At 38.5% G+C, this 121,896-nt stretch overlaps 2 protein-coding genes and 1 long non-coding RNA gene across 3 annotated transcripts; all 3 read right to left on the bottom strand.

The window, feature by feature from the left end:
- Window positions 1-1,343: 1,343 nt before the first annotated feature.
- Window positions 1,344-46,738, bottom strand: LOC139936441 (palmitoyltransferase ZDHHC15B-like). The gene is made up of 6 exons (XM_071931259.1): window positions 46,713-46,738; window positions 10,322-10,332; window positions 6,546-6,675; window positions 5,183-5,301; window positions 4,574-4,687; window positions 1,344-3,793 (listed from the first exon to the last, which is right to left on the bottom strand). The coding sequence occupies exons 1-6, from the start codon at window positions 46,736-46,738 to the stop codon at window positions 3,750-3,752; spliced, it is 444 nt and encodes a 147-aa protein (XP_071787360.1). The 3' UTR covers window positions 1,344-3,749.
- Window positions 46,739-77,452: 30,714 nt separating this feature from the next.
- Window positions 77,453-86,375, bottom strand: LOC139936440 (uncharacterized). The gene is made up of 6 exons (XM_071931258.1): window positions 86,215-86,375; window positions 85,293-85,303; window positions 81,578-81,707; window positions 78,965-79,083; window positions 78,356-78,469; window positions 77,453-77,576 (listed from the first exon to the last, which is right to left on the bottom strand). Exons 1-6 carry the CDS (start codon window positions 86,373-86,375, stop codon window positions 77,533-77,535), a joined length of 579 nt encoding a protein of 192 aa, XP_071787359.1. The 3' UTR covers window positions 77,453-77,532.
- Window positions 86,376-92,539: 6,164 nt separating this feature from the next.
- Window positions 92,540-94,304, bottom strand: LOC139936549 (uncharacterized). The gene is made up of 3 exons (XR_011785971.1): window positions 94,160-94,304; window positions 93,387-93,515; window positions 92,540-92,808 (listed from the first exon to the last, which is right to left on the bottom strand). It is a non-coding gene; the product is annotated as an uncharacterized lncRNA (long non-coding RNA).
- Between the last annotated feature and the right edge of the window lie 27,592 nt (window positions 94,305-121,896).

Raw genomic sequence — 121,896 nt, 5'->3', positions numbered from 1 at the left:
TTAAATATGTACATGACATGTACAAAATGTTTTTCGGCCTCTGGCCGAGAATATTTTTGTTTTATTGTGAATAAACCATCTAAAAATAAATCAAATCCCCATGCCAATGCATTTTGTCAACGTGAATCGCCCCCTTTAGATAATTGAATCTAAAATATACCAGTGTGCCGATAAAGGCAAGCCAAATACCGCACTACCATTGCTGAAAACAAGTCATACAGTTACTTTTTTGCTAAAATCCCAGTACTGATTTGAACAAAAAAAAATTGTTTTCTTCAGTGGTGGTACCGTGATGGGGTAGGTAGTTGGTAGCCATGTCCACGTCCATACAAAATAAATAATGTTTCGCAATAAGCGCGGCCTCAAGAGTAAAACTGCAAAGTTTCTTTACTTTCACGAGCAAATTGTCCTCGATGTGCACCTTTACCTCCGTCACCCATCCAATTTCATTGTTTAGTGCATCAATGGACCTAAATGCGCTCAGAGTAACGGTATTTAATAACATCTGGCTACGACACTGCAGAGACAAGTTCAAAGTTTGGAGACCAATCGGCAGGTTTGAATTCATAATAATGTATTTTTGTTGTTTTAAAAAAAGTTGTTTTAACGAATGAATTCGTTAGTATTTTTCTCACAGTATCGACCGGCGTTGACTTGCATTATCCGGAGTTAATATTATGTGCTTGAAGTAATTCAATTGTTTTAGCAAGTAAAATACTGAAAGAAAACCTTCACCAAATATTTGTCAATCTGAGAAAAACTAACTTTCTCGGTTACAAAGGTGCGTCTGCTGTTGCGAGCAGACGACGCGTTACCAACAGAAATAGTACTCAACATGGCCGACGGCGCGCACAACGATCTTTTTGCGGCGTGACGCAACCTCATAGACCTTTCTTTTGCGACGTCAATGCCCGAGTGTTTACCAACCCAGATTGGAAAACTATGGAAAGCCATAGGTGCAAAACAAGAAAAGATCGCTATTTTTGGAATTTTTTTTACCAAATTTGTTGATTTTGTTTAAAACAAAACAACAGATTATTATAGGTAGCTTACCTAATTGAAAGTGTGCAGAAAATGTTCATTTTTGTTAAAAAATTGTTTTTACGATTTAGTGTTTTACTAACATGCGACCGGCCATGCCAACCAAGGCGGGTTGTTTATCAACAAAAGAAAGGTCTATAACAACAAAAGCTTAAATAGCGCCCTCGCCGAGGTCAAAGAAAGATCCACCACTGGCTGAGGGTTGCGTGTTGCACAAATACTGGCACATTTCCATTGTTTGACAATGATGGCCCTTGCAAGGGTCTACATTTATTAAAGAAATTCACATTATGGACAATTCATACAAACATTATGTATTACAACGCATCATCAAATACAAAATAAAACGGTACGGAGTATTTTCTTTGTCCGAGTATAATTTTTATTCTTTTAACCTTTAGATATTCCCCTAGTATGATCCTACTTTTTTTGGTCTTAACTGTTCAACACAATCCTTGCGATTCAAGCTGATTATATTAGTGACCACAAAAAATGGACAGCAAAAAAAAAAAAAAAAACCACTCAAAATCTATCTATCAATGAAGTTGTTTTCTACAAGCCCGTATGTTTTCTACAAGCCCGTATAGATCTGCTTACCTGTAAGCAAATTTTTCTGCTTAGTTGCAGGATAAATTTGCTTAAACAAAAAGACTTGCAGGGTCTTCCGTTCAAGCCACAAGGATTGTAAAGGCAATAATTCTACACTCAAAAAATATTAAGGATTTATTCCAGTTCCTTTGAGAGAGCATAGTCTAATAAAAACCAAGGACGTGACAAATTTTGCATGCAATATTCCATTGAGTCTTACGAATACAACTTTATATTAATTTTTTGTTGGAAGCTTCTTCAAAAATGGAGGATTTCTTAAACACAAATTCAACAATCGTGAAGCCAACAGGATTAATATTGCAACATTAAACATACCGGAATTTTTTGTTTCAGAATTCTTTCTTATAACTATTAGACAGAATATACAAGTAAGACTAAATGACTAATCTCACTTTTAAAAACAAACATTGGTTCATTGTCTATGATTATGAATTGCACAATACAAGAAATTGTGATTCACTAACTAGATGACAATACTTATTCTTGTTTTGGTGGAATCAGCAGTTCGCTTGATGGGATTCGACCTGCAGTCTAACCACTGGACCACAGTTGCAGTGTGGTCGGTTGCAGTTTATCGTAGCAGTATAATCAGGTTGTAAAAGTTCAATTGGGTTTCTGGTCAGGCGTTTGCCCAAACACGCCCCCTGCTCCCAATTTTACCAAACTCTTCCTAACTTGGGATTAATCTTTGGACTTGGAACGATTTCAGTTACGTAACCATGTTAGGACACATTGAACCCATCCTAAGTTGCATGTAGGACCAGTTAGTCTTCCTAACTCGAGAAAGGATTAATCATAGCGTTTTGTGAAAACGGCTGCAGGTCATTCTAGCATAGGGGCAGAATTATGTATCCCTACCCTCGGAGGACAACAGTTTGCATTTTGAGTTATGGGCTTGGTTTCTGTCGAGCGAGGTAGAATATCTGGTTTTGCACATGACATGTGTGAGGTCTGAGACATCAAATAGAAAACTGCCTCCTGAGATAATTTGATCTACCAAGGCAGTAAGAACATGATAAATATACCTCAAACTCTATGATTAACAATGGAATCTTTTCATATTTACAGATAATTTGAAAAATATTGATTTTGAATTCAGTACAACAGGTTCAAATACACTACTTTAAAACAGTATATATACACACGCCAATGAGGAATTTGTTCAAAATTTGTATTAACAAGTAACTTCATTCTTTAATACTGACAGTGAACTAAACTAACGTTGCTTTGCGCATGCTGAACAAAAAAAACCATGCGATAATGGTCAACAATTATCTCTACTACAAACTCAGGTTGTTTTGTGTTGTACACAATCTGGGGTGCATTCAACTTTGACAAACAACACAAACGTTGGCTTAATTACGCGCACATTTTCAAACTGGAATGCAAAATTTTCCATGAATGTTGGACTAAGGTCACCTTGGGTCTGGGTAATTTTTGTAAGACACAAAACAAAAATATACACAGATTTACTATAAACTTACTTGGTTTAAAGACAATGATGGTAGAAAGCTTCCCTCAAAATATTACTAGCTGAGATGCTGTAGTTTTTGAGAAATGACAATTTTCTTCTCAGTGAGATGAAAATTAGTTTAGCATAGTATACGTGTACATCAGATTTATGCGAATCTCCTGAAAACATTGTTCTGTGATTTTCACGCTTTTCTCAAAAACTTGATGACTACTGAAACTTCTACGTGAAAATAGTACAAACATTTTTATTCACAGTGAGTAGGGATTCATGTCATGCCCAAAAACCTGATCTACAAAAGGTATCAAAACCCTTTTAAAATAGTTTTTTCACCGGATTGTTTGTAGTAGTGTTCATTATAATATGTTTATAATTCATAACTAGTACCCTTGTTTATGTGTGTGTGTTGCCAGTTTAGCTTCAATAAAAGACTCGGCCTGAATTGAAATGTCAGGCCTATTTTTAGGCCTGAAATTTTCAGGCCTGAAAGCACACAAATGTGTGCAACAAGGGTGTTTTTCCTTTCATATTGGAACACACGAAAAGCCTTGAAATGAGTTTGAATCCTTAATCCTACTTAATCTACATACCATTAAATAAAAAGATGTTGTTGAACTCAAGGAGATGTTTATCTTTGTAATTCGCCGTCAACTCCTAAATTGATCTGTGCACCTAAAAGAGAGAAGGGTACAACAACAGTAGTAGATGAGGTTAGAAACAAGTATCAAGAAAATGTTTGTAACAGGTTAAGTAAAACTTTGAAAGGTTGATTATATATAAATTGTTGTATATATATAAATAAATATAAAGAAGGTCCAGTTTGGATCGAAAGCTGAGGCCATCTACCCTACTCATTATATAAATAAATATATAAATGTAAGTCTAAAAGTACACAACAAGAATAAATACAAATTTAAACAATATTCAAGAATACTTGCACAACATGAAAAAAAGAACAATTTCAACACAACATAAAAATAGTAAAATCACAACAAAAGGAGTACGGGTAATGCACAAATGATATCTTCATTCTCTATAGATCCAAATTCAACACCTTATAAAATATAAAAGTGAACATGAAACAAATTACAAAATAAACATTTCCACACAAGGTTTAAATAGTACACCACAACAACACAACAAGCATCATTTAAAAGAGCGGGACTGGATCTCTCCAGGGATGGTAAAACAAAAAAAGGTTGCTACTAATTTATGCAATCTCTTCAAAATTGGAGTTGAATGATCCAAAATGCCTAATGCCTACAGAGCGCTAAATGGCTCTGTACAAAAAAGTGTTCGTGATTACCGATTACACCAAGAAAAGAAAGACAAAGAAAATCGACATATATTATAATAATAATAAATTTTGCATCAGACAGTGCAGTCACCAGTGGTTGTATTTGTCTAAACAATTCAGTAACGAGAGGAATTTAACTTGACAAAATGTTGTACCTTCATCTGGATCCATATGCAGAGCAACATGATCCCCGCCTCCAGCTGCACCACCCGTAGCCATGGTAGAGTACGATGGGCTGGTCTTAATGCTATCTCTTATACCTTTCTTACCTAAACCAGGCGGGGAAAAATAAAATAAAAATAGCAATAGGAATAAAACTTTGAGATATGTATAGCAACTTCCCAGTAAATTGAGGGCTGCTCTTTCCCATTCTGAAAATCTCAACGTCAACTGATGAATGGTTTGAAAGATACACTCTGTTGGCCTGTAAAGCTCAAGTTTGTGACTCTAATATACAAAACGCAGCATCTCACGCCTACTTTTGTTTGAAAAGCTGAAAATAAAGTAAAGCGCTGGATTTCTGACTTACACTACTTGAGAAAATTAATCAATCAATCAAAAAAATCTAACATTACTATTTCATAATGTAACAACAAATAAAAAGAGTAGTCGATCAAATTTAAAACCCAGTTATCTCAACATGGTATATTATAAGACGCTCAATTTTACCGATAACAGGGCTGCAGTGTTGGAGTTTCACTGAATTGGACAGCGCCATCATCATTTACCATATACCAGATACACGATAAATAGCGTGGTCTTACCTGCTCCCTTGTCTTCAGTCTCTGGGCCGCTGCCGATGTCACTCTCAACATCTCCATCTAGAAGACGATCTGAATCTTGGTCCCTGGCTTGGATGGGATACGTCACCCCATCACCATTGCTGTAAAAAACAACATCAGCAAGAAAACGTCTGATTAAAGTTCTGCTCTACAGGGTAGGTTATCAAGAGTTCTTAAAATATTTGAAGGTACTGAAGTTCTTAGAAATGGATGCATATATTGTAAAACGAAAAGTTTGATCCTAGATTGCAATTGACCTTCCCATTAAACAATTATAGTTAAGTATCTTGCTCTAGTGCCATGACCATAACCAGAAACCCACAATCTGACATTTTGACCCAACCTGAACTTGAGTCTGGTTAACTAGACCAAGACACATAACATGATAATATTAATTATTAATTATTTAGAAAGAGGCATAAACATTACAAAGCACTGTACAATTAAAAATCAACAAGTTCTTAAAAAATAAAGACAACAAGCAGTCAACATATAATGACATGTAGTCAAAAAGTGTACACTGCTCTCAGGAACCAGGTAGTTTACAGTCAACCAGGGCCCAATTTCATAGAGCTGCTTAAGCAAAAATTTTTGCTTAAGCGAAAAATTCATTGCTTAGTAAAATCAGATTACCGGCCAAGACTCCACTCAATTGTTATGCTAAGTAAACAACAGCTAAATACTAGTCATAAGCAATGTATATGGCATGACATTTTGGCCAGTAATATGTGTAAAATAAGCGAGCTATTTTCGTGCTTAAGCAAATTTTTTGCTTAAGCAGCTCTATGAAATTGGCCTAGACCATAAAATCTTCAAGAAGAAAAGCAATTCTGGTTTCAATTTTTCTATTATTTTCTAACGGGATAGAAGAGCAGTGTTAGAAAACACATTTATTTGTGTTATCACAATCTTCCTTTTGCATGAAGTGTACATAAGTAGTTGGTTGCCTCGAAGTTGCCTGTAAAAGTTGCCTCGTGCGACAAAGAAAAAGGATACATATTTGGTTTGCAGTAACACCATGTGTGTATCTACTTGCTAGGAAGATTTTGTTATTTAGAAAACTGTCTTGCTTTTTATTCTACTACCGCGGAGTAGATATTTGGGATTTTAAGAGACTTCTCAGTTCTGAAAAGAACTATCCTGCTTTTAAACTCATACCTGGGCAAAAGGTAGAAAAATTGACTGCAACTACTACTTTAGCCTCTAGTGGTCCGTTATTAACTTCACTACCGCGGAGTCAAGGGTCTCTACGCTTCGACTAGCTTGCGCTAGTCATCGTCAGGAGACTTAAGAAAAAGGACCCAAGAATCATCCCATTCTGCCAATACAAGTAACCAAAACCTACCTGGTGAATATAGGAAGCAGCCAGTATTTCTTTTGATATCCGAAGACTTCCTTGAAGTTATTACAGAAACTTCCCCGGCTGAACCCTTCCTTGTCCGGGCCGTGACGGAAGACCGGGGGTCGGAATGACTCTACGGATATCCAGAACAATTTCAAGTTACATACAGCAATCAGGCTTTTTGAAGTATGGTGGAAACTATTACAGTGCACAGTTTGGATTGGGTGCATACAGAAAAAATGTATCCAAACCACCTAGTGCAGCAGTGATGTGTCCATCATACCTCAAAATGGTTTATTGGCTGCCACAGCTATAGCTACGACTGTTACTAAGAACACTTAAAGACACTGGACACAATTGGTAATTGTCTAAGACCAGTTATCTGCTTAGTGTATCTCAACATATGCATAAAATAATAAACCTGTGTAATATTGAACTCAATTGGTCATCGGAGTTGCAAGATAATAATGGAAGAAAAAACACCCTGTGTGCTTTCAGATGCTTGATTTCGGGACCTACAAATCTAATTCTGAGGTTTTGAAATCAAATTCAACTATTTTAGTGGAACATTACTTCTTTCCCGAAAACTACGTTACTTTAGAGGAAGCCGTTTCTCACAATGTTGTATACTACGTATCAGCAGCTCTCCATTGCTTGTTACCAAAAGTAAGTTTTTTATGCTAACAATTATTTTGAGTAATTACCAATATTGTCCAGTGCCTTTAACACAAGACATTGTGGTGGTAACGTGCCTCTTCATGAAAACATTTATGAATTGTTTGTAAATGCTTCTAAAATAATATTACATTACATGGTGCTATGTAAAATGAGTAGATAAATAAATATCATAATTCAAACATAGTCCCACACACCTTGCAGGAAATACTGTATACTAAAAGCGCCTTAAGCGTCACTGAGTGACGGATAAGTGATGGATATACACGCTATAAATAATAAGCCACTATTATTAACTTCAACCTAAGCCATGTCCTGGGATGACTAATTTTTGGATTGTAAATTGACAGGGGTGATTAAATGAGCCTTGATTGTATGCATTTGTAGTGGCTACAACAATCCACCTGACCTTAAAGGAACACGTTGCCTTGGATCGGACGAGTTGGTCTATAAAAAGCGTTTGAAACCGTTTGTTATGAAATGTATATATATATATATGATTAGAAAGGAGGTGTTTTAAAAGTAGAATATAATGATCCACACAAGTAGCACTCAACATTGCACGGTTTTTTTTGTACGTCGCAAACTATCACGGTCGGCCATTTATGGGAGTCAAAATTTTGACTCCCATAAATGGCCGACCGTGTTATTGGACGAGGTAAAAAGAAAACCACGCAATTTCGAGGCATATTTGTGTATATTGTATTGTATTCTACTTTTACATCATCTTTCTATGCATATGCATTTTATAACAAACGGTCACAAAATGCTTTTCAAAGACCAACTCGACCGATCCAAGGCAACGTGTTCCTTTAACTTGACCTTTGTGAAAGTTAACGTCTGTCTGTTTGTTTGCATTCCCTTTTTTTGTTTTTTCCTGTCATTCTCTGAGCGCTTTGTAACCTTAAGAAAAGGCGCTATATAAATGGTATTATTATAATTATTATTGTTTGGTTAGATGATCTTCCTAGCAAGCGAACTCGGCAAGGCTCCTTTAAAGGGTCTGTGTACTTTTTGTAGGACAAAAAACACAATGTCCACAGATTAACATTAACCTTACACAGTTTGAAGATAATGATGGTAGAAAGCTTCTCTGAAAATATTACTTGCTGAGGTGCTGTAGTTTTTGAGAATGAGTAAAATCATGTCATGAAAATAACTTTTGTCTCAGTGATAATGAGACGAAAAATATTTTAGCATGTAAAAACGTATTTTCATTACATTGTTTTACTCCTTTCTCAAAAACTACAGCACCTCAGCAACTAATATTTTAAGGTACGCTTTCTACTATCATTATCTTCAAACGGTGTAAGTTTTATGTAAATCTGTGGACATTGTGTTTTGTGTTACAAAAAGTACCCAAATCCTGTTAGAGGAAATAAGCTGGCAACAGCCAATCTCTCATCTAACGTTTAATGTCTCATAATAATCTATTGCACATATAAATAAATTATGATCCAATAATTAGAAAAACAAGTAGGCCTAATACTTATTACAGTCATTGTGAAATCATTGTAACCCAAATAAAAATTGGGTAGTTTTGACTTGTGTATGCCTTGACTGCAGGTATGATTTGTAAATCTTTTATTTGCAATTTATAGAAAAGTAATAGTTTAAAGGGAAGGTACACGTTTGGTAATTACTCAAAACAAATATTAAAGTAAAAACTGACTTGGAAACAAGCATTGAAGAGCTATTGATACATGTAGTATAAAACATTGTGGGAAACGACTCCCTCTGAAGTAACGTAGTTTTTGAGAAAGAGGAAATTTTGCACTCAAAATAATTAAAGACTTCTAGCTAGAAGTCTTTTATTTTTATCTGCAAGCACACAATTTCGTCCAACAAGGGTGTTTTCTTTCATCATTTTCTCCCAACTTCGATGACCAATTGAGCCAAAATTTTCACAGGCTTGTTATTTTATGGTTATGATGGGATACACCAAGTGAGAAGACTGGTCTTTCACAATAACCAAAAGTGTACCTTTAAGGCTTAAAATGAAAGGCATTACAAGTTATTTTATTACAGGGCACTGATAGGGTTAAAAGACCCCTTGCATTGGCCGCCATCGTGATGAAAATGTGCTTGCATGAAAGGCTATCATTGGCTGTGAGTCATGCGCAGAACACGCGTGCACAGTTCCATTTTAACATAAATGGTAGTGGCCATTGCAAAGGCTCTATTAATAAAATGATAACTTAAAAAAATATAAAAAAATATGGTAATCCATTAGAGCTCCGTCATCGACATGGGTGTTTGAAATATCGTACCAATTATGTCTTTGAAAACATATTAGGAGAGTAACTCCTGCTACTTCCAGTTTCCCCAACCCCATATCAAATACTGTCGTCCACAGAAATCAAGTAATTCATCTTACATGTATTACAACAATGGGCAGTGCACTTCTAAAGAACTGTGTTAGCAAACTAAAGCAACAATGTTTAGTCATTACTTGCTACCACAAAGTAAAACCTGTCAGCTCAGCTCTAAAATTATTGTCAAGGTTGTTTTAAACTTTTAATGTAAACGTTATGAGAAGCAAAAAAACGAGTGAACAAAAATAAATAAAATAAAATAACAGTGTTTGCATGAAGTAGGATTTGAAACTATGCATGGTGGGAGTATAATCCGGTGAGTTTTTTTCCGAAAGCTCCATGTGTAAATCTCTTTTGAGTTGTGTTGGTTCTGGAAATAGACAGTGGTTTTCAGATAAATGATATTTCAATGGGTTAAACATAGAGGTTGAACTGTATTGCTGTTACAGCATACAATGTGCAGAATTGTTTTCTGTGTTTAGAAAATAAGTGTGCTCAGTACCTCTACAAACCTGGCCCAATTTTATAGAGCTGTTACAGCATCAAAATTTGCTAGGCAAATGAAAATTATGCTTACGAGAACAAGGTTACCAGCCGAACTACCATGTCACATGTCCAACTTGTGAATGGTATCCTGCTTGTATCTACTTAGCAAACACATTTTAAGCAGTATTTTCTGCTAAAGCAGCTCTATGAAATTGGTCCCAGGGTTTTAAAAAAACCTTGCAAAACAACAACACTTAGAGCTGAGCTGACCCAAAGAGTCACTTTTCTACTAGTTTGGCTTACCGAGCGTGCTTCTATTGGTGAATGAACACAGATTTGGAAAGCTGACTTTCGGTCATCTGGATGTGTTCATGTGTGTGGTATAATGTTTACAGTACATGTACTGTGGATACATGTGGATGTACTTGCATGTTATGTTGGTGTAGAATTTGACTGCAGATCTCAATGTGAAATGAATGTAGGTTAGAGGTGAATGTACGTGCTGATTTAGAGGCCGGTCTCTGGCGTTGTTCACGAGCCTCGAAGTGTGACGTCAGTAGTTCAGGCTATCAAAGCAAGGTGCCTGCTTATAGATTAAATAACAGAACAGTCTCCTAGACCCATGGTGGCGCTGTTGCCAATTCTTCTGATGGACACAACCTATCCGTCACCACATGCGCAGCGCACAGGATAGGCCAATGTGCATTTTTTGCTTTTCACCTCCAGGCAAATTAATGTACTCTACACAAATGACGTCAGTAGGATTTGAAACTTTGCATGGTGCAAGTATAAACTAAGAGAGGTTTGCGGTAACACCATGGGGATACATACATAATTCATCATTTCTCTATGAAACAGCTCTTTTTTACATCTATTAAAGCTCTTTTTTAGTTAAAGTTTTTTTTATAATAATTTGTTTTAAAGACACTGGACACTGCTGGTAATTGTCAAAGGATAGTGTTCATAGTTGGTGTACATGTATCTCAACATATGCATAAAAGAACAAACCTGTGAAAATTTGAGCTCAATTATTGGTTGTCGAAGTTGCGAGATATTAATGAAGGACAAACATCTTTGTCGCAGTATCGTCACACTTAGTTGTGTGCTTTCAGATGCTTGATTTCGAGACCTCAAATTCTAAATCTGAGGTCTCGAAATCAGATTCGTGGAACTTGATTACTCCTTTCTCGAAAACTACGTCGCTTCAGAGGGAGCTGTTTTTCACAATGTTTTATACTATCAACCACTCCCCATTACTCATTATCAGCAATTAAGGTTTTATGATAATATCTATTTTGAGTAATAACCAATAGTGTCCACTGCCTTTAAGTTAAAAATTTTCAGACACCCAGAAGTCATTGAATTAACGCATGATTCATTTTAAGGGCTTTTGCATAGTTCCTAATGAACGATTGCAATGAAACATTATTTTGATTAATTTTGCAACTTTAAGTCATAAATTGCTTACTGAACGTGTTATATGCTAAATAGGTTAATTTAAATAGGTTAATTTAAATAGGCCGGATAGATCATAATTGCTTCGAATACAAAAATAACTTCAAATTCAGTTGAGTAATTTGAAATATTATGTTATTAACGAAGCAGGTATGCATTTGTGCACAAATGCAATCATGCACAAATGCAACCATGTGTCGTTAAAACTTGTTTTTAAATTCAACACATCTCAAAATTCAACAATTTCAATCGCAATAGTTAAATAATCATTCACAAGTCCTTTAAAGGCAAGGGACACCTTTGGTTATTATCAACGACCAGTCTTCAGATGCCTTGAATTTGAGACCTCAGCTGAGGTCTCGATCAATTCAAATATTTTAGTGAGAATCACTTCTTCCTCAGTGTGCGAACTAATATGGTCGTCCATTTATGGGGGTCAAAATTTTGACCCCCATAAATGGCCGACGTGTTAGTCGACGAGGTAAAAGGAAAACCACGCAAATTCGAGGCATGTTTGTGTGGATCATTGTATTCTACTTTTACAAACGCTTTTCAAAGACAAACTCGACCGATCCAAGGCAACGTTTCCTTTAACCTACATTACTTTAGAGAGAGCCATTTCTCACGATGTTTCATACTATCAACAGCTGTACAATGCTCGACACCTTTATGCTAACAACTATTTTGAGTAATTACCAAGAGTGTCCAGTGCCTAGAATAAACAAATTGCTTTTAGATTGGGCCCTTAGGCTATAAAAGCATGTTACAACATGAATCTGGTTGTGAGGTGCCCCCGGAAAACTGTAGCGCAAAACTGTGTAGTTTTTCTTTTACTTTGTGAACTGCAATGGTCCGCCATTTTCTTTGTGGAGTAAAACAATTTGCTTCAGCAAAAAGGCAAACTGTGTTAGTTCAAGGGGGTCAAAGGAAAACCAGTAAATTTTCAGGTATAATTGTGTGGCTCACCATTTTCTAATGTTGAATCATCCCAACCAAATTCATTCCATAGAGAGCACATTCTAAAGCCCACATTACCCACTCCAAAAGCAAAAAGCGCAATCCAAAAGCAATGTCCCTTTAAAGGCAGTGGACACTATTGGTAATTACTCAAAGTAATTAATAGCATAACACCCTAATTTGGTTATGAGTAATGGGGAGAGGTTGATAGTATAGAACACTGTGAGAAACGGTTCCCTCTGAAGTGACGTAGTTTTCGAAAAGTTTTTCACAAAATTTGATTTTGAGAACTCAAAAATAAAATTTGAATCTTCGAAATCAAACAACTGAAAGCAAATTCGTGTCACAAAGGTGTTTTTTCTTTCATAATTATCTCTCAACTTCTACGACCAATTGAGATACATCAAGTGAGAAGACTGGTCTTTGACAATTACCAATAGTGTCCAGTGTCTTTAAGTGTAAGGTAATTCAACATTTGCCAATTTGGGCAACAAAAGCGTTTGTTATAATGTGAATCTGGGTGGAACATGTTCTAAGTTGTTGTATCTCACCATGTGCATAAAATAGCTCAATTGGTCGTCGAAGTTGCATGATGTATTAATAAAAAAATAACACCCTTGTCACACGAAGTTGTGTGCTTTCAGATGCTTGCTTTCGAGACCTCAATTTCTAAATCTGAGGTGCCTCGAAATCAAATTCGTGGAAAACTACTTCTTTCTCGAAACTACATCACTTCAGAGGGAGCTGTTTCTCACAATATTTTATACTATCCACCTCTTCCCATTACTCGTTACAAAGTAAGGGTTTTTAGCTCATAATAATTTTGAGTAATTACCAATGTGTCCACTGCCTTTAAGAAACACATTGCTTTTAGGGTTGGTGATTTGGGCTAGGAACGTTTTTTTAAAGACATAAATCTGGTTGAAAACACAATTTAAAGGCAGTGGGCACTATTGGTAATTACTCAAAATAATTGTTAGCATAAAACCTTACTTGGTAACAAGTAATGGAGAGAGATTGGTAGTATAAAACACTGTGAGAAACGGCTCCCTCTGAAGTAACGTAGTTTTCGAGAAAGAAGTAAATTTTCCACGAGTTTGATTTTGAGACCTCAGATTCAGAATTTGAGGTCTCGAAATCAAGCATCTGAAAGCACACAACTTCGTGTGACAAGCGTGTTTTTTTTTTCATTATTGTCTCGCAATTTTGATGACCGATTTGGCTCAAATTGTCACAGGTTTGTTATTTTATGCATATGTTGAGATACACCAAGTGAGAAGACTAGTCTTTGACCAATAGTGTCCAGTGCCTTTAAAAGTAGTATATATTTATTTACAGTGGTTTATCATCAAAAGTATGTGGTGTTCCTTTTATTGTGTAAACTTAAATGGTCCGCCATTTTGAGAAGTACCAAATTTGCTTTGACAAAATTGGTGTTAGTTCAAGAGTTAGGAAAGACAAAATTTCCATGTATTTTTGTGTGCATCGTCATTTTTAATTTTGCTGCTTCGCTCAAAAGCATTTGTGAATTGCATTTGGCAAAAGTTGACACAAATATTTGAGTAACATGAAAACTGATGATGGTAATGTCTCTAAAGGCACTGGACCCTATGTAAATGTCAAAGACCAGTTGTCTCACTTGGTGCATAAAGTAACAAACCTGTGAAAATTTGAGTTCAATTGGTCGTAAAAGTTGCAAGAGAATAATGGAAAAAAAAGTGCCCTTGTCGCACAACTTGTGTGCTTTCAGATGCTTGATTTCGCCCTGAAAATCAAATTCAAATATTCCAGTGAGAAATTACATCTTTCTCAAAAACTACTTTCTTTCAGCAGGAGCTGTTTCTCACAACGCTTTGTACTATCAAACAGCTCTCCATTACTAAGTAAGGCTTTATGCTAATAATTACTTTGAGTAATTACTTACAGTGTCCAGTGCCTTTATAGAGACATTACCAACAGGAACTAATTTTGACCCAACAACTTACTATTAAACTGTGTTGGAAGATCGATCCAAGTTAACTTTTGGCCATCAATGCCTGGTCTCCCCCACCACCATCCGGCGTATACTTGCGTCCATGGCCGCCTCATCCTCAAATTGCTATTTAAGCCATCGCTATAGTGGAGTCGCACACCCTCACTTGTTCTCTTTCAGTCTCATCCAATGAGGAGGCAATCCATTGCCAGCTTTCTCATGAATTCAGGAGTTATAAACTAGAGGATGTTATCAAAGTTCTGCAAAAATCAAAGTTTCAAAAAAAAAAATCAAAAGTAAACAAAGACTGAAAACACCAGTAAATTTTCAGGTATAATTGTGTGGCTCACCATTTTCTAATGTTGAATCATCCCAACCAAATTCATTCCATAGAGAGCACATTCTAAAGCCCAAATTACCCACTCCAAAAGCAAAAAGCGCAATCCAAATTAATAGCGTAACACCCTAACTAGGTTATGAGTAATGGGGAGAGGTTGATAGTATAGAACATTGTGAGAAACGGCTCCCTCTGAAGTGACGTTGTTTTCGAGATGTTTTTTACAAGTTTGGTTTTGAGACCTCAAAAATAGAATTTTGAGGTCTCAAATCAAACAACTGAAAGCTAATTCGTGTCACAAGGGTGTTTTTTCTTTCATAATTATCTCTCAACTTCTACGACTAATTGAGATACATCAAGTGAGAAGACTGGTCTTTGACAGTTACCAATAGTGTCCAGTGTCTTTAAGTGTAAGGTAATTCAACATTTGCCAATTTGGGCAACAAAAGCGTTTGTTATAATGTGAATCTGGGTGGAACATGTTCTAAGAAGTAGGGCTACAAACTATTTACACTAATGTGCTCAAATCTGTGTGGATTTCTTTTTACTTTGTGAACTAATGGTCTGCAAAAATTGTTCTTCAAAACTAAAAAAAGGTAACCACACAGATGCCTGGTATATTTGTGTAGTTTATTAATAGTGCTTGCTAGCAAATCAGAAATTAAAATTTCTAGTTTCCTAGCAAGCACTATCTAAAGCCCAAACGCCCCTTCCAAATGCAATGCGTCTTTAAACTATCCACATTGCTTTTAGAATTGGCAAAGTGTTGAAATGACTTAAATCTTGTTGGAAACATTATCTAAAAGTAGTGCCTCAAACTGTGTGGTTTTCCTTTTACTTTGTGAACTAAAATAGTTTACAATTTTGTGGTGTCCACAAATTGTCTCAACAAAATGCAAAACTGTTAGAACTATAGTTGACAAAGTTAAAGATAAATCACACAATTTTGAGGCATCAATGAGTGAATCATTTAACAACTGCTTGTTTTAAGGCCAAAAGTGCTCATTCCAAAAGCAATGTGTCTCTTTAAAAACAATGGACACTGTTGGTTATTCACAGTTGTTGTATCTCACCATGTGCATAAAATAGCTCAATTGGTCGTCGAAGTTGCGTGATGTATTAATAAAAAAATAACACCCTTGTCACACGAAGTTGTGTGCTTTCAGATGCTTGCTTTCGAGACCTCAAATTCTAAATCTGAGGTGCCTCGAAATCAAACTCGTGGAAAATACTTCTTTCTCAAAACTACGTCACTTCAGAGGGAGCTGTTTCTCACAATATTTTATACTATCCACCTCTTCCCATTACTCGTTACAAAGTAAGGGTTTTTAGCTCATAATAATTTTGAGTAATTACCAATGTGTCCACTGCCTTTAAGAAACACATTGCTTTTAGGGTTGGTGATTTGGGCTAGGAACGTTTTTTTAAAGACATAAATCTGGTTGAAAACACAATTTAAAGGCAGTGGGCACTATTGGTAATTACTCAAAATAATTGTTAGCATAAAACCTTACTTGGTAACAAGTAATGGAGAGAGATTGGTAGTATAAAACACTGTGAGAAACGGCTCCCTCTGAAGTAACGTAGTTTTCGAGAAAGAAGTAAATTTTCCACGAGTTTGATTTTGAGACCTCAGATTCAGAATTTGAGGTCTCGAAATCAAGCATCTGAAAGCACACAACTTCGTGTGACAAGCGTGTTTTTTTTTTCATTATTGTCTCGCAACTTTGATGACCGATTTGGCTCAAATTGTCACAGGTTTGTTATTTTATGCATATGTTGAGATACACCAAGTGAGAAGACTAGTCTTTGACCAATAGTGTCCATTGCCTTTAAAAGTAGTATATATTTATTTACAGTGGTTTATCATCAAAAGTATGTGGTGTTCCTTTTATTGTGTAAACTTAAATGGTCCGCCATTTTGAGAAGTACCAAATTTGCTTTGACAAAATTGGTGTTAGTTCAAGAGTTAGGAAAGACAAAATTTCCATGTATTTTTGTGTGCATCGTCATTTTTAATTTTGCTGCTTCGCTCAAAAGCATTTGTGAATTGTATTTGGCAAAAGTTGACACAAATATTTGAGTAACATGAAAACTGATGATGGTAATGTCTCTAAAGGCACTGGACCCTATGTAAATGTCAAAGACCAGTTGTCTCACTTGGTGCATAAAGTAACAAATCTGTGAAAATTTGAGTTCAATTGGTCGTAAAAGTTGCAAGAGAATAACGGAAAAAAAAGTGCCCTTGTCGCACAACTTGTGTGCTTTCAGATGCTTGATTTCGCCCTGAAAATCAAATTCAAATATTCCAGTGAGAAAATACATCTTTCTCAAAAACTACTTTCTTTCAGCAGGAACTGTTTCTCACAACGCTTTGTTCTATCAAACAGCTCTCCATTACTAAGTAAGGCTTTATGCGAATACTTACTTTGAGTAATTACTTACAGTGTCCAGTGCCTTTTGCAGAGACATTACCAACATGAACAAATTTTGACCCAACATTAATTAACTTACTATTAAACTGTGTTGGAAGATCGATCCAAGTTTACTTTTGGCCATCAATGCCTGGTCTCTCCCACCAACATCCGGCGTATACTTGCGTCCATGGCCGCCTCATCCTCAAATTGCTATGTTAGCCATCTCTATAGTGGAGTCACACACCCTCACTTGTTCTCTTTCAGTCTCATCCAATGAGGAGGCAATCCATTGCCAGCTTTCTCATGAATTCAGGAGTTATAAACTAGAGGATGTTATCAAAGTTCTGCAAAAATCAAAGTAAAAAAAAAAAAAATCAAAAGTAAACAAAGACTGAAAAAAAACCAATAAATTTTCAGGTATAATTGTGTGGCTCACCATTTTCTAATGTTGAATCATCCCAACCAAATTCATTCCATAGAGAGCACATTCTAAAGCCCACATTACCCACTCCAAAAGCAAAAAGCGCAATCCAAAAGCAATGTCCCTTTAAAGGCAGTGGACACTATTGGTAATTACTCAAAGTAATTAATAGCATAACACCCTAACTTGGTAATAAGTAATGGGGAGAGGTTGATAGTATAGAACATTATGAGAAACGGCTCCCTCTGAAGTGACATTGTTTTCGAGATGTTTTTTACAAGTTTGGTTTTGAGACCTCAAAAATAGAATTTTGAGGTCTCAAATCAAATAACTGAAGGCAAATTCGTGTCACAAGGGTGTTTTTTCTTTCATAATTATCTCTCAACTTCTACGACTAATTGAGATACATCAAGTGAGAAGACTGGTCTTTGACAATTACCAATAGTGTGCAGTGTCTTTAAGTGTAAGGTAATTCAACATTTGCCAATTTGGGCAACAAAAAGCGTTTGTTATAATGTGAATCTGGGTGGAACATGTTCTAAGAAGTAGGGCTACAAACTATTTACACTCATGTGCTCAAATCTGTGTGAATTTCTTTTTACCTTGAGAACTAATGGTCTGCAAAAATTGTTTTTCAAAACTAAAAAAAGGTAACCACACAGATGCCTGGTATATTTGTGTGGTTTATTAATAGTGCTTGCTAGGAAATCAGAAATTAAAATTTCTAGTTTTCTAGCAAGCACTATCTAAAGCCCAAATGCCCCTTCCAAATGCAATGCGTCTTTGAGCTATCCACATTGCTTTTAGAATTGGCACTTTGGGCTATGAAGGGTTTGTTTCAACAGGAATCTAGTTGGATGTTTTAATGTCATATAAGATTATTGACACTAATGTGCCTCAAAACTGAGTTTTTCCTTTTACTTTGTGAACTTTAAAGGAGGTGTCCAATATTTGCCTCAACAAAATGCCACTGTCGGACCATGTTAGTTCACAAAGTAAATGTAAAAACCACACATTTTTAAGTGAATAATTTTAATCTACTTTTAAAGGATCTTTCCAACAATATTCATTGCAAAACAACTGCTCGTTGCCCAAAGCCCACAATCCAAATGTAATGTGTCTCTTAAAGCATGTGATAATTCAACTTAACAATGTCAAAACCTTCTTAAAGAGACGCATTGATTTTAGACTGGGTGATTTAGGGCTTTGAAAAGTGTTGAAATGACATAAATCTTGTTGGAAACATTATCTAAAAGTAGTGCCTCAAACTGTGTGGTTTTCCTCTTACTTTGTGAACTAAAATAGTTTACAATTTTGTGGTGTCCACAAATTGTCACAACTAAATGCAAAACTGTTAGAACTATAGTTGACAAAGTTAAAGATAAATCACACAATTTTGAGGCATCAATGAGTGAATCATTTAACAACTGCTTGTTTTAAGGCCAAAAGTGCTCATTCCAAATGCAATGTGTCTCTTTAAAGACAATGGACACTGTTGGTTATTCACAGTTGTTGTATCTCACCATATGCATAAAATAGCTCAATTGGTTGTCGAAATTGCGTGATGTATTAATAAAAGAAATAACACCCTTGTCACACGAAGTTGTGTGCTTTCAGATGCTTGCTTTCAAGACCTCAAATTCTAAATCTGAGGTGCCTCGAAATCAAATTCGTGGAAAATTACTTCTTTCTCGAAACTACATCACTTCAGAGGGAGCTGTTTCTCACAATATTTTATACTATCCACCTCTTCCCATTACTCGTTAAAGTAAGGTTTTATGCTCATAATAATTTTGAGTAATTACCAATGTGTCCACTGCCTTTAAGAAACACATTGCTTTTAGGGTTGGTGATTTGGGCTAGGAACGTTTTTTTAAAGACATAAATCTGGTTGAAAACACAATTTAAAGGCAGTGGGCACTATTGGTAATTACTCAAAATAATTGTTAGCATAAAACCTTACTTGGTAACAAGTAATGGAGAGAGATTGGTAGTATAAAACACTGTGAGAAACGACTCCCTCTGAAGTAACGTAGTTTTCAGGAAAGAAGTAAATTTTCCACGAGTTTGATTTTGAGACCTCAGATTCAGAATTTGAGGTCTCGAAATCAAGCATCTGAAAGCACACAACTTCGTGTGACAAGCGTGTTTTTTTTTCATTATTGTCTCGCAACTTTGATGACCGATTTGGCTCAAATTGTCACAGGTTTGTTATTTTATGCATATGTTGAGATACACCAAGTGAGAAGACTAGTCTTTGACCAATAGTGTCCATTGCCTTTAAAAGTAATTCATATTTATTTACAGTGGTTTATCATCAAAAGTATGTGGTGTTCCTTTTATTGTGTAAACTTAAATGGTCCGCCATTTAGAGAAGTACCAAATTTGCTTTGACAAATTTGGTGTTAGTTCAAGAGTAAGGAAAGACAAAATTTCCATGTATTTTTGTGTGCATCGTCATTTTTAATTTTGCTGCTTCGCTCAAAAGCATTTGTGAATTGCATTTGGCAAAAGTTGACACAAATATTTGAGTAACATGAAAACTGATGATGGTAATGTCTCTAAAGGCACTGGACCCTATTGGTAAATGTCAAAGACCAGTCGTCTCACTTGGTGCATAAAGTAACAAACCTGTGCAAAATTTGAGTTCAATTGGTCGTAAAAGTTTCAAGAGAATAATGGAAGAAAAAAGTGCCCTTGTCGCACAACTTGTGTGCTTTCAGATGCTTGATTTCGCCCTGAAAATCAAATTCAAATATTCCAGTGAGAAATTACATCTTTCTCAAAAACTACTTTCTTTCAGCAGGAGCTGTTTCTCACAATGCTTTGTACTATCAAACAGCTCTCCATTACTAAGTAAGGCTTTATGCTAATACTTACTTTGAGTAATTACCTACAGTGTCCAGTGCCTTTATAGAGACATTACCAATATGAACTAATTTTGACCCAACAACTTACTATTAAACTGTGTTGGAAGATCGATCCAGGTTAACTTTTGGCCATCAATGCCTGGTCTCCCCCACCACCATCCGGCGTATACTTGCGTCCATGGCCGCCTCATCCTCAAATTGCTATTTAAGCCATCGCTATAGTGGAGTCGCACACCCTCACTTGTTCTCTTTCAGTCTCATCCAATGAGGAGGCAATCCATTGCCAGCTTTCTCATGAATTCAGGAGTTATAAACTAGAGGATGTTATCAAAGTTCTGCAAAAATCAAAGTAAAAAAAAAAAAAATCAAAAGTAAACAAAGACTGAAAAAACCAGTAAATTTTCAGGTATAATTGTGTGGCTCACCATTTTCTAATGTTGAATCATCCCAACCAAATTCATTCCATAGAGAGCACATTCTAAAGCCCAAATTACCCACTCCAAAAGCAAAAAGCGCAATCCAAAAGCAATGTCCCTTTAAAGGCAGTGGACACTATTGGTAATTACTCAAAGTAATTAATAGCGTAACACCCTAACTTGGTTATGAGTAATGGGGAGAGGTTGATAGTATAGAACATTATGAGAAACGGCTCCCTCTGAAGTGACATTGTTTTCGAGATGTTTTTTACAAGTTTGGTTTTGAGACCTCAAAAATAGAATTTTGAGGTCTCAAATCAAATAACTGAAGGCAAATTCGTGTCACAAGGGTGTTTTTTCTTTCATAATTATCTCTCAACTTCTACGACTAATTGAGATACATCAAGTGAGAAGACTGGTCTTTGACAATTACCAATAGTGTGCAGTGTCTTTAAGTGTAAGGTAATTCAACATTTGCCAATTTGGGCAACAAAAAGCGTTTGTTATAATGTGAATCTGGGTGGAACATGTTCTAAGAAGTAGGGCTACAAACTATTTACACTCATGTGCTCAAATCTGTGTGAATTTCTTTTTACCTTGAGAACTAATGGTCTGCAAAAATTGTTTTTCAAAACTAAAAAAAGGTAACCACACAGATGCCTGGTATATTTGTGTGGTTTATTAATAGTGCTTGCTAGGAAATCAGAAATTAAAATTTCTAGTTTTCTAGCAAGCACTATCTAAAGCCCAAATGCCCCTTCCAAATGCAATGCGTCTTTGAGCTATCCACATTGCTTTTAGAATTGGCACTTTGGGCTATGAAGGGTTTGTTTCAACAGGAATCTAGTTGGATGTTTTAATGTCATATAAGATTATTGACACTAATGTGCCTCAAAACTGAGTTTTTCCTTTTACTTTGTGAACTTTAAAGGAGGTGTCCAATATTTGCCTCAACAAAATGCCACTGTCGGACCATGTTAGTTCACAAAGTAAATGTAAAAACCACACATTTTTAAGTGAATCATTTTAATCTACTTTTAAAGGATCTTTCCAACAATATTCATTGCAAAACAACTGCTCGTTGCCCAAAGCCCACAATCCAAATGTAATGTGTCTCTTAAAGCATGTGATAATTCAACTTAACAATGTCAAAACCTTCTTAAAGAGACGCATTGATTTTAGACTGGGTGATTTAGGGCTTTGAAAAGTGTTGAAATGACATAAATCTTGTTGGAAACATTATCTAAAAGTAGTGCCTCAAACTGTGTGGTTTTCCTCTTACTTTGTGAACTAAAATAGTTTACAATTTTGTGGTGTCCACAAATTGTCACAACTAAATGCAAAACTGTTAGAACTATAGTTGACAAAGTTAAAGATAAATCACACAATTTTGAGGCATCAATGAGTGAATCATTTAACAACTGCTTGTTTTAAGGCCAAAAGTGCTCATTCCAAATGCAATGTGTCTCTTTAAAGACAATGGACACTGTTGGTTATTCACAGTTGTTGTATCTCACCATATGCATAAAATAGCTCAATTGGTTGTCGAAATTGCGTGATGTATTAATAAAAGAAATAACACCCTTGTCACACGAAGTTGTGTGCTTTCAGATGCTTGCTTTCAAGACCTCAAATTCTAAATCTGAGGTGCCTCGAAATCAAATTCGTGGAAAATTACTTCTTTCTCGAAACTACATCACTTCAGAGGGAGCTGTTTCTCACAATATTTTATACTATCCACCTCTTCCCATTACTCGTTAAAGTAAGGTTTTATGCTCATAATAATTTTGAGTAATTACCAATGTGTCCACTGCCTTTAAGAAACACATTGCTTTTAGGGTTGGTGATTTGGGCTAGGAACGTTTTTTTAAAGACATAAATCTGGTTGAAAACACAATTTAAAGGCAGTGGGCACTATTGGTAATTACTCAAAATAATTGTTAGCATAAAACCTTACTTGGTAACAAGTAATGGAGAGAGATTGGTAGTATAAAACACTGTGAGAAACGGCTCCCTCTGAAGTAACGTAGTTTTCAGGAAAGAAGTAAATTTTCCACGAGTTTGATTTTGAGACCTCAGATTCAGAATTTGAGGTCTCGAAATCAAGCATCTGAAAGCACACAACTTCGTGTGACAAGCGTGTTTTTTTTTCATTATTGTCTCGCAACTTTGATGACCGATTTGGCTCAAATTGTCACAGGTTTGTTATTTTATGCATATGTTGAGATACACCAAGTGAGAAGACTAGTCTTTGACCAATAGTGTCCATTGCCTTTAAAAGTAATTCATATTTATTTACAGTGGTTTATCATCAAAAGTATGTGGTGTTCCTTTTATTGTGTAAACTTAAATGGTCCGCCATTTAGAGAAGTACCAAATTTGCTTTGACAAATTTGGTGTTAGTTCAAGAGTAAGGAAAGACAAAATTTCCATGTATTTTTGTGTGCATCGTCATTTTTAATTTTGCTGCTTCGCTCAAAAGCATTTGTGAATTGCATTTGGCAAAAGTTGACACAAATATTTGAGTAACATGAAAACTGATGATGGTAATGTCTCTAAAGGCACTGGACCCTATTGGTAAATGTCAAAGACCAGTCGTCTCACTTGGTGCATAAAGTAACAAACCTGTGCAAAATTTGAGTTCAATTGGTCGTAAAAGTTTCAAGAGAATAATGGAAGAAAAAAGTGCCCTTGTCGCACAACTTGTGTGCTTTCAGATGCTTGATTTCGCCCTGAAAATCAAATTCAAATATTCCAGTGAGAAATTACATCTTTCTCAAAAACTACTTTCTTTCAGCAGGAGCTGTTTCTCACAATGCTTTGTACTATCAAACAGCTCTCCATTACTAAGTAAGGCTTTATGCTAATACTTACTTTGAGTAATTACCTACAGTGTCCAGTGCCTTTATAGAGACATTACCAATATGAACTAATTTTGACCCAACAACTTACTATTAAACTGTGTTGGAAGATCGATCCAGGTTAACTTTTGGCCATCAATGCCTGGTCTCCCCCACCACCATCCGGCGTATACTTGCGTCCATGGCCGCCTCATCCTCAAATTGCTATTTAAGCCATTGCTATAGTGGAGTCGCACACCCTCACTTGTTCTCTTTCAGTCTCATCCAATGAGGAGGCAATCCATTGCCAGCTTTCTCATGAATTCAGGAGTTATAAACTAGAGGATGTTATCAAAGTTCTGCAAAAATCAAAGTAAAAAAAAAAAAAATCAAAAGTAAATAAAGACTGAAAAAAACAGTAAATTTTCAGGTATAATTGTGTGGCTCACCATTTTCTAATGTTGAATCATCCCAACCAAATTCATTCCATAGAGAGCACATTCTAAAGCCCAAATTACCCACTCCAAAAGCAAAAAGCGCAATCCAAAAGCAATGTCCCTTTAAAGGCAGTGGACACTATTGGTAATTACTCAAAGTAATTAATAGCGTAACACCCTAACTTGGTTATGAGTAATGGGGAGAGGTTGATAGTATAGAACATTATGAGAAATGGCTCCCTCTGAAGTGACGTTGTTTTCGAGATGTTTTTTACAAGTTTGGTTTTGAGACCTCAAAAATAGAATTTTGAGGTCTCAAATCAAACAACTGAAAGCAAATTCGTGTCACAAGGGTGTTTTTTTTTCATAATCATCTCTCAACTTCTACGACTAATTGAGATACATCAAGTGAGAAGACTGGTCTTTGACAATTACCAACAGTGTCCAGTGTCTTTAAGTGTAAGGTAATTCAACATTTGCCAATTTGGGCAACAAAAGCGTTTGTTATAATGTGAATCTGGGTGGAACCTGCTCAAAGAAGTAGGGCTACAAACTATTTACACTAATGTGCTCAAATCTGTGTGGATTTCTTTTTACCTTGTGAACTAATGGTCTGCAAAAATTGTTCTTCAAAACTAAAAAAAGTTAACCACACAGATGCCTGGTATATTTGTGTAGTTTATTAATAGTGCTTGCTAGCAAATCAGAAATTAAAATTTCTAGTTTCCTAGCAAGCACTATCTAAAGCCCAAATGCCCCTTCCAAATGCAATGCGTCTTTGAGCTATCCACATTGCTTTCAGAGTTGGCAAAGTGTTGAAATGACATAAATCTTGTTGGAAACATTATCTAAAAGTAGTGCCTCAAACTGTGTGGTTTTCCTCTTACTTTGTGAACTAAAATAGTTTACAATTTTGTGGTGTCCACAAATTGTCACAACTAAATGCAAAACTGTTAGAGCTATAGTTGACAAAGTTAAAGATAAATCACACAATTTTGAGGCATCAATGAGTGAATCATTTAACAACTGCTTGTTTTAAGGCCAAAAGTGCTCATTCCAAATGCAATGTGTCTCTTTAAAGACAATGGACACTGTTGGTTATTCACACTTGTTGTATCTCACCACATGCATAAAATAGCTCAATTGGTCGTCAAAATTTCGTGATGTATTAATAAAAGAAATAACACCCTTGTCACACGAAGTTGTGTGCTTTCAGATGCTTGCTTTCGAGACCTCAAATTCTAAATCTGAGGTGCCTCGAAATCAAATTCGTGGAAAATTACTTCTTTCTCGAAACTACCTCACTTCAGAGGGAGCTGTTTCTCACAATATTTTATACTATCCACCTCTTCCCATTACTCGTTAAAGTAAGGTTTTATGCTCATAATAATTTTGAGTAATTACCAATGTGTCCACTGCCTTTAAGAAACACATTGCTTTTAGGGTTGGTGATTTGGGCTAGGAACGTTTTTTGAAAGACATAAATCTGGTTGAAAACACAATTTAAAGGCAGTGGGCACTATTGGTAATTACTCAAAATAATTGTTAGCATAAAACCTTACTTGGTAACAAGTAATGGAGAGAGATTGGTAGTATAAAACACTGTGAGAAACGGCTCCCTCTGAAGTACATAGTTTTCGAGAAAGAAGTAAATTTTCCACGAGTGTGATTTTGAGACCTCAGATTCAGAATTTGAGGTCTCGAATTCAAGCATCTGAAAGCACACAACTTCGTGTGACAAGCGTGTTTTTTTTTCATTATAATCTCGCAACTTTGATGACTGATTTGGCTCAAATTGTCACAGGTTTGTTTTTTTATGCATATGTTGAGATACACCAAGTGAGAAGACTAGTCTTTGACCAATAGTGTCCATTGCCTTTAAAAGTAGTATATATTTATTGACAGTGGTTTATCATCAAAAGTATGTGGTGTTCCTTTTATTGTGTAAACTTAAATGGTCCGCCATTTTGAGAAGTACCAAATTTGCTTTGACAAAATTGGTGTTAGTTCAAGAGTAAGGAAAGACAAAATTTCCATGTATTTTTGTGTGCATTGCATTTTTAATTTTGCTGCTTCGCTCAAAAGCATTTGTGAATTGCATTTGGCAAAAGTTGACACAAATATTTGAGTAACATGAAAACTGATGATGGTAATGTCTCTAAAGGCACTGAGCCCTATTGGTAAATGTCAAAGACCAGTCGTCTCACTTGGTGCATAAAGTAACAAACCTGTGCAAAATTTGAGTTCAATTGGTCGTAAAAGTTCAAGAGAATAATGGAAGAAAAAAGTGCCCTTGTCGCACAACTTGTGTGCTTTCAGATGCTTGATTTCGCCCTGAAAATCAAATTCAAATATTCCAGTGAGAAATTACATCTTTCTCAAAAACTACTTTCTTTCAGCAGAAACTGTTTCTCACAATGCTTTGTACTATCAAACAGCTCTCCATACTCATTAAAGGCTTTATGCTAATAATTACTATGAGTAATTACTTACAGTGTCCAGTGCCTTTATAGAGATATTACCAACGTGAACTAATTTTGACCTAACATTAAATAACTTACTATTAAACTGTGTTGGAAGATCGATCCAGGTTAACTTTTGGCCATCAATGCCTGGTCTCTCCCACCAACATCCGGCGTATACTTGCGTCCATGGCAGCCTCATCCTCAAATTGCTATTTAAGCCATCGCTATAGTGGAGTCGCACACCCTCACTTGTTCTCTTTCAGTCTCATCCAATGAGGAGGCAATCCATTGCCAGCTTTCTCATGAATTCAGGAGTTATAAACTAGAGGATGTTATCAAAGTTCTGCAAAAATCAAAGTTAAAAAAAAAAAAGATCAAAAGTAAACAAAGACTGAAAAAAACAGTAAATTTTCAGGTATAATTGTGTGGCTCACCATTTTCTAATGTTGAATCATCCCAACCAAATTCATTCCATAGAGAGCACATTCTAAAGCCCAAATTACCCACTCCAAAAGCAAAAAGCGCACTCCAAAAGCAATGTCCCTTTAAAGGCAGTGGACACTATTAGTAATTACTCAAAGTAATTAATAGCGTAACACCCTAACTTGGTTATGAGTAATGGGGAGAGGTTGATAGTATAGAACATTATGAGAAACGGCACTCTCTGAAGTGACGTTGTTTTCGAGATGTTTTTTACAAGTTTGGTTTTGAGACCTCAAAAATAGAATTTTGAGGTCTCAAATCAAACAACTGAAAGCAAATTCGTGTCACAAGGGTGTTTTTTCTTTCATAATTATCTCTCAACTTCTACGACTAATTGAGATACGTCAAGTGAGAAGACTGGTCTTTGACAATTACCAATAGTGTCCAGTGTCTTTAAGTGTAAGGTAATTCAACATTTGCCAATTTGGGCAACAAAAGCGTTTGTTATGATGTGAATCTGGGTGGAACATGTTCTAAGAAGTAGAAACTACAAACTATTTACACTAATGTGCTGAAATCTGTGTGGATTTCTTTTTACTTTGTGAACAAATGGTTTGCAAAAATTGTTCTTCAAAACTACTAAAAAAGGTAACCACACAGATGCCTGGTATATTTGTGTAGTTTATTAATAGTGCTTGCTAGCAAATCAGAAATTAACATTTCTAGTTTCCTAGCAAGCACTATCTAAAGCCCAAACGCCCCTTCCAAATGAAATGCGTCTTTGAGCTATCCACATTGCTTTTAGAATTGGCACTTTGGGCTATGAAGCGTTTGTTTCAACAGAAATCTAGTTGGATGTTTTAATGTCATATAAGATTATTGACACTAATGTGCCTCAAAATTATGAGTTTTTCCTTTTACTTTGTGAACTTTAAAGGAGGTGTCCCATATTTGCCTCAACAAAATGCCACTGTCGGACCATGTTAGTTCACAAAGTAAATGTAAAAACCAAACATTTTTGAGTGAATCATTTTAATCTACTTTTAAAGGATCTTTCCAACAATATTCATTGCAAAACAACTGCTCGTTGCCCAAAGCCCACAATCCAGATGTAATGTGTCTCTTAAAGCATGTGATAATTCAACTTAACAATGTCAAAACCTTCTTAAAGAGACGCATTGATTTTAGACTGGGTGATTTAGGGCTTTGAAAAGTGTTGAAATGACATAAATCTTGTTGGAAACATTATCTAAAAGTAGTGCCTCAAACTGTGTGGTTTTCCTCTTACTTTGTGAACTAAAATAGTTTACAATTTTGTGGTGTCCACAAATTGTCTCAACAAAATGCAAAACTGTTAGAACTATAGTTGACAAAGTTAAAGATAAATCACACAATTTTGAAGCATCAATGAGTGAATCATTTAACAACTGCTTGTTTTAAGGCCAAAAGTGCTCATTCCAAATGCAATGTGTCTCTTTAAAGACAATGGACACTGTTGGTTATTCACACTTGTTGTATCTCACCATATGCATAAAATAGCTCAATTGGTCGTCGAAATTGCGTGATGTATTAATAAAAGAAATAACACCCTTGTCACACGAAGTTGTGTGCTTTCAGATGCTTGCTTTCGAGACCTCAAATTCTAAATCTGAGGTGCCTCGAAATCAAATTCGTGGAAAATTACTTCTTTCTCGAAACTACATCACTTCAGAGGGAGCTGTTTCTCACAATATTTTATACTATCCACCTCTTCCCATTACTCGTTACAAAGTAAGGTTTTATGCTCATAATAATTTTGAGTAATTACCAATGTGTCCACTGCCTTTAAGAAACACATTGCTTTTAGGGTTGGTGATTTGGGCTAGGAATGTTTTTTGAAAAACATAAATCTGATTGAAAACACAATTTAAAGGCAGTGGGCACTATTGGTAATTACTCAAAAGAATTGTTAGCATGAAACCTTACTTGGTAACAAGTAATGGAGAGAGATTGGTAGTATAAAACACTGTGAGAAACGGCTCCCTCTGAAGTAACGTAGTTTTCGAGAAAGAAGTAAATTTTCCACATGTTTGATTTTGAGACCTCAGATTCAGAATTTGAGGTCTCGAAATCAAGCATCTGAAAGCACACAACTTCGTGTGACAAGCATGTTTTTTTTTCATTATTGTCTCGCAACTTTGATGACCGATTTGGCTCAAATTGTCACAGGTTTGTTATTTTATTCATATGTTGAGATACACCAAGTGAGAAGACTAGTCTTTGACCGATAGTGTCCATTGCCTTTAAAAGTAGTATATATTTATTTACAGTGGTTTATCATCAAAAGTATGTGGTGTTCCTTTTATTGTGTTAAATTAAAATGGTCCGCCATTTTGAGAAGTACCAAATTTGCTTTGACAAATTTGGTGTTAGTTCAAGAGTAAGGGAAAACAAAATTTCCATGTATTTTTGTGTGCATCGTCATTTTTAATTTTGCTGCTTCGCTCAAAAGCATTTGTGAATTGCATTTGGCAAAAGTTGACACAAATATTTGAGTAACATGAAAACTGATGATGGTAATGTCTCTAAAGGCACTGGACCCTATTGGTAAATGTCAAAGACCAGTTGTCTCACTTGGTGCATAAAGTAACAAACCTGTGAAAATTTGAGTTCAACTGGTCGTAAAAGTTGCAAGAGAATAATGGAAGAAAAAAGTGCCCTTGTTGCACAATTTGTGTGCTTTCAGATGCTTGATTTCGCCCTCATAATCAAATTCAAATATTCCAGTGAGAAATTACATCTTTCTCAAAAACTACTTTCTTTCAGCAGGAACTGTTTCTCACAATGCTTTGTACTATCAAACAGCTCTCCATTACTAAGTAAGGCTTTATGCTAATAATTACTTTGAGTAATTACTTACAGTGTCCAGTGCCTTTATAGAGACATTACCAACATGAACTAATTTTGACCCAACAACTTACTATTAAACTGTGTTGGAAGATCGATCCAGGTTAACTTTTGGCCATCAATGCCTGGTCTCTCCCACCACCATTCGGCGTATACTTGCGTCCATGGCCGCCTCATCCTCAAATTGCTATTTAAGCCATCGCTATAGTGGAGTCGCACACCCTCACTTGTTCTCTTTCAGTCTCATCCAATGAGGAGGCAATCCACTGCCAGCTTTCTCATGAATTCAGGAGTTATAAACTAGAGGATGTTATCAAAGTTCTGCAAAAATCAAAGTAAAAAAAAAAAATCAAAAGTAATTAAAGACTGAAAAAACCAGTAAATTTTCAGGTATAATTGTGTGGCTCACCATTTTCTAATGTTGAATCATCCCAACCAAATTCATTCCATAGAGAGCACATTCTAAAGCCCAAATTACCCACTCCAAAAGCAAAAAGCGCAATCCAAAAGCAATGTCCCTTTAAAGGCAGTGGACACTATTGGTAATTACTCAAAGTAATTAATAGCGTAACACCCTAACTTGGTTATGAGTAATGGGGAGAGGTTGATAGTATAGAACATTATGAGAAATGGCTCCCTCTGAAGTGACGTTGTTTTCGAGATGTTTTTTACAAGTTTGGTTTTGAGACCTCAAAAATAGAATTTTGAGGTCTCAAATCAAACAACTGAAAGCAAATTCACGTCACAAGGGTTTTTTTTCTTTCATAATCATCTCTCAACTTCTCGACTAATTGAGATACATCAAGTGAGAAGACTGGTCTTTGAAAATTACCAACAGTGTCCAGTGTCTTTAAGTGTAAGGTAATTCAGCATTTGCCAATTTGGGCAACAAAAGCGTTTGTTATAATGTGAATCTGGGTGGAACATGTTTTAAGAAGTAGGGCTACAAACTATTTACACCCATGTGCTCAAATCTGTGTGGATTTCTTTTTACCTTGTGAACTAATGGTCTGCAAAAATTGTTCTTCAAAACTAAAAAAAGGTAACCACACAGATGCCTGGTATATTTGTGTAGTTTATTAATACTTCTTGCTAGCAAATCAGAAATTAAAATTTCTAGTTTCCTAGCAAGCACTATCTAAAGCCCAAACGCCCCTTCCAAATGCAATGCGTCTTTGAGCTATCCACATTGCTTTTAGAACTGGCAAAGTGTTGAAATGACATAAATCTTGTTGGAAACATTATCTAAAAGTAGTGCCTCAAACTGTGTGGTTTTCCTTTTACTTTGTGAACTAAAATAGTTTACAGTTTTGTGGTGTCCACAAATTGTCACAACTAAATGCAAAACTGTTAGAACTATAGTTGACAAAGTTAAAGATAAATCACACAATTTTGAAGCATCAATGAGTGAATAATTTAACAACTGCTTGTTTTAAGGCCAAAAGTGCTCATTACAAAAGCAATGTGTCTCTTTAAAAACAATGGACACTGTTGGTTATTCACAGTTGTTGTATCTCACCATGTGCATAAAATAGCTCAATTGGTCGTCGAAGTTGCGTGATGTATTAATAAAAAAAATAACACCCTTGCCACACGAAGTTGTGTGCTTTCAGATGCTTGCTTTCGAGACCTCAAATTCTAAATCTGAGGTGCCTCGAAATCAAATTCGTGGAAAACTACTTCTTTCTCGAAACTACATTACTTCAGAGGGAGCTGTTTCTCACAATATTTTATACTATCCACCTCTTCCCATTACTCGTTACAAAGAGAGGGTTTTTAGCTCATAATAATTTTGAGTAATTACCAATGTGTCCACTGCCTTTAAGAAACACATTGCTTTTAGGGTTGGTGATTTGGGCTAGGAACGTTTTTTGAAAGACATAAATCTGATTGAAAACACAATTTAAAGGCAGTGGGCACTATTGGTAATTACTCAAAATAATTGTTAGCATAAAACCTTACTTGGTAACAAGTAATGGAGAGAGATTGGTAGTATAAAACACTGTGAGAAACGGCTCCCTCTGAAGTAACGTAGTTTTCGAGAAAGAAGTAATTTTCCACGAGTTTGATTTTGAGACCTCAGATTCAGAATTTGAGGTCTCAAATTCAAGCATCTGAAAGCACACAGCTTCGTGTGACAAGCGTGTTTTTTTTTTCATTATAATCTCGCAACTTTGATGACCGATTTGGCTCAAAATGTCACAGGTTCGTTATTTTATGCATATGTTGAGATACACCAAGTGAGAAGACTAGTCTTTGACCAATAGTGTCCATTGTCTTTAAAAGTTGTGTATATTTATTGACAGTGGTTTATCATCAAAAGTATGTGGTGTTCCTTTTATTGTGTAAACTTAAATGGTCCACCATTTTGAGAAGTACCAAATTTGCTTTGACAAAATGGGTGTTAGTTCAAGAGTAAGGAAAGACAAAATTTCCATGTATTTTTGTGTGCATCGTCATTTTTAATTTTGCTGCTTCGCTCAAAAGCATTTGTGAATTGCATTTGGCAAAAGTTGACACAAATATTTGAGTAACATGAAAACTGTTGATGGTAATGTCTCTAAAGGCACTGGACCCTATGTAAATGTCAAAGACCAGTTGTCTCACTTGGTGCATAAAGTAACAAACCTGTGAAAATTTGAGTTCAATTGGTCGTAAAAGTTGCAAGAGAATAATGGAAGAAAAAAGTGCCCTTGTTGCACAATTTGTGTGCTTTCAGATGCTTGATTTCGCCCGTGAAAATCAAATTCAAATATTCCAGTGAGAAATTACATCTTTCTCAAAAACTACTTTCTTTCAGCAGGAACTGTTTCTCACAACGCTTTGTACTATCAAACAGCTCTCCATTACTAAGTAAGGCTTTATGCTAATACTTACTTTGAGTAATTACTTACAGTGTCCAGTGCCTTTATAGAGACATTAGCAACATGAACTAATTTTGACCCAACAACTTACTATTAAACTGTGTTGGAAGATCGATCCAGGTTAACTTTTGGCCATCAATGCCTGGTCTCCCCCACCACCATCCGGCGTATACTTGCGTCCATGGCCGCCTCATCCTCAAATTGCTATTTAAGCCATCGCTATAGTAGAGTCGCACACCCTCACTTGTCCTCTTTCAGTCTCTTCCAATGAGGAGGCAATCCATTGCCAGCTTTCTCATGAATTCAGGAGTTATAAACTAGAGGATGTTATCAAAGTTCTGCAAAAATCAAAGTTAAAAAAAAAAAAAAATCAAAAGTAAATAAAGACTGAAAAAGCAGTAAATTTTCAGGTATAATTGTGTGGCTCACCATTTTCTAATGTTGAATCATCCCAACCAAATTCATTCCATAGAGAGCACATTCTAAAGCCCAAATTACCCACTCCAAAAGCAAAAAGTGCAATCCAAAAGCAATGTCCCTTTAAAGGCAGTGGACACTATTGGTAATTACTCAAAGTAATTAATAGCGTAACACCCTAACTTGGTTATGAGTAATGGGGAGAGGTTGATAGTATAGAACATTATGAGAAACGGCTCCCTCTGAAGTGATGTTGTTTTCGAGATGTTTTTTACAAGTTTGGTTTTGAGACCTCAAAAATAGAATTTTGAGGTCTCAAATCAAACAACTGAAAGCAAATACGTGTCACAAGGGTGTTTTTTCTTTCATAATTATCTCTCAACTTCTACGACTAATTGAGATACATCAAGTGAGAAGACTGGTCTTTGACAATTACCAATTGTGTCCAGTGTCTTTAAGTGTAAGGTAATTCAACATTTGCCAATTTGGGCAACAAAAGCGTTTGTTATAATGTGAATCTGGGTGGAAGTAGGGCTACAAACTATTTACACTAATGTGCTCAAATCTGTGTGGACTTCTTTTTACTTTGTGAACTAATGGTCTGCAAAAATTGTTCTTCAAAACTAAAAAAAGGTAACCACACAGATGCCTGGTATATTTGTGTAGTTTATTAATAGTGCTTGCTAGCAAATCAGAAATTAAAATTTCTAGTTTCCTAGCAAGCACTATCTAAAGCCCAAACGCCCCTTCCAAATGCAATGCGTCTTTGAGCTATCCACATTGCTTTTAGAATTGGTAATGTCTCTAAAGGCACTGGACCCTATTGGTAAATGTCAAAGACCAGTCGTCTCACTTGGTGCATAAAGTAACAAACCTGTGAAAATTTGAGTTCAATTGGTCGTAAAAGTTGCGAGAGAATAATGGAAGAAAAAAGTGCCCTTGTTGCACAATTTGTGTGCTTTCAGATGCTTGATTTCCCCCTGAAAATCAAATTCAAATATTCCAGTGAGAAATTACATCTTTCTCAAAAACTTCTTTCTTTCAGCAGGAGCTGTTTCTCACAACGCTTTGTACTATCAAACAGCTCTCCATTACTAAGTAAGGCTTTATGCTAATAATTACTTTGAGTAATTACTTACAGTGTCCAGTGCCTTTATAGAGACATTACCAACATGAACTAATTTTGACCCAACAACTTACTATTAAACTGTGTTGGAAGATCGATCCAGGTTAACTTTTGGCCATCAATGCCTGGTCTCCCCCACCACCATCCGGCGTATACTTGCGTCCATGGCCGCCTCATCCTCAAATTGCTATTTAAGCCATCTCTATAGTGGAGTCGCTCACCCTCACTTGTTCTCTTTCAGTCTCTTCCAATGAGGAGGCAATCCATTGCCAGCTTTCTCATGAATTCAGGAGTTATAAACTAGAGGATGTTATCAAAGTACTGCAAAAATCAAAGTTTCAAAAAAAAAATCATAAGTAAACAAAAACTGAAAAAAAACAACAAATTTTCAGGTATAATTGTGTGGCTCACCATTTTCTAATGTTGAATCATCCCAACCAAATTCATTCCATAGAGAGCACATTCTAAAGCCCACATTACCCACTCCAAAAGCAAAAAGCGCAATCCAAAAGCAATGTCCCTTTAAAGGCAGTGGACACTATTGGTAATTACTCAAAGTAATTAATAGCGTAACACCCTAACTTGGTTATGAGTAATGGGGAGAGGTTGATAGTATAGAACATCATGAGAAACGGCTCCCTCTGAAGTGACGTTGTTTTCGAGATGTTTTTTACAAGTTTGGTTTTGAGACCTCAAAAATAGAATTTTGAGGTCTCAAATCAAACAACTGAAAGCAAATTCGTGTCACAAGGGTGTTTTTTCTTTCATAATTATCTCTCAACTTCTACGACTAATTGAGATACATCAAGTGAGAAGACTGGTCTTTGACAATTACCAATAGTGTCCAGTGTCTTTAAGTGTAAGGTAATTCAACATTTGCCAATTTGGGCAACAAAAGCGTTTGTTATAATGTGAATCTGGGTGGAACATGTTCTAAGAAGTAGGGCTACAAACTATTTACACCCATGTGCTCAAATCTGTGTGAATTTCTTTTTACCTTGAGAACTAATGGTCTGCAAAAATTGTTCTTCAAAACTAGAAAAAGGTAACCACACAGATGCCTGGTATATTTGTGTAGTTTATTAATAGTGCTTGCTAGCAAATCAGAAATTAAAATTTCTAGTTTCCTAGCAAGCACTATCTAAAGCCCAAACGCCCCTTCCAAATGCAATGCGTCTTTGAGCTATCCACATTGCATTTAGTATTGGCAAAGTGTTAAAATGACATAAATCTTGTTGGAAACATTATCTTAAAGTAGTGCCTCAAACTGTGTGGTTTTCCTCTTACTTTGTGAACTAAAATAGTTTACAATTTTGTGGTGTCCACAAACTGTCTCAACAAAATGCAAAACTGTTAGAACTATAGTTGACAAAGTTAAAGATAAATCACACAATTCTGAGGCATCAATGAGTGATTCATTTAACAACTGCTTGTTTTAAGGCCAAAAGTGCGCATTCCAAAAGCAATGTGTCTCTTTAAAAACAATGGACACTGTTGATATTCACAGTTGTTGTATCTCACCATGTGCATAAAATAGCTCAATTGGTCGTCGAAGTTGCGTGATGTATTAATAAAAAAATAACACCCTTGCCACACGAAGTTGTGTGCTTTCAGATGCTTGCTTTCGAGACCTCAAACTCTAAATCTGAGGTGCCTCGAAATCAAATTTGTGGAAAACTACTTCTTTCTCGAAACTACATCACTTCAGAGGGAGCTGTTTCTCACAATATTTTATACTATCCACCTCTTCCCATTACTCGTTACAAAGTAAGGGTTTTTAGCTCATGATAATTTTGAGTAATTACCAACGTGTCCACTGCCTTTAAGAAACACATTGCCTTTAGGGTTGGTGATTTGGGCTAGGAACGTTTTTTTAAAGACATAAATCTGGTTGAAAACACAATTTAAAGGCAGTGGGCACTATTGGTAATTACTCAAAATAATTGTTAGCATAAAACCTTACTTGGTAACAAGTAATGGAGAGAGATTGGTAGTATAAAACACTGTGAGAAACGGCTCCCTCTGAAGTAACGTAGTTTTCGAGAAAGAAGTAATTTTCCACGAGTTTGATTTTGAGACCTCAGATTCAGAATTTGAGGTCTTGAAATCAAGCATCTGAAAGCACACAACTTCGTGTGACAAGCGTGTTTTTTTTTCATTATAATCTCGCAGCTTTGATGACCGATTTGGCTCAAATTGTCACAGGTTTGTTATTTCAAGCATATGTTGAGATACACAAAGTTAGAAAACTAGTCTTTGACCAATAATGTCCATTGCCTTTAAGAGTTGTGTATATTTATTTACAGTGGTTTATCATCAAAAGTATGTGGTGTTCCTTTCATTGTGTAAACTTAAATGGTCCACCATTTTGAGTACCAAATTTGCTTTGACAAAATTGGTGTTAGTTCAAGAGTAAGGAAAAACAAAATTTCCATGTATTTTTGTGTGCATCGTCATTTTTAATTTTGCTGCTTCGCTCAAAAGCATTTGTGAATTGCATTTGGCAAAAGTTGACACAAATATTTGAGTAACATGAAAACTGTTGATGGTAATGTCTCTAAAGGCACTGGACCCTATGTAAATGTCAAAGACCAGTTGTCTCACTTGGTGCATAAAGTAACAAACCTGTGAAAATTTGAGTTCAATTGGTCGTAAAAGTTGCAAGAGAATAATGGAAGAAAAAAGTGCCCTTGTCGCACAACTTGTGTGCTTTCAGATGCTTGATTCAAATATTCCAGTGAGAAATTACATCTTTCTCAAAAACTACTTTCTTTCAGCAGGAACTGTTTCTCACAATGCTTTGTACTATCAAACAGCTCTCCATACTCATTAAAGGCTTTATGCTAATAATTACTTTGAGTAATTACTTACAGTGTCCAGTGCCTTTAGAGAGACATTACCAACATGAACTAATTTTGACCCAACAACTTACTATTAAACTGTGTTGGAAGATCGATCCAGGTTAACTTTTGGCCATCAATGCCTGGTCTCCCCCACCACCATCCGGCGTATACTTGCGTCCATGGCCGCCTCATCCTCAAATTGCTATTTAAGCCATCTCTATAGTGGAGTCGCTCACCCTCACTTGTTCTCTTTCAGTCTCTTCCAATGAGGAGGCAATCCATTGCCAGCTTTCTCATGAATTCAGGAGTTATAAACTAGAGGATGTTATCAAAGTACTGCAAAAATCAAAGTTTCAAAAAAAAAATCATAAGTAAACAAAAACTGAAAAAAAACAACAAATTTTCAGGTATAATTGTGTGGCTCACCATTTTCTAATGTTGAATCATCCCAACCAAATTCATTCCATAGAGAGCACATTCTAAAGCCCACATTACCCACTCCAAAAGCAAAAAGCGCAATCCAAAAGCAATGTCCCTTTAAAGGCAGTGGACACTATTGGTAATTACTCAAAGTAATTAATAGCGTAACACCCTAACTTGGTTATGAGTAATGGGGAGAGGTTGATAGTATAGAACATCATGAGAAACGGCTCCCTCTGAAGTGACGTTGTTTTCGAGATGTTTTTTACAAGTTTGGTTTTGAGACCTCAAAAATAGAATTTTGAGGTCTCAAATCAAACAACTGAAAGCAAATTCGTGTCACAAGGGTGTTTTTTCTTTCATAATTATCTCTCAACTTCTACGACTAATTGAGATACATCAAGTGAGAAGACTGGTCTTTGACAATTACCAATAGTGTCCAGTGTCTTTAAGTGTAAGGTAATTCAACATTTGCCAATTTGGGCAACAAAAGCGTTTGTTATAATGTGAATCTGGGTGGAACATGTTCTAAGAAGTAGGGCTACAAACTATTTACACCCATGTGCTCAAATCTGTGTGAATTTCTTTTTACCTTGAGAACTAATGGTCTGCAAAAATTGTTCTTCAAAACTAGAAAAAGGTAACCACACAGATGCCTGGTATATTTGTGTAGTTTATTAATAGTGCTTGCTAGCAAATCAGAAATTAAAATTTCTAGTTTCCTAGCAAGCACTATCTAAAGCCCAAACGCCCCTTCCAAATGCAATGCGTCTTTGAGCTATCCACATTGCATTTAGTATTGGCAAAGTGTTAAAATGACATAAATCTTGTTGGAAACATTATCTTAAAGTAGTGCCTCAAACTGTGTGGTTTTCCTCTTACTTTGTGAACTAAAATAGTTTACAATTTTGTGGTGTCCACAAACTGTCTCAACAAAATGCAAAACTGTTAGAACTATAGTTGACAAAGTTAAAGATAAATCACACAATTCTGAGGCATCAATGAGTGATTCATTTAACAACTGCTTGTTTTAAGGCCAAAAGTGCGCATTCCAAAAGCAATGTGTCTCTTTAAAAACAATGGACACTGTTGATATTCACAGTTGTTGTATCTCACCATGTGCATAAAATAGCTCAATTGGTCGTCGAAGTTGCGTGATGTATTAATAAAAAAATAACACCCTTGCCACACGAAGTTGTGTGCTTTCAGATGCTTGCTTTCGAGACCTCAAACTCTAAATCTGAGGTGCCTCGAAATCAAATTTGTGGAAAACTACTTCTTTCTCGAAACTACATCACTTCAGAGGGAGCTGTTTCTCACAATATTTTATACTATCCACCTCTTCCCATTACTCGTTACAAAGTAAGGGTTTTTAGCTCATGATAATTTTGAGTAATTACCAACGTGTCCACTGCCTTTAAGAAACACATTGCCTTTAGGGTTGGTGATTTGGGCTAGGAACGTTTTTTTAAAGACATAAATCTGGTTGAAAACACAATTTAAAGGCAGTGGGCACTATTGGTAATTACTCAAAATAATTGTTAGCATAAAACCTTACTTGGTAACAAGTAATGGAGAGAGATTGGTAGTATAAAACACTGTGAGAAACGGCTCCCTCTGAAGTAACGTAGTTTTCGAGAAAGAAGTAATTTTCCACGAGTTTGATTTTGAGACCTCAGATTCAGAATTTGAGGTCTTGAAATCAAGCATCTGAAAGCACACAACTTCGTGTGGCAAGCGTGTTTTTTTTTCATTATAATCTCGCAGCTTTGATGACCGATTTGGCTCAAATTGTCACAGGTTTGTTATTTTATGCATATGTTGAGATACACAAAGTTAGAAAACTAGTCTTTGACCAATAATGTCCATTGCCTTTAAGAGTTGTGTATATTTATTTACAGTGGTTTATCATCAAAAGTATGTGGTGTTCCTTTCATTGTGTAAACTTAAATGGTCCACCATTTTGAGTACCAAATTTGCTTTGACAAAATTGGTGTTAGTTCAAGAGTAAGGAAAAACAAAATTTCCATGTATTTTTGTGTGCATCGTCATTTTTAATTTTGCTGCTTCGCTCAAAAGCATTTGTGAATTGCATTTGGCAAAAGTTGACACAAATATTTGAGTAACATGAAAACTGTTGATGGTAATGTCTCTAAAGGCACTGGACCCTATGTAAATGTCAAAGACCAGTTGTCTCACTTGGTGCATAAAGTAACAAACCTGTGAAAATTTGAGTTCAATTGGTCGTAAAAGTTGCAAGAGAATAATGGAAGAAAAAAGTGCCCTTGTCGCACAACTTGTGTGCTTTCAGATGCTTGATTCAAATATTCCAGTGAGAAATTACATCTTTCTCAAAAACTACTTTCTTTCAGCAGGAACTGTTTCTCACAATGCTTTGTACTATCAAACAGCTCTCCATACTCATTAAAGGCTTTATGCTAATAATTACTTTGAGTAATTACTTACAGTGTCCAGTGCCTTTAGAGAGACATTACCAACATGAACTAATTTTGACCCAACAACTTACTATTAAACTGTGTTGGAAGATCGATCCAGGTTAACTTTTGGCCATCAATGCCTGGTCTCCCCCACCACCATCCGGCGTATACTTGCGTCCATGGCCGCCTCATCCTCAAATTGCTATTTAAGCCATCTCTATAGTGGAGTCGCTCACCCTCACTTGTTCTCTTTCAGTCTCTTCCAATGAGGAGGCAATCCATTGCCAGCTTTCTCATGAATTCAGGAGTTATAAACTAGAGGATGTTATCAAAGTACTGCAAAAATCAAAGTTTCAAAAAAAAAATCATAAGTAAACAAAAACTGAAAAAAAACAACAAATTTTCAGGTATAATTGTGTGGCTCACCATTTTCTAATGTTGAATCATCCCAACCAAATTCATTCCATAGAGAGCACATTCTAAAGCCCACATTACCCACTCCAAAAGCAAAAAGCGCAATCCAAAAGCAATGTCCCTTTAAAGGCAGTGGACACTATTGGTAATTACTCAAAGTAATTAATAGCGTAACACCCTAACTTGGTTATGAGTAATGGGGAGAGGTTGATAGTATAGAACATCATGAGAAACGGCTCCCTCTGAAGTGACGTTGTTTTCGAGATGTTTTTTACAAGTTTGGTTTTGAGACCTCAAAAATAGAATTTTGAGGTCTCAAATCAAACAACTGAAAGCAAATTCGTGTCACAAGGGTGTTTTTTCTTTCATAATTATCTCTCAACTTCTACGACTAATTGAGATACATCAAGTGAGAAGACTGGTCTTTGACAATTACCAATAGTGTCCAGTGTCTTTAAGTGTAAGGTAATTCAACATTTGCCAATTTGGGCAACAAAAGCGTTTGTTATAATGTGAATCTGGGTGGAACATGTTCTAAGAAGTAGGGCTACAAACTATTTACACCCATGTGCTCAAATCTGTGTGAATTTCTTTTTACCTTGAGAACTAATGGTCTGCAAAAATTGTTCTTCAAAACTAGAAAAAGGTAACCACACAGATGCCTGGTATATTTGTGTAGTTTATTAATAGTGCTTGCTAGCAAATCAGAAATTAAAATTTCTAGTTTCCTAGCAAGCACTATCTAAAGCCCAAACGCCCCTTCCAAATGCAATGCGTCTTTGAGCTATCCACATTGCATTTAGTATTGGCAAAGTGTTAAAATGACATAAATCTTGTTGGAAACATTATCTTAAAGTAGTGCCTCAAACTGTGTGGTTTTCCTCTTACTTTGTGAACTAAAATAGTTTACAATTTTGTGGTGTCCACAAACTGTCTCAACAAAATGCAAAACTGTTAGAACTATAGTTGACAAAGTTAAAGATAAATCACACAATTCTGAGGCATCAATGAGTGATTCATTTAACAACTGCTTGTTTTAAGGCCAAAAGTGCGCATTCCAAAAGCAATGTGTCTCTTTAAAAACAATGGACACTGTTGATATTCACAGTTGTTGTATCTCACCATGTGCATAAAATAGCTCAATTGGTCGTCGAAGTTGCGTGATGTATTAATAAAAAAATAACACCCTTGCCACACGAAGTTGTGTGCTTTCAGATGCTTGCTTTCGAGACCTCAAACTCTAAATCTGAGGTGCCTCGAAATCAAATTTGTGGAAAACTACTTCTTTCTCGAAACTACATCACTTCAGAGGGAGCTGTTTCTCACAATATTTTATACTATCCACCTCTTCCCATTACTCGTTACAAAGTAAGGGTTTTTAGCTCATGATAATTTTGAGTAATTACCAACGTGTCCACTGCCTTTAAGAAACACATTGCCTTTAGGGTTGGTGATTTGGGCTAGGAACGTTTTTTTAAAGACATAAATCTGGTTGAAAACACAATTTAAAGGCAGTGGGCACTATTGGTAATTACTCAAAATAATTGTTAGCATAAAACCTTACTTGGTAACAAGTAATGGAGAGAGATTGGTAGTATAAAACACTGTGAGAAACGGCTCCCTCTGAAGTAACGTAGTTTTCGAGAAAGAAGTAATTTTCCACGAGTTTGATTTTGAGACCTCAGATTCAGAATTTGAGGTCTTGAAATCAAGCATCTGAAAGCACACAACTTCGTGTGGCAAGCGTGTTTTTTTTTCATTATAATCTCGCAGCTTTGATGACCGATTTGGCTCAAATTGTCACAGGTTTGTTATTTTATGCATATGTTGAGATACACAAAGTTAGAAAACTAGTCTTTGACCAATAATGTCCATTGCCTTTAAGAGTTGTGTATATTTATTTACAGTGGTTTATCATCAAAAGTATGTGGTGTTCCTTTCATTGTGTAAACTTAAATGGTCCACCATTTTGAGTACCAAATTTGCTTTGACAAAATTGGTGTTAGTTCAAGAGTAAGGAAAAACAAAATTTCCATGTATTTTTGTGTGCATCGTCATTTTTAATTTTGCTGCTTCGCTCAAAAGCATTTGTGAATTGCATTTGGCAAAAGTTGACACAAATATTTGAGTAACATGAAAACTGTTGATGGTAATGTCTCTAAAGGCACTGGACCCTATGTAAATGTCAAAGACCAGTTGTCTCACTTGGTGCATAAAGTAACAAACCTGTGAAAATTTGAGTTCAATTGGTCGTAAAAGTTGCAAGAGAATAATGGAAGAAAAAAGTGCCCTTGTCGCACAACTTGTGTGCTTTCAGATGCTTGATTCAAATATTCCAGTGAGAAATTACATCTTTCTCAAAAACTACTTTCTTTCAGCAGGAACTGTTTCTCACAATGCTTTGTACTATCAAACAGCTCTCCATACTCATTAAAGGCTTTATGCTAATAATTACTTTGAGTAATTACTTACAGTGTCCAGTGCCTTTAGAGAGACATTACCAACATGAACTAATTTTGACCCAACAACTTACTATTAAACTGTGTTGGAAGATCGATCCAGGTTAACTTTTGGCCATCAATGACTTGTCTCCCCCACCACCATCCGACGTATACTTGCGTCCATGGCCGCCTCATCCTCAAATTGTTATTTAAGCCATCGCTATAGTGGAGTCGCACACCCTCACTTGTTCTCTTTCAGTCTCTTCCAATGAGGAGGCAATCCATTGCCAGCTTTCTCATGAATTCAGGAGTTATAAACTAGAGGATGTTATCAAAGTACTGCAAAAATCAAAGTTTCAAAAAAAAAATCATAAGTAAACAAAAACTGAAAAAAAACAACAAATTTTCAGGTATAATTGTGTGGCTCACCATTTTCTAACGTTGAATCATCCCAACCAAATTCATTCCATAGAGAGCACATTCTAAAGCCCACATTACCCACTCCAAAAGCAAAAAGCGCAATCCAAAAGCAATGTCCCTTTAAAGGCAGTGGACACTATTGGTAATTACTCAAAGTAATTAATAGCGTAACACCCTAACTTGGTTATGAGTAATGGGGAGAGGTTGATAGTATAGAACATTATGAGAAACGGCTCCCTCTGAAGTGACGTTGTTTTCGAGATGTTTTTACAAGTTTGGTTTTGAGACCTCAAAAATAGAATTTTGAGGTCTCAAATCAAACAACTGAAAGCAAATTCGTGTCACAAGGGTGTTTTTTCTTTCATAATTATCTCTCAACTTCTACAACTAATTGAGATACATCAAGTGAGAAGACTGGTCTTTGACAATTACCAATAGTGTCCAGTGTCTTTAAGTGTAAGGTAATTCAACATTTGCCAATTTGGGCAACAAAAGCGTTTGTTATAATGTGAATCTGGGTGGAACATGTTCTAAGAAGTAGGGCTTCAAACTATTTACACTAATGTGCTCAAATCTGTGTGGATTTCTTTTTACCTTGTGAACTAATGGTCTGCAAAAATTGTTTTTCAAAACTAAAAAAAGGTAACCACACAGATTCCTGGTATATTTGTGTGGTTTATTAATAGTGCTTGCTAGGAAATCAGAAATTAAAATTTCTAGTTTTCTAGCAAGCACTATCTAAAGCCCAAATGCCCCTTCCAAATGCAATGCGTCTTTGAGCTTTCCGCATTGCTTTTAGAATTGGCACTTTGGGCTATGAAGCGTTTGTTTCAACAGGAATCTAGTTGGATGTTTTAATGTCATATAAGATTATTGACACTAATGTGCCTCAAAACTGAGTTTTTCCTTTTACTTTGTGAACTTTAAAGGAGGTGTCCAATATTTGCCTCAACAAAATGCCACTGTCGGACCATGTTAGTTCACAAAGTAAATGTAAAAACCACACATTTTTAAGTGAATAATTTTAATCTACTTTTAAAGGATCTTTCCAACAATATTCATTGCAAAACAACTGCTCGTTGCCCAAAGCCCACAATCCAAATGTAATGTGTCTCTTAAAGCATGTGATAATTCAACTTAACAATGTCGAAACCTTCTTAAAGAGACGCATTGATTTTAGACTGGGTGATTTAGGGCTTTGAAAAGTGTTGAAATGACATAAATCTTGTTGGAAACATTATCTAAAAGTAGTGCCTCAAACTGTGTGGTTTTCCTCTTACTTTGTGAACTAAAATAGTTTACAATTTTGTGGTGTCCACAAATTGTCACAACTAAATGCAAAACTGTTAGAACTATAGTTGACAAAGTTAAAGATAAATCACACAATTTTGAGGCATCAACGAGTGAATCATTTAACAACTGCTTGTTTTAAGGACAAAGGTGCTCATTCCAAATGCAATGTGTCTCTTTAAAGACAATGGACACTGTTGGTTATTCACAGTTGTTGTATCTCACCATATGCATAAAATAGCTCAATTGGTTGTCGCAATTGCGTGATGTATTAATAAAAGAAATAACACCCTTGTCACACGAAGTTGTGTGCTTTCAGATGCTTGCTTTCAAGACCTCAAATTCTAAATCTGAGGTGCCTCGAAATCAAATTCGTGGAAAATTACTTCTTTCTCGAAACTACATCACTTCAGAGGGAGCTGTTTCTCACAATATTTTATACTATCCACCTCTTCCCATTACTCGTTACAAAGTAAGGTTTTATGCTCATAATAATTTTGAGTAATTACCAACGTGTCCACTGCCTTTAAGAAACACATTGCTTTTAGGGTTGGTGATTTGGGCTAGGAACGTTTTTTGAAAGACATAAATCTGGTTGAAAACACAATTTAAAGGCAGTGGGCACTATTGGTAATTACTCAAAATAATTGTTAGCATAAAACCTTACTTGGTAACAAGTAATGGAGAGAGATTGGTAGTATAAAACACTGTGAGAAACAGCTCCCTCTGAAGTAACGTAGTTTTCGAGAAAGAAGTAAATTTTCCACGAGTTTGATTTTGAGACCTCAGATTCAGAATTTGAGGTCTCGAAATCAAGCATCTGAAAGCACACAACTTCGTGTGACAAGCGTGTTTTTTTTTCATTATTGTCTCGCAACTTTGATGACCGATTTGGCTCAAATTGTCACAGGTTTGTTATTTTATGCATATGTTGAGATACACCAAGTGAGAAGACTAGTCTTTGACCAATAGTGTCCATTGCCTTTAAAAGTAATTCATATTTATTTACAGTGGTTTATCATCAAAAGTATGTGGTGTTCCTTTTATTGTGTAAACTTAAATGGTCCGCCATTTAGAGAAGTACCAAATTTGCTTTGACAAAATTGGTGTTAGTTCCAGAGTAAGGAAAAACAAAATTTCCATGTATTTTTGTGTGCATCGTCATTTTTAATTTTGCTGCTTCGCTCAAAAGCATTTGTGAATTGCATTTGGCAAAAGTTGACACAAATATTTGAGTAACATGAAAACTGATGATGGTAATGTCTCTAAAGGCACTGGACCCTATTGGTAAATGTCAAAGACCAGTCGTCTCACTTGGTGCATAAAGTAACAAACCTGTGCAAAATTTGAGTTCAATTGGTCGTAAAAGTTTCAAGAGAATAATGGAAGAAAAAAGTGCCCTTGTCGCACAACTTGTGTGCTTTCAGATGCTTGATTTCGCCCTGAAAATCAAATTCAAATATTCCAGTGAGAAATTACATCTTTCTCAAAAACTACTTTCTTTCAGCAGGAGCTGTTTCTCACAACGCTTTGTACTATCAAACAGCTCTCCATTACTAAGTAAGGCTTTATGCTAATACTTACTTTGAGTAATTACTTACAGTGTCCAGTGCCTTTATAGAGACATTACCAATATTAACTAATTTTGACCCAACAACTTACTATTAAACTGTGTTGGAAGATCGATCCAGGTTAACTTTTGGCCATCAATGCCTGGTCTCCCCCACCACCATCCGGCGTATACTTGCGTCCATGGCCGCCTCATCCTCAAATTGCTATTTAAGCCATCTTTATAGTGAGTCGCACACCCTCACTTGTTCTCTTTCAGTCTCATCCAATGAGGAGGCAATCCATTGCCAGCTTTCTCATGAATTCAGCAGTTATAAACTAGAAGATGTTATCAAAGTACTGCAAAAAACAAAGTTAAAAAAAAAATAATAATAATAAGTAAACAAAAACTGAAAAGTTTTCCAAAATACTAAGAAGTAGTATACAACTCATGAATTAAAAGATGGAATGTTCTATTCAACAATGCGGAGCCGAGTTGAATGGAACATTCCATCTTTAAATGAATGAAAGTATTTGCATTATTGCACGAATGAAAAACATTCATTACTTGTTTTACATAACATCCAAGTAGACCTTTGTCATCTTGATTGAAGAACACAACATTCAAAACAAATAAAGCGAAGGCCTACAATTTCTAATTGTGACATAACAACCATTTCTTTTGGTTCGGCCTGTTGGATTCAACCAACAGCTTGTGCGTTCTTACAGCTTTTTTTGTGATTAAAGCAGACGGCAAATGTATTATGTGCCCTGCAGTAACACAGCTGCATTACACAAGACACGCGCACGCAGTGATGTTTTAGGCACAGTACAATATTACTAGTTGGTTGGATAGAAAAATGTACAGTGAATGGAATGAAACGTGCATGATGAGTGACGTAGCGTGCGAAAGTACTTTCATCTTAGTTCCACTGTTGACTTTGTGTATTTCACCAAACATGAAATGGTTCAATACAGACAAGTTTACAATAGTTTTGGCCTTGAGCACTTTCATGTTAGTGTAGGATCAACACGTAGATGTGACATTGCTGTAAATACAAACAAAATGAAAACAGTGTTTACATAAACACCATGATTACCTTTTCTAAAGCTTCTTCATAGACAAGTATGTAATTCCCCTGTTCCACCAGCACTAATGTCCACATACTGTTGCGCTTTTAAATTTTTTTTTGACCTTTCACTTGTGATTTTGTTTTATTAATACTTCTTAGCAGTATTACCAGAGCATATTCCACTGTCGCTAGGCAAAGTTTGAGCAGAAAGCAAACAGTTGAAGAGGTTTTTAATCATCTCATTCTCCTATGTGTTTGTCATGCCATGTCTCTAATGTAGACCTGTATAAAGGAAACAGCATTATTTTAGAACTTCAAAAGTTTCTCAGACAGGGTTTCAACATTGATAGAAAAAATTTTTTAAATTTTAGATTCACTTATACCAAGGTCATACTGCTACATACTGTATCGGTTTGCAGCCTGTTCTAACATGTAGAGTGTCGCGGCCGAGTGGTTAAGAGCATCGAATTCAAGTTCTGGTGCTAATTCACCGGAGTGTGGGTTCGAATCCCGGTCGTGACACTTGTGTCCTTGAGCAAGATACTTTACTATAATTGCTTCTCTTCACCCAGGGGTATAAATGGGTACCTGCGAGGGTAGAGGTTGATATTGTGAATGAAAAGCTTTCGGAGCGCCACGGCAGCTCGGGGCTGTATACTCCCTAAATGGGAGTTGAGAAAGATTAAAGGGATGTTTATTGGCCCAATGACCAGGGGACTAATGTAAAGCGCATTGATACGGTTTATTGTGAAATGCGCTATATAAGAACTTGTTATTATTATTATTATTATTACATACTTACATCCACAGTAGGTTGTCATCAGGCGAGCAAATGACGCAGCTGCAGCCTTAACCCTGCCATTGAGCTCTGCATCTAGGGTGTTTCCAACTGCGAGAGTGGAGCCAAGGTACTTGATTGTTTGGACGACGTCGAGTGGGCTCCCATCCAGCAGAATGTCAGGCTTCATGGGGGTTTGACCAGGAGCAGGTTGATATAGCATCTCTGTCTTCTTGATGTTGATTTACAGCCCGAAGGCACTTGCTGATTGTGCAAAGGGGCACAGGATTTCTTGAATGTCAGGATGTGCGTGAGCTACCAGTGCAGTGACGTCGGCATACAGGAGATTGAGAGACATCTCTCAAGGGTTCTTCGGTGAGAATGCAGCCGTGATAGATTTAACAGGCCACCGTCTGATCTAGTGCGGATGTACATGCCATTGGTGAGGTCTTGACATATGTCCTTGATCACTGCTTAGCGGGGACGCCAACTGCGACACAAGCTTTTCCTGAGCTGGTGTTCTTGATAGCTTTGACAAGCTCATCCATGGTCGGTGGGTGGTCTAGCTCGCTGGTCTAGCTCTATACGGTCAATCGCTTCATCATCAGCACGAGATGATTGGTTGAGTAAATTAAAAAAATGGTCTTTTCACCGTCGCAGTAGGCCTATGTCTTCTGGTTGACGTGTACAGCTGTTCACTGTCCGGGCTCAGAACAGGATTTGTTCCGCACTGTGTCGGGCCATAGATTTCCTTTAGACAGTCATAAAAGGCCTTAGCGTTGTTAGTGTTCGCAAAGCTTTGCTTTCCACCAGTTGTTTTTCATATCCCGAGTTGCTGCTTGTACCTTTGCCTTGGCTGCTTTGCAACTTGATGGTTATGCTACGGGTAGCTCTGCCTGACAGTACTTGTTGACGGCATATTCTAACCTCACCTACTCAGGTTTGAATTCAGAGTTTTCCTTCTCCTAGATGGGCTGCCTTCCTAGGCTTACGAGCCCCATCTGCCCGGAGCAATCTGGTTTTAAGGCGCCAGTAATCCGCCTACACACCTCTGCCCACAGTACGCAACAGGGATCGGCACGTGAAGCCGGGCAGTAGGAGTTTGACTAGGAGAGGCTGTTGGAGACGCTGACCATCTGGGACATTTCATAGGTGTGAAGTGGCTCAGTACATGCACACATTCCCGGTCAATCCTAGCCCTTAGACCCCCGGGGTTAGTAGAAGGTAAGAGGGTTAGAGGGTTAAAGGGTTAGAGGGTTAGAGAGTTAGAGGGTTAGAGGGTAGGAGGGTTAGAGTGTTAGCGGGTTAGAGGTTTAGGGGTTTGGGGGTTAAGGGGTTATGGGATTATGGGACTAGAGGATTAGAGGGTTAGAGGGTTAGACGGTTAGAGGGTTAGAGGGTTAGACGGTTAGAGGGTTAGGATTAGGGGGTTAGAGTGTTAGGGGGTTAGGGGGTTAGGGGTTAAAAAGGTTAGAGGGTTACAGAGTAAGCGGGTAGGAGGGTTGGAGGGTTAAAGGTTAGGGGGCTAGGGGTTAGTGGTTTATGGGTATAGGGTTATTGGGTTAGGGGGTTAGAGCGTTAGGAGGTTAGGGGGTTAGGGGGTAAGGGGTTAAAAGGGTTAGAGGGTTGGAGGGTTAGAGGGTTAGAGGGTTAGAGGGTTAGAGGGTTAGAGGGTTAGAGGGCAGGGTTAGAGGGTTAGAGGGTTATATAGGGTTATAGGGTTAGGGGGTTAGGGGGTAAAAAGGTTAGAGGGTTATAGGGTTAGAGAGTTAGAGAGTTAGCGGGTAGGAGGGTTGGAGGGTTAAGGGGTTAGGGGGCTAGGGGTTAGTGGTTTAGGGGTGTAGGGTTATTGGGTTATAGGGTTAGGGGGTTAGAGCGTTAGGAGGTTAGGGGGTAAGGAGTCAAAAGGGTTAGAGGGTTTGGAGGGTTAGAGGGTTAGATGGTTAGAGGGTTAGAGAGTTAGAGGGTTATAGGGTAGGAGGGTTAGAAGGTCAGAGGGTTAGAGGTTTAGAAGTTTAGGGGTTAGGGGGTTAGGGGGTTTTAATTAGGGGGTTAAGGGGTTAAGGGTTAGGGGATTAGGGGGTTAGAGGGTTAGAGGGTTAGAGGTTTAGGGGGTTAGAGGGCAGGGTTAGAGGGTTAGAGGGTGGGGGGTTAGGGTTATAGGGTTATAGGGTTAAGGGATAGGGGGTTATGGTTATAGGGTTATAGGGTGAGGGGGTTAGGTGGTTAGAGTGTTAGGGGGTTAGGGGGTAAAAGGGTAAGAGGGTAAGAGGGTTAGAGGGTTAGAGGGTTAGAGGGTAAGGGGTTAGATGGTGAGAGGGTTAGAGGGTTAGGGGGTTAGAGAGTTAGAGGGTTAAAGGGTAGGCGGGTTAGAAGGTTATAGGGTTAGAGGTTTAGAGGTTTGGGGTTAGGGGGTTTGGGGTTATAATTAGCGGTTTAGGGGGTTAAGGGGTTAGGGGATTAGGGGGTTAGAGAGTTAGAGGGTTAAAGGGTTAGAGGGTTATTGGGTTATTGGGTTATAGGGGGTTAGGGGGTAGGGGGTTAGGGGTTATTTAGTTATGGGGTAAGGGTTATTGGGTTAGGGGGTTAGGGGGTTAATGGGTTAGGGGTTAGAGGGTTATAGGGTGGGAAGGTTAGAGCGTTGGAGGGGTAGAGAGTTAGAGAGTTAGAGGGTTATAGGGTAGGAGAGGTAGAAGGTTAGAGGGCTAGATGTTTAGAAGTTTGGGGGTTAGGGGGTTAGGGGGTTATAATTAGGGGGTTAGGGGTTGAGGGGTTATGGGATTAGGGGGTTAGAGGGTTAGAGGGTTGGAGGGTTGGAGGGTTGGAGGGTTCAGAGGGTTAGAGGGTTAGAGGGCATGGTTAGAGGGTTAGAGTGTTAGAGGGTTATTGGTCTAGGGGTTAGGGGGTTAGGGGGTAAGGGGGTTAGGGGTAGGAGGGTTAGGGTTATTGGGTTAGGGGGTTAGGGAGTTAAAGGGGTTAGGGGGTTAGGGGTTAGAGGGTTAGGGTTATTGGGTTAGACGGTTAGGGAGTTAAGGGGGTAAGGGGTTAGAGTGTAAGGTTTATTGGGTTAGGGGGATAGGGAGTTAAAGGGGTTAGGGGTACTAGGGTTAGAGAGTTAGAGGGTTAGAGGGTTACACGGTTAGAGAGTTAGAGGGTAAGAGGGTTAGAGGGTTAGGGGGTTAGAGGGTTAGAGGGTTAGAGAGTTAGAGGGTTATAGGGTAGGAGGCTTAGAAGATTAGAGGGTTAGATGTTTAGAAGTTTGGGGGTTAGGGGGTTAGGGGGTTATAATTAGGGGGTTAGGGAGTTGAGGGGTTAGGGGATTAGGTGGTTAGAGGGTTAGACGGTCGAATGGTTAGAGGGCAGGGTTAGAGGGCAGGGTTAGAGGGTTAGAGTGTTAGAAGGTTATTGGGTTAGGGGGTTAGGGGTTTAGGGGGTTAGGGGTTAGAGGGTTAGGGTTATTGGATTAGGGGTAAGGGAGTTAAGGGGGTTAGGGGTTAGAGGGTTAGAGGGTTACAGAGTAAGAGGGTTAGAGGGTTAGAGGGTTAGAGAGTTAGAGAGTTAGGGGGTTAGAGGATTAGGGGTTAGAGGGTTAGAGGGTTAGGGGGTTACAGGGTTAGGGGTTAGAGGGTTAGAGGGTTAGATTGTAGAGGGTTATTGGGTAAGGGGGTTAGAGAGTTAGAGGGTTTTATGGTAGGAGGGTAAGATGGTTAGAGGGTTAGAGGGTTAGTGGGTTAGAGGGTTAGAGGGTTAGGGGTTTAGAGGGTTACAGGGTTAGGGGGTTAGGGGTTAGAGGGTTAGAGGGTTACAGAGTTAGAGGGTTAGAGGGTTAGAGAGTTTAGAGGGTTGGAGGGTTATAGCGTTAGAGGGTTAGAGAGTTAGAGGGTTATAGGGTAGGAGGATAAGATGGTTAGAGGGTTAGAGGGTTAGGGGGTTAGGGGTTTAGAGTGTTATAGGGTGGGAAGGTGAGAGCGTTGGAGGGGTAGAGAGTTAGAGAGTTAGAGGGTTATAGGGTAGGAGGGGTAGAAGGTTAGAGGGTTAGATGTTTAGAAGTTTGGGGGTTAGGGGGTTAGGGGGTTATAATTAGGGGGTTAGGGGTTGAGGGGTTATGGGATTAGGGGGTTAGAGGGTTAGAGGGTTGGAGGGTTGGAGGGTTAGAGGGTTCAGAGGGTTAGAGGGTTAGAGGGCAGGGTTAGAGGGTTAGAGTGTTAGAGGGTTATTGGTTTAGGGGGTTAGGGGGTTAGGCGGTAAGGGGGTTAGAGGTAGGAGGGTTAGGGTTATTGGGTTAGGGGGTTAGGGAGTTAAGGGGGTTAGGGGGTTGGGGGTTTGAGGGTTAGGGTTATTGGGTTAGACGGTTAGGGAGTTAAGGGGGTTAGGGGTACTAGGGTTAGAGGGTTAGAGAGTTAGAGGGTTAGAGGGTTACACGGTTAGAGAGTTAGAGGGTAAGAGGGTTAGAGGGTTAGGGGGTTAGAGGGTTAGAGGGATAGAGAGTTAGAGGGTTATAGGGTAGGAGGCTTAGAAGATTAGAGGGTAAGATGTTTAGAAGTTTGGGGGTTAGGGGGTTAGGGGGTTATAATTAGGGGGTTAGGGAGTTGAGGGGTTAGGGGATTAGGTGGTTAGAGGGTTAGACGGTCGAATGGTTAGAGGGCAGGGTAAGAGGGCAGGGTTAGAGGGTTAGAGTGTTAGAAGGTTATTGGGTTAGGGGGTTAGGGGGTTAGAGGGTTAGGGGGTTAGGGGTTAGAGGGTTAGGGTTACTAGGAAAGGGGGTTAAGGAGTTAAGGGGGTTAGGGGTTAGGGGGTTAGGGGTTAGAGGGTTAGGGTTATTGGATTAGGGGGTTAGGGAGTTAAGGGGGTTAGGGGTTAGAGGGTTAGAGGGTTACAGAGTAAGAGGGTTAGAGGGTTAGAGGGTTAGAGAGTTAGAGGGTTAGGGGGTTAGAGGGTTAGGGGGTTAGAGGGTTAGAGGGTTAGGGGGTTAGAGGGTTAGGGGGTTAGAGGGTTAGAGGGTTAGATTGTAGAGGGTTATTGGGTTAGGGGGTTAGAGAGTTAGAGGGTTATATGGTAGGAGGGTAAGATGGTTAGAGGGTTAGAGGGTTAGTGGGTTAGAGGGTTAGAGAGTTTAGGGGGTTAGGGGGTTAGAGGGTTAGAGGGTTATAGGGTTATAGGGTTAGAGGGTTAGAGAGTTAGAGGGTTATAGGGTAGGAGGATAAGATGGTTAGAGGGTTAGAGGGTTAGGGGGTTAGCGGGTTAGGGGGTTAGGGGTTAGAGGGTTAGAGGGTTACAGAGTTAGAGGGTTAGAGGGTTACAGAGTTAGAGGGTTAGAGGGTTAGAGGGTTAGGGGGTTAGCGGGTTAGTGGGTTAGAGGGTTAGAGGGTTAGGGGGTTAGAGGGTTAGAGAGTTAGAGGGTTAAAGGGTTAGAGAGTTTAGAGGGTTAGAGGGTTATAGGGTTAGAGAGTTAGAGGGTTATAGGGTAGGAGGATAAGATGGTTAGAGGGTTAGAGGGTTAGGGGGTTAGAGGGTTACAGGGTTAGGGGGTTAGAGGTTTAGAGTGTTAGAGGGTTAGAGAGTTAGAGGGTTAGAGAGTTAGAGGGTTAGAGGGTTAGGGGGTTAGAGAGTTAGAGGGTTAGAGGGTTATAGGGTTAGTGGGTTAGAGAGTTAGAGGGTTATGGGGTTAGAGGGTAGGAGGGTAAGATAGTTAGAGGGTTAGGGGGGTTAGAGGGTTACAGGGTTAGGGGGTTAGGGGGTTAGGGGGTTAGAGGGTTAGAGGGTTAAAGGGTTAGAGGGCAGGGTTAGAGGATTAGAGGGTAAGGGTTATAGGGTTATACGGCTAGGGGGTGGGGTTAGGGTTATTTGGTTAGGGTGTTAGGGGGTTAGAGGGTTAGAGAGTTAGAGGGTTAGAGGGTTATAGGGTTAGAGGGTTAGAGGGTTAGAGAGGTAGAGGGTTATAGGGTAGGAGGATAAAATGGTTAGAAGGTTAGAGGGTTAGAGGGTTAGGGGGTTTGGGGTTAGAGGGTTAGAGGGTTACAGAGTTAGAGGGTTAGAGGGTTAGAGAGTAAGGGTTATTGGGTTAGGGGGTTAGGGGGTTAGAGAGGTAGAGGGTTATAGGGTAGGAGGATAAAATGGTTAGAAGGTTAGAGAGTTAGGGGGTTAGGGGGTAAGGGGTTAGAGGGTTAGAGGGTTACAGAGTTAGAGGGTTAGAGGGTTAGAGAGTTAGAGGGTTAGAGGGTTAGGGGGTTATAGGGTTAGAGGGTTAGGGGGTTAGAGGGTTAGGGGGTTAGAGGGTTAGAGAGTTAAATGGTTATAGGGTTAGAGGGTTAGAGGGTTAGAGGGTTAGGGGGTTAGAGGGTTAGAGAGTTAGGGGTTAGAGGGTTATAAGGTTAGAGGGTTAGAGAGTTAGAGGGTTATAGGGAAGGAGGGTTAGAGAGTAAGAGGGTTATTGGGTTAGAGGGTTAGAGGGTTAGAGGGTTAGGGGTTAGAGGGTTAGAGAGTTAGAGGGTTAGAGGGTAGGAGGGGTAGAAGGTTAGAGGGTTAGATGTTTAGAAGTTTGGGGGTTAGGGGGTTAGGGGGTTATAATTAGGGGGTTAGGGGTTGAGGGGTTATGGGATTAGGGGGTTAGAGGGTTAGAGGGTTGGAGGGTTGGAGGGTTAGAGGGTTCAGAGGGTTAGAGGGTTAGAGGGCAGGGTTAGAGGGTTAGAGTGTTAGAGGGTTATTGGTTTAGGGGGTTAGGGGGTTAGGCGGTAAGGGGGTTAGAGGTAGGAGGGTTAGGGTTATTGGGTTAGGGGGTTAGGGAGTTAAGGGGGTTAGGGGGTTGGGGGTTTGAGGGTTAGGGTTATTGGGTTAGACGGTTAGGGAGTTAAGGGGGTTAGGGGTACTAGGGTTAGAGGGTTAGAGAGTTAGAGGGTTAGAGGGTTACACGGTTAGAGAGTTAGAGGGTAAGAGGGTTAGAGGGTTAGGGGGTTAGAGGGTTAGAGGGATAGAGAGTTAGAGGGTTATAGGGTAGGAGGCTTAGAAGATTAGAGGGTAAGATGTTTAGAAGTTTGGGGGTTAGGGGGTTAGGGGGTTATAATTAGGGGGTTAGGGAGTTGAGGGGTTAGGGGATTAGGTGGTTAGAGGGTTAGACGGTCGAATGGTTAGAGGGCAGGGTAAGAGGGCAGGGTTAGAGGGTTAGAGTGTTAGAAGGTTATTGGGTTAGGGGGTTAGGGGGTTAGAGGGTTAGGGGGTTAGGGGTTAGAGGGTTAGGGTTACTAGGAAAGGGGGTTAAGGAGTTAAGGGGGTTAGGGGTTAGGGGGTTAGGGGTTAGAGGGTTAGGGTTATTGGATTAGGGGGTTAGGGAGTTAAGGGGGTTAGGGGTTAGAGGGTTAGAGGGTTACAGAGTAAGAGGGTTAGAGGGTTAGAGGGTTAGAGAGTTAGAGGGTTAGGGGGTTAGAGGGTTAGGGGGTTAGAGGGTTAGAGGGTTAGGGGGTTAGAGGGTTAGGGGGTTAGAGGGTTAGAGGGTTAGATTGTAGAGGGTTATTGGGTTAGGGGGTTAGAGAGTTAGAGGGTTATATGGTAGGAGGGTAAGATGGTTAGAGGGTTAGAGGGTTAGTGGGTTAGAGGGTTAGAGAGTTTAGGGGGTTAGGGGGTTAGAGGGTTAGAGGGTTATAGGGTTATAGGGTTAGAGGGTTAGAGAGTTAGAGGGTTATAGGGTAGGAGGATAAGATGGTTAGAGGGTTAGAGGGTTAGGGGGTTAGCGGGTTAGGGGGTTAGGGGTTAGAGGGTTAGAGGGTTACAGAGTTAGAGGGTTAGAGGGTTACAGAGTTAGAGGGTTAGAGGGTTAGAGGGTTAGGGGGTTAGCGGGTTAGTGGGTTAGAGGGTTAGAGGGTTAGGGGGTTAGAGGGTTAGAGAGTTAGAGGGTTAAAGGGTTAGAGAGTTTAGAGGGTTAGAGGGTTATAGGGTTAGAGAGTTAGAGGGTTATAGGGTAGGAGGATAAGATGGTTAGAGGGTTAGAGGGTTAGGGGGTTAGAGGGTTACAGGGTTAGGGGGTTAGAGGTTTAGAGTGTTAGAGGGTTAGAGAGTTAGAGGGTTAGAGAGTTAGAGGGTTAGAGGGTTAGGGGGTTAGAGAGTTAGAGGGTTAGAGGGTTATAGGGTTAGTGGGTTAGAGAGTTAGAGGGTTATGGGGTTAGAGGGTAGGAGGGTAAGATAGTTAGAGGGTTAGGGGGGTTAGAGGGTTACAGGGTTAGGGGGTTAGGGGGTTAGGGGGTTAGAGGGTTAGAGGGTTAAAGGGTTAGAGGGCAGGGTTAGAGGATTAGAGGGTAAGGGTTATAGGGTTATACGGCTAGGGGGTGGGGTTAGGGTTATTTGGTTAGGGTGTTAGGGGGTTAGAGGGTTAGAGAGTTAGAGGGTTAGAGGGTTATAGGGTTAGAGGGTTAGAGGGTTAGAGAGGTAGAGGGTTATAGGGTAGGAGGATAAAATGGTTAGAAGGTTAGAGGGTTAGAGGGTTAGGGGGTTTGGGGTTAGAGGGTTAGAGGGTTACAGAGTTAGAGGGTTAGAGGGTTAGAGAGTAAGGGTTATTGGGTTAGGGGGTTAGGGGGTTAGAGAGGTAGAGGGTTATAGGGTAGGAGGATAAAATGGTTAGAAGGTTAGAGAGTTAGGGGGTTAGGGGGTAAGGGGTTAGAGGGTTAGAGGGTTACAGAGTTAGAGGGTTAGAGGGTTAGAGAGTTAGAGGGTTAGAGGGTTAGGGGGTTATAGGGTTAGAGGGTTAGGGGGTTAGAGGGTTAGGGGGTTAGAGGGTTAGAGAGTTAAATGGTTATAGGGTTAGAGGGTTAGAGGGTTAGAGGGTTAGGGGGTTAGAGGGTTAGAGAGTTAGGGGTTAGAGGGTTATAAGGTTAGAGGGTTAGAGAGTTAGAGGGTTATAGGGAAGGAGGGTTAGAGAGTAAGAGGGTTATTGGGTTAGAGGGTTAGAGGGTTAGAGGGTTAGGGGTTAGAGGGTTAGAGAGTTAGAGGGTTAGAGGGTTTTAAGGTTAGAGGGTTGAAGAGTTAGAGGGTTAGAGAGTTAGAGGGTTATAGGGTAGGAGGGTAAGATGGTTAGAGGGTTAGAGGGTTAAGGGGTTAGAGGGTTAGAGGGTTGCAGGGTTGGGGGTTAGGGGGTTAGAGGGTTACAGGGTTAGGGGTTAGAGGGTTAGAGGGTTAAAGGGTTAGAGGGCAGGGTTAGAGGGTTAGAGGGTAAGGGTTATAGGGTTATACGGCTAGGGGGTAGGGGTTAGGGTTAATTGGTTAGGGGGTTAGAGGGTTAGAGTGTTAGAGTGTTATTGGGTTGGGGGTTAGGGGGTTATGGGGTTAGGGGTTAGTGGTCAGAGGGTTAGAGTTATTGGGTTAGGGGGTTAGGGTGTTAAGGGGGTTAGGGGTTAGAGGGTTACAGAGTTGGAGGGTTGAGGGTTAGTGGGTTAGAGGGTTAGAGGGTTAGAGGGTTAGAGGGTTAGAGGGTTAGAGGGTTAGAGGGTTAGAGGGTTAGAGGGTTAGAGGATTAGAGGGTTAGGGGGTTAGAGGGTTAGAGGGTTAGGGGAATAGAGAGTTAGAGGGTTATTGGGTTGGGGGTTAGGGGGTTATGGGGTTAGGGGTAAGGGGTCAGAGGGTTAGGGGTTAGAGGGTTAGAGGGTTACAGAGTTGGAGGGTAAGAGGTTTAGTGGGTTAGAGGGTTAGAGGGTTAGAGGGTTAGAGGGTGAGAGGGCTAGAGGGTTATAGGGTTAGAGGGTGAGAGATTTAGGGGTTAGAAGGTTAAATACTTAGAAACTTACATACTGTAACGGTTTCCAGTCCCGTCTTAAAACTTACATAATTACATACTTATTTATTGTAACGGTTTCCAGACCCGTTTAATACTTAAATACTTACAAACTTACATACTGTAACAGGTTTCCAGCCCCGTTTAATACTTACATAATTCGAAACCTATTTCTTGTAACGGTTTCCAGCCCCGTTTTAAACTTACATAATTACATACTTATTTATTGTAACGGTTTCCAGCCCCGTCTAATACTTAAATACTTACAAACTTACATACTGTAGCGGTTTCCAGCCCCGTCTAATACTTAAATACTTACAAACTTACATACTGTAGCGGTTTCCAGCCCCGTTTTAAACTTACATAATTACATACTTATTTATTGTAACGGTTTCCAGACCCGTTTAATACTTAAATACTTACAAACTTATACTGTAACGGTTTCCAGCCCCGTTTTAAACTTAAATACTTACAAATTTACATACTGTACGGTTTCCAGCTCCGTTTTAAAACTTACATAATTACATACTTATTTATTGTATTAAAACTTACATAATTACATACTTATTTCTTGAACGGTTTCCAGCCCCGCTTAATACTTAAATACTTTCAAACATACATACTGTAACGGTTTCTAGCCCCGTTTTAAACTTACATAATTACATACCTATTTATTGTAACGGTTTCCAGCCCCGTTTAATACTTAAATACTTACAAACTTACATACTGTAACGGTTTCCAGCCCCGTTTTAAACTTACATAATTACATAACTATCTCTTGAAACGGTTTCCAGCCCCGTTTAATACTTGAATACTTACAAACTTACATACTGTACGGTTTCCAGCTCCGTTTTAAAACATACATAATTACATACTTATTTATGTAACGGTTTCCAGCCCCGTTTAATACTTAAATACTTACAAACATACATACTGTAACGGTTTCCAGCCCCGTGTTAAACTTACATAATTACATACCTATTTATTGTAACGGTTTCCAGCCCCGTTTAATACTTAAATACTTTCAAACATACATACTGTAACGGTTTCCAGCCCCGTTTTAAACTTACATAAATACATACCTATTTATTGTAACGGTTTCCAGCCCCGTTTAATACTTAAATACTTTCAAACTTACATACTGTAACGGTTTCCAGCCCCGTTTTAAACTTACATAATTACATACCTATTTCTTGTAACGGTTTCCAGCCCCGTTTAATACTTAAATACTTACAAATTTACATACTGTACGGTTTCCAGCTCCGTTTTAAAACTTACATAATTACATACCTATTTATTGTATTAAAACTTACATAATTACATACTTATTTCTTGAACGGTTTCCAGCCCCGCTTAATACTTAAATACTTTCAAACATACATACTGTAACGGTTTCCAGCCCCGTTTTAAACTTGCATAATTACATACCTATTTATTGTAACGGTTTCCAGCCCCGTTTAATACTTAAATACTTACAAACTTACATACTGTAACGGTTTCCAGCCCCGTTTTAAACTTACATAATTACATAACTATCTCTTGAAACGGTTTCCAGCTCCGTTTAATACTTGAATACTTACAAACTTACATACTGTACGGTTTCCAGCTCCGTTTTAAAACTTACATAATTACATACTTATTTATTGTAACGGTTTCCAGCCCCGTTTAATACTTAAATACTTACAAACATACATACTGTAACGGTTTCCAGCCCCGTGTTAAACTTACATAATTACATACCTATTTATTGTAACGGTTTCCAGCCCCGTTTAATACTTAAATACTTTCAAACATACATACTGTAACGGTTTCCAGCCCCGTTTTAAACTTACATAATTACATACCTATTTATTGTAACGGTTTCCAGCCCCGTTTAATACTTAAATACTTACAAACTTACATACTGTAACGGTTTCCAGCCCCGTTTTAAACTTACATAATTACATACCTATTTATTGTAACGGTTTCCAGCCCCGTTTAATACTTAAATACTTTCAAACATACATACTTTAACGGTTTCCAGCCCCGTTTTAAACTTACATAATTACATACCTATTTATTGTAACGGTTTCCAGCCCCGTTTAATACTTGAATACTTACAAACTTACATACTGTACGGTTTCCAGCTCCGTTTTAAAACTTACATAATTACATACTTATTTATTGTAACGGTTTCCAGCCCCGTTTAATACTTAAATACTTACAAACATACATACTGTAACGGTTTCCAGCCCCGTTTTAAACTTACATAATTACATGCTTATTTATTGTAACGGTTTCCAGACCCGTTTAATACTTAAATACTTACAAACTTACATACTGTAACGGTTTCCAGTCCCGTTTTAAACTTACATAATTACATACTTATTTATAGAACGGTTTCCAGCCCCGTTTAATACTTAAATACTTACAAACTTACATACTGTAACGGTTTCCAGTCCCGTTTTAAACTTACATAATTACATAGTTATTTATAGAACGGTTTCCAGCCCCGTTTAATACTTAAATACTAACAAACTTACATACTGTAACGGTTTCCAGCCCCGTTTTAAACTTACATAATTACATACCTATTTATTGTAACGGTTTCCAGCCCCGTTTAATACTTAAATACTTACAAACTTACATACTGTAACGGTTTCCAGCCCCGTTTAATACCTAAATACTTACAAACTTACATACTGTAACGGTTTCCAGCCCCGTTTTAAAACTTACATAATTGCACACTTATTTGTGGTCTCATGGCGGGACAAGCTTGCTCACTGAAGGATGGGTAATGAACATCCCCTTGATCAGTTTGCTGATGGCCCCGTTTTCCGAGACGAAAGAACCGTTCGGGAACCCGGGTTGGATTGCAGCGACGGCTGACCGGTAATTCCTTACCGTTCCCATGAAGAAGAAATACCAGGAAATCTACCAGCTCCCCTACAGACGTATTGGGAGGACGTTACGGTAAGATCACCGAGCGGTGGAACAGGAGCCTGACAAGTCGTGGAAACCACTATTGGCGGGGCCAGAACAGGGCTATGAGGAAGACCCTGAAGTCCTCCTGCTCGATCTTGGTCAGTACCCAGGAAACAAGTGAGATGGGTTGGAATGCATAGGCCAGTAGGCCATCCCATTGCACTAACTTCCATGCAGTGGGGTCTGGGCCACTTGCGCAGTAGTTGGTTGTTCGCATGAGAGAGGTACAGGGTCACCTACGGCCGGTCGATCAGGTATAAGAACGATCTGGCCACTTGTGGGAGCAGCGACCACTCTGTAGGGGCAATCCAGCCCCTTGACAGAGCGTTGGCTGTGACGTTCTCCAAGCATGGAATGTGGACTGCTGACAGTGCTGTCCCCCGCTGTGTATACACCAGTTCTGACCAGAGATCGAATGTGGACTGCTGACAGTGCTGTCCCCCGCTGTGTATACACCAGTTCTGACCAGAGATCGACTGACCATAGACTGACCATAGACTGACCATAGACTGACCATAGACTGACCATAGACTGACCATAGACTGACCATAGACCGACCATAGACTGACCATAGACTGACCATAGACTGACCATAGACTGACCATTGACTGACCATAGAATGACCAAAGACTGACCAAAGACTGACCATTGACTAACTAGAGACTAACCATAGAACGACCATAGACGTGCGATTGTTGCAGCTCGTCACTAAAGGCCTGCTGAGCAGAGAGATCACATGACAGCACCCAGCACGTCAGGTGGAGATCCCCCAGAGCCGGATGGATCATCCCTGAATTGGGCTAGTACATGAGATCCGCTTGGCCCGGTAAGATCACCCAGCGGTGGACCAGTAGCCCGACAAGTTGTGGAAACCACAGTTGGCGTGGCCATAACGGGGCTATGAGGAAGCACCTGCAGTCCTGCTCGATCTTGGTCAGCACCCGACAGACGAGCGAGATGGGTGGGAATTCATAGGCCAGTAGGCCAACCCATTGCACTGATAGAGCATCGATTTTCCATGCGTTGGTGTCTGGACCCCTTGCGTAGTAGTTGGTTGTTTGCATGTGAGGGGCACAGGTCCACGTGCGGCCTGTCGATCAGGTGAAAGAACGATCTGGCCACTTGTGGGAGCAGCGACCACTCCGTGGGGGCAATCCAGCCCCTTGAGAGAGTGTCGGCTGTGACATTCTTCAAGCCTGTGATGTGGACTGCAGACAGTGCTGTCCGCCGCTGTATACATTAGTGGATGAGGTCCAAAGCCAGTGCACACAGGCTCCCCGACCAGGTGTCCCACTGGTGATTGATGTAAGCCACGACTGTGGCATTGTCGCACCTCACCAGGACCGCATGTCCCCTGCCATCCGACTGGAAATGTCGCAGTGCATTGGCGAATAATAACATCTCCAGGGCGTTGAAGTGGGATGATTGGTGCTCAGAACACCACACACCCGTGGTCTGCCACCGCTGGAGGGTTGCCGCCCATCCAAGGTGCCAAGCGTTACTCGTGAATGTCAGCGACGGAAAGGCCTGGCAGAAAACATGGCCCTGCGAAATGTTCGTTTCGACTAGCCACCATCAAAGGTGGGGCACTAGCCAGGGCGTGGTTGGCATTAGGTGGTGGATTGGGTGCCGGATGGGCAAGATGAAGTTGAATTGGTCTCATTCTCAGCCTGCAAACCATACTGGCCAAGAAGCCCAACAGCCTGAGCCAGGCCAGAGCCGAGGCAACCACCGCTGGCAGGAAGAGGGACACGCACTGCCAAAGGTTCAGACGGGGTTCCTTTGATGGGCGGGCCAATCCCTTGCGCAGGTTGAGGGACGCACCGAGAAAGGTGGCAACCTGCGAGGGGATAGGGTGGGTTTCTCAGTGTTTATAATAAGCCCGTCCTTGTTAACAAGAGTGCCGATTCATTTCGAGGACCCACCGGTTGGAGGTAACTTGACCCCACGACCCCAAGAACTTCTGGAGGTGGCCCCTCACGGGTCCGTCGGTGAGAGAACGCCCGGAGATATACATGGTTAAGTCACTTACCCTACGCTCCGGTACAAAAGGTCATCCCTGGGCACTGGGGTACTTGCGTGTGCATTACGGCTGGGTTTCACGGTTTCATGAAGTAGACAGACTGAGAAGAAATGAGTCAAAAGCAAGATAAGGAAGAAGACAGCTGAGGGGGTAGAGGTTGCTTAAGGCCCCACTCTGGTATAGACCAGCCTCTCACACAAGATAGATCATGCTTATATTACTTATTGATACTCAAGTACTACTACATTAAGGTATCAAACTTAACATGCTTTAGTGCAGTTTCTTGACCCAAATTGTCATATTGCTTGAATTTCAATCAGACAAGAAGCACACAAAGAAAAAGGCATCGAGGACAGATGAGCCTTGCTCAAGGCAGTTGAATTATTGACTCTGAAAAAAGACCGCCGCTGTTAAAACCCACCCGTATACACAGTGCGTACTGTGTATTAACCAAATCGCACGACACGACGCCCCCTGTACAAAAGCCGTATGCGAAGGCTGTAGGCTGACAGCCTTGTAGGGTCTGTGTTGAAGCCACTGACTCGTTACTATAATACACGCGAAGAAAGAGTTCCCACTCATTACCATAATGTCAGTGAAGTTGGTGAGTGGCAGACGTGGTGAGAGAAATCGGAGAAATAACTCACTCGATGTATAGCAGCTACACCAACATCACTGGCATCAAATACCAACTTAAAAGGTTTACCGAAATCAGCAGCCAACAGTACTGGTTCAAAGATCAAAACACCCTTAAAGATACACGATGCCTTGGATCGGTCGAGTTGGTCTTTGAAAAAACCCGGTTACAAATGCTCTTTTAATACAGACCAACTCGCAGTGTTCTCCACAGACTTTTTTTAGGAGGGCGGTATGACGTAATCAAATTGCATAAACAATCCGCACGCTGTGATTGGCCGTTGATAGATTCCAACAAAATACGCACGTTCAAAAACTTATTGTGAACGTGCGTATTGTGATGCTGTAGTTTTGAAGTTGGTTTTGGCTTGTCAGTTACTCGTTTGATCTTATTAGATGCATGCATACAGTGGGTATTTCCATGCAGCGACGTCGACGGTGTGCGTGGTATGAGCCATGTGGCCATCTGTACAATCATCATGTTTTAACAATTGTTTACGATCGCATTGCTGATGTTGCAGGTTTGAAGTAGGTTTTTTGGCTTGTCAGGAACTCGTTTGATCTTATTAGATGCATGCATACAGTGGGTATTTCCATGCAGCGACGTCGACGGTGTGCGTGGTATGAGCCATGTGGCCATCTGTACAATCATCATGTTTTAACAATTGTTTACGATTGAGTTGCTGATGTTGCAGGTTTGAAGTAGGTTTTGGCTTGTCAGGAACTCGTTTGATCTTATAAGATGCATGCATACAGTGGGTATTTCCATGCAGCGACGTCGCCGGTGTGCGTGGTATGAGCCATGTGGCCATCTGTACAATCATCATGTTTTAACAATTGTTTACGATCGAGTTGCTGATGTTGCAGGTTTGAAGTAGGTTTTGGCTGGTCAGGAACTCGTTTGATCTTATTAGATGCATGCATACAGTGGGTATTTCCATGCAGCGACGTCGCCGGTGTGCGTGGTATGAGCCATGTGGCCATCTGTACAATCATCATGTTTTAACAATTGTTTACGATCGAGTTGCTGATGTTGCAGGTTTGAAGTAGGTTTTGGCTTGTCAGGAACTCGTTTGATCTTATAAGATGCATGCATACAGTGGGTATTTCCATGCAGCGACGTCGCCCAGTGCGTGGTATGAGCCATGTGGCCATCTGTACAATCATCATGTTTTAACAATTGTTTACGATCGAGTTGCTGATGTTGCAGATTTGAAGTAGGTTTTGGCTTGTCAGGAACTCGTTTGATCTTATAAGATGCATGCATACAGTGGGTATTTCCATGCAGCGACGTCGCCGGTGTGCGTGGTATGAGCCATGTGGCCATCTGTACAATCATCATGTTTTAACAATAGTTTACGATCGCATTGCTGATGTTGCAGGTTTGAAGTAGGTTTTGGCTTGTCAGGAACTCGTTTGATCTTATAAGATGCATGCATACAGTGGGTATTTCCATGCAGCGACGTCGCCCGTGTGCGTGGTATGAGCCATGTGGCCATCTGTACAATCATCATGTTTTAACAATTGTTTACGATCGAGTTGCTGATGTTGCAGGTTTGAAGTAGGTTTTGGCTTGTCAGGAACTCGTTTGATCTGATAAGATGCATGCATACAGTGGGTATTTCCATGCAGCGACGTCGCCCAGTGCGTGGTATGAGCCATGTGGCCATCTGTACAATCATCATGTTTTAACAATTGTTTACGATCGAGTTGCTGGTGTTGCAGGTTTGAAGTAGGTTTTGGCTTGTCAGGAACTCGTTTGATCTTATAAGATGCATGCATACAGTGGGTATTTCCATGCAGCGACGTCGCCGGTGTGCGTGGTATGAGCCATGTGGCCATCTGTACAATCATCATGTTTTAACAATAGTTTACGATTGCATTGCTGATGTTGCAGGTTTGAAGTAGGTGTTGGCTTGTCAGGTACTCGTTTGATCTTATTAAATGCATGCATACAGTGGGTATTTCCATGCAGCGACGTCGACGGTGTGCGTAGTATGAGCCATGTGGCCATCTGTACATCATGTTTTAACAATTGTTTATGATCACATTTCTGATGTTGCAGTTTTGAAGTAGGTTTTGGCTTGTCAGGTACTCGTTTGATCTTATAAGATGCATGCATACAGTGGGTATTTCCATGCAGCGACGTCGCCGGTGTGCGTAGTATGAGCCATGTGGCCATCTGTACAATCATCATGTTTTAACAATTGTTTACGATCGCATTGCTGATGTTGCAGTTTTGAAGTAGGTTTTGGCTTGTCAGGTACTCGTTTGATCTTATAAGATGCATGCATACAGTGGGTATTTCCATGCAGCGACGTCGCCGGTGTGCGTAGTATGAGCCATGTGGCCATCTGTACAATCATCATGTTTTAACAATTGTTTACGATCGCATTGCTGATGTTGCAGTTTTGAAGTAGGTTTTGGCTTGTCAAGTACTCGTTTGTTCTTAGTAAATGCATGCAAACAGTGGGTATTTCCATGCAGCGACGTCGACGGTGTGCGTGGTATGAGCCATGTGGCCATCTGTACAATCATCATGTTTTAACAATTGTTTACGATCGCATTGCTGATGTTGCAGTTTTGAAGTAGGTTTTGGCTTGTCAGGTACTCGTTTGTTCTTAGTAAATGCATGCAAACAGTGGGTATTTCCATGCAGCGACGTCGCCGGTGTGCGTGGTATGAGCCATGTGGCCATCTGTACAATCATCATGTTTTAACGTTTGTTTACGATCGCATTTCTGATGCTGTATTTTTGAAGTCCGTTTTGGCTTGTCAGATACTCGTTTGATCTTTATTAAATGAAGTCTAAAAATTGTCTCTCTGTCCTTTTTTTGGCAGGGTGGCCATTAATTTTAACAGGGCGGCATAAATTTTTAGAGGGCGGTCTGCCCTGCCAATTTACGTGTGTGGAGAACACTGTATAGTATGGATACTGTTTGATCGGACTTGCACTACGAACATCATAAAATAGCTGTGAAGTTCTACCTGGTTTATCTACAATTGCAAATATCATTCGAAAGTCGCAACCGTTTTTTAAAAATCTTCTTAGGTACATGTAAGTGACACAGTTTGGTGCTTAGATTTGCTAACACATCAGATTTTTGACTCATGATAGAACTCTTAAAACTAATCGATTCAAGGCTTATTATCCCAGTAGAATCTAACCCCACTTTGATCAACGTCGTCCTCTGTGACTTCTAGGGATGGGAATGTTACAACTATGGCTTTTATCTCCCCGGTTCTCTTATGTTGTTTCTTTAACATATTATTCATGTGACAAACCCTCCTAAATTTTCTTTTCGTAGTGAATGATGCGACTGCCTTGAGCAAGGCTAAGGACAGACAGACATCATCAGAGAGTAGGCTGTTACATACAGTAATGAAACAGCCTTCATGAAATAGAGAATGAAATCGAAGAGCGTGGTTACTTGGATTGTTCACAGAGCTAACAAGAAGAGCACAAGCACCCTAACCCACACCAGACACCAAAAGCCTCCACACACAGCCCTTCATTCCACCATCTACTATTCCAATTCGCACTGCTCAATGGCTACAAGGCCTTCAGTTTCATTCGTCTAGAGTCAGATAACTCCCACAAAGAAAAAGACAAAATATTTATGACTCTACTGGGTGATAGTGAACCTTACTACACTCACATTCAGTATCATGTCATGTTACTAAACCTCATTGAAGGCTCTGTTTCATTCAGGGGGAGGTCACTCCAAGACAGGTTATCATCCAAGGCTAACGGGCCCTGTTTACTTGAGGAAGATAAGTAATTTAACCCAAAGAGGGTTGTGGAAAACAACCCGACTTTCCTGCCAGCAGATACTCCCACTGATGTCAATGAAGTGTCGACTATTACGGGGTCCTCGCGCCTATTACGCTAACTGCGCTAAACAAAAACTAAAACTAAACTGGCAAGATGCTCATTGAGAAAAGAAAAGGGAATTGAGAATGAGCACAGTGAGAAGAAGTGAGTCAAAAGCAAGATAAGGAGGAGGACAGCTGAGGGGGTAGAGGTTGCTTAAGGCCCCAATCTGGTATAGACCAGCCTCTCACACAAGATAGATCATGCTTGTAGTACATAATGATACTACAATTTACAATGTATGTAGTCATTGCCTGGCCCACTCTAAAAACTTCATGTGAATTATGATATAAATGTGCCATTCATCTTGAATGGACTTACAAAGTGATGCTGTACGACTTCTGCAGTATTATTGATACAAAATTTCAACACTATAGGCAGTGCATGTATAGAAATGGTATTTTAGAACAATCATGACTGATTTTGACAATGGGCAATATTTTTGATCGCGTAAGGGCGCTCTCAATCACTGAGTGATTCAAATACTATTGAGACTGCCCCCTCACGCGGTCAAAAATTTGGCACATTGGATCAATTTTTGGATACATTATTCCTGACCTGAATCCATTTTCTTCTTGCAAGTTGAGTGCAGATCCGACACAAATAATGACGATGCTTCATTTGATGATGATGCTTCAGCTGAGGAGCATGTGAAGATAATGGCAGGCATCTTGGTAGTTCAACCACATCTGCAAATAAAGTATGAAATTAAAAGTGAGAACTTCCACTTGAAAGGGCCAAACGTGGTTATTTTAAAATTACATCATCATGGATACATGTTCCCGCAAGTTTACCATTATTTAATAGTTTATTCATATTTTCTGTAATGAAAATGGAGAGCAGTATAACAACCACCTGATATACAAAAGTCTATTAAATGCCCTTGGGTTCTTCTATTGAGGAGGGGAATGTTGTATCCTTTTTTCTATCACTTATTCTTCGTCATTGATGAGTACACTTGAATTTTTTTAAACTACATCGCACTGTTATTTTTCCTCTTAAAAGATCTCATGATCTTTGACACTGCAAATTGCAGAAAACAGGATTCAAAATTCCCCTCCTCAATGGAAGAACCCAACTTCTGCAATTTATGTAGTGACTGCCCGGCCCATTCAAACATCATGTGAATTATGGACCATTATCTTTAATGGACTTACTTGTATTTAAGGAGATGCTGCACGACTTCTGCAGTATTATTGTCACAAAATTTCAATACTAAAGACCCTTTTGCAATTACCAATTGCGCAAGCGCAAACTGTTAAATGGGATACATGCTCGTCTAGCTAGGAATCAAACACAATCCCTATAGCTAGACCAGCATGCACCTCAGTCAATTGGCCTGTTGCGATAACATACATGTACATGTAAAGAAATAGTAGTTTTAGAACAATCATTACTGATTTTTACAACGGATCATGTGTTTGACCGGGTGAGGGCACTCTCAACCACTTTCGGGGGTATATTCATTCATACCAATAACAGTTATGAACTACTGGAACAGTTCATTACCACCCCAGACATCTACTCCGTCACGGACAATAAGACTATTGAACAAGCCATTCATTTTTAATCCACCTCTAAAGCAACTTTAAACTACTGAAACAAAAGTGATGGAACGCCTATTACAACTGTGCAGGGCTAATCGTGTTTACTTCCGAAAGTGATAAAATTACTATTGAGACTGCCTCACACGGTGACAAATTTGACGCATTGGATCCATTTCTGGATATATTCTTCCTTACCTGATTCTTGCAAGTTTCAGTGCTTGTTTCAGTTGATTTCCCATCACATGAGAAGCATCTTGGTAGTTCAACCACATCTGCAAATAAAGTATGAGAAATGAGAACTTCCATTGAATGGGCCAGATGTGGTTATTTCAAATACAACATCATGGAAACATATTGACCATTATTTTTTATAGTTTCTGTTTCTGTATTTTCTGTTATGAAAAAGAAGAGGCAGTATAACAACCACCAGATATACTTAAGTCTGTTAAATACCCTTCAGTTCTTCCATGTAGGAGGGGAATTTTTTCTCCTTTTTCTATCACTCCTTGTCCTTCATTGATGTGTATATACTGGACTTTCATTTTTTTAATCAGGAAGGTTGCTTTCTATAGACCATGTTTTAACCTTGTTTACAGCAAGTGTGACCGTGTTCTGATAGGCAATATACTACACTGGTCCTATGGGAAAGTTGACATTTTGTGTCATAATTGCCACAAACATGTACATGTACAACCAAGCTAAGTTTATGATTTCCTATGTATCCTTTGTAGTCATGTTTTTTAGGCCAAAACTATTGAAATTGCATTCTTTATTAATTCTTTATTCTTTTAGTTAGACTGAAAAAGCGTCGTTAAAAAGTACGAGATCATAACCTTGGATCATTGTATTCTACTTTATTGTGCAATTCCCATCCAGTACACACGATGTTACATTAAGCCGAGGGCATCATTCTGTTGCATCGATCAGCGGTACGCCAATTAATATATATATATATATATTTTTTTTCTTCAAAATATTCATTTTTAAAACGTCAGTACAAATGAACATTAAGGAAGTTGTCAGTGCAACTTTAATGCAAAAATTATGTTTATAAGTGTCTCCCTGGATATTAAACCTTTTATCCAACTAAAAAACATGGAACTTAATTTTTTGGGGCCTGAAACGGAATTCATGTATTTGTTGAGACTTTTCAGCAAAGGCTGAAAATGACGGAATTCCAGAAGCCCTCTCCCTCTCAAAGAGTCTCCTCTCCCTTGATCAAAACTTAGAATCACGTAAGGCTCCACTGTGCACTTGTAAATGCAAAAAGTTTGGTATTTTAGGCATTTCTACAAGGCACAAAAATATGTCATAATGTTGAGGCCATATAAAAATATTTGCCCACCGAAAAAGTTTCATCAAACACTATTTCAATTCACAAATCATGATGATCAAACCATGTGACTGAATATTTTACTGAGCATTCTGGAAAAAAAAATACAGAGGCTTAAAGAAGCCATGTGACTTATATAATTTTCTAATATTTTTGGAGATTTTGTTTTAACCCTCCGATCAATATTATTATTTATATTAAAATTCAATTATCACTGTTTATTTATACGCTTTATTCTTAATTTTAAGAGCAAAAAAAACGGGGGAAAATAAATAAAAACCAGATTTGAAAGCCAATGATTATTCACACTTTTTTAAATTATTTATTTTTGTTATGTTTTACAAATTACCATGGTAATTTAAAATTTCATTAAAAAATATTTTGAATAAAACGAAGACAACTGCTGGTTATAGAGTAAAACACAGAGTCTCAAAGAACACTTGTAGTCACTGTAGATGTTTCTTCCATGTATGGCTTCACCGGGATACTATGCTTTCTTGTTTGCCGTGAAAACAGGAAAAACCTCAAAACAAATGGGGCCAGTTGAAGTCATCGAAGATCGGTGTGTGCATTGGTGTGTGGTGTGAACATTTCAATGTCCATCAAGTTTTAATATATGTTTGCATACTTCATATTAACAAATGAAGATAATTAGGGCATCGGTTGATATATGGCATCATTATTTTTTCCCCAATTCAAAGAAAAAGGCATACACCGTGAAAACTGGTAAACGGAGGATACCCTTTAAGTATAAAGAAGAACCAAATAGTACCGTTCACGGAGGTACCAGTGGTTTTACGGAAGTGCATTTCCAGAGGAATTAAAAACAAAATTTAAAATGTATTACCCTTTCTTGGTGTGTTTTGGAACTTCGTCATCAGTTGTCGGCGTCCTTACCAGCTCACACAAGATGGCGACCAAACAACAAGGGGTCTCTTTGTAAAGCCCACACAACAACAGCAGCAGCGTTATTATCCATGGTGTTATTGTTGTACTGGAAACATGATGTGTCGTATTCAGTATGATCTTGTGGACATCAACTGCCAAGCACACCACACAGAAGCTCAATACCAGACTTGAGGACATGAATCTCGCTTCTACATCACACATTGCAGAAATCAGGTATATTATGTAAAGAAAAGTTAAGTACATTAAGTAAATAATCATCGTTCTTTCCACGCACATACAGACTGGAACCGCTTGAATTCGAAGCTCACAGACATGTGTGACGAAATGGTCAACACTGAGGGCGCCGTGCGGCGCGAAAATCAAAAACTAGTTTTTTTTGCTCGTCCCCAGCGCCTTGCTTTGATAGACTGCGGTATAGCCATGAGAAGGAGCTCGAAAGACTCACAAAACCGCAGAGTAACAAAAGAATACCGGCCTGACAATGCCCCAGTCTGACCAGTGGAAAAAGATAGGAGACGGCCGATTAACGAGCAGGATTAGATCTCTTTGTACAGAACGTGTGGTATCGCAGCTCTGCACCGTTGCCTTCGTGTAAAGTTGAATCATTGGAGACAAGAATTGTGAAAATACACGCTTTCATTTACCGTTTGTGGTGTTTCGCTGAAACATCATGGCATATTTTTACCTTTTTTTTTATCAATAGCAGTGCATCAAAATTTAGGTATAGGCACAATAGGGGGGTTGGTATTCAATTGTGTTAATCGTTAAGGTGTACAGTAGCGTCCAAATTAATGTTATCGCGTCTCAAAAAAGTAGTTTTCCTCTGTTATATCATGGAGGAATAAATTAGTTTCCTCCATAGTTATATCCATACGACATACGACGCTATAGTTTGACGAAGAACCAAGTGCGCACGCGCCAATTCACAAACGCCAGAGAGGTATGTGGATGATAACGAGGTGTCGTTAAACAATGCGGTTCCACGGGTTCGACTTTTGAAGTCCATTCGTCGAGCTCCTTCTCTTCCTTCCTCCATGATTATAACACACCTCTTGCCTTTTCTGTGTTCTTGTAAGCTGAAACACATATTGACTGGCAATGAGGTAACTAGTGTATGTCTATTCCCCCGAGGGACTTTGAGTGATCATAAGAGGGACCTAGTTACCGAATTATGCCAGTCAATATATGTTTAATAACACAGCGCGCGTGTGGCCCCCGGATCCCCAGGGACCACAGCACGCACTGCTCATCGGATCCACTGACTGCAACATTTGGTAATTTCCGCCCCTCCCCACTTCACTCTTAGCCCAGACGTGGTACGATTAGCATCACCATAACATCTCCGAGTATACTTGTACATTGACAAATTGTAAGTTATGATCGAGCTGTGATAATAACCAAAACAGATTGAAACTTCAGTCCATCTATTCTCCTCCTCTAATCTCTCTCTCTCTCTTTGCTCCTCTGGCGACATCTACACCATAATCTACTAACTTGTCAAAGCCGAGCATCTGGACAAGGGGTGAGGCTGGCGACGACGGTGGACGGTTTGTGTGTAAAAGGGTGCTAAATAAGTACAAAAATAACGATTATTAGAGAGGTTTCGCGTGACCTCACAATCATCAGTTTTTGACACCCGCCGCAATGTTGAGTACTCTTATCAGCTTGGCTGTTGCAAAAATCAAACCAAAGCAGTTCATGTTAAATGTAAATCGCAAACCAGGAGACCGTGAATATTTTTTTTCGGCAACCATCGATTATTAAGAATCAAGCAGGGCCTAGCAAAGGCTGGAAAACAATCTGAACCTGTTTAAACAGCCCCGGAGGACGACAAGGCATGGCTTAAATTAAAATGAGGATACATCGGAAATGGCTTTGGAGAGAGCATCTCGACGACAAAGAAGTTGCCTAAACACAGGACAAACAGATCGTCCACGTGTCAACATAATTATAAAAAACAATATGAATTTGAAGGAAACATTAATGAAACAATTTTCTTAGACAACCTAGTCCCCTGGTTTCTGACATTTTAAAATATAAATGAAAGAAAGGGAACATTAAATTAGACGTTATCTCCAAAGCATGGAGGAAACAAACCTTACTCATCACCTGCCCCAATGCAATTCGCTTGTTTTGTTACGGATATGTAGACACACCGGTGCATATAGCAGCCAAGATAACATTGACTTAATTTCGAGTCTTTTGAGATGACACTTGAGTTTTGAACTTCCATTCCAGTCCCAAATATGTTTTTGTTCAATACACTATAGACACTATTGGTAATTGTCAAAGACCAATCTTCTCACTTGGTGTATCTCAACATATTTTTATGCAGAAAATAACAAACCTGTGAAAAGTTGCGCTCAATTAATCGTCGAAGTTGAGAGGAAGCAATAAAAAAAGTCATGTGCTTTCAGATGCTTGATTTCGAGACCTCAAATTCTAAATCTGAGTTTTCCCAATCAAATTCCTGAAAAATTACTTCTCGAAAATTGCGTTTCTTCAGAGGGAGCCATTTCTGATGTTTTATACTATCAACAGCTCCCCATTACTCGTTACCAAGTAAAGTTTTACGATAATAATTATTTTGAGTAATTGCCAATAGTGTCCACTGCCTGTATCGTTGTTTTCTCTCTAATTTCACTCTTTTAAATTTAATTTTGACTTGCTTAAGACATCTTTGCTTTCTTCAATCTTGTCCTTGTCCTTGTGTATACTAAAGTTTTTAAATATGTACATGACATGTACAAAATGTTTTTCGGCCTCTGGCCGAGAATATTTTTGTTTTACTGTGAATAAACCATCTAAAAATAAATCAAATCCCCATGCCAATGCATTTTGTCAACGTGAATCGCTCCCTTTAGATAATTGAATCTAAAATATACCAGTGTGCCGATAAAGGCAAGCCAAATACCGCACTACCATTGCTGAAAACAAGTCATACAGTTACTTTTTTGCTAAAATCCCAGTACTGATTTGAACAAAAAAAATTTGTTTTCTTCAGTGGTGGTACCGTGATGGGGTAGGTAGTTGGTAGCCATGTCCACGTCCATACAAAATAAATAATGTTTCGCAATAAGCGCGGCCTCAAGAGTAAAACTGCAAAGTTTCTTTACTTTCACGAGCAAATTGTCCTCGATGTGCACCTTTACCTCCGTCACCCATCCAATTTCATTGTTTAGTGCATCAATGGACCTAAATGCGCTCAGAGTAACGGTATTTAATAACATCTGGCTACGACACTGCAGAGACAAGTTCAAAGTTTGGAGACCAATCGGCAGGTTTGAATTCATAATAATGTATTTTTGTTGTTTTAAAAAAAGTTGTTTTAACGAATGAATTCGTTAGTATTTTTCTCACAGTATCGACCGGCGTTGACTTGCATTATCCGGAGTTAATATTATGTGCTTGAAGTAATTCAATTGTTTTAGCAAGTAAAATACTGAAAGAAAACCTTCACCAAATATTTGTCAATCTGAGAAAAACTAACTTTCTCGGTTACAAAGGTGCGTCTGCTGTTGCGAGCAGACGACGCGTTACCAACAGAAATAGTACTCAACATGGCCGACGGCGCGCACAACGATCTTTTTGCGGCGTGACGCAACCTCATAGACCTTTCTTTTGCGACGTCAATGCCCGAGTGTTTACCAACCCAGATTGGAAAACTATGGAAAGCCATAGGTGCAAAACAAGAAAAGATCGCTATTTTTGGAATTTTTTTTACCAAATTTGTTGATTTTGTTTAAAACAAAACAACAGATTATTATAGGTAGCTTACCTAATTGAAAGTGTGCAGAAAATGTTCATTTTGTCAAAAAAATTGTTTTTACGATTTAGTGTTTTACTAACATTCGACCGGCCATGCCAACCAAGGCGGGTTGTTTATCAACAAAAGAAAGGTCTATAACAACAAAAGCTTAAATAGCGCCCTCGCCGAGGTCAAAGAAAGATCCACCACTGGCTGAGGGTTGCGTGTTGCACAAATACTGGCACATTTCCATTGTTTGACAATGATGGCCCTTGCAAGGGTCTACATTTATTAAAGAAATTCACATTATGGACAATTCATACAAACATTATGTATTACAACGCATCATCAAATACAAAATAAAACGGTACGGAGTATTTTCTTTGTCCGAGTATAATTTTTATTCTTTTAACCTTTAGATATTCCCCTAGTATGATCCTACTTTTTTTGGTCTTAACTGTTCAACACAATCCTTGCGATTCAAGCTGATTATATTAGCGACCACAAAAAATGGACAGCAAAAAAAAAAAAAAAAAAAAAAAACACTCAAAATCTATCTATCAATGAAGTTGTTTTCTACAAGCCCGTATGGCCATATAGTGGGTAGTGGGTACACCAGGAGCGAACTTCATAGATCTGCTTACCTGTAAGCAAATTTTTCTGCTTTATAGTTGCAGGATAAATTTGCTTAAACAAAAAGACTTGCAGGGTCTTCCGTTCAAGCCACAAGGATTGTAAAGGCAATAATTCTTCACTCAAAAAATATTAAGGATTTATTCCAGTTCCTTTGAGAGAGCATAGTCTAATAAAAACCAAGGACGTGACAAATTTTGCATGCAATATTCCATTGAGTCTTACGAATACAACTTTATATTAATTTTTTGTTGGAAGCTTCTTCAAAAATGGAGGATTTCTTAAACACAAATTCAACAATCGTGAAGCCAACAGGATTAATATTGCAACATTAAACATACCGGAATTTTTTGTTTCAGAATTCTTTCTTATAACTATTAGACAGAATATACAAGTAAGACTAAATGACTAATCTCACTTTTAAAAACAAACATTGGTTCATTGTCTATGATTATGAATTGCACAATACAAGAAATTGTGATTCACTAACTAGATGACAATACTTATTCTTGTTTTGGTGGAATCAGCAGTTCGCTTGATGGGATTCGACCTGCAGTCTAACCACTGGACCACAGTTGCAGTGTGGTCGGTTGCAGTTTATCGTAGCAGTATAATCAGGTTGTAAAAGTTCAATTGGGTTTCTGGTCAGGCGTTTGCCCAAACACGCCCCCTGCTCCCAATTTTACCAAACTCTTCCTAACTTGGGATTAATCTTTGGACTTGGAACGATTTCAGTTACGTAACCATGTTAGGACACATTGAACCCATCCTAAGTTGCATGTAGGACCAGTTAGTCTTCCTAACTCGAGAAAGGATTAATCATAGCGTTTTGTGAAAACGGCTGCAGGTCATTCTAGCATAGGGGCAGAATTATGTATCCCTACCCTCGGAGGACAACAGTTTGCATTTTGAGTTATGGGTTTGGTTTCTGTCGAGCGAGGTAGAATATCTGGGTTTGCACATGACATGTGTGAGGTCTGAGACATCAAATAGAAAACTGCCTCCTGAGATAATTTGATCTACCAAGGCAGTAAGAACATGATAAATATACCTCAAACTCTATGATTAACAATGGAATCTTTTCATATTTACAGATAATTTGAAAAATATTGATTTTGAATTCAGTACAACAGGTTCAAATACACTACTTTAAAACAGTATATATACACACGCCAATGAGGAATTTGTTCAAAATTTGTATTAACAAGTAACTTCATTCTTTAATATTGACAGTGAACTAAACTAACGTTGCTTTGCGCATGCTGAACAAAAAAAACCATGCGATAATGGTCAACAATTATCTCTACTACAAACTCAGGTTGTTTTGTGTTGTACACAATCTGGGGTGCATTCAACTTTGACAAACAACACAAACGTTGGCTTAATTACGCGCACATTTTCAAACTGGAATGCAAAATTTTCCATGAATGTTGGACTAAGGTCACCTTGGGTCTGGGTAATTTTTGTAAGACACAAAACAAAAATATACACAGATTTACTATAAACTTACTTGGTTTAAAGACAATGATGGTAGAAAGCTTCCCTCAAAATATTACTAGCTGAGATGCTGTAGTTTTTGAGAAATGACAATTTTCTTCTCAGTGAGATGAAAATTAGTTTAGCATAGTATACGTGTACATCAGATTTATGCGAATCTCCTGAAAACATTGTTCAGTGATTTTCACGCTTTTCTCAAAAACTTGATGACTACTGAAACTTCTACGTGAAAATAGTACAAACATTTTCATTCACAGTGAGTAGGGATTCATTTCATGCCCAAAAACCTGATCTACAAAAGGTATCACAACCCTTTTAAAATAGTTTTTTCACCGGATTGTTTGTAGTAGTGTTCATTATAATATGTTTATAATTCATAACTAGTACCCTTGTTTATGTGTGTGTGTTGCCAGTTTAGCTTCAATAAAAGACTCGGCTAGAATTGAAATGTCAGGCCTATTTTTAGGCCTGAAATTTTCAGGCCTGAAAGCACACAAATGAGTGCAACAAGGGTGTTTTTCCTTTCATATTGGAACACACGAAAAGCCTTGAAATGAGTTTGAATCCTTAATCCTACTTAATCTACATACCATTAAATAAAAAGATGTTGTTGAACTCAAGGAGATGTTTATCTTTGTAATTCGCCGTCAACTCCTAAATTGATCTGTGCACCTAAAAGAGAGAAGGGTACAACAACAGTAGTAGATGAGGTTAGAAACAAGTATCAAGAAAATGTTTGTAACAGGTTAAGTAAAACTTTGAAAGGTTGATTATATATAAATTGTTGTATATATATAAATAAATATAAAGAAGGTCCAGTTTGGATCGAAAGCTGAGGCCATCTACCCTACTCATTATATAAATAAATATATAAATGTAAGTCTAAAAGTACACAACAAGAATGAATACAAATTTAAACAATATTCAAGAAAACTTGCACAACATGAAAAAAGAACAATTTCAACACAACATAAAAATAGTAAAATCACAACAAAAGGAGTATGGGTAATGCACAAATGATATCTTCATTCTCTATAGATCCAAATTCAACTCCTTATAAAATATAAAAGTGAACATGAAACAAATTACAAAATAAACATTTCCACACAAGGTTTAAATAGTACACCACAACAACACAACAAGCATCATTTAGAAGAGCGGGATTGGATCTCTCCAGGGATGGTAAAACAAAAAAAGGTTGCTACTAATTTATGCAATCTCTTCAAAATTGGAGTTGAATTATCCAAAATGCCTAATGCCTACAGAGCACTAAATGGCTCTATACAAAAAAGTGTTCGTGATTACCGATTACACCAAGAAAAGAAAGACAAAGAAAATCGACATATATTATAATAATAATAAATTTTGCATCAGACAGTGCAGTCACCAGTGGTTGTATTTGTCTAAACAATTCAGTAACGAGAGGAATTTAACTTGACAAAATGTTGTACCTTCATCTGGATCCATATGCAGAGCAACATGATCCCCGCCTCCAGCTGCACCACCCGTAGCCATGGTAGAGTACGATGGGCTGGTCTTAATGTTATCTCTTATACCTTTCTTACCTAAACCAGGCGGGGAAAAATAAAATAAAAATAGCAATAGGAATAAAACTTTGAGATATGTATTGCAACTTCCCAGTAAATTGAGGGCTACTCTTTCCCATTCTGAAAATCTCAACGTCAACTGATGAATGGTTTGAAAGATACACTCTGTTGGCCTGTAAAGCTCAAGTTTGTGACTCTAATATACAAAACGCAGCATCTCACGCCTACTTTTGTTTGAAAAGCTGAAAATAAAGTAAAGCGCTGGATTTCTGACTTACACCACTTGAGAAAATTAATCAATCAATCAAAAAAATCTAACAATACTATTTCATAATGTAACAACAAATAAAAAGAGTAGTCGATCAAATTTAAAACCCAGTTATCTCAACATGGTATATTATAAGACGCTCAATTTTACCGATAACAGGGCTGCAGTGTTGGAGTTTCACTGAATTGGACAGCGCCATCATCATTTACCATATACCAGATACACGATAAATAGCGTGGTCTTACCTGCTCCCTTGTCTTCAGTCTCTGGGCCGCTGCCGATGTCACTCTCAACATCTCCATCTAGAAGACGATCTGAATCTTGGTCCCTGGCTTGGATGGGATACGTCACCCCATCACCATTGCTGTAAAAAACAACATCAGCAAGAAAACGTCTGATTAAAGTTCTGCTCTACAGGGTAGGTTATCAAGAGTTCTTAAAATATTTGAAGGTACTGAAGTTCTTAGAAATGGATGCATGTATTGTAAAACGAAAAGTTTGATCCTAGATTGCAATTGACCTTCCCATTAAACAATTATAGTTAAGTATCTTGCTCTAGTGCCATGACCATAACCAGAAACCCACAATCTGACATTTTGACCCAACCTGAACTTGAGTCTGGTTAAAGGAACACGTTGCCTCGGATCGGTCGAGTTGGTCTTTGAAAAGCGTTTGTAACCGTTTTTTATAAAATGCATATGGGTAGAAAGATGTTGTCAAAGTAGAATACAATGGTCCACACAAACCTGCCTCCAAATTGCGTGGTTTTCCTTTTACCTCGTCGACTAACACGTCGGCCATTTATGGGGGTCAAAATTTTGACTCCCATAAATGGCCGACCATGTTAGTTCGCACAGTAGAAGGAAAATCACGCAATTTCGAGGCAAACTTGTGTGGATCATTGTATTCTACTTTTAAAACATCTTTTCAACCATATGCATTTTATAAAAAACGGTTACAAACGCTTTTGTTTTGACCAACTCGTCCGATCCAAGGCAACGTGTTCCTTTAACTAGACCAAGACACATAACATGATAATATTAATTATTAATTATTTAGAAAGAGGCATAAACATTACAAAGCACTGTACAATTAAAAATCAACAAGTTCTTAAAAAATAAAGACAACAAGCAGTCAACATAATGACATGTATATGGTGGCCCTGAAGGGACATCGCATATCGCAAACGTGTGCGCACACGTATGCAATGTCGTGAAACAATTCGCAAATATGTGCGCACACGTATGCAATGTCGTGAAACATTTCGCGAATATGTGCGCACACGTATGCAATGTCGTGAAACAATTCGCGAATATGTGCGCACACGTCTGCGAATATTATTTGCGATGTCGTGAATTTTATTGCATACCATGTTGCATACCTTTGAATAAAATGTCTAATGATCTGGGGGGTTTCTTTCCAACAGTGAGATAGGCGGTAGTCATTGCAGCAGTAGTCTTTGTTGTGAGGCAAGCGAGGCGTGTGGTCGTCCTTGGCCTGGTGCCAAGTTCCTGGGTATACACATGCTTTACAGAGGGAGCCTGCTGTAGCGCCACAGTACTCCCTAGATCGGTAACAAATTATCCACAACTATGACATCATCCTAATGGTATGCAACATGGTATGCAATAAAATTCACGACATTGCAAAACAAGTCGCACTCGTGTGCGCACATATTCACGATTTGGTTCACGAAATTGCATACGTGTGCGCACATATTCGCGATTTGTTTCACGACATTGCATACGTGTGCGCACATATTCGCGATTTGTTTCACGACATTGCATACGTGTGCGCACATATTCGCCAATTGTTTCACGACATTGCATACGTGTGCGCACATATTCGCGAATTGTTTCACGACATTGCATACGTGTGCGCACATATTCGCGAATTGTTTCACGATATTGTATACGTGTGCGCATATATTCGCGATTTGTTTCACGACATTGCATACGTGTGCGCACACGTTTGCGTTATGCGATGTCCCTTCGGGGCCACCATACATGTAGTCAAAAAGTGTACACTGCTCTCAGGAACCAGGTAGTTTACAGTCAACCAGGGCCCAATTTCATAGAGCTGCTTAAGCAAAAATTTTTGCTTAAGCGAAAAATTCATTGCTTAGTAAAATCAGATTACCGGCCAAGACTCCACTCAATTGTTATGCTAAGTAAACAACAGCTAAATACTAGTCATAAGCAATGTATATGGCATGACATTTTGGCCAGTAATATGTGTAAAATAAGCGAGCTATTTTCGTGCTTAAGCAAATTTTTTGCTTAAGCAGCTCAATGAAATTGGCCCCAGGTCTAGACCATAAAATCTTCAAGAAGAAAAGCAATTCTGGTTTCAATTTTTCTATTATTTTCTAACGGGATAGAAGAGCAGTGTTAGAAAACACATTTATTTGTGTTATCACAATCTTCCTTTTGCATGAAGTGTACATAAGTAGTTGGTTGCCTCGAAGTTGCCTGTAAAAGTTGCCTCGTGCGACAAAGAAAAAGGATACATATTTGGTTTGCAGTAACACCATGTGTGTATCTACTTGCTAGGAAGATTTTGTTATTTAGAAAACTGTCTTGCTTTTTATTCTACTACCGCGGAGTAGATATTTGGGATTTTAAGAGACTTCTCAGTTCTGAAAAGAACTATCCTGCTTTTAAACTCATACCTGGGCAAAAGGTAGAAAAATTGACTGCAACTACTACTTTAGCCTCTAGTGGTCCGTTATTAACTTCACTACCGCGGAGTCAAGGGTCTCTACGCTTCGACTAGCTTGCGCTAGTCATCGTCAGGAGACTTAAGAAAAAGGACCCAAGAATCATCCCATTCTGCCAATACAAGTAACCAAAACCTACCTGGTGAATATAGGAAGCAGCCAGTATTTCTTTTGATATCCGAAGACTTCCTTGAAGTTATTACAGAAACTTCCCCGGCTGAACCCTTCCTTGTCCGGGCCGTGACGGAAGACCGGGGGTCGGAATGACTCTACGGATATCCAGAACAATTTCAAGTTACATACAGCAATCAGGCTTTTTGAAGTATGGTGGAAACTATTACAGTGCACAGTTTGGATTGGGTGCATACAGAAAAAATGTATCCAAACCACCTAGTGCAGCAGTGATGTGTCCATCATACCTCAAAATGGTTTATTGGCTGCCACAGCTATAGCTACGACTGTTACTAAGAACACTTAAAGACACTGGACACAATTGGTAATTGTCTAAGACCAGTTATCTGGCTTAGTGTATCTCAACATATGCATAAAATAATAAACCTGTGTAATATTGAACTCAATTGGTCATCGGAGTTGCAAGATAATAATGGAAGAAAAAACACCCTGTGTGCTTTCAGATGCTTGATTTCGGGACCTACAAATCTAATTCTGAGGTTTTGAAATCAAATTCAACTATTTTAGTGGAACATTACTTCTTTCCCGAAAACTACGTTACTTTAGAGGAAGCCGTTTCTCACAATGTTGTATACTACGTATCAGCAGCTCTCCATTGCTTGTTACCAAAAGTAAGTTTTTTATGCTAACAATTATTTTGAGTAATTACCAATATTGTCCAGTGCCTTTAACACAAGACATTGTGGTGGTAACGTGCCTCTTCATGAAAACATTTATGAATTGTTTGTAAATGCTTCTAAAATAATATTACATTACATGGTGCTATGTAAAATGAGTAGATAAATAAATATCATAATTCAAACATAGTCCCACACACCTTGCAGGAAATACTGTATACTAAAAGCGCCTTAAGCGTCACTGAGTGACGGATAAGTGATGGATATACACGCTATAAATAATAAGCCACTATTATTAACTTCAACCTAAGCCATGTCCTGGGATGACTAATTTTTGGATTGTAAATTGACAGGGGTGATTAAATGAGCCTTGATTGTATGCATTTGTAGTGGCTACAACAATCCACCTGACCTTAAAGGAACACGTTGCCTTGGATCGGACGAGTTGGTCTATAAAAAGCGTTTGAAACCGTTTGTTATGAAATGTATATATATATATATGATTAGAAAGGTGTTTTAAAAGTAGAATATAATGATCCACACAAGTAGCACTCAACATTGCACGGTTTTTTTTGTACGTCGCAAACTATCACGGTCGGCCATTTATGGGAGTCAAAATTTTGACTCCCATAAATGGCCGACCGTGTTATTGGACGAGGTAAAAAGAAAACCACGCAATTTCGAGGCATATTTGTGTAGATTGTATTGTATTCTACTTTTACATCATCTTTCTAACCATATGCATTTTATAACAAACGGTCACAAAATGCTTTTCAAAGACCAACTCGACCGATCCAAGGCAACGTGTTCCTTTAACTTGACCTTTGTGAAAGTTAACGTCTGTCTGTTTGTTTGCATTCCCTTTTTTTGTTTTTTCCTGTCATTCTCTGAGCGCTTTGTAACCTTAAGAAAAGGCGCTATATAAATGGTATTATTATAATTATTATTGTTTGGTTAGATGATCTTCCTAGCAAGCGAACTCCTTTAAAGGGTCTGTGTACTTTTTGTAGGACAAAAAACACAATGTCCACAGATTAACATTAACCTTACACAGTTTGAAGATAATGATGGTAGAAAGCTTCTCTGAAAATATTATAACTTTTGTCTCAGTGATAATGAGACGAAAAATATTTTAGCATGTAAAAACGTATTTTCATTACATTGTTTTAGTCCTTTCTCAAAAACTACAGCACCTCAGCAACTAATATTTTAAGGTACGCTTTCGACTATCATTATCTTCAAACGGTGTAAGTTTTATGTAAATCTGTGGACATTGTGTTTTGTGTTACAAAAAGTACCCAAATCCTGTTAGAGGAAATAAGCTGGCAACAGCCAATCTCTCATCTAACGTTTAATGTCTCATAATAATCTATTGCACAAATAAATAAATTATGATCCAATAATTAGAAAAACAAGTAGGCCTAATACTTATTACAGTCATTGTGAAATCATTGTAACCCAAATAAAAATTGGGTAGTTTTGACTTGTGTATGCCTTGACTGCAGGTATGATTTGTAAATCTTTTATTTGCAATTTATAGAAAAGTAATAGTTTAAAGGGAAGGTACACGTTTGGTAATTACTCAAAACAAATATTAAAGTAAAAACTGACTTGGAAACAAGCATTGAAGAGCTATTGATACATGTAGTATAAAACATTGTGGGAAACGACTCCCTCTGAAGTAACGTAGTTTTTGAGAAAGAGGAAATTTTTCACTCAAAATAATTAAAGACTTCTAGCTAGAAGTCTTTTATTTTTATCTGCAAGCACACAATTTCGTCCAACAAGGGTGTTTTTTCTTTCATCATTTTCTCCCAACTTCGATGACCAATTGAGCCAAAATTTTCACAGGCTTGTTATTTTATGGTTATGATGGGATACACCAAGTGAGAAGACTGGTCTTTCACAATAACCAAAAGTGTACCTTTAAGGCTTAAAATGAAAGGCATTACAAGTTATTTTATTACAGGGCACTGATAGGGTTAAAAGACCCCTTGCATTGGCCGCCATCGTGATGAAAATGTGCTTGCATGAAAGGCTATCATTGGCTGTGAGTCATGCGCAGAACACGCGTGCACAGTTCCATTTTAACATAAATGGTAGTGGCCATTGCAAAGGCTCTATTAATAAAATGATAACTTAAAAAAATATAAAAAAATATGGTAATCCATTAGAGCTCCGTCATCGACATGGGTGTTTGAAATATCGTACCAATTATGTCTTTGAAAACATATTAGGAGAGTAACTCCTGCTACTTCCAGTTTCCCCAACCCCATATCAAATACTGTCGTCCACAGAAATCAAGTAATTCATCTTACATGTATTACAACAATGGGCAGTGCACTTCTAAAGAACTGTGTTAGCAAACTAAAGCAACAATGTTTAGTCATTACTTGCTACCACAAAGTAAAACCTGTCAGCTCAGCTCTAAAATTATTGTCAAGGTTGTTTTAAACTTTTAATGTAAACGTTATGAGAAGCAAAAAAACGAGTGAAAAAAAATAAATAAAATAAAACAACAGTGTTTGCATGAAGTAGGATTTGAAACTATGCATGGTGGGAGTATAATCCGGTGAGTTTTTTTCCGAAAGCTCCATGTGTAAATCTCTTTTGAGTTGTGTTGGTTCTGGAAATAGACTGTGGTTTTCAGATAAATGATATTTCAATGGGTTAAACATAGAGGTTGAACTGTATTGCTGTTACAGCATACAATGTGCAGAATTGTTGTCTGTGTTTAGAAAATAAGTGTGCTCAGTACCTCTACAAACCTGGCCCAATTTTATAGAGCTGCTACAGCATCAAAATTTGCTAAGTAAATGAAAATTATGCTTACGAGAACAAGGTTACCAGCCGAACTAACATGTCACATGTACAACTTGTGTCTGGTATCCTGCTTGTATCTACTTAGCAAACACATTTTAAGCAATATTTTCTGCTTAAGCAGCTCTATGAAATTGGTCCCAGGGTTTTAAAAAAACCTTGCAAAACAACAACACTTAGAGCTGAGCTGACCCAAAGAGTCACTTTTCTACTAGTTTGGCTTACCGAGCGTGCTTCTATTGGTGAATGAACACAGATTTGGAAAGCTGACTTTCGGTCATCTGGATGTGTTCATGTGTGTGGTATAATGTTTACAGTACATGTACTGTGGATACATGTGGATGTACTTGCATGTTATGTTGGTGTAGAATTTGACTGCAGATCTCAATGTGAAATGAATGTAGGTTAGAGGTGAATGTACGTGCTGATTTAGAGGCCGGTCTCTGGCATTGTTCACGAGCCTCGAAGTGTGACGTCAGTAGTTCAGGCTATCAAAGCAAGGTGCCTGCTTATAGATTAAATAACAGAACAGTCTCCTAGACCCATGGTGGCGCTGTTGCCAATTCTTCTGATGGACACAACCTATCCGTCACCACATGCGCTGCGCACAGGATAGGCCAATGTGCATTTTTTGCTTTTCACCTCCAGGCAAATTAATGTACTCTACACAAATGACGTCAGTAGGATTTGAAACTTTGCATGGTGCAAGTACAAACTAAGAGAGGTTTGCGGTAACACCATGGGGATACATACATAATTCATCATTTCTCTATTAAACAGCTCTTTTTTACATCTATTTAAGCTCTTTTTTAGTTAAAGTTTTTTTTTATAATAATTTGTTTTAAAGACACTGGACACTGCTGGTAATTGTCAAAGGATAGTGTTCATAGTTGGTGTACATGTATCTCAACATATGCATAAAAGAACAAACCTGTGAAAATTTGAGCTCAATTATTGGTTGTCGAAGTTGCGAGATATTAATGAAGGACAAACATCTTTGTCGCAGTATCGTCACACTTAGTTGTGTGCTTTCAGATGCTTGATTTCGAGACCTCAAATTCTAAATCTGAGGTCTCGAAATCAGATTCGTGGAACTTGATTACTCCTGGTAAAGAGTTTTGTGAAATGGAAATAATGTAATGGATACGGAGCAAACCAATATGGGGCATTAACAGCTGCCAGAAAGCCTAGTTTTGAAATGTCTGACAAATACAAGGACGGCAGAATGTTCTGATGGTTCACTGCAGGCATTGCCTTGGGGGAACATTCTTTCATGCCTATCAATGGGAAACAAAACATTGACGCCATTTTGGCAAGTAACTCTTTCGATTCAACAATAGATCAGTGCAGTTCAGTGCAGACAATGACCAAAACATTCACTTGCTGAAATGGCGCCCATGCCTATTTCACGTTAAACAAGCTTCAGTTCCCCATCTTGCGCATTCGGCGCTCTTTAATCTTTGGTTATATTCATTTTGGTTTTATCTGACTTTAAACCGGCCTTTACACACGGTGGTATATGGGTAAATGAATATTCTGTATCCCTGATGCAAATTTAACATCTATTATAACATTGTATTTTTTATACAGTTAATTTCACACTAAATGCCCTTTATGGTGTTTATTTTAAATTGCACTGATACATAAACCAACCCTTCTACATGTACATAACTTCCTTCAGAAGATATTAGATTTCCGATTGCGTTCACAAAATGCTCTTTTTTTAAAGTTTAACAATTAAAGTACTGATTATGATTTCGTTTTTCAAATTTATTACATTCTTCTTAAATATTTTTTTACAATTATGAATTACTTAGTTGTGTGTATTTCCCTTGAGTACTTGTAGTTTTAATGTTAAGTTTTGTAAAGATATGTGAAATAAGATTAAATTGACAGGTACTTTTAAATAATGCTTGGTGTTGGAAATTGGGGATGTGATTGGGGTGTGATCGCCTGAAATTAAGAATCATATTACTAAGTACTACTGATGATTTAGCTATTAACATACATGTAAACATGATACATGCACTATGTCATCAAAGTGCTAGACTGGGCCCCTGTCTTTATCCGTAAGGATAAAGACAGTACCTGCTATACTCAGATCCAATGATTCCATTGGATAAAATGATACCATTGGATCAATGCAGTGACTAAAGCTACCGTTGCTGGGTTTGTTTTCGATTGGTCTGAGGTCACCTCCGACAACCAATCATAACATAGATATGATATAGAAGAGTTTGCGGTAACACCATGTAATAACAATCTGTAAATGAGTTGGGGTGGTTCTGAAAAGAACCGTTGGATTAACTTGATCGTATGCTCTGATCGTCTTCTGGAGATCTCCAGAAGACGATCAGAGCATACTGTTCCAAACGTCGAGTTATTCTCCAGAAGACGATCAGAGCATACTGATCGAAACGTCAAGTTAATCAAACGGTTCGTTTCAGAACCACCCCAACTCATTTAGAGATTGTTATTACATTGTGTTACCGCAAACTCTTCTATATCTTATTTCCACCATGGAAAGTTTCAAATCCTACTTAACACAGATTTGGAAAGCTGACTTTCGGTCATCTGGATGTGTTCATGTGTGTGGTATAATGTTTACAGTACATGTACTGTGGATACATGTGGATGTACTTGCATGTTATGTTGGTGTAGATTTTGACTGCAGATCTCAATGTGAAATGAATGTAGGTTAGAGGTGAATGTACGTGCTGATTTAGAGGCCGGTCTCTGGCATTGTTCACGAGCCTCGAAGTGTGACGTCAGTAGTTCAGGCTATCAAAGCAAGGTGCCTGCTTATAGATTAAATAACAGAACAGTCTCCTAGACCCATGGTGGCGCTGTTGCCAATTCTTCTGATGGACACAACCTATCCGTCACCACATGCGCAGCGCACAGGATAGGCCAATGTGCATTTTTTGCTTTTCACCTCCAGGCAAATTAATGTACTCTACACAAATGACGTCAGTAGGATTTGAAACTTTGCATGGTGCAAGTATAAACTAAGAGAGGTTTGCGGTAACACCATGGGGATACATACATAATTCATCATTTCTCTATTAAACAGCTGTTTTTTACATCTATTAAAGCTCTTTTTTAGTTAAAGTTTTTTTTATAATAATTTGTTTTAAAGACACTGGACACTGCTGGTAATTGTCAAAGGATAGTGTTCATAGTTGGTGTAGCTCAACATATGCATAAAAGAACAAACCTGTGAAAATTTGAACTCAATAAATTGGTTGTCGAAGTTGCGAGATATTAATGAAGGACAAACATCTTTGTCGCAGTATCGTCACACTTAGTTGTGTGCTTTCAGATGCTTGATTTCGAGACCTCAAATTCTAAATCTGAGGTGCATCGAAATCAGATTCGTGGAACTTGATTACTCCTTTCTCGAAAACTACGTCGCTTCAGAGGGAGCTGTTTTTCACAATGTTTTATACTATCAACCACTCCCCATTACTCATTATCAGCAATTAAGGTTTTATGATAATATCTATTTTGAGTAATAACCAATAGTGTCCACTGCCTTTAAGTTAAAAATTTTCAGACACCCAGAAGTCATTGAATTAACGCATGATTCATTCTAAGGGCTTTTGCATAGTTCCTAATGAACGATTGCAATGAAACATTATTTTGATTAATTTTGCAACTTTAAGTCATAAATTGCTTACTGAACGTGTTATATGCTAAATAGGTTAATTTAAATAGGTTAATTTAAATAGGCTGGATAGATCATAATTGCTTCGAATACAAAAATAACTTCAAATTCAGTTGAGTAATTTGAAATATTATGTTATTAACGAAGCAGGTATGCATTTGTGCACAAATGCAATCATGCACAAATGCAACCATGTGTCGTTAAAACTTGTTTTTAAACTCAACACATCTCAAAATTCAACAATTTCAATCGCAATAGTTAAATAATCATTCACAAGTCCTTTAAAGGCAAGGGACACCTTTGGTTATTATCAACGACCAGTCTTCAGATGCCTTGAATTCAAATATTTTAGTGAGAATCACTTCTTCCTCAGTGTGCGAACTAACATGGTCGTCCAATTATGGGGGTCAAAATTTTGACCCCCATAAATGGCCGACGTGTTAGTCGACGAGGTAAAAGGAAAACCACACAAATTCGAGGCATGTTTGTGCGGATCATTGTATTCTACTTTTACAAATGCTTTTCAAAGACAAACTCGACCGATCCAAGGCAACGTTTCCTTTAAACTACATTACTTTAGAGAGAGCCATTTCTCACGATGTTTCATACTATCAACAGCTGTACAATGCTCGACACCTTTATGCTAACAATTATTTTGAGTAATTACCAAGAGTGTCCAGTGCCTAGAATAAACAAATTGCTTTTAGACTGGACCCTTAGACTATAAAAGCATGTTACAACATGAATCTGGTTGTGAGGTGCCCCCGCAAAACTGTAGTGCAAAACTGTGTAGTTTTTCTTTTACTTTGTGAACTACAATGGTCCGCCATTTTCTTTGTGGAGTAAAACAATTTGCTTCAGCAAAAAGGCAAACTGTGTTAGTTCAAGGGGGTCAAAGGAAAACCAGTAAATTTTCAGGTATAATTGCATGAATTGTGAGGCTCACCATTTTCTAATGTTGAATCTTTCCAACCATATTCATTCCATAGAGAGCACATTCTAAAGCCCAAATTACCCACTCCAAAAGCAAAAAACGCAATCCAAAAGCAATGTCCCTTTAAAGGTAATGGACACTGTTGGTAATACTCAAAAGTAATTATTAGCATAAAACCTTACTTGGTAACAAGTATTGGGGAGAGGTTGATAGTATACAACATTGTGAGAAACGGTTCCCTTTGAAGTTACGTAGTTTTCAAGAAGTTTTTCACAAAATTTGATTTTGAGACCTCAAAAATAGAATTTGAGGTCTTGAAATCAAACAACTGAAAGCAAATTCGTGTCACAAAAGTGTTTTTTAGTCTTTCATAATTATCTCTCAACTTCTACGACCAATTGAGATACATCAAGTGAGAAGACTGGTCTTTGACAATTACCAATAGTGTCCAGTGTCTTTAAGTGTAAGGTAATTCAACATTTGCCAATTTGGGCTACAAAAGCGTTTGTTATAATGTGAATCTGGGTTGAACATGTTCTAAGAAGTCGGGCTACAAACTATTTACACTGTGTTCAAATCTGTGTGGATTTGTTTTCACCTTGTGAACTAATGGTCTGCAAAAATTGTTCTTAAAAAAAAAAGGGGAGGGGGGGGGGTGTTTCATAAAGCTTTACAATTAATTTTATCTGCCAAATATCAATCTTATCTCCCAACAATTAATCTTAAACTACTCAAATTTACAATTAATCTTATCTCCGTTTTATAAAGAAAGTTAAGATCAATATCAAACTTAATTTCACTCTGAATCAATCTTGGCCTCACACGGTCCTAGATCAATTGTAGGAGTAAGACAATTAATCTTAATCTTAAGTGACAGGTGAAAAATTCATGAACACTAAAATTAAACTTTTTGGGGAACTGTGTGTAGTGGGGTAAACAAATCATCTCGACAAAATGATGGCGTTTCAACTTCTTGAAGGGAAAATAAATGCTTTGTGCGAGGAGAGGGATTTTGGAGATGAGAAGAACCCTAGTAGATGAAGTTTAGTGATTTGCAAGTGGGATTTATGGCTGCAGCATTGCGAATACACTGCATCAGGGCAAGGGTGTCAATCAGGGGTGGGACAGGGGGACATGTCCCCCCCAACTTTGGAGGGTGGGGGACACAATATCAAATGTTCCCCCCCACCTTTTTGACCACCTTTATCATGAAGCCCAAGTTTTGCCCTGTGTAAGACAAAACCCGGTGTCCCTATATGGGCATTAATCCTGTGGGCAAAGATGACACAAATTTTTCAACAGTGGGGGACACTATATCAATTGTTCCCCCTCAAAATTGGCCTAGATTGCAAAAACTTGCTAAAACTTGGTTCAAAGACCCGCACTTGAAGATGCTGTCAACCCAAAAGGTTCTACTGCTGCTCACATTTTACAGATGTTCTGTTACATTCTGTATGCCTCTTATTGGCCTAGATTGCACCACAGAACATCTAGAATGCAAAATTTTCCCGAGCCCTTAGGCCTGGACCCAAGCCCGTAAAAGGCTTCGCATTCCGCTTTATAGCAGGCTCCATCTTTAATACCCACCAGGGATGAACTGCCGTCTGAGCATTAGAATGCAGAAACAAAATGGATATTACAAAGCTATAATTGAGTTGTTTTTTAGGTACAATAACCATAATAGCAAAAATAGGTGCATCATAGCTTGAAATAGGCATTAAATCTGAGAGGGGGGAACATCACCCCTCAGACTCCATAGATTGCACCAGAGAGCATCTACGGACTAAAAAATTCGGACCCCACGCCATAAATGTTATGTCCCCCCCACCTTTCAAGACGGATTGACGCCCCTGCATCAGGGTAATAATAAGGATAACTTTATCATCTGAGAAATGAATAATATAATTTTCATCAAATCCAGCAGCAGAGCAAGATACACAGAGAGGTTGTTCATCAATGCAGGATAGGAGAACATTGTAGCAGCTGCAGCTGGGGATTTGGTTAGAGCAAATAATGAGTATTTGCATATTCTTTGTTTAATTCTTGAATTCATGTAAACACTGTAAGAAATACAAAAACAAACCATTTTATTTGCGATTTATTTTCTCTGAAGAAGCAACTCTTTTTCAGATGTTTATTTATAAAAAGAATTTAATGTTACAAATGCTTTTTTGAAGAGATAATTTATGTTGTACACATTAGTATTTAAGGCTTTGCATGGTGTGCATGAAATAAAATGTAACCACTGCAAGACAAACAATATTGTTGCTTCACTTTGTAAAAGCTTTATGTTAAGTTTAATAAAATTTGCAGATGCAGTTTGAGTAATTTTTTTTTACGATGATCAGTTCACATTTGTATAAATTTATTCTCATTTACTTGAATTAGGTGAACACATGGAAAGGCTCACAAAAGGCATACTATTGTGAAGTTCATAATGTATGCTTAAATAGATAAGCTTATTTGTCCATACTTAAAATGAAGACACTCTTAATAAATAGTAATTAAGATAAATACATTGAATGTACTGTTTAAAGGAACACTTTGCCTTGGATCGGTCGAGTTGGTCTTTGAAAAGCGTTTTGTAACCGTTTGTTATAAAATGCACATGGTTCGAAAGATGTTGTAAAAGTAGAATACAATGATCTACACAAATATGCCTCGAAAATGCGTGGTTTTCTTTTTACCTCATCCAATAACACGGTCGGCCATTTATGGGAGTCAAACTTTTGACTCCCATAAATGGGCGACCGTGATAGTTCGCGACGTAAAAAGTAAACCATACAGTTTTGAGTGATACTTGTGTGGATCATTATATTCTTCTTTAAAAACATCTTCCTAACCATATGCATTTCATAACAAACGGTTTCAAACGCTTTTTATAGACCAACTCGTCCGATCCAAGGCAACGTGTTCCTTTAAGATATTGTCAAAGTATTTTCAAACAACAATTTCTAGACCAAACAGACTACAAGTTTACTAATGCAAAGAGTTACAGACATACATGTACTATCATGCCTCTCTGGACATCCAAAGTTTCTTACATAAGCTCAAGCTGCCTCTGTTTGTTGATGTTGCTGCTGCTGCTATTCAACTGTTCACTTGGCTTGCAACTCTTGAGAAATTAAAGAATCCGAATCCTAAAATATAAAAAATAAAAATACAAATCATAATGGTTCTGACACTTTTTATAAAATGATACAATGGTGATTGATAATTATATACATGTATATAATATTTAAATCCAGAATTTCAACTGAAGTTGAACCCTTTTTAAACTCTATCTTTTAGTAATTGGTTCTTGATATCTACACTCAAAATGTGCTAAAAATACACAGCATGGAACAACATCCCTTCTTTCATTAAAGCCGCTAAATCCACAGACCAATTTCTGAAAACACATTTTCCCCTATTTGAGCTTTCTCTTTTTCTCATTCTTTTCAAACATTGTGTATGTAGCTTTTCCGATAAGATTTTGATGTTTATTGTGCATTTCAGTTTTTGTAAGCGCTGTGATATAGTTTTCTATGGGGAACGTCTCTAAATACCTGTTATTATTATTATTATTGCTATTACAATGAAAAGTTAACAAAATAAAATGCTTCCTCCTTTGTGAGAGTTAACACAAGTTGAATTTAGTTGGACAGTGAAACTGACACTTAAACATTTTCACCTAATATCACCAGTGTAAACTTGACTTGAAGTAACTGGGTCTTACCTGCTGCACTTTCAGATGCCAACGGGTCTGTGTTTGACTCATGTCAATAGATTCCAAATTTGGTTTGAGGAGACAGGGCATCTAGGAAATGTTCAAGAAGAGTGTCATAAACAGGGCTTGAACCACCTTCTAAAAATATAAAGAACATTCATATGTTTATAAATTCAAATAGTAAAACAAACTTATGGAGGGAATTTAAATTTGGAAGTAACATCATAGTATTATGGTTTGCCTACTATAACAACAGGCATACACTGAACTGTGCACATAATATGCCTTACATAGTAGGCATACGTACATCTTTTGCTTGCCAGTATGGCTGTAACATTTGAGTATAAGGCAAAAAATTGTAAGCAATGCACTTGTAGGGACTACTGTTTTTCAACTACCAAGTTGATCGTGCCGCTATGACTACTAAAAACATAGTCGTGACTACTTCAAATAATTATAGGCTGTGACTACCTGAACCAATTGTGTTGTTTACGACTACTCACGACAACATAATTTACTCAGACTTAAGTGGCACAATCCTTCAATCCTTTCAACTTGAACTTGACTACATTACGCCTGCGGCAAACATTGCCACAATCAACACACGCTGCTTGAGAATTAAAAATTAGTCTCAACTAGTGTCGTAGTCGCAACTTGCGACTTGTCGAGTATAGTAGTACATTTAACTAGTCGCCCAGCCTACAGTGCACAACAAAATTAGTGGCAAACTTACTTGCTTACGACCAAAATATAATTAACAAATTAATTAAAAACAAATTTACCTTGTGTGAACAGTGTGCTGACTAGTTTTCAAAGAGTATTTTGTTATTTCCCGTTACAAACCCAGCAGGAACGCGTTTTTCAGCTTTACAGTTATTATTTCCTGGTTTTCACATATCGTTCCCTGCTGAATGAAACAAAATATTTGTTATTATTGAAGGCTTTAGTTTTAGTACTTTAAAAAATAGTAATTACTTGCAAGTATCTTTGAAATATCCCTGTATAATTAATTCACACCTACAGACAATTCTGATCACTGAAAATTCGAATATATTGGCATTTGAAATTAATTATGAGTTGACTGGCTTTCATTATTTTATATATAGGGCCTAGCTAGAGTACTACTACTAGATAATAAAATAGTATACAAATATTAATTAAGTTAACCCACTTGTCACAAGTCCTCACAATATAACACCTTTTATGAAAATAATCAACAAGGAGACACATCAATTGATCATTATCCCATCATTATCAAAAGTATCATTTGTCAGACATCCACAATAAATAAATATTTTTTTTCTCCAGAACAAATAGAATAAAATATACCAATTCATTTTAAAGTCATTGGACCCTTTCGGTAAACAGTGTTTTCCAAGGCCCACACTTTGTGTACCACAACTTCTATATCAAATAACAAACCTGTGAAAATTTAGGCTCAATTGGTCATCGGAGTCGGGAGAAAACACGAAAAAACCCACCCTTGTTTCCGCGCGTTTCGCCGTGTCATGACATGTGTTTCAAATAAATCCGTAATTCTCGTAACGAGAATTAATAATGTTTTGCTGTTTTCTCAAAAAGTAAAGCATTTCATTGAATAATAATTCAAGAGAAGTCTTTCACCACTGCCTTCTGTAAACCCTGTAAGTTATTTGTAAATCTGTGAACCTTTTTATTTTTGTCTGAACCGAAAGGGTCCAATGGCTTTAACAACTATACATACAACAACAAACAACCTCATTAATATTCTATTACTGCCTGAAAATCAATATAATGAAGTCAAACCAACTAAACAAACTTCATAGCTATAAAACTATAGCCACATCCCCCTATATTGTGTGCACCGTAATTAGCAGAACGTGTTTTGATGGGTCACTATGCAACACTAGCCCCCACGCCGTCACTGGCGATTCACGCTGAAAAACAGCAGTTTTTAAGTCGGTAAAAACCACACATGTGCTTGGTTTATCTTCATTCAAGAACACAAACTATAAAATAGCAAACTATCAACGTTCTTATCCAAAAACCAATCATAGAGTAATCCCATTCAACAAAATGCCACTGTCGGACCATGTTAGTTCACAAAGTAAATGTAAAAACCACACATTTTTGAGTGAATCATTTTAATCTACTTTTAAAGGATCTTTCCAACAATATTCATTGCAAAACAACTGCTCGTTGCCCAAAGCCCACAATCCAAATGCAATGTGTCTCTTAAAGCATGTGAGGTAATTCAACATAAAAATGTCAAAACCTTCTTAAAGAAACGCATTGATTTAAGATTGGGTGATTTGGGCTTTGAAATCTTGTAGGAAACATAATCTAAAAGTAGTGCCTCAATACTGTGTGGTTTTCCTCTTACTTTGTGAACTAAATTTAATGGTTCACAATTTTGTGGTGTCCACAAATTGTCTCAACAAAATGCAAAACTGTTAGAACTATAGTTGACAAAGTTAAAGATAAATCACACAATTTTGAGGCATCAATGAGTGAATCATTTAACAACTGCTTGTTTTAAGGCCAAAAGTGCTCATTCCAAATGCAATGTGTCTCTTTAAAGACAATGGACACTGTTGGTTATTCACAGTTGTTGTATCTCACCATATGCATAAAATAGCTCAATTGGTCGTCGAAATTGCGTGATGTATTAATAAAAGAAATAACACCCTTGTCACACGAAGTTGTGTGCTTTCAGATGCTTGCTTTCGAGACCTCAAATTCTAAATCTGAGGTGCCTCGAAATCAAATTCGTGGAAAATACTTCTTTCTCGAAACTATGTCACTTCAGAGGGAGCTGTTTCTCACAATATTTTATACTATCCACCTCTTCCCATTACTCGTTACAAAGTAAGGGTTTTTAGCTCATAATAATTTTGAGTAATTACCAATGTGTCCACTGCCTTTAAGAAACACATTGCTTTTAGGGTTGGTGATTTGGGCTAGGAACGTTTTTTTAAAGACATAAATCTGGTTGAAAACACACCAACATCCGGCGTATACTTGCGTCCATGGCCGCCTCATCCTCAAATTGCTATTTAAGCCATCTCTATAGTGGAGTCGCACACCCTCGCTTGTTCTCTTTCAGTCTCATCCAATGAGGAGGCAATCCATTGCCAGCTTTCTCATGAATTCAGGAGTTATAAACTAGAGGATGTTATCAAAGTTCTGCAAAAATCAAAGTTTAAAAAAAAAAAAATCAAAAGTAAACAAAGACTGAAAACACCAGTAAATTTTCAGGTATAATTGTGTGGCTCACCATTTTCTAATGTTGAATCATCCCAACCAAATTCATTCCATAGAGAGCACATTCTAAAGCCCAAATTACCCACTCCAAAAGCAAAAAGCGCAATCCAAAAGAAATATCCCTTTAAAGGCAGTGGACACTATTGGTAATTACTCAAAGTAATTAATAGCATAACACCCTAACTTGGTAATGAGTAATGGGGAGAGGTTGATAGTATACAACATTGTGAGAAACGGTTCCCTCTGAAGTGACGTTGTTTTCGAGATGTTTTTTACAAGTTTGGTTTTGAGACCTCAAAAATAGAATTTTGAGGTCTCAAATCAAACAACTGAAAGCAAATTCATGTCACAAGGGTGTTTTTTCTTTCATAGTTATCTCTAAACTTCTACGACCAACTGAGATACATCAAGTGAGAAGACTGGTCTTTGACAATTACCAATAGTGTCCAGAGTCTTTAAGTGTAAGGTAATTCAACATTTGCCAATTTGGGCAACAAAAGCGTTTGTTATAATGTGAATCTGGGTGGAACATGTTCTAAGAAGTAGGGCTACAAACTATTTACACTAATGTGCTCAAATCTGTGTGAATTTCTTTTTACCTTGTGAACTAATGGTCTGCAAAAATTGTTTTTCAAAACTTTAAAAAAGGTAACCACACAGATTCCTGGTATATTTGTGTGGTTTATTAATAGTGCTTGCTAGGAAATCAGAAATTAAAATTTCTAGTTTTCTAGCAAGCAAATGCTAGTTTTCTAAAGCCCAAATGCCCCTTCCAAATGCAATGCGTCTTTGAGCTATCCACATTGCTTTTAGAATTGGCACTTTGGGCTATGAAGCGTTTGTTTCAACAGAAATCTAGTTGGATGTTTTAATGTCATATAAGATTATTGACACTAATGTGCCTCAAAACTATGAGTTTTTCCTTTTACTTTGTGAACTTTAAAGGAGGTGTCCCATATTTGCCTCAACAAAATGCCACTGTCGGACCATGTTAGTTCACAAAGTAAATGTAAAAACCAAACATTTTTGAGTGAATCATTTTAATCTACTTTTAAAGGATCTTTCCAACAATATTCATTGCAAAACAACTGCTCGTTGCCCAAAGCCCACAATCCAAATGTAATGTGTCTCTTAAAGCATGTGGTAATTCAACTTAACAATGTCAAAACCTTCTTAAAGAGACGCATTGATTTTAGACTGGGTGATTTAGGGCCTTGAAAGTGTTGAAATGACATAAATCTTGTTGGAAACATTATCTAAAAGTAGTGCCTCAAACTGTGTGGTTTTCCTCTTACTTTGTGAACTAAAATAGTTTACAATTTTGTGGTGTCCACAAATTGTCTCAACAAAATGCAAAACTGTTAGAACTATAGTTGACAAAGTTAAAGATAAATCACACAATTTTGAGGCATCAATGAGTGAATCATTTAACAACTGCTTGTTTTAAGGCCAAAAGTGCTCATTCCAAAAGCAAAGTGTCTCTTTAAAAACAATGGACACTGTTGGTTATTCACAGTTGTTGTATCTCACCATGTGCATAAAATAGCTCAATTGGTCGTCGAAGTTGCGTGATGTATTAATAAAAGAAATAACACCCTTGTCACACGAAGTTGTGTGCTTTCAGATGCTTGCTTTCGAGACCTCAAATTCTAAATCTGAGGTGCCTTGAAATCAAATTCGTGGAAAATACTTCTTTCTCGAAACTATGTCACTTCAGAGGGAGCTGTTTCTCACAATATTTTATACTATCCACCTCTTCCCATTACTCGTTACAAAGTAAGGGTTTTTAGCTCATAATAATTTTGAGCAATTACCAATGTGTCCACTGCCTTTAAGAAACACATTGCTTTTAGGGTTGTTGATTTGGGCTAGGAACGTTTTTTGAAAGACATAAATCTGGTTGAAAACACAATTTAAAGGCAGTGGGCACTATTGGTAATTACTCAAAATAATTGTTAGCATAAAACCTTACTTGGTAACAAGTAATGGAGAGAGATTGGTAGTATAAAACACTGTGAGAAACGGCTCCCTCTGAAGTAACGTAGTTTTCGAGAAAGAAGTAAATTTTCCACGAGTTTGATTTTGAGACCTCAGATTCAGAATTTGAGGTCTCGAAATCAAGCATCTGAAAGCACACAACTACGTGTGACAAGCGTGTTTTTTTTTCATTATTGTCTCGCAACTTTGATGACCGATTTGGCTCAAATTGTCACAGGTTTGTTATTTTATGCATATGTTGAGATACACCAAGTGAGAAGACTAGTCTTTGACCAATAGTGTCCATTGCCTTTAAAAGTAGTTCATATTTATTTACAGTGGTTTATCATCAAAAGTATGTGGTGTTCCTTTTATTGTGTAAACTTAAATGGTCCGCCATTTTGAGAAGTACCAAATTTGCTTTGACAAAATTGGTGTTAGTTCAAGAGTAAGGAAAGACAAAATTTCCATGTATTTTTGTGTGCATCGTCATTTTTAATTTTGCTGCTTCGCTCAAAAGCATTTGTGAATTGCATTTGGCAAAAGTTGACACAAATATTTGAGTAACATGAAAACTGATGATGGTAATGTCTCTAAAGGCACTGGACCCTATTGGTAAATGTCAAAGACCAGTCGTCTCACTTGGTGCATAAAGTAACAAACCTGTGCAAAATTTGAGTTCAATTGGTCGTAAAAGTTTCAAGAGAATAATGGAAGAAAAAAGTGCCCTTGTCGCACAACTTGTGTGCTTTCAGATGCTTGATTTCGCCCTGAAAATCAAATTCAAATATTCCAGTGAGAAATTACATCTTTCTCAAAAACTACTTTCTTTCAGCAAGAGCTGTTTCTCACAACGCTTTGTACTATCAAACAGCTCTCCATTACTAAGTAAGGCTTTATGCTAATACTTACTTTGAGTAATTACTTACAGTGTCCAGTGCCTTTATAGAGACATTACCAATATGAACTAATTTTGACCCAACAACTTACTATTAAACTGTGTTGGAAGATCGATCCAGGTTAACTTTTGGCCATCAATGCCTGGTCTCCCCCACTACCATCCGGCGTAAACTTGCGTCCATGGCCGCCTCATCCTCAAATTGCTATTTAAGCCATCGCTATAGTGAGTCGCACACCCTCACTTGTTCTCTTTCAGTCTCATCCAATGAGGAGGCAATCCACTGCCAGCTTTCTCATGAATTCAGGAGTTATAAACTAGAGGATGTTATCAAAGTTCTGCAAAAATCAAAGTAAAAAAAAAAAAAATCAAAAGTAAATAAAGACTGAAAAAACCAGTAAATTTTCAGGTATAATTGTGTGGCTCACCATTTTCTAATGTTGAATCATCCCAACCAAATTCATTCCATAGAGAGCACATTCTAAAGCCCAAATTACCCACTCCAAAAGCAAAAAGCGCAATCCAAAAGCAATGTCCCTTTAAAGGCAGTGGACACTATTGGTAATTACTCAAAGTAATTAATAGCGTGACACCCTAACTTGGTTATGAGTAATGGGGAGAGGTTGATAGTATAGAACATTATGAGAAATGGCTCCCTCTGAAGTGACGTTGTTTTCGAGATGTTTTTTACAAGTTTAGTTTTGAGACCTCAAAAATAGAATTTTGAGGTCTCAAATCAAACAACTGAAAGCAAATTCATGTCACAAGGGTGTTTTTTCTTTCATAATCATCTCTCAACTTCTACGACTGATTGAGATACATCAAGTGAGAAGACTGGTCTTTGACAATTACCAACAGTGTCCAGTGTCTTTAAGTGTAAGGTAATTCAACATTTGCCAATTTGGGCAACAAAAGCGTTTGTTATAATGTGAATCTGGGTGGAACCTGTTCAAAGAAGTAGGGCTACAAACTATTTACACTAATGTGCTCAAATCTGTGTGGATTTCTTTTTACCTTGTGAACTATGGTCTGCAAAAATTGTTCTTCAAAACTAAAAAAAGTTAACCACACAGATGCCTGGTATATTTGTGTAGTTTATTAATAGTGCTTGCTAGCAAATCAGAAATTAAAATTTCTAGTTTCCTAGCAAGCACTATCTAAAGCCCAAACGCCCCTTCCAAATGAAATGTGTCTTTGAGCTATCCACATTGCTTTTAGAATTGGCACTTTGGGCTATGAAGCATTTGTTTCAACAGAAATCTAGTTGGATGTTTTAATGTCATATAAGATTATTGACACTAATGTGCCTCAAAACTATGAGTTTTTCCTTTTACTTTGTGAACTTTAAAGGAGGTGTCCCATATTTGCCTCAACAAAATGCCACTGTCGGACCATGTTAGTTCACAAAGTAAATGTAAAAACCAAACATTTTTGAGTGAATCATTTTAATCTACTTTTAAAGGATCTTTCCAACAATATTCATTGCAAAACAACTGCTCGTTGCCCAAAGCCCACAATCCAAATGTAATGTGTCTCTTAAAGCATGTGGTAATTCAACTTAACAATGTCAAAACCTTCTTAAAGAGACGCATTGATTTTAGACTGGGTGATTTAGGGCCTTGAAAGTGTTGAAATGACATAAATCTTGTTGGAAACATTATCTAAAAGTAGTGCCTCAAACTGTGTGGTTTTCCTTTTACTTTGTGAACTAAAATAGTTTACAATTTTGTGGTGTCCACAAATTGTCTCAACAAAATGCAAAACTGTTAAAACTATAGTTGACAAAGTTAAAGATAAATCACACAATTTTGAGGCATCAATGAGTGAATCATTTAACAACTGCTTGTTTTAAGGCCAAAAGTGCTCATTCCAAATGCAATGTGTCTCTTTAAAGACAATGGACACTGTTGGTTATTCACAGTTGTTGTATCTCACCATATGCATAAAATAGCTCAATTGGTCGTCGAAATTGCGTGATGTATTAATAAAAGAAATAACACCCTTGTCACACGAAGTTGTGTGCTTTCAGATGCTTGCTTTCGAGACCTCAAATTCTAAATCTGAGGTGCCTCGAAATCAAATTCGTGGAAAATTACTTCTTTCTCGAAACTACATCACTTCAGAGGGAGCTGTTTCTCACAATATTTTATACTATCCACCTCTTCCCATTACTCGTTAAAGTAAGGTTTTATGCTCATAATAATTTTGAGTAATTACCAATGTGTCCACTGCCTTTAAGAAACACATTGCTTTTAGGGTTGGTGATTTGGGCTAGGAACGTTTTTTGAAAGACATAAATCTGGTTGAAAACATAATTTAAAGGCAGTGGGCACTATTGGTAATTACTCAAAATAATTGTTAGCATAAAACCTTACTTGGTAACAAGTAATGGAGAGAGATTGGTAGTATAAAACACTGTGAGAAACGGCTCCCTCTGAAGTAACGTAGTTTTCGAGAAAGAAGTAAATTTTCCACGAGTTTGATTTTGAGACCTCAGATTCAGAATTTGAGGTCTCAAAATCAAGCATCTGAAAGCACACAACTTCGTGTGACAAGCGTGTTTTTTTTTCATTATTGTCTCGCAACTTTGATGACCGATTTGGCTCAAATTGTCACAGGTTTGTTATTTTATGCATATGTTGAGATACACCAAGTGAGAAGACTAGTCTTTGACCAATAGTGTCCATTGTCTTTAAAATTGTGTATATTTATTGACAGTGGTTTATCATCAAAAGTATGTGGTGTTCCTTTTATTGTGTAAACTTAAATGGTCCACCATTTTGAGTACCAAATTATGCTTTGACAAAATTGGTGTTAGTTCAATAGTAAGGAAAAACAAAATTTCCATGTATTTTTGTGTGCATCGTCATTTTTAATTTTGCTGCTTCACTCAAAAGCATTTGTGAATTGCATTTGGCAAAAGTTGACACAAATTTTTGAGTAACATGAAAACTGTTGATGGTAATGTCTCTAAAGGCACTGGACCCTATTGGTAAATGTCAAAGACCAGTCGTCTCACTTGGTGCATAAAGTAACAAACCTGTGAAAATTTGAGTTCAATTGGTCGTAAAAGTTGCAAGAGAATAATGGAAGAAAAAAGTGCCCTTGTCGCACAACTTGTGTGCTTTCAGATGCTTGATTCAAATATTCCAGTGAGAAATTACATCTTTCTCAAAAACTACTTTCTTTCAGCAGGAACTGTTTCTCACAATGCTTTGTACTATCAAACAGCTCTCCATACTCATTAAAGGTTTTATGCTAATAATTACTTTGAGTAATTACTTACAGTGTCCAGTGCCTTTATAGAGACATTACCAACATGAACTAATTTTGACCCAACAACTTACTATTAAACTGTGTTGGAAGATCGATCCAGGTTAACTTTTGGCCATCAATGCCTGGTCTCTCCCACCACCATCCGGCGTATACTTGCGTCCATGGCCGCCTCATCCTCAAATTGCTATTTAAGCCATCGCTATAGTGGAGTCACACACCCTCACTTGTTCTCTTTCAGTCTCATCCAATGAGGAGGCAATCCATTGCCAGCTTTCTCATGAATTCAGGAGTTATAAACTAGAGGATGTTATCAAAGTACTGCAAAAATCAAAGTTTCAAAAAAAAAAAATCATAAGTAAACAAAAACTGAAAAAAAACAACAAATTTTCAGGTAAAATTGTGTGGCTCACCATTTTCTAATGTTGAATCATCCCAACCAAATTCATTCCATAGAAAGCACATTCTAAAGCCCACATTACTCACTCCAAAAGCAAAAAGCGCAATCCAAAAGAAATGTCCCTTTAAAGGCAGTGGACACTATTGGTAATTACTCAAAGTAATTAATAGCGTAACACCCTAACTTGGTTATGAGTAATGGGGAGAGGTTGATCATTGTGAGAAAGCAAATTCGTGTCACAAGGGTGTTTTTTCTTTCATAATTATCTCTCAACTTCTACGACCAATTGAGATACATCAAGTGAGAAGACTGGTCTTTGACAATTACCAATAGTGTCCAGTGTCTTTAAGTGTAAGGTAATTCAACATTTGCCAATTTGGGCAACAAAAGCGTTTGTTATAATGATAATCTGGGTGGAACATGTTCTAAGAAGTAGGGCTACAAACTATTTACACTCATGTGCTCAAATCTGTGTGAATTTCTTTTTACCTTGTGAACTAATGGTCTGCAAAAATTGTTTTTCAAAACTTTAAAAAAGGTAACCACACAGATTCCTGGTATATTTGTGTGGTTTATTAATAGTGCTTGCTAGGAAATCAGAAATTAAAATTTCTAGTTTTCTAGCAAGCACTATCTAAAGCCCAAATGCCCCTTCCAAATGCAATGCGTCTTTGAGCTATCCACATTGCTTTTAGAATTGGCACTTTGGGCTATGAAGCGTTTGTTTAAACAGGAATCTAGTTGGATGTTTTAATGTCACATAAGATTATTGACACTAATGTGCCTCAAAACTATGAGTTTTTCCTTTTACTTTGTGAACTTTAAAGGAGGTGTCCCATATTTGCCTCAACAAAATGCCACTGTCGGACCATGTTAGTTCACAAAGTAAATGTAAAAACCAAACATTTTTGAGTGAATCATTTTAATCTACTTTTAAAGGATCTTTCCAACAATATTCATTGCAAAACAACTGCTCGTTGCCCAAAGCCCACAATCCAAATGTAATGTGTCTCTTAAAGCATGTGGTAATTCAACTTAACAATGTCAAAACCTTCTTAAAGAGACGCATTGATTTTAGACTGGGTGATTTAGGGCCTTGAAAGTGTTGAAATGACATAAATCTTGTTGGAAACATTATCTAAAAGTAGTGCCTCAAACTGTGTGGTTTTCCTCTTACTTTGTGAACTAAAATAGTTTACAATTTTGTGGTGTCCACAAATTGTCTCAACAAAATGCAAAACTGTTAGAACTATAGTTGACAAAGTTAAAGATAAATCACACAATTTTGAGGCATCAATGAGTGAATCATTTAACAACTGCTTGTTTTAAGGCCAAAAGTGCTCATTCCAAAAGTAATGTGTCTCTTTAAAGACGATGGACACTGTTGGTTATTCACAGTTGTTGTATCTCACCATATGCATAAAATAGCTCAATTGGTCGTCGAAATTGCGTGATGTATTAATAAAAGAAATAACACCCTTGTCACACGAAGTTGTGTGCTTTCAGATGCTTGCTTTCGAGACCTCAAATTCTAAATCTGAGGTGCCTCGAAATCAAATTCGTGGAAAATACTTCTTTCTCAAAACTATGTCACTTCAGAGGGAGCTGTTTCTCACAATATTTTATACTATCCACCTCTTCCCATTACTCGTTAAAGTAAGGTTTTATGCTCATAATAATTTTGAGTAATTACCAATGTGTCCACTGCCTTTAAGAAACACATTGCTTTTAGGGTTGGTGATTTGGGCTAGGAACGTTTTTTTAAAGACATAAATCTGGTTGAAAACACAATTTAAAGGCAGTGGGCACTATTGGTAATTACTCAAAATAATTGTTAGCATAAAACCTTACTTGGTAACAAGTAATGGAGAGAGATTGGTAGTCTAAAACACTGTGAGAAACGGCTCTCTCTGAAGTAACGTAGTTTTCGAGAAAGAAGTAAATTTTCCACGAGTTTGATTTTGAGACCTCAGATTCAGAATTTGAGGTCTCGAAATCAAGCATCTGAAAGCACACAACTTCGTGTGGCAAGCGTGTTTTTTTTTCATTATAATCTCGCAGCTTTGATGACCGATTTGGCTCAAATTGTCACAGGTTTGTTATTTTATGCATATGTTGAGATACACAAAGTTAGAAAACTAGTCTTTTACCAATAATGTCCATTGCCTTTAAAAGTTGTGTATATTTATTTACAGTGGTTTATCATCAAAAGTATGTGGTGTTCCTTTCATTGTGTAAACTTAAATGGTCCGCCATTTTGCTTTGACAAAATTGGTGTTAGTTCAAGAGTAAGGAAAAACAAAATTTTCATGTATTTTTGTGTGCATCGTCATTTTTAATTTTGCTGCTTTGCTCAAAAGCATTTGTGAATTGCATTTGGCAAAAGTTGACACAAATATTTGAGTAACATGAAAACTGATGATGGTAATGTCTCTAAAGGCACTGGACCCTATTGGTAACTGTCAAAGACCAGTCGTCTCACTTGGTGCATAAAGTAACAAACCTGTGAAAATTTGAGTTCAATTGGTCGTAAAAGTTGCAAGAGAATAATGGAAGAAAAAAGTGCCCTTGTTGCAAAATTTGTGTGCTTTCAGATGCTTGATTTCGCCCGTGAAAATCAAATTCAAATATTCCAGTGAGAAATTACATCTTTCTCAAAAACTACTTTCTTTCAGCAGGAACTGTTTCTCACAACGCTTTGTACTATCAAACAGCTCTCCATTACTAAGTAAGGCTTTATGCTAATACTTACTTTGAGTAATTACTTACAGTGTCCAGTGCCTTTATAGAGACATTAGCAACATGAACTAATTTTGACCCAACAACTTACTATTAAACTGTGTTGGAAGATCGATCCAGGTTAACTTTTGGCCATCAATGCCTGGTCTCTCCCACCACCATCCGGCGTATACTTGCGTCCATGGCCGCCTCATCCTCAAATTGTTATTTAAGCCATCGCTATAGTGGAGTCGCACACCCTCACTTGTCCTCTTTCAGTCTCTTCCAATGAGGAGGCAATCCATTGCCAGCTTTCTCATGAATTCAGGAGTTATAAACTAGAGGATGTTATCAAAGTTCTGCAAAAATCAAAGTTAAAAAAAAAAAAATCAAAAGTAAATAAAGACTGAAAAAAACAGTAATATTCAGGTATAATTGTGTGGCTCACCATTTTCTAATGTTGAATCATCCCAACCAAATTCATTCCATAGAGAGCACATTCTAAAGCCCAAATTACCCACTCCAAAAGCAAAAAGTGCAATCCAAAAGCAATGTCCCTTTAAAGGCAGTGGACACTATTGGTAATTACTCAAAGTAATTAATAGCGTAACACCCTAACTTGGTTATGAGTAATGGGGAGAGGTTGATAGTATAGAACATTATGAGAAACGGCTCCCTCTGAAGTGATGTTGTTTTCGAGATGTTTTTTACAAGTTTGGTTTTGAGACCTCAAAAATAGAATTTTGAGGTCTCAAATCAAACAACTGAAAGCAAATACGTGTCACAAGGGTGTTTTTTCTTTCATAATTATCTCTCAACTTCTACGACTAATTGAGATACATCAAGTGAGAAGACTGGTCTTTGACAATTACCAATTGTGTCCAGTGTCTTTAAGTGTAAGGTAATTCAACATTTGCCAATTTGGGCAACAAAAGCGTTTGTTATAATGTGAATCTGGGTGGAACATGTTCTACGAAGTAGGGCTACAATCTATTTACACTAATGTGCTCAAATCTGTGTGGACTTCTTTTTACTTTGTGAACTAATGGTCTGCAAAAATTGTTCTTCAAAACTAAAAAAAGGTAACCACACAGATGCCTGGTATATTTGTGTAGTTTATTAATAGTGCTTGCTAGCAAATCAGAAATTAAAATTTCTAGTTTCCTAGCAAGCACTATCTAAAGCCCAAACGCCCCTTCCAAATGCAATGCGTCTTTGAGCTATCCACATTGCTTTTAGAATTGGCAAAGTGTTGAAATGACACAAATCTTGTTGGAAACATTATCTTAAAGTAGTGCCTCAAACTTTGTGGTTTTCCTCTTACTTTGTGAACTAAAATAGTTTACAATTTTGTGGTGTCCACAAATTGTCTCAACAAAATGCAAAACTGTTAGAACTATAGTTGACAAAGTTAAAGATAAATCACACAATTTTGAGGCATCAATGAGTGAATCATTTAACAACTGCTTGTTTTAAGGCCAAAAATGCTCATTCCAAAAGCAATGTATCTCTTTAAAAACAATGGACACTGTTGATATTCACAGTTGTTGTATCTCACCATGTGCATAAAATAGCTCAATTGGTCGTCGAAGTTGCGTGATGTATTAATAAAAAAATAACACCCTTGTCACACGAAGTTGTGTGCTTTCAGATGCTTGCTTTCGAGACCTCAAATTCTAAATCTGAGGTGCCTCGAAATCAAATTCGTGGAAAACTACTTCTTTCTCGAAACTACATCACTTCAGAGGAAGCTGTTTCTCACAATATTTTATACTATCTACCTCTTCCCATTACTCGTTACAAAGTAAGGGTTTTTAGCTCATAATAATTTTGAGTAATTACCAACGTGTCCACTGCCTTTAAGAAACACATTGCTTTTAGGGTTGGTGATTTGGGCTAGGAACGTTTTTTTAAAGACATAAATCTGGTTGAAAACACAATTTAAAGGCAGTGGGCACTATTGGTAAATACTCAAAATAATTGTTAGCATAAAACCTTACTTGGTAACAAGTAATGGAAAGAGATTGGTAGTATAAAACACTGTGAGAAACGGCTCCCTCTGAAGTAACGTAGTTTTCGAGAAAGAAGTAATTTTCCACGAGATTGATTTTGAGACCTCAGATTCAGAATTTGATGTCTCGAAATCAAGCATCTGAAAGCACACAACTTCGTGTGACAAGCGTGTTTTTTTTTCATTATAATCTCGCAACTTTGATGACCGATTTGGCTCAAAATGTCACAGGTTTGTTATTTTATGCATATGTTGAGATACACCAAGTGAGAAGACTAGTCTTTGACCAATAGTGTCCATTGTCTTTAAAAGTTGTGTATATTTATTGACAGTGGTTTATCATCAAAAGTATGTGGTGTTCCTTTTATTGTGTAAACTTAAATGGTCCGCCATTTTGAGAAGTACCAAATTTGCTTTGACAAAATTGGTGTTAGTTCAAGAGTAAGGAAAGACAAAATTTCCATGTAATTTTGTGTGCATCGTCATTTTTAATTTTGCTGCTTCGCTCAAGAGCATTTGTGAATTGCATTTGGCAAAAGTTGACACAAATATTTGTGTAACATGAAAACTGATGATGGTAATGTCTCTAAAGGCACTGGACCCTATGTAAATGTCAAAGACCAGTTGTCTCACTTGGTGCATAAAGTAACAAACCTGTGAAAATTTGAGTTCAATTGGTCGTAAAAGTTGCGAGAGAATAATGGAAGAAAAAAGTGCCCTTGTTGCACAATTTGTGTGCTTTCAGATGCTTGATTTCCCCCTGAAAATCAAATTCAAATATTCTAGTGAGAAATTACATCTTTCTCAAAAACTTCTTTCTTTCAGCAGGAGCTGTTTCTCACAACGCTTTGTACTATCAAACAGCTCTCCATTACTAAGTAAGGCTTGATGCTAATAATTACTTTGAGTAATTACTTACAGTGTCCAGTGCCTTTATAGAGACATTACCAACATGAACTAATTTTGACCCAACAACTTACTATTAAACTGTGTTGGAAGATCCATCCAAGTTTACTTTTGGCCATCAATGCCTGGTCTCTCCCTCCAACATCCGGCGTATACTTGCGTCCATGGCCGCCTCATCCTCAAATTGCTATTTAAGCCATCTCTATAGTGGAGTCGCACACCCTCACTTGTTCTCTTTCAGTCTCATCCAATGAGGAGGCAAACCATTGCCAGCTTTCTCATGAATTCAGGAGTTATAAACTAGAGGATGTTATCAAAGTTCTGCAAAAATCAAAGTTTAAAAAAAAATAAATCAAAAGTAAACAAAGACTGAAAACACCAGTAAATTTTCAGGTATAATTGTGTGGCTCACCATTTTCTAATGTTGAATCATCCCAACCAAATTCATTCCATAGAGAGCACATTCTAAAGCCCAAATTACCCACTCCAAAAGCAAAAAGCGCAATCCAAAAGCAATGTCCCTTTAAAGGCAGTGGACACTATTGGTAATTACTCAAAGTAATTAATAGCGTAACACCCTAACTTGGTTATGAGTAATGGGGAGAGGTTGATAGTATAGAACATTATGAGAAACGGCTCCCTCTGAAGTGATGTTGTTTTCGAGATGTTTTTTACAAGTTTGGTTTTGAGACCTCAAAAATAGAATTTTGAGGTCTCAAATCAAACAACTGAAAGCAAATTCGTGTCACAAGGGTGTTTTTTCTTTCATAATTATCTCTCAACTTCTACGACTAATTGAGATACATCAAGTGAGAAGACTGGTCTTTGACAATTACCAATAGTGTCCAGTGTCTTTAAGTGTAAGGTAATTCAACATTTGCCAATTTGGGCAACAAAAGCGTTTGTTATAATGTGAATCTGGGTGGAACATGTTCTAAGAAGTAGGGCTACAAACTATTTACACCCATGTGCTCAAATCTGTGTGAATTTCTTTTTACCTTGAGAACTAATGGTCTGCAAAAATTGTTCTTCAAAACTAGAAAAAGGTAACCACACAGATGCCTGGTATATTTGTGTAGTTTATTAATAGTGCTTGCTAGCAAATCAGAAATTAAAATTTCTAGTTTCCTAGCAAGCACTATCTAAAGCCCAAACGCCCCTTCCAAATGCAATGCGTCTTTGAGCTATCCACATTGCATTTAGTATTGGCAAAGTGTTGAAATGACATAAATCTTGTTGGAAACATTATCTTAAAGCAGTGCCTCAAACTGTGTGGTTTTCCTCTTACTTTGTGAACTAAAATAGTTTACAATTTTGTGGTGTCCACAAACTGTCTCAACAAAATGCAAAACTGTTAGAACTATAGTTGACAAAGTTAAAGATAAATCACACAATTCTGAGGCATCAATGAGTGATTCATTTAACAACTGCTTGTTTTAAGGCCAAAAGTGCGCATTCCAAAAGCAATGTGTCTCTTTAAAAACAATGGACACTGTTGATATTCACAGTTGTTGTATCTCACCATGTGCATAAAATAGCTCAATTGGTCGTCGAAGTTGCGTGATGTATTAATAAAAAAATAACACCCTTGCCACACGAAGTTGTGTGCTTTCAGATGCTTGCTTTCGAGACCTCAAACTCTAAATCTGAGGTGCCTCGAAATCAAATTTGTGGAAAACTACTTCTTTCTCGAAACTACATCACTTCAGAGGGAGCTGTTTCTCACAATATTTTATACTATCCACCTCTTCCCATTACTCGTTACAAAGTAAGGGTTTTTAGCTCATGATAATTTTGAGTAATTACCAACGTGTCCACTGCCTTTAAGAAACACATTGCCTTTAGGGTTGGTGATTTGGGCTAGGAACGTTTTTTTAAAGACATAAATCTGGTTGAAAACACAATTTAAAGGCAGTGGGCACTATTGGTAATTACTCAAAATAATTGTTAGCATAAAACCTTACTTGGTAACAAGTAATGGAGAGAGATTGGTAGTATAAAACACTGTGAGAAACGGCTCCCTCTGAAGTAACGTAGTTTTCGAGAAAGAAGTAATTTTCCACGAGTTTGATTTTGAGACCTCAGATTCAGAATTTGAGGTCTCGAAATCAAGCATCTGAAAGCACACAACTTCGTGTGGCAAGCGTGTTTTTTTTTCATTATAATCTCGCAGCTTTGATGACCGATTTGGCTCAAATTGTCACAGGTTTGTTATTTTATGCATATGTTGAGATACACAAAGTTAGAAAACTAGTCTTTGACCAATAATGTCCATTGCCTTTAAAAGTTATGTATATTTATTTACAGTGGTTTATCATCAAAAGTATGTGGTGTTCCTTTCATTGTGTAAACTTAAATGGTCCACCATTTTGAGTACCAAATTTGCTTTGACAAAATTGGTGTTAGTTCAAGAGTAAGGAAAGACAAAATTTCCATGTATTTTTGTGTGCATCGTCATTTTTAATTTTGCTGCTTCGCTCAAAAGCATTTGTGAATTGCATTTGGCAAAAGTTGACACAAATATTTGAGTAACATGAAAACTGTTGATGGTAATGTCTCTAAAGGCACTGGACCCTATGTAAATGTCAAAGACCAGTTGTCTCGCATAAAGTAACAAACCTGTGAAAATTTGAGTTCAATTGGTCGTAAAAGTTGCAAGAGAATAATGGAAGAAAAAAGTGCCCTTGTCGCACAACTTGTGTGCTTTCAGATGCTTGATTCAAATATTCCAGTGAGAAATTACATCTTTCTCAAAAACTACTTTCTTTCAGCAGGAACTGTTTCTCACAATGCTTTGTACTATCAAACAGCTCTCCATACTCATTAAAGGCTTTATGCTAATAATTACTTTGAGTAATTACTTACAGTGTCCAGTGCCTTTAGAGAGACATTACCAACATGAACTAATTTTGACCCAACAACTTACTATTAAACTGTGTTGGAAGATCGATCGAGGTTAACTTTTGGCCATCAATGACTTGTCTCCCCCACCACCATCCGACGTATACTTGCGTCCATGGCCGCCTCATCCTCAAATTGCTATTTAAGCCATCGCTATAGTGGAGTCGCACACCCTCACTTGTTCTCTTTCAGTCTCATCCAATGAGGAGGCAATCCATTGCCAGCTTTCTCATGAATTCAGGAGTTATAAACTAGAGGATGTTATCAAAGTACTGCAAAAATCAAAGTTTCAAAAAAAAAATCATAAGTAAACAAAAACTGAAAAAAAACCAACAAATTTTCAGGTATAATTGTGTGGCTCACCATTTTCTAATGTTGAATCATCCCAACCAAATTCATTCCATAGAGAGCACATTCTAAAGCCCACATTACCCACTCCAAAAGCAAAAAGCGCAATCCAAAAGCAATGTCCCTTTAAAGGCAGTGGACACTATTGGTAATTACTCAAAGTAATTAATAGCGTAACACCCTAACTTGGTTATGAGTAATGGGGAGAGGTTGGTAGTATAGAACATCATGAGAAACGGCTCCCTCTGAAGTGACGTTGTTTTCGAGATGTTTTTTACAAGTTTGGTTTTGAGACCTCAAAAATAGAATTTTGAGGTCTCAAATCAAACAACTGAAAGCAAATTCGTGTCACAAGGGTGTTTTTTCTTTCATAATTATCTCTCAACTTCTACGACTAATTGAGATACATCAAGTGAGAAGACTGGTCTTTGACAATTACCAATAGTGTCCAGTGTCTTTAAGTGTAAGGTAATTCAACATTTGCCAATTTGGGCAACAAAAGCGTTTGTTATAATGTGAATCTGGGTGGAACATGTTCTAAGAAGTAGGGCTACAAACTATTTACACCCATGTGCTCAAATCTGTGTGAATTTCTTTTTACCTTGAGAACTAATGGTCTGCAAAAATTGTTCTTCAAAACTAGAAAAAGGTAACCACACAGATGCCTGGTATATTTGTGTAGTTTATTAATAGTGCTTGCTAGCAAATCAGAAATTAAAATTTCTAGTTTCCTAGCAAGCACTATCTAAAGCCCAAACGCCCCTTCCAAATGCAATGCGTCTTTGAGCTATCCACATTGCTTTTAGAATTGGCAAAGTGTTGAAATGACATAAATCTTGTTGGAAACATTATCTAAAAGTAGTGCCTCAAACTGTGTGGTTTTCCTCTTACTTTGTGAACTAAAATAGTTTACAATTTTGTGGTGTCCACAAATTGTCTCAACAAAATGCAAAACTGTTAGAACTATAGTTGACAAAGTTAAAGATAAATCACACAATTTTGAAGCATCAATGAGTGAATCATTTAACAACTGCTTGTTTTAAGGCCAAAAGTGCTCATTACAAAAGCAAAGTGTCTCTTTAAAAACAATGGACACTGTTGATATTCACAGTTGTTGTATCTCACCATGTGCATAAAATAGCTCAATTGGTCGTCGAAGTTGCGTGATGTATTAATAAAAAAATAACACCCTTGTCACACGAAGTTGTGTGCTTTCAGATGCTTGCTTTCGAGACCTCAAATTCTAAATCTGAGGTGCCTCGAAATCAAATTTGTGGAAAACTACTTCTTTCTTGAAACTACATCACTTCAGAGGGAGCAGTTCTCACAATATTTTATACTATCCACCTCTTCCCATTACTCGTTACAGTGTCCAGTGCCTTTATAGAGACATTACCAATATGAACTAATTTTGACCCAACATTAAATAACTTACTATTAAACTGTGTTGGAAGATCGATCCAGGTTAACTTTTTGCCATCAATGCCTGGTCTCTCCCACTACCATCCGGCGTATACTTGCGTCCATGGCCACCTCATCCTCAAATTGCTATGTTAGCCATCTCTATAGTGAAGTCGCACACCCTCACTTGTCTCTTTCAGTCTCATCCAATGAGGAGGCAATCCATTGCCAGCTTTCTCATTAATTCAGCAGTTATAAACTAGAAGATGTTATCAAAGTACTGCAAAAAACAAAGTTAAAAAAAAAAATAATAATAATAAGTAAACAAAAACTGAAAAGTTTTCCAAAATACTAAGAAGTAGTATACAACTCATGAATTAAAAGATGGAATGTTCTATTCAACAATGCGGAGCCGAGTTGAATGGAACATTCCATCTTTAAATGAATGAAAGTATTTGCATTACTGCACGAATGAAAAACATTCATTACTTGTTTTACATAACATCCAAGTAGACCTTTGTCATTTTGATTGAAGAACACAACATTCAAAACAAATAAAGCGAAGGCCTACAATTTCTAATTGTGACATAACAACCATTTCTTTTGGTTCGGCCTGTTGGATTCAACCAACAGCTTGTGCGTTCTTACAGCTTTTTTTGTGATTAAAGCAGACGGCAAATGTATTATGTGCCTTGCAGTAACACAGCTGCATTACACAAGACACGCGCACGCAGTGATGTTTTAGGCACAGTACAATATTACTAGTTGGTTGGATAGAAAAATGTACAGTGAATGGAATGAAACGTGCATGATGAGTGACGTAGCGTGCGAAAGTACTTTCATCTTAGTTCCACTGTTGACTTTGTGTATTTCACCAAACATGAAATGGTTCAATACAGACAAGATTACAATAGTTTTGGCCTTGAGCACTTTCATGTTAGTGTAGGATCAACACGTAGATATGACATTGCTGTAAATACAAACAAAATGAAAACAGTGTTTACATAAACACCATGATTACCTTTTCTAAAGCTTCTTCATAGACAAGTATGTAATTCCCCTGTTCCACCAGCACTAATGTCCACATACTGTTGCGCTTTTAAAAATTTGTTTGACCTTTCACTTGTGATTTTGTTTTATTAATACTTCTTAGCAGTATTACCAGAGCATATTCCACTGTCGCTAGGCAAAGTTTGAGCAGAAAGCAAACAGTTGAAGAGGTTTTTAATCATCTCATTCTCCTATGTGTTTGTCATGCCATGTCTCTAATGTAGACCTGTATAAAGGAAACAGCATTATTTTAGAACTTCAAAAGTTTCTCAGACAGGGTTTCAACATTGATAGAAACAAAATTTTGAATTTTGGATTCACTTATACCAAGGTCATACTGCTACATACTGTATCGGTTTGCAGCCTGTTCTAACATGTAGAGTGTCGCGGCCGAGTGGTTAAGAGCATCGAATTCAAGTTCTGGTGCTAATTCACCGGAGTGTGGGTTCGAATCCCGGTCGTGACACTTGTGTCCTTGAGCAAGATACTTTACTATAATTGCTTCTCTTCACCCAGGGGTATAAATGGGTACCTGCGAGGGTAGAGGTTGATATTGTGAATGAAAAGCTTTCGGAGCGCCACGGCAGCTCGGGGCTGTATACTCCCTAAATGGGAGTTGAGAAAGATTAAAGGGATGTTTATTGGCCCAATGACCAGGGGACTAATGTAAAGCGCATTGATACGGTTTATTGTGAAATGCGCCCTATAAGAACTTGTTATTATTATTATTGTTATTACATACTTACATCCACAGTAGGTTGTCATCAGGCGAGCAAATGACGCAGCTGCAGCCTTAACCCTGCCATTGAGCTCTGCATCTAGGGTGTTTCCAACTGCGAGAGTGGAGCCAAGGTACTTGATTGTTTGGACGACGTCGAGTGGGCTCCCTACCAGCAGAATGTCAGGCTTCATGGGGGTTTGACCAGGAGCAGGTTGATATAGCATCTCTGTCTTCTTGATGTTGATTTACAGCCCGAAGGCACTTGCTGATTGTGCAAAGGGGCACAGGATTTCTTGAATGTCAGGATGTGCGTGAGCTACCAGTGCAGTGACGTCGGCATACAGGAGATTGAGAGACATCTCTCAAGGGTTCTTCGGTGAGAATGCAGCCGTGATAGATTTAACAGGCCACCGTCTGATCTGGTGCGGATGTACATGCCATTGGTGAGGTCTTGACATATGTCCTTGATCACTGCTTAGCGGGGACGCCAACTGCGACACAAGCTTTTCCTGAGCTGGTGTTCTTGATAGCTTTGACAAGCTCATCCATGGTCGGTGGGTGGTCTAGCTCGCTGGTCTAGCTCTATACGGTCAATCGCTTCATCATCAGCACGAGATGATTGGTTGAGTAAATTAAAAAAATGGTCTTTTCACCGTCGCAGTAGGCCTATGTCTTCTGGTTGACGTGTACAGCTGTTCACTGTCCGGGCTCAGAACAGGATTTGTTCCGCACTGTGTCGGGCCATAGATTTCCTTTAGACAGTCATAAAAGGCCTTAGCGTTGTTAGTGTTCGCAAAGCTTTGCTTTCCACCAGTTGTTTTTCATATCCCGAGTTGCTGCTTGTACCTTTGCCTTGGCTGCTTTGCAACTTGATGGTTATGCTACGGGTAGCTCTGCCTGACAGTACTTGTTGACGGCATATTCTAACCTCACCTACTCAGGTTTGAATTCAGAGTTTTCCTTCTCCTAGATGGGCTGCCTTCCTAGGCTTACGAGCCCCATCTGCTCGGAGCAATCTGGTTTTAAGGCGCCAGTAAATCGCCTACACACCTCTGCCCACAGTACGCAACAGGGATCGGCACGTGAAGCCGGGCAGTAGGAGTTTGACTAGGAGAGGCTGTTGGAGACGCTGACCATCTGGGACATTTCATAGGTGTGAAGTGGCTCAGTACATGCACACATTCCCGGTCAATCCTAGCCCTTAGACCCCCGGGGTTAGTAGAAGGTAAGAGGGTTAGAGGGTTAAAGGGTTAGAGGGTTAGAGAGTTAGAGGGTTAGAGGGTAGGAGGGTTAGAGTGTTAGCGGGTTAGAGGTTTAGGGGTTTGGGGGTTAAGGGGTTATGGGATTATGGGACTAGAGGATTAGAGGGTTAGAGGGTTAGACGGTTAGAGGGTTAGAGGGTTAGACGGTTAGAGGGTAAGGATTAGGGGGTTAGAGTGTTAGGGGGGTTAGGGGGTTAGGGGTTAAAAAGGTTAGAGGGTTACAGAGTAAGCGGGTAGGAGGGTTGGAGGGTTAAAGGTAAGGGGGCTAGGGGTTAGTGGTTTATGGGTATAGGGTTATTGGGTTAGGGGGTTAGAGCGTTAGGAGGTTAGGGGGTTAGGGGGTAAGGGGTTAAAAGGGTTAGAGGGTTGGAGGGTTAGAGGGTTAGAGGGTTAGAGGGTTAGAGGGTTAGAGGGTTAGAGGGTTAGAGGGCAGGGTTAGAGGGTTAGAGGGTTATATAGGGTTATAGGGTTAGGGGGTTAGGGGGTAAAAAGGTTAGAGGGTTATAGGGTTAGAGAGTTAGAGAGTTAGTGGGTAGGAGGGTTGGAGGGTTAAGGGGTTAGGGGGCTAGGGGTTAGTGGTTTAGGGGTGTAGGGTTATTGGGTTATAGGGTTAGGGGGTTAGAGCGTTAGGAGGTTAGGGGGTAAGGAGTCAAAAGGGTTAGAGGGTTTGGAGGGTTAGAGGGTTAGATGGTTAGAGGGTTAGAGAGTTAGAGGGTTATAGGGTAGGAGGGTTAGAAGGTCAGAGGGTTAGAGGTTTAGAAGTTTAGGGGTTTGGGGGTTAGGGGGTTTTAATTAGGGGGTTAAGGGGTTAAGGGTTAGGGGATTAGGGGGTTAGACGGTTAGAGGGTTAGAGGTTTAGGGGGTTAGAGGGCAGGGTTAGAGGGTTAGAGGGTGGGGGGTTAGGGTTATAGGGTTATAGGGTTAAGGGATAGGGGGTTATGGTTATAGGGTTATAGGGTGAGGGGGTTAGGTGGTTAGAGTGTTAGGGGGTTAGGGGGTAAAAGGGTAAGAGGGTTAGAGGGTTAGAGGGTTAGAGGGTAAGGGGTTAGATGGTGAGAGGGTTAGAGGGTTAGGGGGTTAGAGAGTTAGAGGGTTAAAGGGTAGGCGGGTTAGAAGGTTATAGGGTTAGAGGTTTAGAGGTTTGGGGTTAGGGGGTTTGGGGTTATAATTAGCGGTTTAGGGGGTTAAGGGGTTTGGGGATTAGGGGGTTAGAGAGTTAGAGGGTTAAAGGGTTAGAGGGCAGGGTTAGAGGGTAAGAGTGTTAGAGGGTTATTGGGTTATTGGGTGATAGGGGGTTAGGGGGTAGTTGGGTTAGGGGTTATTTAGTTAGGGGGTAAGGGTTATTGGGTTAGGGGGTTAGGGGGTTAATGGGTTAGGGGTTAGAGGTTTAGAGGGTTAGAGAGTTAGAGGGTTATAGGGTGGGAAGGTTAGAGCGTTGGAGGGTTAGAGAGTTAGAGAGTTAGAGGGTTATAGGGTAGGAGGGGTAGAAGGTTAGAGGGCTAGATGTTTAGAAGTTTGGGGGTTAGGGGGTTAGGGGGTTATAATTAGGGGGTTAGGGGTTGAGGGGTTATGGGATTAGGGGGTTAGAGGGTTAGAGGGTTGGAGGGTTGGAGGGTTGGAGGGTTAGAGGGTTCAGAGGGTTAGAGGGTTAGAGGGCAGGGTTAGAGGGTTAGAGTGTTAGAGGGTTATTGGTCTAGGGGGTTAGGGGGTTAGGGGGTAAGGGGGTTAGGGGTAGGAGGGTTAGGGTTATTGGGTTAGGGGGTTAGGGAGTTAAGGGGGTTAGGGGGTTAGGGGTTAGAGGGTTAGGGTTATTGGGTTAGACGGTTAGGGAGTTAAGGGGGTAAGGGGTTAGAGTGTAAGGGTTATTGGGTTAGGGGGATAGGGAGTTAAGGGGGTTAGGGGTACTAGGGTTAGAGAGTTAGAGGGTTAGAGGGTTACACGGTTAGAGAGTTAGAGGGTAAGAGGGTTAGAGGGTTAGGGGGTTAGAGGGTTAGAGGGTTAGAGAGTTAGAGGGTTATAGGGTAGGAGGCTTAGAAGATTAGAGGGTTAGATGTTTAGAAGTTTGGGGGTTAGGGGGTTAGGGGGTTATAATTAGGGGGTTAGGGAGTTGAGGGGTTAGGGGATTAGGTGGTTAGAGGGTTAGACGGTCGATTGGTTAGAGGGCAGGGTTAGAGGGCAGGGTTAGAGGGTTAGAGTGTTAGAAGGTTATTGGGTTAGGGGGTTAGGGGTTAGAGGGTTAGGGTTATTGGATTAGGGGTAAGGGAGTTAAGGGGGTTAGGGGTTAGAGGGTTAGAGGGTTACAGAGTAAGAGGGTTAGAGGGTTAGAGGGTTAGAGAGTTAGAGAGTTAGGGGGTTAGAGGATTAGGGGTTAGAGGGTTAGAGGGTTAGGGGGTTACAGGGTTAGGGGTTAGAGGGTTAGAGGGTTAGATTGTAGAGGGTTATTGGGTAAGGGGGTTAGAGAGTTAGAGGGTTTTATGGTAGGAGGGTAAGATGGTTAGAGGGTTAGAGGGTTAGGGGTTTAGAGGGTTACAGGGTTAGGGGGTTAGGGGTTAGAGGGTTAGAGGGTTACAGAGTTAGAGGGTTAGAGGGTTAGAGAGTTAGAGGGTTAGAGGGTTAGGGGGTTAGAGGGTTAGAGGGTTAGAGGGTCAGGGGGTTAGGGGGTTAGAGGGTTAGAGGGTTAAAGGGTTAGAGAGTTTAGAGGGTTGGAGGGTTATAGCGTTAGAGGGTTAGAGAGTTAGAGGGTTATAGGGTAGGAGGATAAGATGGTTAGATGGTTAGAGGGTTAGAGGGTTAGGGGGTTAGGGGTTTAGAGGGTTATAGGGTGGGAAGGTGAGAGCGTTGGAGGGGTAGAGAGTTAGAGAGTTAGAGGGTTATAGGGTAGGAGGGGTAGAAGGTTAGAGGGTTAGATGTTTAGAAGTTTGGGGGTTAGGGGGTTAGGGGATTATAATTAGGGGTTAGGGGTTGAGGGGTTATGGGATTAAGGGGTTAGAGGGTTAGAGGGTTGGAGGGTTGGAGGGTTAGAGGGTTCAGAGGGTTAGAGGGTTAGAGTGTTAGAGGGTTATTGGTTTAGGGGGTTAGGGGGTTAGGGGGTAAGGGGGTTAGAGGTAGGAGGGTTAGGGTTATTTGGTTAGGGGGTTAGGGAGTTAAGGGGGTTAGGGGGTTGGGGGTTTGAGGGTTAGGGTTATTGGGTTAGACGGTTAGGGAGTTAAAGGGTTAAGGGGTTAGAGTGTAAGGGTTATTGGGTTAGGGGGTTAGGGAGTTAAGGGGGTTAGGGGTACTAGGGTTAGAGGGTTAGAGAGTTAGAGGGTAAGAGGGTTAGAGGGTTAGGGGGTTAGAGGGTTAGAGGGATAGAGAGTTAGAGGGTTATAGGGTAGGAGGCTTAGAAGATTAGAGGGTAAGATGTTTAGAAGTTTGGGGGTTAGGGGGTTAGGGGGTTTAAATTAGGGGGTTAGGGAGTTGAGGGGTTAGGGGATTAGGTGGTTAGAGGGTTAGATGGTCGAATGGTTAGAGGGCAGGGTAAGAGGGCAGGGTTAGAGGGTTAGAGTCTTAGAAGGTTATTGGGTTAGGGGGTTAGGGGGTTAGAGGGTTAGGGGGTTAGGGGTTAGAGGGTTAGGGTTACTAGGAAAGGGGGTTAAGGAGTTAAGGGGGTTAGGGGTTAGGGGGTTAGGGGTTAGAGGGTTAGGGTTATTGGATTAGGGGGTTAGGGAGTTAAGGGGGTTAGGGGTTAGAGGGTTAGAGGGTTACAGAGTAAGAGGGTTAGAGGGTTAGAGGGTTAGAGAGTTAGAGGGTTAGGGGGTTAGAGGGTTAGGGGGTTAGAGGGTTAGAGGGTTAGGGGGTTACAGGGTTAGGGGGTTAGAGGGTTAGAGGGTTAGATTGTAGAGGGTTATTGGGTTAGGGGGTTAGAGAGTTAGAGGGTTATATGGTAGGAGGGTAAGATGGTTAGAGGGTTAGAGGGTTAGTGGGTTAGAGGGTTAGAGAGTTTAGAGGGTTAGGGGGTTAGGGGGTTAGGGGGTTAGGGGTTAGGGGGTTAGAGGGTTAGAGGGTTATAGGGTTATAGGGTTAGAGGGTTAGAGAGTTAGAGGGTTATAGGGTAGGAGGATAAGATGGTTAGAGGGTTAGAGGGTTAGGGGGTTAGCGAGTTAGGGGGTTAGGGGTTAGAGGGTTAGAGGGTTACAGAGTTAGAGGGTTAGAGGGTTACAGAGTTAGAGGGTTAGAGGGTTAGAGGGTTAGGGGGTTAGCGGGTTAGTGGGTTAGGGGGTTAGAGGGTTAGGGGGTTAGAGGGTTAGAGAGTTAGAGGGTTAAAGGGTTAGAGAGTTTAGAGGGTTAGAGGGTTATAGGGTTAGAGGGTTAGAGAGTTAGAGAGTTAGAGGGTTATAGGGTAGGAGGATAAGATGGTTAGAGGGTTAGAGGGTTAGGGGGTTAGAGGGTTACAGGGTTAGGGGGTTAGGGGTTTATAGTGTTAGAGGGTTAGAGAGTTAGAGGGTTAGAGAGTTAGAGGGTTAGAGGGTTAGGGGGTTAGAGAGTTAGAGGGTTAGAGGGTTATAGGGTTAGTGGGTTAGAGAGTTAGAGGGTTATGGGGTTAAAGGGTAGGAGGGTAAGATAGTTAGAGGGTTAGAGGGTTAGGGGGGTTAGAGGGTTACAGGGTTAGGGGGTTAGGGGGTTAGGGGGTTAGAGGGTTAGAGGGTTAAAGGGTTAGAGGGCAGGGTTAGAGGATTAGAGGGTAAGGGTTATAGGGTTATACGGCTGGGGTAGGGGTTAGGGTTATTTGGTTAGGGTGTTAGGGGGTTAGAGGGTTAGAGAGTTAGAGGGTTAGAGGGTTATAGGGTTAGAGGGTTAGAGGGTTAGAGAGGTAGAGGGTTATAGCGTAGGAGGATAAAATGGTTAGAAGGTTAGAGGGTTAGAGGGTTAGGGGGTTAGGGGTTAGAGGGTTAGAGGGTTACAGAGTTAGAGGGTTAGAGGGTTAGAGAGTTAGGGTTATTGGGTTAGGGGTTAGGGGGTTAGAGAGGTAGAGGGTTATAGGGTAGGAGGATAAAATGGTTATAAGGTTAGAGGGTTAGGGGGTTAGGGGGTAAGGGGTTAGAGGGTTAGAGGGTTACAGAGTTAGAGGGTTAGAGGGTTAGAGAGTTAGAGGGTGAGAGGGTTAGGGGGTTAGAGGGTTAGAGGGTTAGGGGGTTAGAGGGTTAGGGGGTTAGAGGGTTAGAGAGTTAAATGGTTATAGGGTTAGAGGGTTAGAGGGTTAGAGGGTTAGGGGGTTAGAGGGTTAGAGAGTTAGGGGTTAGAGGGTTATAAGGTTAGAGGGTTAGAGAGTTAGAGGGTTATAGGGTAGGAGGGTTAGAGAGTAAGAGGGTTATTGGGTTAGAGGGTTAGAGGGTTAGAGGGTTAGGGGGTTAGAGGGTTAGAGAGTTAGAGG

This window comes from Asterias amurensis, chromosome 4, assembly GCF_032118995.1.
Source record: "Asterias amurensis chromosome 4, ASM3211899v1".
NCBI lineage: Eukaryota > Metazoa > Echinodermata > Asteroidea > Forcipulatida > Asteriidae > Asterias > Asterias amurensis.
This window is presented reverse-complemented; position numbering and strand designations above follow the sequence as displayed.

Coding starts and splice junctions, on each gene's coding strand:
- LOC139936441 (XM_071931259.1), bottom strand. CDS start 46,738: ATGACAAAGGTCTACTTGGATGTTAT. Junction 5,302..6,545: donor CTGCTTCCTATATTCACCAG/GTAGGTTTTGGT, acceptor TGTTTTTTACAG/CAATGGTGATGGGGTGACGT. Junction 4,688..5,182: donor GACTGAAGACAAGGGAGCAG/GTAAGACCACGC, acceptor CGCCTGGTTTAG/GTAAGAAAGGTATAAGAGAT.
- LOC139936440 (XM_071931258.1), bottom strand. CDS start 86,375: ATGGCGTCAATGTTTTGTTTCCCATTGATAGGCATGAAAGAATGTTCC. Junction 78,470..78,964: donor GACTGAAGACAAGGGAGCAG/GTAAGACCACGC, acceptor CGCCTGGTTTAG/GTAAGAAAGGTATAAGAGAT. Junction 77,577..78,355: donor GCATATGGATCCAGATGAAG/GTACAACATTTT, acceptor TCTCTCTTTTAG/GTGCACAGATCAATTTAGGA.